Source organism: Cetorhinus maximus, chromosome 16 (assembly GCF_964194155.1).
Source record: "Cetorhinus maximus chromosome 16, sCetMax3.hap1.1, whole genome shotgun sequence".
In the NCBI taxonomy this organism is placed as follows: Eukaryota; Metazoa; Chordata; class Chondrichthyes; order Lamniformes; family Cetorhinidae; genus Cetorhinus; species Cetorhinus maximus.
In genome coordinates, this window is record NC_135894.1 from 29,531,879 (window position 1) to 29,676,057 (window position 144,179).

Sequence of the window (144,179 nt, forward strand, 5' to 3'; positions counted from 1 at the left end):
CTACTGGAGTTTTTTGAGGATGTAACTAGCAGAATAGATGAGGGAGAACCAGTGGACGGAGTATATTTGAATTTTCAGAAAGTCCCACATAAGTTGTTAGTGTGTAAAACTAAAGCAGGTGGGATTGTGGGCAATATATTGGCATGGATTCAGAATTGGTTAGCAGACAGGAAACAGAGAGCAGGAATTAATGGGTCTTTTTCGGAATGGCAGGTGGTGACTAGTGGGGTACCACAGGGGTCTGTGCTTGACCCCAGCTATTCACAATATAAATCAATGATTTGGATGAGGGAACCAAATATAATATTTCCAAGTTTGCTGACAACACAAACTAGGTAGGAATGAGAGTGTCAGGAGGATGTTAAGAGGATTTGAGGTGATTTAGACAAGTTGAGTGAGTGGGCAAATACATGGCAGATGCAGTATAACGTGGATTAGTGTGAAGTTATCCACTTTGGTAGGAAAAACAGAATGGCAGAGTATTATCTAAATGGTATTAGATTGGGAAATGTTGATGTACAAAGGGACCTGGGTGTCCTTGTACACCAATCACTGAAAGCAAGCGTGCAGCTGCAGCAAGCAGTTAGGAAGGCAAATGGTATGTTGCCTTTTATTGTGAGAGGACTTGAGTACAGGAGCAAGGATGTCTTATTGCAGCTGTACAGGGCCTTGGTGAGGCCACACCTGGAGTATTGTGTGCAGTTTTGGTCTCCCTGCCTAAGAAAGGATATACTTGCCATAGAGGGAGTGCAGCAAAAGTTCACCAGACTGATTCCCTGGGATGGCAGGATTGTCGTCTGAGGAGAGATTGGGCCGACTAGGTCTGTATTCATTGGAGTTTAGAATAATGAGAGGAGATCTCATTGAAAGATATAAAATTCAAACAGGGATGGACAGACTGGATGCAGGGATGATGTTTCCTCTGGCTGGGGGGAGTCTAGAACAAGGAGTCACAATTTCAGGATACAGGGTGAACCATTTAGGACTGAGATGAGGAGAAACTTCTTCACTCAGAGGGTGGTGAACCTGTGGAATTCTCTACCGCAGAAGGCTGTGGAGGCCAAGTCACTGAATATATTCAAGAAGGAAATAGATATATTTCTGGACTCTAAAGGCATCAAGGGGTATGGGGAGAGAGTTGGAGTACGGCATTGAGATAGAGGATCAGCCATGATCATATTGAATGGTGGAGCAGGCTCGAAGGGCCGAATGACCTACTCCTGCTCCGACTTTGTCCGTTTCTATGATTGTCGTAAAAACCCATCTGGTTCACTAATGTTCTTTAGGGAAGGAAATCTGTTGTCCTTACCTGGTCTGGCCTACAGGTAACTCCACACCCACAACAATGTGGTTGACTCTTAACTGCCTTCTGAAATGGCCTTGCAAGCTACTCAGTTGTATTGATCTGCTAAAAAGTCTAAAAGGAATGGAACAGGACGGACCACCCAGCATCGACCTAGGCACCGGAAACGACAACGGAAAACTCAGCCATATTGACCCTGCTAAGTCCTCCTTACATCTGGGGACGACTGCCAAAATTGGGAGAGCTGTCTCACAGACTATACGAGCAACAGCCTGACATACTCATACTCACGGAATCATACCTTACAGATAATGTCCCAGACTCCACCACCATCATCCCTGGGTATGTCCTATCCCAAAAGCAGGACAGACCCACCAGAGGTGGTGGCAGTGGTATATAGTCGGGAGGGGGTTGCCCTGGGAATCCTCAACATAGACTCCAGACTCCATGAAGTCTCATGGCATCAGATCAAACATGGGCAAGGAAGCCTCCTGCTGACTGCCACGTGCCACCCTCCTTCAGCTGATGAATCAGTGCTCCTTCATGTTGAATACCACTTGGAGGAAGCACTGAGAATGGCAAGGGCGCAGTAAGTACTCTGGCTGGGAGACTTCAATGTCCATACCAAGAGTGGCTCGGTAACACCGCTACTGACTGAGTTGTCCAAGTCCCAAAGGACATAGCTGCTAGACTGGGTCTGTGGCAGGTGGTGAGGGAACCAACAGGAGGGAAAAATATACTTGACCTTATCCTCACCAACCTGCCTGCTGCCGATGTATCTGTCCATGACAGTATCGGTAGGAGTCACCACCGCACAGTCGTTGTAGAGATGAAGTCCCACCTTCTTATTGAGGATACCCTCCATCGTGTTGCGTGGCACTACCACCGTGCTAAATGGGATAGATGTCGAACAGATCTAGCAGCTCAAGGCTGGACAACCATGAGGTGCTGTGACTATCAGCAACAGCCGCATTGTACTCAACCACCATCTGTAACCTCATGGCCTGGCATATCCCCCACTCTACCATTATCACCAAGCCAGGGGATCAACCCTGGTTCAATGAAAAGTGCAGGAAGGCATGCCAGGAGCGGCACCAGGCATACCTAAAAATGAGATGTCAACGTTGTGAAGCTACAACACAGGATTACTTGCATGCCAAACAGCATAAGCAGCAAGTGATAGACAGAGGTAAGCAATTCCACAAACAACGGAACAGGTCTAAGCTACATGAAGTCATGAAATGTGGTGGACGATTAAACAACTGACTAGAGGATGAGGCTCCACATAAATCCCCATCCTCAATGATGGAGGAGCCTGGCACATCAGTGCTAAAGATAAGGCTGAAGCATTTGCAACAATCTTCAGCCAGAAGTGCTGAGTGGATAATCCATCTTGGCCTCCTCCAGAAGTGTCCAGCATCACATATGCCGGTCTTCAGCCAATTAGATTCACTCCATGTGATATCAAGAAACAGCTGAAGGCACTGGAGACAGTAAAGGGGGCCGACTAAATTCCGGCAATAGTACTGTAGACTTGTGCTCCAGAAATTACCATAAACCTAGCCAAGCTGTTCCAGTATAGCTATAACAGTGACATCTACCCGGCAATGTGGAAAATTGCCCAGGTATGTCCTGTACACAAAAAGCAGGCCAAATCTAACTTGGCCAATTAACAGTCCATCAGCCTACTCTCAATTTCAGTGAAGTGATGGAAGGGGTCATCAACAGTGCTATCAAGCAGCACTTGCTTAGCAATAACCTGCTCACTGACGCTTGGTTTGGGTTCCACCAGGGCCACTCAGCTCCTGACCTCATTACAGCCTTGGTTCAAACATGGACAAAAGAACTGAAATCCAGAGGTGAGGTGAGAGTGATACCCTTGACATCAAGGCAGCATTTGACTGAGTGTGGCATCAAGGAACCCTAGCAAAACTGCAGTTAATGGGAATCAGGGGGAAAACTCTCCACTGGTTGCAGTCATACCTAGCACAAAGGAAGATGGTTGTGGTTGTTGGAGGTCAATCATCTCAGCTCCAGGACATCACTGCAGGAGTTCCTCAGGTTAGTGTCCTAGGCCCAACCATCTTCAGCTGCTTCATCAATGACCTTCCTTCCATCATAAGGTCAGAAGTAGGGATGTTCACTGATGATTGCACAATGTTCAATACCATTCATGACTCCTCAGATACTGAAGCAGTCCATGTCCAAATGCAGCAAGACCTGGACTATATCCAGGCTTTGGCTGACAAGTGGCAAGTAACATTTGCATCACACAAGTGCCAGGCAATGGCAAATTAAATTTGTGTGCCAGCAAGAGAGAATCTAACCATCGCCCTTTGATATTCAATGGCATTACCATCACTGAATCCCCCACTATCAACATCCTGGGGGTTATCATTGACTAGAAACGGAACTGGACTAGCCATATAAATACTGTGGCTACAAGAGCAGGTCAGAGGCTAGGAATCCTGTGGCAAGTAATTAACCTTCTGATTCCCCAAAGCCTGTCCACCATCTACAAGGCACAAGTCAGGAGTGTGATGGAATAATCCCCACTTGCCTGGATGAGTGCAGCTCCAACAACACTCAAGGAGCTTGACACGATCCAGGACAAAGCAGCCCTCTTGATTGGTACCCCATCCACAAAGATTCACTCCCTCCACCACTGACGCAGTGGCAGCAGTGTGTACCATCTACAAGATGCACTGCAGAAACTCAACAAGCCTCCTTAGACAACATCTTCCAAACCCACATCCGCTACCATCTAGAAGGACAAGGACAGCAGATACCTGAGAACACCACCACGTGGAAGTTCCCCTCCAAGCCACTGACCATTCCGACTTGGAAATATATCGCCATTCCTTCACTGTCGCTGGGTCAAAATCCTGGAACTCCCTCCCTAACAGCACTGTGGGTGTACCTACACCACATGGACTGCAGCGGTTCAAGAAGGCAGCTCACCACCACCACCTCCTCAAGGGCAATTAGGGATGGGCAATAAATGCTGGCCCAGCCAGTGACACCTACAACCCATGAATGAATAAAAAATTCTGTAACTCCCTCTCTTTCAGCACTGTGCATATACCTACACCTCAAGGACTGCAGCAGTTTAAGAAGTTGGCTCACCACTACCTTCTCAAGAGCAATTCAGATTGGGCAGCAAATACTGGCTTTGTCAATTCTCTGAATAAAGAAAAAAAATCAGTGACTGACAATATAATCTAGGACTGATATCCCTTCATAACAGAGAATCGATGAGTAGAGGTCAGAGATAAGGACATAAGACTGATTTCGTCACACTAACACAAGTTCACTGGATAACAATCAGTAGCAGGAATTTGAGCAGATTCCCCACACTAATTTGGAATCACCCGATATTGAGCAGAAGCAGGAACCTGGGCTGATTCTTCCACACTAGGCGAGAGTCACTAAGATCGGTTCTACTTCCCCCAGTGAAGCTTAACTCTGGTGATCTTCATTCTTTTCACTGGAGTGTTAGGGAAATGTCAGCTCAGCAGTAACCTGATCCCTTATAAACTGCTAGTTCTCATGTCAAATATTAATTTCTATTTTATGATTAATTTTATTGAATGTTAGTCTCTGGCTCCAGCAGAGAACCCTATCACAGGTACGACCATTTCAGAATGTTATTGGATAAAGTAACGAATGGCTATGAGTGAGGCAGCTAGATGGATCCAGGAAGTAGCACTGCAGGAGCCTCAGCCCTTGCCCTTATCCAACAGGTTCGAGATTCTTGCTCCCTGTGCAGAAATAGCAGAGATGCTTAATCAATATTTTGCCTCAGTTTTCACGGTGGAGGACATTAGTACTACCCCAATAGTAACAGGTAGTGCAGAGAGTATAGAGAAGAAGGAACTTAGAACAATCACCATCACCAGGGAAAAAGTAGTGAGCAAACTATTGGGATTAAAGGGTGACAAGTCCCCAGGACCTGATGGCCTACATCCCAGGGTCTTAAAAGAAGTGGCAGCGGAGATAGTGGATGCACTGGCTATAATATTCCAAAATTCCCTGGATTCTGGAAAGGTTCCAGTGGATTGGCAAAATGCTAATATAACGCCCTTATTCAAAAAGGGGTGGGGGGGGGGGTGGTGTGGGGGGAGAGGCAGAAAGTAGGAAACTATAGGCCGGTTAGTTTAACATCTGTCGTTGGGAAATTGTTGGAATCCATTATTAAGGAAGTAGTAATGAGGCATTTGGAAAGTCAAAATGCAATCCATCAGAGTCAGCATGGTTTCATGAAGAGTAAATCGTGTTTGACTAATTTGCTAGAGTTCTTTGAAGATGTGACAAGCAAAGTGGATAATGGGGATCCTGTAGATGTAGTATATCTGGATTTCCAGAAGGCCTTTGATAAGGTGCTGCACAAAAGATACACAAGACAAGATCATACGGAGTTAGGGGTAACATATTAGCTTGGATAGAGGATTGGCTAACCAACAGAAAGCAGAGTATTGGGATAAATGGGTCTTTTTCTGGACGGCAAGCTGTAACTAGTGGGGTGCCACAGGGTTCGGTCCTTGGGATCCAACTATTTACAATCTATATTAATGACTTGGATTCAGGGATTGAAGGTACTATAGCTAAATTTGCAGATGACACCAAAGTAGGTGGGAAAGTAAGTTGCAATGAAGAAATAAGAAATTTACAAATGGATGTGGACAGGTTAGTGAATGGGCCAAAATTTGGCAGATGGAGTTTAACGTGGATAAGTGTGAGGTTATCCACTTTGGTCAGAAGAATAAAAAGGTGACTTATTATTTAAATGGAGAGAAACTTCAGAATGATTCAGTGCAGAGGGATCTGGGTGTCCTCGTGCATGAATCGCTGAAAGCTAGTATGCAGGTACAGCAGGTAATAAGGAAGGCAAATGGAATTTTGGCACTTATTGCTAAAGGAATAGAGTATAAAAATAGGGAAGTATTATTACAACTATACAAGGCATTGGTGAGGCCGCACCTGAAGTACTATGCAGAGTTTTGGTTCCCTTACTTGAGGAAGGATGTAGTTGCACTGGAGGCGTATCAGAGGAGGTTCACTAGATTGATTCCAGAGATGCGGGGCTTGTCTTATGAGGAGAGATTGAGCAGTTTAGGCCTATACTCGCTGGAGTTTAGAAGGATGAGAGGAGATCTAATTGAGGTATATAAGATGCTAAAGGGGATAGACAAAGTAGACGTGGAGCGGATGTTTCCCCTTGTGGGGCACTCTAGAACGAGAGGCCATAGTTTTAGGCTAAGGGGTGGTAGATTTAAATCAGAGATGAGGAGGATTTATTTTTCTCAAAGGATCGTGAATCCGTGGAATTCACTACCTCAGAGTGCAGTAGATGCTGGGACGCTGAATAAATTTAAGGAGGAGATAGACAGATTTTTAATTAGTGATGGGTTGAAAGGTTATGGGGAGAGGGCAGGAAATTGGAGTTGAGGCCGAGATGAGATTAGCCATGATTGTAATGAATGGCAGGGCAGGCTCGAGGGGCTGAATTGTCTATTCCTGCTCCTAGTTCATCTGCAAATCTCAATGAATACGCAGTGAAACTGATAATTTGCTCCCAGCCTAATGTATGATTTTCCTGTTTATCTCCCATCATCTAAGTTAACATAGTGACAATTGTGAAACTGCCTTGGGGAAAGTGCGATCTCTCCAAATGTTTCGCTTGCTACCTGGTGGCCATGGCAGTGGGGGATATACTGGTCCTTACATTCCATCTGATATTGAGGTGCATTTCCATTAATTATAGGAAAGAGTTCAATTTCCTGAAGGTCAGTCCCTTGTGTAATATCCACGCCGTTCTGAATAAATCAACCACTGACTGTTCTGTCTGCTTCACCGTTACTTTCACCTTTGATCGATTTGTGGCCATTTGTTGCCAGAAACTGAAAAGTAAGTAATGCAGAGAGAAAACAGCAGGTGTGATTCCGGGGTCAGTGACACATACACAGTGGGGTCAGTCTGCTCTTTCCCCGGGGTCAGTGATACAGACACAGTGGGGTCAGTCTGCTCTCTCCCTGGGGTCAGTGATACAGACATAGTGGGGTCAGTCTGCTCTCTCCCCGGGGTCAGTGATACAGACACAGTGGGGTCAGTCTGCTCTCTCCCTGGGGTCAGTGACAGAGACACAGTGGGGTCAGTCTGCTCTCTCCCCTGGGTCAGTGATGCAGACACAGTGGGGTCAGTCTGCTCTCTCCCCGGGGTCAGTGATACAGACACAGTGGGGTCAGTCTGCTCTCTCCCCTGGGTCAGTGATACAGACATAGTGGGGTCAGTCCGCTCTCTCCCCTGGGTCAGTGATACAGACATAGTGGGGTCAGTCTGCTCTCTCCCTGGGGTCAGTGATACAGACAGTGGGGTCAGTCTGCTCTCTCCCTGGGATCAGCGACAGACACAATGGGGTCAGTCTGTTCTCCCCAAGGTCAATGATAAGGCACAGCGAAGCCGTCCCCTGTACACAGTGTGTGTCTCTCCCAGTGTACAGCTATACTCTATAATATACGGTCCTGTGTAAAATTGCTATGTACTTAAAATTACCACAGCAAATATCTGTGAAGTTCTCGCCACAGTATACAACATAAAATGCTCACCACACTTATCACTTAAAGAAGTTACATCAAACATCACTTCAAATGGCCACAGCCTATATCATCGAAAATTACCAAAACAAATATCAGTTAGAACGTAAGAACAAAAGAAATAGGAACAGGAGTAAAAACAAAAAACTGCAGATGCTGGAAATCCAAAACAAAAACAGAATTACCTGGAAAAACTCAGCAGGTCTGGCAGCATCGGCGGAGAAGAAACTGTTGAAGGGTCATGAGGACTCGAAACGTCAACTCTTTTCTTCTCCGCCGATGCTGCCAGACCTGCTGAGTTTTTCCAGGAACAGGAGTAGACCATTTGGCCCCTCGAGCCTGCTCCGCTATTCAATGAGTGATCTTCTTATGTTTCAATTTCCACATTCTCATCTAACCCTGATAATCTTTGATTCCCTTGCCTAACAAGGATCTAAAGAATCCAGTTAGTCTGGACACTACAAATATCACTGAAAATTGTTGCCAAGGATATCACCTAATATTGTACAGTGCAAATCACTTCAACTGACCATAATAAATATCACTGAACATTCATAGCATGGATATAATTTAAATTGAACACTACAAATATCACTTAAAATCATTGCCATGGATATAACTTAAAATTTGCCTAAATGCATATGACCAACACTGGCCTCCTCAAATATCTGTGTCTACCTGTGAATATTGTCCTGAAGCTAAGGCCTCACACTAAATTTTTATAAAATATACATTTATAAATGGCTAATCAGCATGGCTAATTTATAAAATATTTAAAACTGGACAAAGGCTTTGCAATGATTGAAGCATTGATGACGATGACTCCAACACTAGGAACTTTGTGACATTCAGAAAGCTACAATCCCTGAAGAGACGCTAATAACCCTGTGCTTGCAGAGAGCAAATTCCAAAGAGATATACCAAGGCAATTTACATCTCTAAGGCCGGAACCAGCCAATGGAGACTACCTGTCTGATAGGACAAAGGACCACAAAAACTCCTCTAAAATGATCAATGGTTGAACATTAACCATTTCAAGAATCCAGACGAAGAATTACATCCTTTGTCCAAACCAAGGGGAAGAAGTGGGAGTCATGTCACATGACCCCCCCCCAACTTCTCTTCCCCCACCTCCCAAAAAGTCCAAGTCTTCACTCAGTTAGCTCAGCTGCACTCATTTTATCTTGGCTGCACTAATGAGCCCTGAATTTATAGTAAACTGAACTGGGGCTACAGTAACCAGATTCAATTAACTACTCAGCTCCTATAGCTGAGAGTGAGTTTACCCTGTCTAAACTGCAAGAAAGAACTTAGCCTAGCTACACAGTACTTTACAGTTACAGCTAATTACAGACTAAATTAGATTTTAAGAGAAAAATTTAAGAATAAAATTAACACTTAAAGTTCCTCCCTCACCAAACTTCAAGGGCAGAATTTTACGGCCCCGTTTCGGTGGGGACGGGGCCGTAAAATGCGGCGGGCGGTTATAAATGCCATTGACGACAGCGGGAACATAATATCCCACTGTCGTAAAATTCTGCCCCAAGTCTTCACTCAGTTAGCTCAGCTGCTCTCCGTTTCGACATGCTCAGTTATCTGACAAACAGCACAACGTGAAAAGATTAATGTGGTCAGTAAAGTGAGATGGCATTTTAAACCATCAAAGCACGCCCCTTCAAGAAGCCAACTTTGAAGCAATCAGAATGGAATTAAGAACACTAGTAATGGTTGCAGGGACGTGGGACCTGAATTAAGGAAATTAAGGGCTTGGAAGAAATGATAGTATGAATTGTCCACAAGATGGACATAGTGTCATTGCACAAAAGATGCCCATTTGACCCATCAAGTCCATGCTGGCTCTCTGTTGAGCAATCTAATCAGTCTTGTTCAGTCACTCTATCCTCGTAGCCCTGTAAGTTGGGGGGGAGAAGTCGGGGGGGAGATCAGTGGGGCTAGTAGGGGAGAAGTTCGGGGGAGGGTGAGAGAAGTTTGGGGGGAGGGAGGAGAGGTTCGGGGGGGAGAAGTTTGGAGGGGGAGAAGTTCGGGGGGAGGGAGGAGTTCGGGGGGAGGGAGAAGTTTGTGGGGGGGAGGAGAAGTTTGTGGGGGGAGGAGAAGTTTGGGGGGAAGAAGTTCGGGGTGGAGGAGTTCAGGGTGGAGAAGTTCGGGGGGGAGGGGGGAAGTTTGGTGGGGAGAAGTCATGGGGGAGAAGTCGGGGGGGAGAAGTCGGGGGTAGGGGGGAGAAGTCGCTGGGGAGAAGTAGGGGGGGCGTGGGGGAGAAGTTCGGGGGAGCCGACGGGGGGGGGAGAAGTTCGGGGGGGAGAGGTTCGAGAGGGGAAGGGGGAGAAGTTGGGGGGGAAAGTTGGCGGGGGGAAAGTTGGGGGGGGAAGTTGGCGGGGGGAAGGTTGGCGGAGCGAAAGTTGGGGGGGGGAGAAAGTTGGGAGGGAGAAGTTCAGGGGGGAGAAGTTCAGGGGGGGAGAAGTTCAGGGGGGGAGAAGTTCAGGGGGGGGAGAAGTTCAGGGGGGGGAGAAGTTCAGGGGGGGAGAAGTTCAGGGTGGGGAGAAGTTCAGGGGGGGAGAAGTTCAGGGGGGAGAGAAATTCGGGGGGGGGAGAAGAGGTTTGAGGGGTGGGTTTGGGGGGGAAAAAATTCGGGGGTGGGGGGAAAGAAGTTCGGGGGGTGGGGGGGGAAGATGTTTGGGGGGTGTGGGGCGAAGAAGTTCGGGGGTGGGGGGAAGAAGTTTGGGGGTGGGGGGCGAAGAAGTTCGGGGGTGGGGGGGCGAAGAAGTTCGGGGGTGGGGGGGCGAAGAAGTTCGGGGGTGGGGGTGAAGAAGTTCGGGGGGGGTGGAAGAAGTTCGGGGGGTGGGGGTGGGGGAGGAAGAAGTTTGGGGGTGGGGGAGGAAGAAGTTCAGGGGGTGAGGGAGGAAGAAATTCTGGGGTGGGGGAGGAAGAGGTTTGGGGCGGAAGAAGTTTGGGGGGTGGGGGGGGGAAAGAAGTTTGGGGGTGTGGGGGGAGGGGGAAAGAAGTTTGGGGGGTGGAAAGAAGTTTGGGGGGTGGGGGGGGAAAGAAGTTTGGGTGTGTGGGGGGGGGAAAGAAGTTTGGGGGTGGAAAGAAGTTTGGGGGGTGTGGGGGAGGGGAAAGAAGTTTGGAGGGGTGTGGGAGGGGAAAGGAGTTCAGGGAGGGGTGTGGGAGGGGAAAGAAGTCGGAGGGGGGGGTGTGGGAGGGGAAAGAAGTTCGGGGGGGGTGTGGAGAAAGAAGTTCGGAGGGGGGTGTGGGAAGAAGTTCGGTGGGGGAGGGGGAAGCTCGGTTGGGGAGGTGGGTGGGGGGGGGGGGAGTATGGTGGCGGGGGGGGGTGGTGGTGGGGTGGAAGTTCGGTGGTGGGGCACCGCTGTGGAAGCAGGTGTCTGTTTCCTTTTTCTATCTTTCTCACCCTATAGGAATTGGTTTTTGCTCAACTACAGGGAAAGGAGCTAGCTGTTCGGTGAGTATCTGTTAAGTTCTATTCTATACCTCAGGTTTAAAATAGTACATAAATTGGTGTTAAAGTTAATAAAATATACAAGAAAGCAACATAATAAGGCTCTTACTTATTAGTCTATTATGCATCATAGTAAAGGCCTTTTAGAAATTTAGACATACTGTAGCTCCTGCATTATCCTTGTCTACATTCTCAGTCACCTCGTCAAATAATTCAATTATTGCATTTCTATTTTCACATTGAGTGGAAATTTTAATATATTTCCTACCATCAATGTTAAGCTGACTGGTTTATAACTCCTTGGACTATTTTTACCTCCTTTCTTAACCTTAGCTACATGCCAGTCCTCTGGCACTATGCCCTTTTCTAACAAATGATTAAGTATGTATAACAGTGCTTCTACGATATATGCAGATACAATCTACCCAGATGAGGGGTTTTATCCTCTAAATTTGATCAGTTCATCTCATATTTCTCTTCTTATTTTCAATCTAGTTGTATCATTTTTCATCTCACCTGCTCATATCATGTCCACCTGATCCATCTCTCTGGTAAATACTTAAACAAAATAATAATTTAATGTTTAAATAATTTTAATGTTTAAGGTTTACCATTTCACCATCAGTGATTTTATCATGACCATCCCTTTTTGGCCCTATTCCCATCCAATTTTTGTTTTTAGATGCGCCTGTATTATCTTTGATTTTTTCAATAATTTAATTTTATGGATCCTCTTTGCCTTCCTAATTGTTTTGTTTTGAATACATGAAAGGTCATTAACCTGAAATGTTAATCTTCCGCTCTCTGCAGCTGGGTCAAAATCCTGGAATTCCCTCCCTAACAGCACTGTGGGTGTACCTACACCACATGGAATACGTTTCCAGAAGGCAGCTCACCTCCACCTTCTCAAGGGCAACTAGGGATGGGCAACTAAATGGCCCAGCCAGCGAAGCCCACATCCCGTGAATGAATAAAAAGATCCTGCTGAGTATTTCCAGAATTTTCTGTTTTTATTTCAGATTTCCAGCATCTGCAGTGTTTTCTTTTGTAAAGGGAAGTTGGAGATGGGATGGTAATGCGCAAGGATGGTGGGGTCGAGGTTGGTTTTTGACAAAGGGTGATAAGTGCAGATTTAAAGGAGAGGGAGACAACATCTGGAGAGATAGAATCATTAACAATATCGGCTAACATGTAATCCAGAATGGAAAGTTAAGTGATCAGTAATTTAATTGGAATAGGATTGAGAGATCAGGACATGAGTTTCACGGACAAGGGGAGCTCAGGAAGGGAGATAGGAAAGAAACTACAGAAAGATGAGTTCAGCAAGAGGGGATGTTCGAACAGTCTGATCCAGTGGGCGAGATGTGACAGAGGCAGCTGATTGGGTAGTCTTGATTTTAGTGACAAATGTGCTCCTCACATTTATTGTTGGAGGTCAGAATGGAGGAGACGGGGAAAAGGGTTTAAGAAGTCAGTTTGCAATAGAGAAAAGGAGCTGGGGAGGGGAGGCAAGGGGGGGTGGGAGGTGTTATCTTTGCATTCCAGGATGATCCTGGACTAATGAATAGTTTTCACAATCAAGAACACCACCTGAAATTGCTTTATGCAGTCCAGCCATATTTGGTAATGGACAGCAAAACAAGTTGTCCACCATATCCATTCAAGTCTGCATTCCTTAGTCTGAAGGGAGGGCAGATGAGGGCTGTACCAGGATGAATGGCCAACGTGAGACAGAGTAATGATTCGAATGGGAGCTGGGGTAAAGGTGGAGGTGAAGGTGTGTTTGAGCAAATTTATAACTGTAAGTATCATTGTTTGCCAATATTGTTGTTCATTTTATTTTCCCAGGTTCTATTCTCAGCCCCTAATAATCAGCCCTCCAATCTATTATCCTGATGTTTGTCATAGTCAAGTCCTTCTCAATTATTATCTTAAACCATGTTATATGATCACTATTGCCAGGATGTTCCCCTCTTTTGTCCCTACCTTTACTCTTACCAGCTCTCTGGATTAGAGAAGTATGTGTGACAAAATAAGGTCAGCAGAAATAAAACTAATCAGTGGAATGAAATGGTGGGGGGAGTCTCAGGGATGGTGATCATATTACAGAATTTTATAAATGTTTCTTTCTCAAGATTTTAAGCCCATTTCACTTAGAGGTCTTTTAAAGAGATCAAAATTGACAGAAACCTAGCCCCATCTATGAGGAAACATATCAGCTTAGCTTATGAAATAAAGGGCATAGAGGGGATTTAAAGGAGGAGGCCCATCACATTATTAAATGTGGTTAAGACCATGGCATGGGTTATGACAAATCTTATGAAGGAAATGGTGCTGCAGATAGTTTCATCCTCTGAGTGCTATGGAGTCACGGACAAGGACATCATGGACTCAGTGACCTCAATCCAAGATGCATTAACTCTCATGGAACAGACTGGTAGGGAGGCTAATGTGCTAAACAAAAATACAGTCTCATAAGTTTTCTACTGACAGTTTTAGAAAAATGTTATTGGATGGATAAGGCTTTTTTATTTGAACATATTTGGCTGTCTGAAATGGCTTTTTATCTAAGTATTTTCCGATACACAGGTCATTGAGACAGGTCTGTCCCTGTCCCCATTGCTGTAGACATTGGTTACAGGGCCATTATGTTACATGGTGGAGAAAGAACAAGTTTCTGAGGTTTCAGTTCCAGGCTCATGTCAGCAATATGCCGATATGTAGATGACACAGTCTTAACATTGAAAGGTTGGGGAGTTGGTAAGGAAAGCTATGCAGTAGTGCTATGAAGCTTTGGCAGCCAGTGAGAACTATTAGTGTGGTGGTGGGAAGAAGTAAAAGGGAGAGGTTGGAGGTTCTGAAAGTTCTTGATTCATATGGGTTACCCAGAGAACACAGAGGAAGTGGATCGATTAAATTGGGAATCAAAGGTTAGAAAATTAGGATGATTTTGGAAAGCTATGGAAAAGGCATTGGAAAGTGCAAGTAAGAGTGGGAGTGCTGTTATCGAAACTATGGTACATACTGGAAGCGGAGGACATTCCTGGGTGAAAAGTCTGTCCGAGAAGCTGATGTTTTAAAATAAAGTGGGACCAGAGGACAGACAATATTTACATGGAATATAATGATAGTTTTTGAAACTAATTAAGTGTATTCACTGGCTTTGTAGGGAAGTCTTGGATCCAAACTTAAAGTGTGCACCCCAGGGTGCTGAGGAATTTTCAGACCAGCCCGTATTTTTATACTGATAGGTAAATGTCAAAGGGAATGCATTATTTAATCAAGTTTTTACAGAAGCAGGTATTATATGTGTGAAAGATGTATTTAGAATGGTTGCCAGTGATGATCATGAGGGAAATGGTTTGGGAGGAGAGTCAGGAGGTTAAGGAAAGAGCAACAAGGATCTTGTATGAGAAGATTATGAGATGACGCCACACGGTTGGATACAAGAAATAAATGCACAAATCTATAGAGGAACTAAAAGGCATCCCACTTTTCAGCCGGAGAAAGGAGATGGGTTGGTCCAATTTGACAATTGCGATATGACAGATTCTTATATGCAGTATTTCGAGAAGAGAGATTCAAGACACCTGCTGGTCAGGAGTTTTGCTAGATAACATGCTGACAAGCTAGACGTTAACAGAATATGGAAAAGATTGTGGACAAATTGTGTATTCAGAATGGATTGAACTGGGTTTTAAACTAGCTCATTACTGTATAGTTACCATGGTTGTCATATTTGATAAGATTGGACAAGTGGAGGCAGCTGCTTGCCCAGAGTGTGGGACATGGGCTAAGACTCTGACACATTTACTGCTCTAACGCCTACAGTTAAATGGTTTTAAGTAATACGTTCCCACAACTGTGTAAGGCTTCCTTACTAGGTGGGGGTTGAAAGCGAGAATGGGACTCCCATGGGACTCAATTTTGAGGTGGGGATTGCAAGAGATTCCACCCAAGCCTAGCAGAGCAGCGATTAATTTACTGTTCAGTTAGTCTAGATTTGTGACTGTGCAATGAAAGAATGCCCTGTTTTATAAGGGGAGAATAAACCTAAAAGCCTTTTAAATATAGACTAAAAGATAAGGTACTGTGGATGTTTTATTTTGAAAGGAATTTATGGATTACAGAATTTAAAATACAATAGATTAATACATATCATGGAAAACAAATTAAACTTTTAGTTTTTGAAAACAAGTGATGAGGGAATGACTAGGTAAAGTGGCAGTATGGTGGTGTGGTTGTTCATGTTATAGTCATGACTGTTTGGTGCAGGAAACTGGAGAAGGGTAATGGTCTGGTAAAATAGAATGATTACAATATTGTAAATGTTTTCAATATTGAATAAATCCAATAAAATAAAACTCTTCACAATGGATAGGGCACTGAGTTCCGAAGTTATGGACTGCAGGTTCAAGTTCCATCAATGGGAATATTGAAGACAGCTTTTTGAAGATAAGATAACTATATAGATAGTTGGTCATTGTGGAATAATGTTCACCCTACACAAAGTGTGACTGAGAAAAACTTATGGATTGGCCTTGCCAGCTTGAAACAAATATGGGATAAGAAATATCTAAAATTAAATGAAAGGATAGCCATCAACTCTCGGACTGTTTTACTAAGTAAATGTATGAAGAAATTGTTAGGGGTCCTGTAGGAGGATCATCACACAATGTAATACTTTGTACAAAGTATAGAAGTTATTAATTATTTTAAATGTTGGTTGCACAAAAAAAATTGTCATCTTATTTTCATTTAAAGGAGGAATTTATTAATTGTATATCAGTTAGCTGGTGGGCATTAATTGGGGACACACCTGAGCTCAGGTGGAGCTGGCTGAAAGTGTGGTTCTTGGTTGGAGATGCACAAAATGCTGTTTGAGGCTCTGCAAATAAAAACTTATTACATCTACAAAGGCTAAGCTTTAGTGTTCTATTCTTCAGTGTCTGGCTACCCAAGTTCGAACCTGTCCAGGAGCCTATAGCTGTTCCTTTTCAATCAAGAGCAGTGCCCCATCCAGTGGACTGACTCTCAGTAAAAGATAATGAATCAGCTGTCAGAATGTTGTAATTATTACTCAAATTAAAATGCAACGTTCTCCAAATAAAGTGCTGAATCTTCCATAAAATGTCATGGACATTTAGCAAGAAGTAATCAGCTCTGTAAAAACTGACAACCTTAATGGATAGAGAACATTCAAGAAAGAGTGATGCATTCGAAGTAAAATGTGTTGACTTCTCAGTAGTAAATTAACAACTCTCCATTGGGATCTGAAGGCATTTAGGATCCCTGGCTTGATTTTGGGTCCTAGTATCTGGAAAGTAAGTCCAGAAGTTGCAGGGGAGGCTTTATGGGGCTGGGAGCTTTGGCAGGGTTGAATGTCCCCTTACTCTTCAGTGCACCCCTCATGTTCTGAGGTCAGGGAAAATTACATATCGTGGTGCCCATTCCATTTATGATGTTGACAGGGTTTACGTGGGGTGGATGGTAACACCCACCTCTGGCAGACCGTATTGTGGATGAGAAGGCAAGGATCTAACTTAACCCAGCTGTGGGCTGTGTGTTCTTGGCCTGCAGGAGCAGGAAATGCACAATCCTGAAGAACAAGCATTCCAGGAGCAAAGGATTCCAGCAAACTGGGGAAAGAAGGGATCCCAGCTCCAGCAAGGGTGGGGGTTGGGGTGGAGGGGAGTGGAAGGATGGTCCTATTTCTGTTTAAATAAATAGCCACATCATGAATAAATACATAGTTTGCCATTTTGATTGTTTTTTAAAATTTGGTCAACATAAAACTATGTTGGAAACCTTCGGTTTAATTCATTAACTTAAATACAAATCGCAATGATAGCCAACATCAGGAAAAAATGACTGAAGCAGAGGTGTCTCAAGGAGCATAAAACTGAAGTTAAAGGCTTCGTCACATTTCTATATTCACATAAGTTCCACAATGCTCTAAACTGGTAGAGAGAGCAGGTTATACAACTTTATATATCTTCACAATGAAAATGTAAACCATCACAGCTTAGAACCTCCTCAGAGTTCTGCCAATTGGCTGCCATAACCTCAACAGACACGCCATTTACACCATATGGCCAGGATTTCTGCCAAAGTTTTGGCAACCTATCAAGAGAACCAAGGAAATTCCTGGTAAGTAACTCGAATTTCAGTGAAGCATTAAGAACTGGCAGTTATAATTGGGAAATGGGATAGCTCAGAACTTGCTAATTCTGTGCCGAATCATGGAATAATTACAGCAGAGGTCATTCAGCCCATTGAGTCTGTACTAGCTCTCTGCAAGAGCAACTGACCTGTGCCTTTTCTCTGTAGCCCTGCAAATATTTTCTCTTCAGATGATGATCCAATTCTCTTTTGAAAGCCATGATTGAATTTGCCTCCATCACATTCTCAGGCAACATGTTCCAGCTAAAGAATATCAATTTTGGATTGAAAAAGAAAGTGTAATGGAAACACTGCAATTTGCTGGGAGCAGGGCTGTGATGCTGCTCCTGTGTATTTAACAAACTAAAGGATGGAGCTTTAGCTTTCACACGACGAGAAATAAGCCGGTCACCAATCTCAATCCAGAGGTGCTAACTGAATGATTCAGGGTTTTGGCTCAAACCAGGTAAAAGTGTAACAGGTCCTGACTGACCAGTAGGGCAACAATATCTGGCTCCAGCGAACACCTTTCCCACCTTCCTCTCATGCCCAAAAATAAGCCTAGGACACTGCTGCCATGTTGTCTTGAAGGAGTTGGAGAGATATTTCCAGGACGAGAAATAACAAAGCAAACATTGGCTTTTAACCACAAGGTACACAAGGACTTGGGTCTTGACAACAGTAGTGGAATCACTCAGCCAGGACAGAGTGACCAAAACAGACGTAAAAATCAAGTAAATGTTCCTTCAATGTATGTTCTGAGCTGCATTTTAAATGGTGAGAAGTGTGACCGTCAGAGTGAGAGAATCCGGTTAACAATGCCACAGCAACACTGTCTTTTAGTACAACTGACTGTGATTGAGCACTCTGTGGTGGCTCACTGAATATGCAGCTACTATTTATCCTGTCTCAAAAGGTCCTAAGGGACAAACCTATGCATCCTCTAAAATATACTATGAAACCACTGGAACAACAAACACTAGTCTACAAAGCTCAAGGTTAAGAATCATTAGTGTCCAAGTGATTTCCAGAAGGGTGCAGCCCTCTACATTTCTTAAGGAATCAGTAGATGTTTCGCTGGTCCCAATAAGGAGCACATTTGGAAGAGAAAGGTAGATGCTCAGGTATGGTGGATGGGATGACCAGGTAAAGATGGTTCAAGGTAGGTGCCCAGGTATGGTGAATGGGGATGACCAAGTAGGAAGTGGCATCTCCAGAATGGTCAATCACATTCCCTGACCCCATATGACAATCGCACCACAAGAAGTTAAAGCCAAATACACTTTACAAGATGGATTCCTTCATGCACAGCCTTTCATACATGGGACCCTCAAAAAAAGTCTCCCATTGTTTGGGTTAGTAATAGGTTATGTACGTCAATTGGCAAGGTATGATGAGAAGTGTCCCCCCAGGAACCTGTCCTGGTACCTCAGCTTTTCACAATAGTTATAAATGACTAATGAAGTAATAGAGAGCCATACATTCAAATTTTCTGAAGACACTAAGTTATGTACAGACAATAAGTAGTGCAGATGGGATAGAAAGTTGTAAAGAGAGATTAACAGTGTCAATTTGCCTGCATAAATTACATGTCAGTAGAGTTAAGGTAATGATCAGCCATAACCTAATTAACAGCATGAACTTACACAGCGCTTTTAACATCGTAAAATATCCCAATTGGTTGCAATAGGAGCTCCAGTGGACGAAGTTTGATGTTAGACCTCAGACAGATACATAGGACAAGTGATCAAAAGCTTGGTCTGAGAGATATGTTTTAAGGAATGACAAAGGAGAGAGGGGTAGAAAAATAGGGGTTTATGGGGGGATTTCAGAGATTAGGGCCAAGGCAGCTGAAGACACGGCTGTCAAGAGAATGACAAAGATAAATGGAAAAGAGGCTGATCCCTACCCAGCCTGTTATTTTCCCAATTCTCCTTTTCTTCTTCTTCTTAAACACAGAAACATCAGAATTAGGGCCAAAAGTGAGAGCCCTACAGCAGAGTGCACAAAGCAGATGGTGACCCTGTTATAAGTTCAGGACTAGGGATTTTACACTGCCTGTCCTGGTAACTTTAAATTCATTTCTGCCTTTACTATATGGATGTGATAACCATCCAGCATTAAGGAAGCCACAATGGGAAATATGTTAATGCATGCTGTCACCATGTCATTATCACCTCTCTTAAATACATTTCCTTTCATTTAGCAACTGGAGGAAGTAACTTCAGAAAATCTGACAGGTATGAAACTGGGAAAGGATTTGCACTAGCAACAGCTTATATTTATATAGTAACTCTAACAATAAAATGTCCCAAGGAGCTGCACAAGAGCATTATAAAACAAAATGTCACACTGTGGTACGTGAGGAGATATTAGGCCAAAAGCTTGTCAAAGAGGTAGATTGTAAGGAGTGCCTTAAAGGAAGAAAGCGAGATGGAAAGTCAGAGAAGTTTAAAGAGGGAATTCTAGAGCTTAGGGCCCAGGCAACTATAGGCACAGCCAGCAATGGTGGAGCAATTAAAATCACAGATGCTCATGACCAGAATTATATGAGTGCAGGTATCTGAGAGTTGTGGGGCTGGAGGAGGTTACAGAGATGGGGAAGGGCGAGGCCATGGAGGGATTTAAAAACAAGGATGGAAATTTTAAAATCAAGAAGTTGGTTGACCACGAGTCAGTGCAGCTGAGCAGTATTTACTGTGACATTCATCCCTTTATACCAGAATACTACCAAAAACTCTGCAGCGTTCAAAATAAGTCTTCTCGAAAAAATGCTAGGTCATTCCATTGTTCAGAAATCTACTGTGTGGCTCAATAATGTGAAAGCCAATCTGATTGGCTGATTTGAGGCACAGAGCACTGCCACCTCCCAAACATCATCAATATTCAAAAATCATCACAATCTTAGAAAAACTAAATCTTATTTCATCCCTTCATTGCTAATCGAGAGAATATGCGTCTTGAAGATGTTCAATGCACTTGGTGCTCATATTACTCCGAGAAGCACGTTTCTTCATCTGAATGCCAGAAATGCTGCCATTGCTAGTAATGCCCAGGTCCCATAAAATAAAGAAAAAAATATATTTAAAGCAGTACCGATAAAGTGTTTTAGTAATGAGTTCAAACAGAAGCGACCAATTCCCTTCAGAATCCAGTTGTCAGTCAAAGGCATGGTGGAATAAAAATAAAAATAAAATTAAGCTAGGCTATTGGGAAGAAGTAGGGAAAACTGAATTGTGCACAGTTATTGTGGCTTATTGAAAGGGTGATCCTTTAAGGAATCGACAACAGGATTTAAATCTGTATTGGCCTCTGAAATTTAACAAACAAAGCGACTGGAAAACCACCTTGTCCATCCTCTGTCACGTGCTTAATCGCTTGTCCGGTTTAGGTACACATTTCAAAATTGCTGCTCTCCACAATGCCGGGGCGAGTAAAAGGCTTAAGGTAGTTACACTAAGGATGAGGAGGTACACCTGCAGAGGCAGAAAAGCAGCATAATTTTAGATTTTGTAGCACAGGCAATAGAAATACTTTTCAGAACACATCAAATTGTAACATAAATTGATGGTGAGCAATTACAAATGACCTTACCTCTCGAGAGATGATCCCCGACTTACGAGCCCGGCTACTCAGAACAAAGGAAAACTCACTGACTTGCGCTAAACCAGCAGAAACTATCCACCTGATGTATTTGTTGTTTCTTGGTAGGATCAGTGAGAGGACAAGTACCGCTAAGATAAACTAGAAGAGGAAACAAGTGTTAACTTTACTACTCACTGCACCTTTTCTTGACAATCATGTGCATTCTGGGTCATTGCACTGTATGACATAGATATTTCCATAACCAATATCCCTACAAAGTCTGTGGCTGCTGAGGATAATTTTGGTCTTTTCAATAACTTGGACAGGTGAAGTGCATGGGTTGGCAGCCGTGGAATCAGCTTGGAATCCCTTTCCATTTTGGTCATGTCCTGATGATAATTTTTAAAAATTCATTTACTGGATGTGGGCGTCGCTGGCTGAGCCAGCATTTATTGCTTATCCCTCATTGCCCTTGAGAAGGTGGTAGTGAGCTGCCTTCTTGAATCACTGCAGACTGTGTGGTGTAGGTACACCCATAATGCTGTTAGGCAGGCAGTTCCAGGATTTTGACCCAGCGACAGTGAAGGAACGGTGATATATTTCCAAGTCAGGATGGTGAGTGACTTGGAGGGGAACTTCCAGGTGGTGGTGTTCCCGTGTATCTGCTGCCCTTGTCCTATGATATCGTAGTAGTCGTGGGTTTGGAAGGTGCTGCCTAAGGAGCCTTGGTGCAGTGCATCTTGTAGATGGTACACACTGCTGCCACTATTCATCAGTGGTGGAGGGAGTGAACATTTGTGGATGTGGTGCCAATCAAGTGGATTGCTTTGTCCTGGATGGTGTCAAGCTTCTTCAGTGGTGTTGGAGCTGCACTCATCCAGGCAAGTGGAGAGTATTCCAGACTTGTGCCTTGTAGATGATAGACAGGCTTTGGAGGGTCAGGAGATGAGTTACTCACTGCAGGATTTCTAGCCTCTGACCTGCTCTTGTAGCCACAGTATTTATATGGCTAGTCAAGTTCAGTTTCTGGTCAATGGTAACCCACATGATGTTGATAATGGGGGATTCAGTGATGGTAATGCCACTGAATGTCAAGGAGCGATGGTTAGGTTCTCTCTTGGTGGAGATGGTCATTGCCTGGCACTTGTGTGGTATGAATGTTACCTGCCACTTGTGAGCCCAAGCCTGGGTATTGTCCAGTTTTTGCTGCATTTGAACTTGGTCTGCTTCAGTGTCTGAGTCATCACGAGTGGTGCTGAACATTGTGCAATCATCAGTGAACATCCCCACTTCTAACCTTATGATGGAAGGAAGGTAATTGATGAAGCAGCTGAAGATAGTTGGGCCTAGGACACTACCCTGAGGAATTCCTGCAGTGATGTCCTGGAGCTGAAATGACTGGCCTCCAACAACCACAAACATATTCCTTTGTGCTCGGTATGACTGCAACCAGTGGAGAGTTTCCCCCCTGCCCCGCCGAATCCCATCAACTCCAGTTTTGCTAGGGCTCCTTGATGTCACACTCAGTCAAATGCTGCCTTGATGTCAAGGGCAGCTACTCTCACCTCACCTCTGGAATTCAGTTCTTTTGTCCATGTTTGTAATGAGGGGAGAAGCTGAATGGCTCTGGCAGAATCCAAACCGAGCATCAGTGAGCAGGTTATTGCTAAGCAAGTGCCACTTGATAGCACTGTTTATAATCTCTTCCATCATTTTACAGATGATCAAGAGCGGACTGATGGGATGTTAAATGGCCGGGTTGACTTGTCCTGCTTTTTGTGTAGAGGACATACCTGGGCAATTCCCCACATTGCCGGGTAGATGCCAGTGTTGTAGCTGTACTGGAACAGCTTGGCTAGGGGCACGGCAAATTCTAGAGCACAAGTCTTCTGTACTATTGCCAGAATATTGTCAGGGCCCATAGTCTTTGCACTATCCAGTGCCTTCAGCTGTTTCTTGATATCACGTGGAGTGAATTTAATTGGCTTGTGACTGGCATCTGTGATGCTGGGGACCTCAGAAGGAGGCCAGGTGGATCATCCACTTGGCACTTGTGACTGAAAATTGTTGCAAATGCTTCAGCCTTATCTTTTACACTGATATGCTGGGATCCCCCATTATTGAGGATGGAGATATTTGTGGAGCCTGCTCCTCCAGTGAGTTGTTTAATTGTCCATCACCATTCAAGACTGGATGCGGCAGGACTGCAGAGCTTAGATCTGATCCGTTGTTTGTGGAATCGCTTAGCTCTGTCTATCACTTGCTGCTTATGCTGTTTGGCACACAAGTAGTGCGGTGTTATGGCTTCACCAGCTTGACACCTCATATTTGGGTATGTCTGGTACTGCTCCCGGCATGCCCTCTTCATTGAACCAGGGTTGATCCCCTGGCTTGGTGGTGATGGTAGAGTTGGGGATATGCTGTGCAATGAGGTTACAGATTGTGTTAGAGTACAATTCTGCTGCTGCTGATGGCCCACAGAGCCTCATGGATGCCCAGTCTTGATTTGCTAGATCTGTTGGAAATGTATACCATTTAGCACAGTGGTGGTGCCACACAACATGCTGAAGGATATCCTCAATGTGAAGGTGGGTCTTCATCTCCACAAGGACTGTGTAGGTCACTCCTACCGATACTTTCATGGACAGATGCATCTGCGGCAGACAGGTTGGTGAGGATGAGGTCAAGTATATTTTTCCCTCTTGTTGGTTCCCTCAGCACCTGCCACAGACCCAGTCTAACAGCCATGTACTTTAGCTCTCGGCCAGCTTGGTCAGTAGTGGTGCTACTGAGCTACTCTTGGTGATGGACATTGAAGTCCCTCTCCCAGAGTACACTCTGCACCCTTGCCACCTTCAATGCTTCCTCCAACTGGTGTTCAACATGGAGGAGCACTGATTCATCAGCCAATGTGAAATAACTCCCCAGCAGGGCCACTCACTGATCTGGAGGCAAGAAACCTGGTGAGCTAATCAAATGGGAAGGTCCTGCAGCATTGTCTTAAAAGGAGAAGGATAGCAGCATCAGGAGCAGATAACAAGTAGCACTTCACAACAGCAGTCAGCCTTTTTGCAGAAGCTATGACAGGAGTACCTTACATTCGGTATCCTTTACCACTCAAAATCCAGACTGGTTGTTATAAAAATATGCGTCAAGTTCCAATCCTGCTTTCCCTGATGGCAGGCAAGGATCCCTTTAACTTTTGTTAACAATGGCCACCTGGCAACTTGTTTGGCAGGAAGTGACAACCTAAGATAAATTGTACAATTTTACAACATATGCACAAATCTTTGAAGGTGGTATGTTATGTTATAGAGCAATTAAAAAGTATATGGGATCCTGGACTTTATAAATAGAAGCGCAAAGTACAAAAGCCAGCAAGTTATGCTAAACCCTTATAAAAGGCTAGCTCAGCCCTTGCTGGAGTATGTACCACTTAAGGATGGATATCAAATCCTTGGAAAGAGTGCAGAGGAGGTTTATTAAAATCATACAAACATATTAATTAGGAGCAGGAGTAGACTACTTTAAGCCTGTTCCACCATTCAATGAGATCATGGCTGATCTGAGTGTAACCTCAACTCCACATAATAACCTTTCACCCCTTGCTTATCAAGAATCTATCTAGCTCTGCCTTAAAAATATTCAAAGACTCTGCTTCTTCTGCCTTTTCAGGAAGAGAGTTCCGGAGACTCTCAACCCAATGAGAGAAAAATGTTTTCCTCATCTCTGTCCTAAATAGGCGACCCCTTATTTTTAAAACAGTGGTCCCTATTAGTAGATTCTCCCACAAGAAGCATCATCTTCTCCACATACACCCTGTCAAGACTCTTCAGGATCTTATATATATCAAGCAAGTCACCTCTTATTCTTCTAAACTCCAGCGGATACAAGCTCAGCCTGTCCAACCATTCCTCATAAGACAACCCACCCATCCCAGGTAATAATCTAGTAAACCTTCTCTGAACTGCTAGGGATGTGTGGTTTCAATTACGTGGAGAGATTGGAGAAGCAGGGGTTGTTCTCCTTAGGAACAGAAGAGGCTAAGAGGAGATTTGATAGAGGTGTTCAAAATCATGAAGAGTTGAGATAGAGTAAATAAAGAGAAACTGTTTCCAAAGATGAGGAACAACTGCAGGAATATGGGAAATCAGCAGGGGAATGGGACTAACTAGATTGTTCTTCAGAAGAGCACAGACTCGATGGGCCAAACAGCCTCCTGTGCTGTACTATTCTATGATTCAATCAGGCAGGCAAGATAATGGTGCAAGATAATGTCTGTTTTAATTGTCTTAGCCCATCAATCGCGGAAACCCTCTTCCATGTTTTTGTTACATCCAGCCTCAACTCTTCCAATTCTCTCCCTGAAGTCCTACCCTGCACTCTCCTCAATTAGATTTTATTTTTAACTGTGCAGCCTGCAATCCTGATAGTTTACGATGACCTCCATAAAAATGGTCATACAACAGGCAGGTTCAACTGATTCTATGTTTATGTTTTATGCAGAACACTGCTGGGGAACTGGGTGGAAGAGTGTGCCGGACTCTAGCTTGCATCTCCAGACTTGTGTAAAACATCCAGCCCAGATGGTTAGCTGTAAGGTTCCATATGAAGCTAGTTTGCGCATTCTACATTCACTCTTCAGAAGCATGGGCCACAGAAGACAAACAGCCATTAAGCCGGCAGCGATTGGCAATGTTACTCCGGCACAGTGTGAGAAATAGAAACATTACCACACTTGTACATAGAAGGAAAGCACTCTTCCAAGATTGAAGTAGTAATTAGGCAGTATGGGGGAACTCTTGGTGTATACTTGTTTGGGTACCCCAGCACATGAAGTCAGAAATCACTTGCAATCCTCAAAAAGTCAAGCTCTGAGGTAAATCATCACAACTAACATTACCAATTACTCTTTTGCCACCCTAGTCCTGAAGTTGCTGTGACACAATTCCACAGGTAATGCTAGCCCCTCAATACTGTTGTCAAGTGCCCAGCTGCCCTGTAACATTTTCAACAGCAGGAGGCAAAGGATTCTTAACTTTTGGAGAGTAAGCCATGGACAAACCTAAACCAGTACTCACCCTGAGCAGAGCACAGTCCAGAAGCTGAAAAAGCCACCTGTTGCTCTACATGGAGGTTCAGTAGCACATGGCTGGTCACACATATCAAATAACCGAAAGCAAGAAAGCATTAAATTCAGTGTTGCGCTACACTGGCTAATACTGCCATCATTTTATCCAAATTATTATACCTGTAATACTGACCTTACCGATGCATTCATGACCTATTAATCTAGCGAGAGTGGTAATGTTTTTGAATACAAGCAAGTGATTTAATTTTCAGGATAGACCAGTGCCCTGTCATTGGATTGGATACCTACTTGGTTGCAGCATACACAATTGAGTGTGTACACTGGATTGGATACCCTCTTGGCTGCAACATACACAATTGAGTGTGTACACTGGATTGGATACCCTCTTGGCTGCAGCATACACAATTGTGTGTGTACACTGGATTGGATACCCTCTTGGTTGCAGCATACACAATTGTGTGTACACACTGGATTGGATACCCTCTTGGCTGCAGCATACACAATTGTGTGTACACACTGGATTGGATACCCTCTTGGCTGCAGCATACACAATTGAGTGTGTACACTGGATTGGATACCCTCTTGGCTGCAACATACACAATTGAGTGTGTACACTGGATTGGATACTCTCTTGGCTGCAGCATACACAATTGTGTGTACACACTGGATTGGATACCCTCTTGGCTGCAGCATACACAATTGTGTGTACACACTGGATTGGATACCCTCTTGGCTGCAGCATACACAATTGAGTGTACACACTGGATTGGATACCCTCTTGGCTGCAGCATACACAATTGAGTGCGTACACTTGATTGGATACCCTCTTGGCTGCAGCATACACAATTGAGTGTGTACACTGGATTGGATACCTACTTGGTTGCAGCATACACAATTGAGTGTGTACACTGGATTGGATACCCTCTTGGCTGCAGCATACACAATTGAGTGTGTACACTGGATTGGATACCCTCTTGGCTGCAGCATACACAATTGAGTGCGTACACTGGATTGGATACCCTCTTGGCTGCAGCATACACAATTGAGTGCGTACACTGGATTGGATACCCTCTTGGCTGAAGCATACACAATTGAGTGCGTACACTGCAGCACTTCCATAGCACCCCTCACCTCCACGATCGTTCATCATTGAGAAGGATAAGAGCAGCAGTTTGCCAGAACACCAAAATCTCTAAGTAGGCCTCATCACTCACCACACTGATTCAGATATAGATCAACACTCCATCAATCCTTGAATTTCTAACACTGTGGGAGAAGGCCCACCACCATATTCTCAGGGCAATGAGGGATAGCCACAAATGCTGCCTTCTGAGTGCTGCCCACATCATTAGAATCATAATACCAAAATCAAAATACTGCAGATGCTGGAAACCTGAAACACAGAAAAAGCAGGAAATACACAACAGCTCTGGCAGCATATGTGGAGAGAGCAACTAACAACTTTTCAGGTCAACGTGCTTTCGTCAGAACGGTTATGGTGAAAGCTCGTCAGCCTGAAACGTTAACTTTGTTTTTCTCTCTCCAGAGATGCTGCCAGAGCTTTTGTGTATTTCCCACCTTTTCTGTGTTTATTTCACAGAATCATAGAATAGTTACAGCACAGGCGGCTATTCAGCTTGTCGTGTGTACCGGCTCTCTGCAAGGGCAATTTACCTACTGCCACTCTCCTGCCTTTTACCACATGACCGTGCAAATGTTTCCTCTTCAGACAATGACCCAAGTCTCTTTCAAAAGGCACCATTGAACCTGCCTCCACCACACTCTTAGGCAGTGCATTCCAGATCCTAACCACTCACTGCATTAAGAATTTTTTCCTCATGTAGTCATTGCTTCTTCTGCCAATCATCTTAAACCTGTGCTCTCTGGTTTCCGATCCTCCCAGCAATGGGAACAGTTTCTCCCTATCTATGCTGTCCAGACTCCTCATGATTTTGAATACCTCTATTATTGAATACCTCCTCTCAACCTTCTCTTCTCCAAGAACAGCCCCAACTGTTAATAGGGCAATCACCTTGCTAAAACCAATTGCTAGTTAAACAGGTGATGGACATTGATCATCCCATTGAAATAGAATAAAAAGATACAGCTGGGACACTTTGTGTGGAAGCTAGTAGCACTGAGGAATTGTCTTGAAAATAAATCAGCTTGAACCAGACCACCAGCCTGGATTAATTCTTCCATCACAACCTCTTATTGTGAAATACATCAACTTCTCCAATTTATCTATGTAAGTGAAGTTCCTCATCCTTAGGACAATTCTTGTGAACCTTTTCTGCAATGTCTCTGAAGACTTCACACCCTAAAGTGTAGCAGCCAGAACTGGATGCAATACTCCTATTGATGCCAAAACAGAGTTTTAAATGGGTTTATCATAACCTTCTTGCTTTTGTACTCTATGCCACAATAGAAAGGGTTTTAAACTTAATAGTGGGGGCAAAGGATCAAATTTGGGAAGATGTAGTAAATTAAAGAGCAGAGACAAGAAAAAGGTGTTATTATGGGAAATGAAAAACAGACTGGGAAAGGATAGAGTACAAATCTAACAGTAAATCAACAGATGAAACTAGAGGTTACAAAAAGGATAAAACTAAAAGCTCTGTATCTGAATGCACACAGCATTTGAAACAAAGCAGATGAACTGAGAGTGCACATAGAAATAAATAATTATGATTTGATAGCCATTACAGAAGCATAGCTGCAGGAGAACATGGATTTGGACCTGAATATTGAAGGGTATAGGATATTTAAGAAGGACAGGAAGCAGAGACAAGGTGGAGGACTGGCTCTGTTAGTTAATGATGGTATTAGCACAATAGAGAGCACTGAATTAAGTTCAGGAAACCATGGTTTAGGTAGAGCTGAGAAATGGGAGTTGTGTACAGGCCCCCAACAGTAACCACATGGTAGGATGGAGCACAAAGGAAGAAATAATTGGAATTTGTCAGAAAGGCACAGTGAAAATCATGGAAGATTTTAATTTATATATAGGCTGGGAAAGTCAGATGGGCAAAGATAGCCTAGATGAGTACACTGAATGTTTTCAGGGTAGTTTCTTAGAACAGCATGTTCTGGAGCCAACCAGACAGCAGGCTATACTAGACCTGGTATTGTACAATGAGATGGGAGTAATTAATGATCTCATAGTGAAGGCACCCCTAGGTAGCAGTGACTGTAACATGATTGAATTTTACAATCAGTTTGAGGGAAGAGAGGAGTGGGTCTGAGACTAAAGTTTTTAAACTTAAATAAGGGCAATTATGAGGGCATGAAAGGTGAGCTGGCTAAAGTGAATTGCAAATTTGAGTTAAGGGATATGTCAATAGAGATGCAGTGGCTAATATTTAAGGAAATATTTCAAAATGCACAGAATAGGTGCAATCCCATGAGTAAGAAAAAGTCCAAGGGACAGACACACCATCCATGGTTAATTAGAAAGGTAAAAGATAGTATCAAACTTGAAGAAAAAGTGTATAATTGTGCAAAGATAGGTGGAAGGCCAGAAGATTGGACAGGATATGAGGAACAGCAAAGAATGACAAAGACTAATAAGGAGGGAAAACTTAGAGCATGAGAGAAAGCTAGCTAGAAATATAAACAGTAAGAGTTTTTTAATAAATATTTAAAGAAAAGAATTAACAAAGTGAGCGTTGGTCCTATAGAAAGTGACTCTGGAGAAATGACAATGGAAAACGAGGAGATGGCAGATGAATTGAACAGGTATTTTGCATCAGTTTTCACTATTGAGGATACAGGTAACAAGTATTGTGGAAAATAAAAGCTCACGGTATAGGGGATAACATATTGGCACAAGATTGGCTGGCTAACAGGAAGCAGAAAGTAAGCATATGAGTCTTTTTCAGGTTGGAAAGATGTAACAAGTGGTGTGCCAAGGAATCAGTGCTGGGACCTTTTATATAAATGACTTGGATGCTGGGACTGTAGGGATGGTTGCCAGATTTGCTGATGAGACAGATGGGTAGGAAAGTATGTTATGAAGAGGGCATAAGGAGGCTACAAACAGATATAGTTAGGTTAAGTGAGTGGGCAAAGATCTGGCAAATGGAGTATAATGTGGGAAAATGTGAAATTGTTCATTTTGGCAGGACGCAGCATATTATCTAAATGGTGAGAGATTGCAGAGCTCCGAGGTGCAGAGGGATCTGGAATGAATCACAAAAAGCTAGTATGCAAGTAATTAGGAAAGCTAACAGTGGTTAACATTTATTGCGAGGGGAATTGAATACAAAAGGAGGGAGGTTATGCTTCAGTTGTACAAGGACCATATATATATTATATAGGAGTGTTGTGATCTGCGAGGAGGGCAATTAGGACATAGAGAAGTTGGTGGAGTGGGCAGATAGGTGGCAGATGAAGTTCAATGTGGAGAAGTGAGGTGACGCATTTTGGTAGGAAGAACATGGATAGACAATATAAAATAAGGGGTGAAATTTTGAACGGGGTACAGGAACAGAAAGACTTGGGTGTATATGTGCATAGACCATTGAAGGTGGCAGGACAGGTGGAGAGCAGTTAATAAAGCATATAATATCTGGGGCTTTATTAATAGGGGTATAGAGTACAATAGCAGGGAGATTATGCTGAATTTATATAAGACACTTGTCGGACCTCAGCTGGAATATTGCACACAGTTCTGGACACCACATTATAGGAAGGATGTAAACACATTGGAAAGAGTACAGAAGAGGTTTACTAGAATGGTTCCAGGGATGAGAAACTTCAGTTATGAAGATTGACTGGAGAGGTTGGGACTGTTCTCCTTGGAGAGAAGGCTGAGGAGGTTTGGTAGAGATGCTCAAAATCATGAGGGGGCTGGACAAAGTATAGGGAGAAGCTGTTCCCGCTCAAAAAAGGATCAAGAACAAGAGGGCACAGATTTAGTGATTTGCAAATGTGACGTGAGAACCTTTTCACACGAGTGGTTTGGGTCTGGAATGCACTGCCAGGAAGTGTGGTGGAGGCAGGCTCAATCGAGGCATTAGATGATTATTTGAATAGAAACAATGTGCAGGGGTACAGAGAAAAGGCAGAGCAATGGCTCATGTGGAGAGCTGGTGCAGACATGGGCCAAAAGGCCTCCTTCTGTGCCATTAAAATTCTGCAATGATATTAAATAGTGGAGCAGGCTAGAGAGGCTGAATGGCCTACTCCAGATCCTTGTTCATATGTTCGAAAGCTCAGAATGCCCTATGGTTTTTTTTAACAGTGCTTGCAACCTTAAATGATTTATGCATATGTACCCCCAGGTCCCTCTGCTCCTGCACCTGCTTCAGAATTGTACCCTTTATATTATTTCCTCATTCTTCCCACCAAAATGAATCACTTTACACTTCTCCGCAATAAATTGCATCTGCCTCTTGTCTGTCCATTCCACCAACCTGTCTGTCCTTTTGACGTTTTACACTCTCCTGCTCACAATGCTTCCAAGTTTCATCAGCAAATTTTGAAATTGTGCCCTGTACACAAGTCTAGGTGATTAATATAGCTCAGGAAGAGCAGGAGTCCCAACACCATAGCCTGGGGAATCCTACCATAAACCTTCCTCCAGTCTGAAAAACAACCATTCACCACTATCTACTTTGTCATTCAGCCAATTTTGTATCCCAGTTGCTACTGTCCCTTTTGTTCATGAGCTATAACTTTGCTCACAAATGCTTTTTGGAAGTCCATGTACACCACACCAACTGCATTACCCACATCCTCCCTCTCTTTAACCTCATCAAAAAACTCAAGCAAGCTAGGTAAACATAAAAAGATAAGGAATAGGAGTAGGCTATTCAACCCAATGAGCCTGCTCTGCCATTCAATAATATCGTAGCTGATATGATTGTGATTTTAATTCCACTTTCCTGCCTGCCCCCTATAACCCTTGACCCCCTTACAGATCAAAATTCTGTCTAATTCAACGCTGATTATATTCAATGACCCAGCCTCCACGGCTCTCTGGGGTAGAGAATTCCAAGGATTAACAACTCTCAGAAGAAATTCCTCATCTCTGTCTTGAATAGGAGACCCCTTATTTTGAAATGGTGCTCCAGTTCTAGATTTTTCCACAAGGGGAAACATCCCCTCAGAATCTCATGTTTCAATCAGATCACCTGTCATTCTTCTAAACTCCAATGAGTATGGGCCCAAACCATCTATTGGGTGTTCCTTAATTAACTGGCATTTGCCCAAGTGACTGTTAATTTTCTTCCAGATTATCATTTCTAAAAGCTTCCCCATCACTGAGGTCAAAATTATAAACCTATAGTTGTTAGACTCATCCTTACTCCTTTTTTGAGCAGGGGTATAACATTTACAATTCTTCAGTCCTCTGGCACAACCCTGTATCTATGGTGGATAGGAGATGATGACCAGTGCCTCTGCAATTTCCACCTTTATTTTCTTCAGTGCCAAGTATTCAGTATCAAAATCAAATTTGAAAAAAAGAAAAACACTGCAAGTGCTGGAAATCTACGAACTAACACATAGGATGGAAATACTCAATAGGGAATAGGGCATCCAGACTCTGAAAAAACAGAAGTCTGTCAGTCAACGGTTCAGAACTAAAGACTCTTCCTTGAGACTTGCATTAAGCACATTACCTTAGACACCACCACGGCCAGTGTAAGGCACATTAGGACAGTCAGTTCATAAAGCACAAATGTTGGGAAGACATGAAGACCTGTAAAGGACAAAGGGGCGATAATTATAATTGTCATTCCTTAAAACACAGGTAAAGTAGAGCGACCCGCCTTGTCGCTCCCACCGAGTGACTCACCTCATCAAATATCTTGCCCCATGACCCTGGCTAATACAATTCACATTATAAACCATTATCTGAAGATGGCTAAAAGATGGTGCATAAGCAGGACAAGTTACCAAAAAGACTAATAAAACTTTGATTTTTATCTTAAGGAAGGTGGAGCTTAAAACCGAGGGCAATTCCTTGGCCAGACCTCCTCTGCAGCACCATATACAGTTTTGGGCACTGAGCCTCTGGAAAATTACACTTGACCTTGGATGGGGAAATGTGCATTTTTTCACAAAAACAATAACAGGGCTCGCAAGGTGAAATTGTGGGAACAGATCTCATGAACTTGAGTTTAAATGGTTGAGGAGTGATGTGAAAAAAAAATCTCTCTAACCTGGCCAAATATGCACTTATCAGACTCCTCTCATTAGTTGTAAAATGATTAAAGGATCATCAACAGTTCTATCAAATGGCACCTACTCATCAATCTCTGCTCACCAATACTCAATGCAGGTTCCACTCGATCCACGCAGCTCCTGACCTCACTGGAGGCTTGATTTGGACGTGGAGACAGAGTTGAATGATATAGGGGATGTGGATATAGCTGCTTGCAATGGCAAGGCAACATCCACAAAGGAACCCCTAAAAATCTAAGGTCAGCGAGGCCGAGGGGAAACCTCTAATTAGTCAAACAGGACAAGCAGGAAGATGGTCATCCAAGACCAATCTTCACAGCCCCAGGCCAGGCTTCGACACAGGGATTCCTTTGGGATGTGTCCTCAACCCAACTATTTTCAGCTGTTTCATTTATACCCATCCCTCTGTCATGAGTCAGGATGTTCACTGATAAACATTTCCAATAACGAGGAAACTGATGCCAATCTATAACGGAACATCCAGGTTTAAGTTGATAAGTGGGTGCTAATATTTGCACTCATCTCCAACAAGAGAAAGCCTAGCCACTTTCCTTTGATTTTCAATGGCACTATAATTGCAACACTACAATGATAACAGAAACACAGTGAGGGTCAGTGACCAGAATCTTCACTGCAGCCATATCAACAGCATAGTTACGAGAATAAGACACAGTCTGGTACACTGCAAAGTCTCTCCAACATCTGCAAGGCTCATATAAGGAGTGTGATGCAATGCTCAACACTTGTGTGAATGAATAAAGCCACAATAGGACTCAAAACATTCAACACCAATCAAGACAAAAACACATGATATAATTGGTGCCCTTGCCACTGGACTCACTATTTTGACTTGAAAGTATATCACCATTCTTTCATTGTCAGTATCTTAAAATTCCTTATCATTTATTAATTTATATTCGCTCATGGGTTGTGGGCATCGCTGGCAAGGCCAGCATTTATTGTATATTTGTTTACATATGGTAGATACAACCACAGTGCTGTTAGGGAGGGAGTTCCTGGATTTTGACCCAGTGACAGTGAAGGAATGGCGATATATTTCCAAGTCAAGATGGTATGTGGCTTGCAGGGGAGCTTACAGGTGGTGGTATCCCCATGCATCTGCTGCCCTTGTCCTTCTAGGTGGCAGGGGCGACGGGTTTGGAAGGTGCTGTTGAAGGAGCAGGGATTGAGGGATACCACCGGCATAAGGATTGCAGCAGTTCAAGGAGCAGGCCCAACAACCACCACCTCAGTACAAGGGATGGACAAAAGTACCAAGAACAAACCGTGAACTTGTTTTGGAGTAGATTTTGATTCTGCTAAAGAGATCGTATAATGGTGACCAATGAAGAAAATGTTTATGAAACCTTTGTAAGGAAAGGGTAACCTCACTTAATGTTGCAATCATATTAACTTTTCGTTTTTGCCTGTTGGTCTGCACTAGAGTGCTGCTTTGGGTGCATTAGTGTGCTTAGGTTGGAGTTTTATGAGTGAGGGAGTTCAGTGAAGAGGGGAAGGAGGCGCTCCTTTCTTTATCTATCTTTTTTAGCCTCCAATAGCTGACTCGTTCTTTGCTACAGAGTAAGAAGCTGATTGGTGAGTAACTGGTAAGTTATTCTTCTTCTAATTGTAATAAATAGTTCTTAAAGTTACAGTATGGCAGGTCAGCTCGGCGCAGTGGAATGTACATCCTGCAGTATGTGGGAAGTCATGGATGTATCATGTGTCCTATCATCTGCAGGAAGTGTCACTGGCTGCACAAGCTTGAGCTCTGGGTTTCGGAACTTGAGCAGCAGCTGGAGTGACCGTTGTGCATCTGCAAGGCAGAGAACTATGCGGATAGCATGTTTAAAGTGGTGGTCACAGTGCAGGTTAAGATCGTACAGGCAAAGAGGGAACGGGTGACGTCAGGCAGTCTAAGAGATCCAGGTAGATAGCACAGGAATCGATTTTCCAGTTTGGATACTGGTGAGGGCAATAGTTCCTCAGGGAGTGCAGCCAGAGGTAAGTCCATAGCACCAAGGGTGGCTCAATTGCACAGGAGGGGAGGAAGAAGAGTGGGAGAGCAACAGTGATAGGGGATTTAATAGTCAGGGGATCGGATAGGTATTTCTGCGGCAGTAAATGTGACTCCAGGATTCTGTGTTGCCTCCCTGGTGTCAGGGTGAAGGATGTCACAGAGCAGACGTAGGAGGGTGAACAGCTAAAGGTCATGGTCCACATTGGTACCAATGACATAGGTAGAAAGATGGATGAGGTCCTGAAAGTTAGGAAGGTACTTAAGAAGTAGGACGTCAAGAGCAGTGATCTCAGGATTAAACCCAGTGCCTCGTGCTAGTGAGCACAGGAATAGGAGGATTGAGTGATTGAAAATGTGGCTGGAGAATTGGTGTAGGGGGGAGGGCATCAGATTTCTGAGACATTGGGACCGGTTCTGGGGCAGGTGGGACCTATACAAGCTGGACGGGTTCCACCTTAACAGAGCTGGGACTAATATCCTTGCAGGGAGATCAGCTAGTGCTGTTCGAGAGGGATTAAACCAGCTTGTCAGGGGGGTGAGAAACTGAGGGGTAGCTCAAATTGGAAGGAAGTAAAGCTCGTAACAGGAAGTAGAAAAGTGGTAATTGAAACTAGAAGGCAGGCGAAATGAAGGCGAGCATCAAATAAGCCTATAAATGTGGAATAATGCCAAAAAGACTAAGTTAAGGGCACTCTGCCTGAATGTATGCAGCATTCGCAACAAGGAAGGTGATTTGAAGGTACAAATTGAGGTAGATGAGTATGATCTAATTGCCATTATGAAAACATGGCTACAGGGTGCCCAAGACTGGGAACTGAATATTCAAGGATATTCAACATTTAGGAAGGACAGTCTAAAAGGAAAAAGAGGTGGTGTTACACCGATAATAAGGGATTAGATCAGCAAAGTATGGGAGGATCTCAGATCGGAAGAACAAAATGTGCAGTCTGTTTGAGTGACTGAATTTTGGAAGATGATCACCAAGCATCCACTATCTCCAAAGCTACCTCTTTCAACACCCTGGGATGTAGAATACCAGTTCCTGGGAACTTATTAACCTTCAGTCCCATTAATTTCTCCAATACAACCTTCTGACTAATGTTAATTTCCTGCAATTCCTCATTCTCCCTAGTCCTGTTGGTCTCTAATTCTGGGAGATTTCTTGTATCTTCTTCAGTGAAGACAAACACAAAGTAATCATTCAGCTTCTCTGCCATTTCTCTATTCCCCATTATAAATTCTCCTGACTCTGCCTGTAATGGACCCATATTTGCCTTAGCCAAATGTTTCCTTTCAACATACCTATAGAAACTTGTACAGTCCATTTTTAGTTTTTTTGCTAGTTTATGTTCATATTCTATTCTCATTTTCTTTTAATCTTGTACAATCCTTAACTTCCTTTGTTAGCCACAGTTGACTGACTTTTATTTTTGGGCTTTTGTGCCTTAAAGGAATGTATAATTGCTGTAAACTATATAATACTTCTTTAAATTCTTCAAGGTCCATTGCCTATGTACCATCATACCTTTTAATATATTTTCCGAATCCACCTCAGCCAATTTGTCCCTCATACCTTCATAATTTCCTTTATTCAAATTTGACATCCTGGCTTCAAATTGATCTACCTCAGTTCCAAACATAATGTAAAATTCTATCATATTATGGTCACTCATCCCTAAAGGTTCTTTTACAACAAGATTATTATTTTTAAATCTACAACTAATACTTTGTTAGTCTGTCCACCCCACCCCCACTAGGACTGTACCTTGAGTGTCCTGCCATTCATTCTTAATTAGCACTTTTCTTAGATAATATCACCACCTTCAACACCTCTTTGATCCTTTTGTCTGTGACATCTTTTGATTATCTGCTCCTATCACTGCTTGCTTATCCCTACAACCACCCCACCCTCAACTTCTCTCTCCCCCCGCCTTAGACCAGCTTATATTTCACCTCTCTCCTAACTATACTTCAGTTCTGCCGAAGGGTCGTGAGAACTCGAAACGTCAACTGTTTTCTTCTCCACCGATGCTGCCAGACCTGCTGAGTTTTTCCATGTAATTCTGTTTTTGTTTAAGATTATTAATTAGCTATTTTTTATTGCGTCATACTATATCTAAAACAGCCTGTTCTGTAGTTAGTTCCTCAACATACTGCTCTAGAATACTATCCCTAACATTCCAGAAACTCATTCTCCACAGCATTAGTACTCATTAGGTCGATGTTCAGATTGAAGTCACCATGATTACTGTATTACCTATGCTACATGCTTCTCTAATCTCCTGATTAATACCATGTCCCATACTACCACTACTGTTTGGTGGCCTATAAACTCCTAACAATGTTTGCTGCCCCTTGCTGTTTCTCAGCTGGAATGATTCCTGCAGATTGGAAGATAGCAAATGTCAATCCATTATTTAAGGGAGGGAGAACAGGGAACTACAGACCTGTTAGCCTTGCATCAGAAGTATGGAAAATGCTAGAATCTATTATAAAGAATGTGATAAATGGACACTGGGATAATAATGATCTGATTCAGCGTAATCAACATGGATTTATGAATGGGAGATCATGTTTGACGAAGCTGTTGGAGTTTTTTTTTTGAGGATGTTAGTAACAGAATTGATAAAGGGGATTCAGTGGACATAGTACACTTGGATTTTCAGGAGACTTTGGATAAAGTCCTCCACAGGAGGTTGGTTAGCAAAATTAAAGCACATGGGATAGGAGGTAATATAGTGCCATGGATTAAGGATCGGCTAACAGGCAGAAAACAGAGTAGGAACGAACGAGTCATTCTCGCATTGGCAGGCTGTGACTAGTGGGGTACTGCAGGGATCAGTACTTGGGCCCCAGCTGTTCACAATACATATCAATGATTTGGATGCGGGGACCAAATGTAATATTTCCAAGTTCGTGGATGACACAAAGCCAGGTGGGCATGTGTGTTGTGAGGAAGATGCAAAGTGGCTTCAAGAGGATTTGGACAGACTTAGTGAGTGGGCAAGAACAGGGCAGATGGAATATAATGTGGAAAATTATGAGCTTATCCACTTTGGTAAAAGGAACAGATGTACAGAGTATTTCTTAAATGGTAAGAGATCAGAAAGTGTAGATGTACAAATGATTCTCCTTGTCAATAAGTCACTGAAGGTTAACATGCAGGTGTGACAAGCAATTAGGAAGGCTAATGGTATGCTAGTCTTTATCACAAGAGGATTTGAGTACAGGAGTAGTGAAGTGTTGCTTTAATTGTATAGAACATTGGTTAGACAGCACCTGGAGTACTGTGCACAGTTTTGGTCCCCTTACCTTAGGAAGGATATTATTGCCATAGAGGGAGTGCAATGAAGGTTCACCAGACTTGTTCCCAGGATGGTGGGACTGTCCTATGAAGAGACATTGAGGAAAATGGGACTGTATTCTCCAGAGTTTCGAAGAATGAGAGGTAATCTCATTGAAGCCTATAAAATACCTAAAGGGATAGACAGGGTAGATGCAGGTAAAATGTTTCCCCTGGTTGGGGAGTCTAGGACCAGGGAACACAATTTTAAAATAAGGGAGAAGCCACTTAGGACCAAGATGAGGAAAAATCTTTTTACTCAGAGGGTTGTGTATCTTTGAAATTCTCTACCCTAGAGGGCCATGGAAACTCAGTCATTGAGTATGTTTAAGGCAGAGATTGATAGATTTCTAAATGCCAATGATGTAAAGGGATATGGGTATAGTGTGGGAAAAAGGCATTGAAGTGGACAATTAGCCATGATCGTATTGAATGGCGGAGCACGCTCGATGGGCTGAATAAGACCATAAGACATAGGAGCAGAAATTAGACCATTCGGCCCATCGAGTCTGCTCCGCCATTCAATCATGGCTGATAAGTTTCCCAACCCCATTCTCTCCGTAACCTTTGATCCCCTTACCAATCAAGAACCTATCTATCTCGGTCTCTATACACTCAATGACCTGGCCTCCACAGCCTTCTGTGGCAATGAATTCCATAGATATGGCCAACTTGCTCTTATGTTCCAAAGTGGGAATTAAAGTTGAACCAGTTAAAGACACTCTTTAGCTAATAAGAAATTACTAAGATGCTGTCTTTATTAGATTCAGTTGTCTATGAATTAAAAAATGAGGAGGGTAACCTTGCAGGAAAATATGATCTGTGTCCCGTATGATCAAGCCAAATGAAATATTGAATGATGAATGTGGATTTAGAAATATTAAAACATGCAAATTCTCATATAGCCAGAGTGGGAAAAAGTTTAAAAGGGATGACAGGAGAGATAACTCGGGCAGAATTTTGCCCTCGGATGGCGGGCGGGCCCCACCGGCGGACGGGCAGCTGAACTCCGCCGCCAAAACGGGGCCGGCCGCCATTTTGAGTGGGCGGGTCAATTAAGGCCCACCCAGCGGCGTTCCTGACAGGAAGTGCTATGCACTTGCTGTGCGGGGGGTGGAGGAGTTCCCCATCTATCAAAGTGTGCACTGCTCCCTGAAGGAAAGTGCTGTCTTAGGTAGTTTACTGACAGGTAAGAAAAGTCAAAAAATAGAGAAATATTAAAATTATTAGCATGTCCCCCTCATGTGACAATGTCACACAAGATGGAACATGTTAATAAGAAACACAAAGTTTATTAAATTTTTTAAAAACGGACATGAAACTTCATCCTGCCAGTGCTTGAAGTTTCATGAATAATCTGGAGCCCGCTGGGGCTCCTGGCCTGCCCACCAGCCTTAAGCTTGGACAGGCAGAGTCTTTAACAAGGTTAATTAGCCTGTCAATGGCCTTAATTGGCCATTGACAGGTCGGCGGGCGGACAGCTGATTTCGCTGTCCGCCTGCCTTCCTGAAGATTTAAATGGACCAGGATGACGTCGGGGGTTCCTCCCGATGTCATCCTGTGTCATTTTCCCCTTGGCGAGTGGGCCCTGCCCCCAAATCGCCGAGGGGAAAATCCTGGCCCTCAAAGTTCATCAAGATTTGGTCAGCCAACAACCTGGAGCTCAAACTGTATAGACGTAACTGAGCTTTTAAATATATGTGTAATTATTGTTATTATCATTTAAATTTCCACAGTTGCCAATAAATGTTTTACTATTACCTATACCTTATTACCTTCAGGGATAACTTATAAACTTGGTGAAAACATCCATTCCCTAAAACCTTAAAGCTTTTAATTACCAATAGAAGCGAAGAAAATGATGGCCAGAAAATCCCGAATGGGTTCCATGCACAACATAACTTCCTCTGTAGCAACGTGACCTTGTGATGAAATTAATGCCCCAGCCAAGAAACAACCCAGCTCCATGGAGACATCTAGCATTTCAGTAGCCTACAGAAAAATAAAAAATAAAATTAAAAGCTGTGAACTCTGTAATTAGGTCTGCTACATGTACTGTGAGGAGCAATGCTACAATCACTAATGATGAACAGCACTGGTATCGTTGCATTGATGTAAAGCAGCAATCACTATTGCTGAACATTCCTCAAAAATCATAGCCATTGCCGTCACATACAAAGCAGCAAGAACAAGCAACTCTCATTCAATGCATTTATTCCCCAGCATTTGTGATGCTAAATTAAATTCTTCCTCATGCTTTGCTGTTATAGGTTTTTCCCTAACTAATCTCGACCAGACATAACTCAATGCTGTGACATGTGACTATTAACATGTGGCATATAACTAGACTCTTGACACATGAAGAACATTAACCCGTCATTCCCTAGAATTGGTCAGTTTTTTGGTATATATTATGAAATAATTTATAATTTGATAAAATATATTAATCTGAACACTACATAATTTAATAAATATACAGGTAATATCTAATTCCAATAAAAGCATTTCCCCTATAAGTACAGATATCTTGAAACAAAATTCAACTAAAATACAAAAATGTAAATTATTCAATAGGACCCTAATCATCCTTTCTCAAATGAAAGTCTCCAAACCCATGTTTTCTTTTTCGTTCATGGGATATGAACATTGCTGGCTAGGCCAGTATTTATGCCCCATCCCCAATTGTTATTGAGAAGGTAGTGGTGAGCCACTTTCTTGAACCACTGCAGTCCATGTGACATAACGCTGTTAGTGAGGGAGTTCCAAGATTTTGAATAAATGACAACGAAGGAATGGCGATTTCTTTCCAAGTCAGAATGGTGAGGGGTTTATTACTGAACTCCAAACAGCAGAAGTCATGCACTGCTGGGTGTCCTTGTAGTCAAATCACAAAAAGCTTGCACGTATGTTCAGTAAGTATTGAGAAAGGCAAATGGAATGTTAGCCTTTAATGCAAGCAAGTTGGAATCTAAAAGTAGGGGAGTAACTGTACAGGGCATTGGTGAGACCAGAGTACTGTGCACAGTTTTGATCTCCTGATTTAAGCAGGGAAATACACTGTGGCCTCTACTGCCTAGAACGCCAAAATCAGGAAACCCCAGTTGTTCAGAAAGATTTCAGCAGGATCCACAACTCTCAGACTTGCCACTGGCACTACTGCAACCAACAGTTCAACTATGACCGTGCTTTCCTGTGCTACAGTTGGGTTCTGATGGGAAACAATTAAGGGGCATTTACCTGCCTACTCTCCCAGATTCCACCAGGTAGGTAGGATTAAAATTTTCCAAGCAGTTTCTGTTAATTTTTTTTTATTTGCATGGTTCAATTGGGAAAGTTATGAATTGTGGAACTCGCCTTACAGAACTAACTGGGCTAGTCACAATTAGGAAACTCTCCTTTGATTCAACAATTCCAGACTTCAGGTGAGTTCAATGAAAGAGGTGCAACAGCTCAGTCACAACTAATTTCTGCCTGGTTAACCATTTAATATTTGATAAAGTCCTCAACTTGTAACACTTTCAAACTTACAGTCCAAAAATGGAACCTTTTGGAAATGAACCCAATGAAATCATTGAATTTTTTTTAAAGGAAAAAGGATCAAATACTAGGATATAAGGAGAGACTGTGAAGTGGAGCCAGGTTTAGAGTGCTCCAGAAAAAAGTTGCCATAGCAAGATGTCTAAATGGCCCCTTGTGCTATATAATCCGCTCTGATTCTATAGCTATTAAGGCTTGCACAGTCAAATGGGATTCTCCCCTCCAGGATGCCTCACTTCACGTCGCTCCAAAGTCAAGTCAGCCCGATTCCAGTCTCAGGCCACAGTTACATAACCTGGGTTGGACAATATCATCCAGGAATACAACTCTGCAAGGATTTCTCCAACTAGACGGAAAGATTTTAAAATCTTTTCTTGTGGGAGAAAGGGAAAAAGAGATGCTCTACATATAAAATAATACTCACATCGGCAAGTTTTAGTGCTGACACAAATCTGTAGATAACATTTTTCAATTGCAGAAAATAGCAATCAGTCATTTTTTTGTAAGTCATACAGACAGCAAAAACTTTTACCATGCAAATCAACATTTTGCATCTCACCAGACATCTTGCTTTGGCATGTTCTACATTCAACCTGGGTGAGGGGAACTAGCAGGATTTAAGGGTCTCCATTCTTACTCTGAACTCTTTTGTAGCATATTATTCAGCAATCCACCTAGACACCCTCTCTCATGCACATCCAGTCCGTTTCATCCTACTATCAGCCTGTGCTTTCCCACGAGTCCCGATCTCTACGCATCTCCTCATCAATGCTCCCACAAACCCTCAACACTCCACCTTCATAGTGAAACTAGTTTTCTGGAAAAGGTTTCGTCACTGTCAATTTTCTGAGTTCAGATGAAGCATAGCAAAGTTCAGAACAAATGATCCTTTAAAACGCAAACGTTTTTCCCCAAGATTCCAGAATGAAATATATTTAAGATCATAGCAGGTGCACCATCAGCCACAAAGAGATTACAGAAAATACATTATTATTTTCTGGAATGACTGCCTCATGTCAAGCATTTTACACATTTGGTCTAGGAGAGATTTCATTTTTTGCTCTGTTCTTGGAATAATGGTGATGCTGGCAAGGCTATAATATTATTCTCCATCCATGCCCTGCAGTAGTGGTGGTGAACTTTTCTCGTTAAACCACTGCAGTCCTTAGAATGATGATGCTCAGGCAAAGGTGTTAGTTAAGGATTTCCAGGATTTGATCCAACAATGATGGAACAGGACTGTTGACATGGAGGAGAACTCAGCATTGACAGTGTCTCAAAATCTTACTCTTGGCAGTAGAGGCTGTGAAGCAGGAAGGTAAAAAGCAGTTTATTGCAGCCACATTGTGCCAGCAGTGGATATCAAGTCCAGGGACAGGGACACTAATCAAGTGAACTGTTTTGTCCTAGATAATGTTGAGAATCCTATAACACTCCTGACTTGAGCCTTGCTTATGCTGGTGAGACTTAAGGGTCAGGAAATGAGCCACTCATCCTAGTACTCAGCCTCTGTCCTTATCTCGCAGCCAGTGATGACAAAGCAACTCCACTTAGGCATCTGGTCAGGCTATCATCTGAAATATTGATAAGGGACTTGGCAATGGTGTTCCTACTGAAAATCAGAGGAAAATACTAGGACATTTCTTTGATCAAGATGCTGTCTGCCATTTGTGGTGTAAATGTTACCTGCCACTCAGCAGTCCAAGCCTTGATGTTATCTAGGTGCAGTGCAGGGTGCCATAGGCTTTTTTAATATTGGAGGAGTGGTGGTTGGAACTAACACTCTAAAATCATCTCTTAAGAAGTCACAACTGATATGAAGGAAGGAAGAATAAGTAGTTAAAGATGGTTGGGTTGAGGACACTGCATGCCAGCAATAACCTGGGGATTAGCCACTGACCATCATGTCTTGCGGCCCATCATGCACAATTCCAGTGGCTGGACGGTATCGTCTTAACAACCCCAACCCAATCAACCTTAGTTTTGTTAGACCCAATAGTCAGTCGAATAGTGTTGATATCAAACACAGCTGCTACTCGTATCTTCTCTGGCATTCAGCTCTGAGAACGAGAACTGAGCAGTTCGTGATAAACCTGAATTGTGCATTACAGAGTAGAGTGTCAAATGATTGCACTGCTGAAGACTCCTATCACTTTGCTGAGCATTGGGAAAAGCCTGATAGGTGGGGATTTTCTGGACTAGGTTTATGTGGCTTCTTCTAGATAGGATATAGCCAGAACTTTTCCACGTTGCTGGGTGTCAAAGCTAACCCAGCTAACTGTGGCGGGCATGTCTTTAGCATTAAAGTCAGGATATGAGTGGGGCCCATTTTTTTTCTGTGTCCTGCACACACTCATTTCTTAAACACTTATAAAGAGCAACAGAATTGTTACAGTGCAGAAGGAGGCCATTCAGCCCATCATATCTACACTGGCTCTTTGAACGAGCAATTCATTAGTGTCATTCTTCCTTCTCTCCATAATGCTGCACATTCTTCCTTTTCAGATAACAGCTTAATTCCCTTTTGAAAGCTTCGATTGAACCTGCCTCCACCACACTCTGGCAGTGCATTCCAGACCTTAACCACTCGCTGCATGAAAAATATTTTTCTCATATTACTTTTGCTTTTTATGCCTTTGCGTTTTCAATCCCTTCATGAGTGGGGAAGTTTCTCCCATCTACTCTGTCCAGGTCCCTCATGATTTTGAATATCTCTATCAGATCTCCTCTCAGCCTCTTTTCTCAAGTGAAAACAATCCTATCTTATCCAATCTATCTTCATAACTGAAATTCCTTACTCCTGGAACCATTCTCCTGAATTTTTTCTGCAGGTTCCCCAATGCCTTCACACCTTTCCTAAAGTGCAGCATCCAGAACTGGATGTAATTCTCCAGCTGAGGCCAAACTAGTGTCTTATATAAGTTCAACATAACCTCCTTGTGCTTGTACTCTGCCCCTATTAATAAAGCCCAGGATACTGTATGCTTTATGAACAAGTTTGTATCATCCACAAATTTTGAAATTATGCCCTGTTCACCAAGGTCTAGGTCATTAATATATATCAGGAGAGGCAAGACCCCCAACACTGCCCCTGTGGAACTCCACTACAAACCTTCCTCCAGCCCAAAAAAATCTATTAACCACTACTCTCCATTTCCTGTCATTCAATCAATTTCGTATCCATGTTGCTACTGTCCCTTTTATTCCGTGACTTCTAGCTTTGCTCACAAGTCTGTTGTGCGGCACTAGATCAAATGCTTTTTGGGAATTCATGTACACCACATCAACAGTATTGCCCTCATCAACACTCTCTGCTACCTCTTCAAAAAAACTCCAACAAGTTGCTTAAACACAACTTTCCCTTAAGAAATCCATGCTGGCTTTCTTTAAATAACCCGCATTTGTCCATGTTATTAATTTTGCCCCGACTTCTTGTCTCTAGAAGCTTCCCACCACCGAGGTTAAACTGACTGGCCTGTAGTTGCTGAACAAGGATGTAACATTTGCAATTCTTCAGTCCTCTGGCACCAACCCTGAGTCTAAGGAAGACTGAAAAATTATGGCTATTGTCTCTGCAATTTCCACTCTCACTTCCCTCAGTATCCTTGGATGCATCTCATCCGGTCCCAGTACCTTGCCAACTTTTAAATACAGGCAGCATATCCAATACCACCTCCTTATCAATTTTGAACCCTTCTAGTGTCTGAATTACTACCTCTTGCACCATGACCTTAGTATCATCTTTTTCCTTGGTAGAGATGAAAAGTATTCATTCAATACCTCACCTATGCCCCCTGCCTCCATGCGCAAATCCCCTTTTTGGTCCCACTCCTCCTTTTTCCACCCTTTTACTATTTATATGCCCATAGAAGACTTTGGGATTCCCTTTTATGTTGGCTGCCAGTCTCCTTTCTTACTCGCTCTTTGTTTCACTTATTTGCTTTTTCACCTCCCCTCTGAACCTTCTATATTCAGCCTGATTCTCAATTGTATTGAGATGTGTCATAAGTATACTTTTTTCTCTCTCTTTAATTTGTATCTCTTTTGTCACCCAGGGAGCTCTGGATTGTTTGCCTTACCCTTCCCTTTCGAGGATATATACTTTGACTGTGCACAAACTCTCTGTTCTTTGAAGGTAGCCCACTGATCAGCTATCATTTTGCCTGCCAACAATTTGACTCGTTTATTCGGCCCAGATCTGTTGTTACCCCACTGAAGTTGGCTTCCTTCAGTTAATTATTCTTACTCTGGATTGCTCTTTGTCCTTTTCCATAGTCAGCCTAAAACTTATTATACAATGATCACCATCCCCTAAATGTTCTCCTACTGATACTTCATCAACTTGACCCACCTCATTCCCAGGAACCAGGTCTAGCAGTGCCTCCTTTCTCATTGGATTGGAAATAGACTGTAGAAAATTTTCCTGAACACACTCCAGGAACTCTTGCTCTTCTCTGCCCTTTACACTATGGCTATCCCAATCTATATTCGGATAATTAAAGTCCCCCATAACTACTCTATAATTCTTGCACCTCTGTAATTTCCTTGCAAATGTGTTCTTCTATGTCCTTCTCATTGTTTGGTGTAGGCCACCACCTAATGTAACTGAACCTTCATTGTTCCTTAGCTCTAGCTAAATAAATTCTATACTTAACCCCTCTGGGACGTCCTCTCTCCAGCATTGCAATGCTCTCCTTAATCAATACCACCACTCCTCCCCCTTTTCTTCCTTTCCTATCTTTCCTGAATACCTTGCATCCAGGAATAGTTCATATTTAGTCCTGCCCTTCTTTGAGCTAGGTCTCTGTTATACCCACAACATCATATTTCTACATGTCAATTTGCATCTGTACACCCACCAATCCTATTAATCACACACTGTGCACTCAGTTTCACACACAGTAACCTTGTTCTAGACTTTATTACTTTCTCCTTTAAACTGACGCCACCTGATAATTTATTATTCCCAACTCTAGTGCTATCTCTCCCAAGATTCTGTGCATGTTGGTATTCCTCTCTGATATTGCTTCCGGGTTCCCAGGCCCCTGCCAAATTAGTTTAAACCCTCCCCAATAGCACCAGCAAGGAATTTAATCCCAGCTCTATTTAGGTGCAACCCATCTGGTCCGTACAGGTTCCGCCTCCCCCAGAGCCAGTCCCAATGTCCCAAGAATCTAAAGCCCTCCCTTCTGCACCACCTTTCCAGCCAGGCATTCATCTGCTTTATTCTCCTATTTTTATACTTACTTGCGCATGGCACTTACAGTAATCTGGAGATTACTACTTTTGAGGTCCTGCTTGCTAATTTCCTCCCTAGCTCCCTGAATTCTGACTGCAGGACCACATTCCTCTTTCTGCCTTTGTTGCTCGTACTAATGTGGACCATGACTCCTGGCTGTTCACCCTCTCCCTCCACCCCTTCCCCAGAGTGCTCTGCAGCTGCTCAGTGACATTCTTGACCCTGGCACCAGGGAGGCAACATACCATCCAGGATTCATGTCTTCAGCCACAAAAACACCTATTTATTCACCTAATTATCGAAACGCCTATCACCATTGCTTTTCCAGTCTTCTTTGTACCCCTCCCTATAGCTGAGCCACTCATGGGCTTGGTTCTGGCTGCACTCCACAGATGAACCATCGCTCATCAGTATTGAGAGTTGAATACCATTGACCAGAAATTGAATTGGACTAGCCATATAAATACTGTGGCTGCAAGGGCAGGTCAGAGGCCAGCAATCCTTTGGCAAGTAACTCACCTCCTGACTCCCTAAAGCTTGTCCACCATCTACAAGACACAAGTCAGGAGTGTGATGGAATACTCTCCATTTGCCTGGATGAGTGCAGCTCCAACAACACTCAAGAAGCTTGACACCATCCAGGACAAAGCAGCCTGCCTGATTGGCACCCTTCCACAAATATTCACTCCCTCCGAACAGTAGCAGCAGTGTGTACCATCTACAAGCTGCACCTTAGAAACTCACCAAGGCTCCTTAGGCAGCACCTTCCAAACCCAACACCACTACCATCTAGAAGGAGAAGGGCAGCAGGTGATGGGAATACCACCACCTGGAAGTTCCCCTCCAAGCCACATCATCTTGACTTGGAAATATATCGCCGTTCCTTCACTGCCCTGGGTCAAAATCCTGGAACTCTCTCCCTAACAGCACTGTGGGTGTACCTATACCACAGGGAAAGCAGTGGTTCAAGGTGGCGGCTCACGACCACCTTCTCAGGGGCAGTTAGGGATGGGCAATAAATACTGGGCTAGCCAATGAAGCCCACATCCCATAAATGAATAAGAAACAAAAATACTGGTTAGAGAGTGGGATGCACTCAGGGAACTCCTGCACTACCTGCCTGTTTCTTTTTGCCTATCTGGCAGTCACCCATTTTCTCTCTCTCGCTGTATACCCTTAAGCTGTGGAGTTACCATATGTATAAGCATGCTATCTTCGAAGCTCTCAACCTCACAGATGCTCCGCACTGATGCCAGCTGCTGCTCAAGTTCTGAAATCCAGAGCTCAAGCTGCTGCAACTGACATTTCCTGCACAAATTGTTGTCCAGGACACAGGGAACGTCCTGGAGTTCCCACATAGCACAGGATGTGCACTCTAGAGACTGAAGCAGCCCTGCCATTCCTCTGTTAGTTACTGAACACAAATTGACTAGCACTGGTATCTATTAGAGATCTTGTGAGGAGGCCCAATTGGACTAACTAGCACTTTGGATGAAGACATTTAGAAATACTTTGGCCTCTTCTCTTGCACTTATGTGCTGGGATCCGGCATTCTTAAGGATGGGTATGTTCACAGAAACTCCTCCTCTTGTCAGTTGCCTGATTTCCCACTATACTGAACTGGATATAGTATAGCTCAAGAGATTGCCCTGACGGACGATCTTCTGCTTTTGGTGTGTTTTAACCAGGCCTTATAGCTTCACTAGGTTATGTTATTCAGAGAACAGGACTAATAATCCAGTGAACATGAGTTCAAAATCCATCATGACAGCCTGACATTGCAAATTCAGTTTCAGAAATTTGTAACTAAAATTCATTAAAAGTGACAATGAAGCTGTCGGGATCTCGTAAAAATCCAACAGACTCATTAACATCCTTTAGAGAAAAAGACCTACTGTCCTTACGCGGTATGGTCTCTACATGATTCTAGTCCTACATGAAAAGAGTTGACTTTAACATAGTCTAGCAAGTCAGTCAGTTCCATCACTGCTTTCTCAGAGCAACTAGAGATGGGCATATAAAGGTCAGCCTGATCAGCTACACCCACATCCTAATAACAATAACATCTAACTATCTCCTGGCACACACTTATATGCTGCCTACTAAACCAAGTTTTGTCTTCCAGCTAGATGATGATCAAGGAATGAGAGATGTGTTAGGCCTGACATTACAGATTGTGGTGCTATAAAATTCTGATACCCACAGTGCCTCATGAATGTCAGTTTTGAGCAGCTAAATCTGTCCTTGTGCTGCTCTAAATCGCACAGCAGCAGTGCCACCCTACACACTGCCATATCTCGTTATTGTGAAGATGCAACTTTGTCTTCACAAAGATTTTACCGTGGCCACTCCTACCTATGCTGTCGTGAACAGATAATGTGCATAAGCTAAAATGACGTTGACATCAAATAGGTTGCTGTGTGTTGATCTCCTCACAATCTGATGAAGGCCATCCTGCAGCCGTATCCTTTAGGACTTGTCCATTAGTGGTACTATCAACACATGCACAGTAGACATTAAACATTTCCCACCCAGAGTACATTTTGTGCCCTTGATTATCTTACTGCTTACAAGCTGTATTTAATGAGGTGTAACTGATATGTCAACTGAGAGGCAAGGCTTCATAGAGTCCAGATATTGAGGTCACATCGCCTATCTGTATAACATATATAGTCAATTTACATTTGGAATGTGGATTCTGTCCAGTAGCCGTGACCAGACAGCCACTAACAAAAGTGTGTTTCTCACATAACTATCAGTTTGAGACAATGAGGTTCAGCAGCATATACCAGAGGGAAAAAATAGATGAAGTCATAGAGATAGACAGAGAGATACAGAGACACAGCAACAGGTAGAGAGAGATTGTGAGATAGAAAGACACAGAGACATGTACAAAGGAAGGTGAGTGAGGCGGGGTGGGGTAGAAAGAAAGAGTCAAACAAAACTATTGAGGGAGTGAGTCCCAACCAGTGATTTTGATCAGTAAAGTGAGGTCTAGATCAGAGCAAAGTGTGTGTAATATTTTATTTTGATATTGAGATCTTGCTTCCCACCCCCTTTACACTCCACATGTTCTCTTTTGATTTGAAGATGAACACGGTGCAAAGGGTAAAGATGTGTTGAGAAGTGTGTGGGCAGCACAGGTACAATTCCAGTGGGAACAGTTAGCACAAAGAGTTGCTGGAGCATAGCCACATTGTGCAAGAACTAATTTGTTTGGGGATGGTGGGAACAGTTTGCACTGGGGAGAGTTGGGGTTTCTCACTCATGTACACAACTCCAGATGAAAACATGACTACATGAAAGCTGTAGGATATACTGCTTTAGGTGAATGTTCCAGACATATGGCTCTAGATGAAAGATTTAGATTGCATGACTTTAGATGAAAGTTTTGCACTGGTTTCTATTTTTTCCAAGGTGAGTGATACAATGCCATAACTTGATTCAAAATAAATATATTATTACCATTAACATAAGAAAGATAAATGCTGAAATTCCTAGGACAAGTTTCTCTCTATTTCCTTTACCCTCTGTGTGTAGTTTTCTGTAAAATGGTCCAATGAGGTAAGTCTTTACCACAAGAGACATCAGAAGAATTGCAGCCAACGAAAACAGAATTTGACCAATAAGAGCGAAAATCCGCAGTATTTCTAAAATTATACTGTAGAAAAAGAAGAAAGGCAAAATTGTGAAAACATATCCCAAAATTAATTGAAACATGATACTGATATGTGAAACAAATGATTTTTAGTTTGGGGTCTTATTTTTTAGATAATGATCTTTTGCAGCTTAAAATACTTTAATCTTTGTCACTTGTTCAACTTCCATATGATGCACTGTATATTCCATGGGAGCAAATCACCTGGGAGACAAATTTACAACAAATGTGGTTACTGGTCATATAGTCATAGGCATTACTATTATAAAGCTTCCAGAGCCTGAGCCTTGCTCCGAGTTCCTTGCTGCTGTTACTGACAGCAAAGTTTCTGCCGCTTCTCATCATAGAAAGTGTGTAGTTCACTATTTGTGCTTTCATTCATTCTGGTTCATAGTCCATGTGGTTTATTGGCTACCAAGCCTTCAATTTCAGCTTAAACCAATCAGTCCTGTCCAAGCCAAATCCACCTTAAACAATGAGCCATCCATGATCTAGAGCCATATGTCCTGGAATTCCTGTCCTTATAAAGTCACACATCAACTGTTTTACTGTAAGTAGTGTCATAGGATATTAATCCCTGATGTGCATATATCTGTATTCCACTTACAGGGATGTGTCTGGACTATGTTGTTGCTGAAACTTTTATTTATTGTGAGAGTGCAGTATTTGAGCTGGCAGAATATAAAGCAGCCAAAAAGTAGAGAAATATTCAACTTCCAGCATCTGCAGATGACAGACTCCACAAAAGCTCTGACTAGTATTTTACTCATTGACTGTCAAACTGTCATCATTGTCTGATTTCTGTCAATGAACTAGGATGTGACAACCATTAAACAAAACACTCCCGTACTGGAGAACACCTTGGGCTGTCATCAAGTCAGACTGACCATGTAGTTTATTCTCTGTATGAGAACATCAAATACTTCTGATCGCATAATCGTAACCTGTGTGAAAACTATCCTTGAAATCTACAAGTGCCAATATTACCAGCAGGAAGCTCTCCATGCAGGAAAATGTATAAGTTAAAAACTCACTGTCCCCTGGTGCACATCAAAGCTGTTCCCTAATCTTTCTGGTATGTTGTGCAATGGGCCTTGCCCCAAATTGAGGCAAATTATGAAACGTATTCTTGAATGGATGAGGAACAACATTCTCCCTGAGGGAAGGAGTGGGGTGGAGGCCCTCTCTGACCAATGGCAACGAGGCATTCTCAGAATATCCCAAGAAAGCTATCTGAATTCTAGCTAGAGTAATCCTTCACACTAACTAGCAAGAGCAGTAAAAGCCCAAGAAATCCTGAAAGTTAGTAGAGAAAGGTTTCCTCCCCACTTAAGAGCGTGGTGTCTAAGCTATTAGGATTTGTTTGACTCGTCGCCATGGAATATGCCAGAGTGGCAATTCCAAAGAGTGGTGCGTCTATTGTTTAAGACTACTGACATCAGCTGGGCTCGATGCTAGTGAATTGTTTTGGGCAACAAACAGAGAGAGGAGGAAAAACAACTAGTATGGGATGAAAGCAAACAGAGGGACTGAAGCAGGGAGAAACAAAAAGGCAGGTATGAACACCCGAGGCAAGAAAAGAGAGAGAGAGAGACAACATAAGTGACAGTGAAAAGACAAAAACCGGCATGTCTGAGGTAACGCAAGTCAAGATACAGACAGAGAAACTGCAAGGTTCAGGTTGGGCATGTTCCATATCTAGCATCTGCAGGAAGCGGCACATATCAGTAACACTTCTCTGATGTAGCAAAGATAATGAAAAAAAACAGCTTCTTAGCTGACGAGTACAAAGACTATGGATGGTGAGCATAGGCACCGGATAGTCTCAGCATTCTGGCCTGAAGACTGTGGAAAACACTGGTTGTAACTTAGTTGAAGAAAAGGAACTGGTGCCAAAATCCAGAATATGACTTTGTACACAACGTGGGCTGAGAGCTTAAGTTTTGAGTGCGTGAAAACCATTAAAGAAATTGTATCACACGGCTGTTCCTTGTTTGAAAAGAACAATGAGCAGTGAGAATGAACTCTTAGTCAATCTACTTATTTGTTAAATAATAAAATCACTTGGATTGTTAAACAGGGCAATGACAAAGGAAACACATTATTATAGGCCGACATGTTGTTTCTGTGGCCCAAAAAATGATGTTACAGTTAGTAAGCAAAAGGTTTCCAGGTTCATTTAGCAGGATATGGAATTGTAGATCACTGAGAATGTTTTAGAGGCTGCGAGCACACTTATGAGATTCTAACATACAAACTCTTAAAACAGTCTTCCAAAATTCACCACCAGGTCAATGGGTTCCTCTTTAACAGCAGAGAGGGATTTTACTGAACCTCACCAAGCATTCATACACATGTCTGTTATATACATCTGGTATATAAAAATGTCCAGCAACGGACAACATGATTACATGCAAGGGAATATTCGTTAAATGTACTTGTTTCATTTATATGGGATGGCCTAATAGGTGAGCTCGGGCAAAATACAAGTGACATTAAGCCCCTGTGATCATATTGCATATCCAACCGAGCCACTGGAAAAGGTTTTGCAACAGTGGTAAGCACCATTGCAAACATATAATGATCATGTCTGTATTGATTTCCTGGCACATTTTTATTTTTTGTTGGACCCTCTTAAGGTTTGTTCTCCCTCTATTTATTATCATATGTTCCTTTCACCTCTTTAACCTAACTTCGCTTGTTTCTGGTACATAATTCTACCATTATCAGTAGTTCATCCTTTGAATAACCATATTGAAGTATCTGATTCCCCTTATTTTTGGTATACAGTTATGTGGCCTTTGAGGTTGCCAACCCTCCAGCATTGGCCTGGAGTCTCCAGGAATTGAAGGTCTATCTCAGGACATGGCTGTGTGCAACCTCAGAGAAAAATCATCAGGACATTTAACAGAAAATTATTTTTGTTTTGTCATTTTTTTTGAACATTTCTCATTGCCAGACATAAAAATATTGAAAATAGGGAGAAAATGGTTATTTGGCTGACAGTCAATCATCATCCAATTGGGTGATGAGTCTTTTTGGTTTCCAATTGGTGTAGGAAGGCAGTGTGTCACAAGGATGGATGTGTTGGCCGACTAATGGGTGAATGGTGGGGGCAAGTCATGTGATGAAACCTCCAGGAATACACTTAATCACAGTTGGCAACCTTAGTGTCCTTCACTACCTGTTCATTACTTTCCTTTAATCTTGACACTGACCCTTGGGTGTCAATATGGTCCATATCTCTCAAACATCACCTTTACATCTAACGGAGCCCAGATGAACGGAAGATGAATTCAAACAGATCTGTGGTACCTTTAGCTGAAATGATCTTTATCAGTGGATGAACAACCAACGGCCCAACAAAATATTTTCTTCAAACTTACATCAGACATCTCCTTGTGTAAGTCATGGCAATCTTCTGCCCTCTGCCTAAAGCAGGTACTGGTTTAAAAACGGATCTAACTCAATCTGAGTGCTGGTAGATACTATCTGACCACCGACTTCACCGTTGAAGGAGATTCTTATTTCTAAGCAATATGTTACTTCGCACCATCACATTCAGAGTCCAACTGGAAGGAAAATGCTCACAGTTATAAAGTGGTTACTCTGTTGGAGGAGAAAACAGAAATAGAATCATGACAAGCAACATTCAATTATACAGGTACCTAAGAATTTACCTGTTAGAAGTGCTACTGCCTGCCTGGGTTAGAGTGGGCATCACAGCAATGAATAAGCTCAGCTGAACATCCTGCATCACCAGCACTCCAAGCAGCACGCTGCTATAATCTGCATCCCCTATTCAACAACAGAAAAATCAAATGATAGCCATGTGTAGTTCATGGGCAATAGTTAGATGAAATGAATGGGTCCACTGGAGTCATGTTACAAATCGATGTACATTGGTTGTAAATTTTAGCTCAAGTGGAAAAACATCCAATACAGCGCAAAACAATGTGAAAATTGAGAAAGGAAAGAGCCATTGAAAAGTTATGGTACAGAAAGTGGCCATTCAGCCCATTGTGTCTGCACCGGCCAAAAAGAGAGAAAAGAAACTCATTTTAATCCCACTTTCCAGCACCTGGCACCAGATCCAGGTACCTTTTAAATGAGTTGAGCGTTTCAGCCTCAACCATCAATGTAGGCAGTGAATTCTAGATTCTGGGTGAAGAAGTTTTCCCTCATGTCCCCTCTAATCCTTCTACTAATCACCTTAAATCTATGCCCCTAGTAATTGACCCCTCAGCTAGGGGAAACAAGTCTTTCCTGTCTACCCTATCTAGGCCCTCATAATTTTTCTTTTTTTACTGATTCAATAGATTATTTTATTCTATACAGATGTTTGCTCCTCATCTGATCCACTTTGGGTGGGCTAAAACTAGTGTAAAAGTGGGGAAATGCAGAAAGTTCCACAGAATTTAAATGCTCTCAGTTTTCATTCTCTAGTGATGTCCTCCATTCTTCCTGGGAGAAAATAGTGCATATTCAACACCCAAAGCCACAACAAATGCTGCAAATCCCCACTTGAAGCCTCGAAAGAAGACATCACTGAAGGCAATTGGTTTAGCAAAGCCTCCGCTGAACCGCCAGGCCTCATTGTGGGCCCAGGGGTCCCTCAGGCCCCACAGCCACTCCTCCACAGCCTCCAGCGGGGTCCCCTCCAGGTCCGGGAATCCGGCAGCTCCGGCCCAGGTCACCCCTCAGCCTCCCCTATTCGAAGGAAAACAACGCCAGCCTATCTAATCTCCCCCCATAGCTGCAATTTTCCAGCCCTGGCAACATTCTTGTAAATCTCCTCTGCACTCTCTCCAGGGAAATTATGTCCTTCCTGTGACATTAGGGCAACAAAAATAAGGAAATTCTCTTGATTTTCAATGGCAGTGTTTTTTTTTTCAATGATTCACATAGGTTCCCAAATTGTTATCTCTATATCTAATTTTGAGGTGTACAGGCTGTGAAACTGGTTAATATTCAATTCTCATTTTTCAAAAAAATCAGCTCATATTTTCAAATTGAACACCAGAAATTCTCATCTAATGTTCAGAAAATAGAAAGTCATACAACTACACAGACAAGCCAAGAAAATCTTTGACCCATTGGTCACCGGGAGTGTAAGTATTTTTATATGTTGTTTAAAATACCAGTTATGCAGAAACCAATGTGAGCAGGGAGTATGGTTTCGGGTAACCAGCCAGCATTAATAAATTCACAAAACCTTGCCATATCTTGATTGGGTACTGGAGTTATCCTCCGATTTTAGGTCTGTGCAGCATTTTTAACTCAATTGGGTTTTAAAATTGGCTCGTTTTCTTTCTGAAATTAAATTTTTAACATGTTGAATACAAAATGATAGTCTACAGCTACAAACAGCCTCACCTGCAGGGTCATGTCTGCAGACATAAGTGCAAAATTCTAATGCGCAATACATTGGAACATCCTTATGACAATTAACTGGCTGCCCAGAATCAGAGTTGTTAACTGTCATACTTGATAACATTAGCACTTGTGTAACTCCTAGCTTCAGGTGCAAAAAAGTCAAAGGGTTGCTTCTTTGGATTCCTTCTGAAAGCCTGTAAAGTATCCCCATTCAGGTCACTGATTCAAACAACAGTCTGGCCAAATTACATTGTCAGAGCTCAATCTGCATATTTAGAGAAGGCCCATCTGGGGTCCAGCAGGTAGTTCTTAACTCCCACTTGGAAGAGATTAAAACTGAAGACTGTGGAAAAGGAGCAGGTCATTGGTAGGCAAGTCTTCAGAATGATTTAATTGCCTCCTTGGTTCCAGCCATGTAGAGAGGATTCAAATCGCCCCATGTCAAAGATACAAATCAGTTTGAGCTAGATTTTTATCTTCCCAATAGTGGCAGTTCCACCTGCCACTCTGATGTTGCTGTAATCCTCTAGTTTAGGGGCATTATTCATGCACAGCACAATCCAGGTAGATTCCTGCCACTAACAGGTTGTATGCCAATGCCACAGGGAAATAGCAGGCACTGCTGCAGTATCCAAAGAGATGCCAAGGGTCCTTAAACACGCAGAAAAGTCCCCAGAGATCAAAGCCCACAGAAGGTAAGTCTGTTGGGCCAAAATGGAGGGAGAAATGGGCTGCTGGCTCCTCTCCTTCCATTTGTGACAATCAGAGCCATCAATGCCACAAAGCCAGCTTGCTAACCCCTTCCATCACCTGAGGAAGAGTGCTATTGGGCAGGAGGGATGCTGGGCTCCATCTCCTGCCAACATCACATGTGGCAATTGTAACAGGCACAACCATTGGCCACTCCCCATCTTGTCAGACTCCGCTCTTCCTCCAGCTCCCACCCAGCTTCTCCCGCTCCCCAACCTGAAGGGAATTCAATGTAGTATTTACAAATTCACAATAATCCCACATTCATATGATCAACTGCTTCCTTCAAGATATACCTTCTTTTTCTCCTCTAGCACCAAGAGCAAGGAATCTGGATACTAAAGGAGTACTTGATAGAGACAAACATGTAGAAATAAAGATACTTTGTGTTGGCCTGATATTCAACAGATATCCCCAAAGTAATCCAAATACAACCATCAGGAATGTCATATAACTGGTTCCTTGCAAAGAAATCTTCCAGACCTAAGGGCAAAGAAATGTAAAACAGTGCACTTTAATATTTGAAAATATTAAGCATTAATGTTACAATATTCTTTTTCTTCGTATGATTAAAGACAAGATATTCCGCAGGGATCGTTCCCTCCGGGACACCTTGGTCTACTCCTCCATCACCCCCTACTCCTCAACCCCCACCTATGGCACCTCCCCATGCCCACGCAGAAGATGCAACACCTGCTCCTTCACTTCCTCTCTCCTCACCGTCCAAGGGCCCAAACACTCCTTTCAAGTGAAGCAGCATTTCACTTGCATTTCCCCTAACTTAGTCTACTGCATTCGTTGCTCCCAATGCGGTCTCCTCTACATTGGAGAGCCCAAACGCAAACTGGGCGACCGCTTTGTAGAACACCTGCGGTCTGTCCGCAAGAAAGACCCAAACCTCCCTGTCGCTTGCCATTTTAACACTCCACCCTGCTCTCTTGCCCACATGTCTGTCCTTGGCTTGCTGCATCGTTCCAGTGAAGCCCAACGCAAACTGGAGGAACAGCACCTCATCTTCCGACTAGGCACTTTACAGCCTTCCGGGCTTAATGTTGAATTCAACAACTTTAGATCTTAAACTCCCTCCCCCATCCCCATCCCCACCCCGTTTCTTACCCCTCCCTTTTGTTTTTTTCAATAATTTATATAGATTTTTCTTTTCCCACCTATTTCCATTATTTTTAAATCTACAACTAATACCTTGTCAGTCTTTCCACCCCACCCCCACTAGAGCTGTACCTTGAGTGTCCTGCCATCCATTCTTAATTAGCACATTTTCTTAGATAATATCACCACCTTCAACACCTCTTTGATCCTTTTGTCTGTGACATCTTTTGATTATCTGCTCCTATCACTGCTTGCTTGTCCCTACAACCACCCCCCCTCAACTTCTCTCTCCCCACCCCACACCTTAAACCAGCTTATATTTCACCCCTCTCCTAACTATACTCAGTTCTGTTGAAGGGTCGTGAGGACTCGAAACGTCAACTCTTTTCTTCTCCGCCGATGCTGCCAGACCTGCTGAGTTTTTCCAGGTAATTTTGTTTTTGTTTTTAATATATTAAAGAATGTGATTCTAAACTCTAACTGTACTCTAACTGATCTTCCCTAATCAGTTAATCAGAAGATGACCTTTTAAGCATTGATAGGGCACTGATCACAGCACAGGCACAACCAACGCCGATTGAGGTAAAGGTTCAGTAAGTTGGGACAAGTGCTAAGATGATGTCCAGCTTAGGGTTCAACAGCCTGAAGCTTGTAGAAGGAAGGAATTACTGAAAGAAATGAAGAGTTCCACAGGTTTGGTGCTCCTCCTCTGTAGGCTCTCTACAGAATTGAAGACTCATGCAAAGAGTAAAACGGCAAGCAAACTGAGGTTTCTGCTGGGTAGATGGAACAAAGAGGAAGATTCAGAGAATCAATAGCTGCAGTAATATCAATAAAATAGAAACTGGGAAGAAGAGAAACCAGACTAGATGACAGAGTGTTCACCTATCCCACCAGATCAGTCACCGGGATCGGACAAGATGCATCCAAGGATATTGCAGGAAGTGAGAGTGGAAATTGCAGGAGCACTGGCCATAACCTTTCAGTCTTCCCTAGCCTCGGGGGAGGTGCCAGAGGACTGGAGAATTGCAAACATTACACCCTTGTTCAAAAAAGGTTGTGAGGATAAGCCCAGCGATTTCAGACCAGTCAGTTTAACTTCAGTGGTGGTAAGATTCTAGTGTTACGAAAGTATAATAATTGTCATAATATTTTTTGTGATTTATTATAAAGTAGGTTTATGGGGGTGGGTGGGTTGTGTTTTTCTGTGTATGTGGATTAATTACATTTCGTAGCCAAGCAGACTGCAAGTTGAAGTTATCAAAAGAAGGTGCAGAAGTGTCTTTAAAATGCTAAGTAGGTAAACATGTTTGGGGTTTTGGCATGTAAGGTATGAAGGGAATTTGTATTTTTAGATAGATGAAGGGAGGTTAATGAGAATATTGGCAACATGAAAAGATTTATATTATGAGAAAGGTAAAGTTCCAAAGACATATGGAAACAATGGAATTTACATACTAAAAAGAGAGAAACATATATAAAGGAGAATGAGGCTGTGTGTCAAGAGAAGGCATTGTAAGATCTAACAGGTAGCCTTAATGAATCCTCCAGTATTTGTGCATAAGCCTGCTGTCTACAGAAACTGAAGCTGGAGGAGAAGGTCATTTGGAATTCCACTGTCCAGAGTACTGTGTTAATTTGCTGGATCTGTTTAAGATCTAAAAATCTATTTTTGGACCGTTGCCGTCAAGGGAGTGTAACTGGGAGTCAGGTTAATTAGGAATTTTGGGAGTTATTATAGTAATAATTTGTAGTCCTATGTATGTGCTTGAAATCTTCTCTTTTGTTAATAAATATTTTAATTAAGTTTTTTTTTAAAACCTCAAAGTCTTGGCGGTCTTATTACTTCTGAATTCAGTGCACGCATCTGAAAATAAATACAAATTGCAAAACCGTTGTGATAGTGCGATCAAGTTGCCCTCGTTGATTTGCTCCACCTGGCACACATCATCTGCCGCACTATAACACTGGAAACAATTATTCGGGATAGAATTAGTAGTCACATGGAAAAATATGGATTGATAAGGAAGAGCCAGCATGGATTTCTATAGGGGAAATCATGTTTAACTAACTTATTGGGCTTTTTTTTGAAGATGTAACAGAAAAGGTTGATGAGGGTAATGCTGTTGATGTGGTGTACATGGACTTTCAAAAGGCATTTGAGTGCCACACAACAGACTTGTGACAAAAGTTATTGTTCATGGAATAAAAGGGACAGTGTTTTAAAATTAGGGGTCGCCCTTTTAGAAGAGAGATGAGGAGAATTTCTTTCTCTCAGAGGGTTGTGCGACTTTGGAACTCTCTGCCTCAGAAGGTAGTGGAGGTGGGGGGTCATTGATTATTTTTAAGGCAGAGATACATAGATTCTTGATAGGCAAGGGAATCAAAGGTTATCGGGGTTAGATAGAAATGTGGGAATCGAAACACAAGAAGTTCAGCCATGATCTTATTGAATAGCGGTGCAAGCCTCGAGGGGCCGAATGGTCTACTCCTGTTCCGATTTCTTATGTTCTTACGACAGTAGCAACGTGGATACAAAATTGGCTGAAAATAGGGAGCAGAGAGTAATGGTCAATGGATATTTTTCAGGCTGGAGGGAGGTTTGTAGTGGAGTTCCCCGGGGATCAGTATTGTGACCCTTGCTTTTCCTGATGTATATTAATGATCTACATCTTGGAGTGCAGGGGACAACTTTAAACTTTGCGGATGATACATAGCTTGGGAGTGTTGTAAACTGCGAGGAGGACAGTGTCGAGCTTCAAATGGACATTGACAAGTTGGTGGAGTGGGCAGATGAAGTTCAATGCGGAGAAGTGTGAGGTGATGCATTTTGGTAGGAAAAACATAGACAGACAATATAAAATAAGAAGTGAATTTTTGAAGTGAGTGCAGGAGCAGAAAGACCTGGGTGTAAATGTGCATAGATCATTGAAGGTGGCAGGATAGGTGGAGAGAGCAGTTAATAAAGCACATAGCATCTTGGGCTTTGTTAATAGAGGCACAAGAGTACAAGAAAAAGGAGGTTATGCTGAATTCATATAAGACACTGGTTAGACCTCAGCTGGAGTACTGTGTACAGTTCTGGATGCCACATTATAGGAAGGATGTGAACACATTGGAGAGAGTACAAAAGAGGTTTACAAGGATGGTTCTAGTGATGAGAAACTTCAGTTACAAAGATAGAGTGGAGAGGTTGGGACTGTTCTCCTTGGATAGAAGAAGGCTAAGAGGAGACGTTCAAAATCATGAGGGGGCTGGACAGAGTAGATAAGGAGAAGCTGTTCCCGCTCGTAAAAGGATCAAGAACAAGAGGGCACAGATTTAAAGTGGTTTGCAAAAGCAGCAAATGTGACATGAGAAAAAATGTTTTCACACAACGAGTGGTTCAGGTCTGGAATGCACTGCCTGGAAGTGTGGTGGAGGCAGGTTCAATTGAGGCATTCAAGAGGGCATTAGATGATTATTTGAACAGGAATAATGTGCAGGGGTATGAGGAAAAGGCATGGCAATGGCACTGTTTCAAAATGCTCATTTGGAGAGCCGGTGCAGACATGATGGGTCGAAAGGCCTCCTTCTGTGCCGTTAAAATCTGAGATTCAGTCAAGCTTACAAAAAGAAGTGCTAGAAGAGCCTCCTAGGCAGTAGCAATATTTTAGTCTTGGACACATATCAGCTTTATAGAGTTAAAAACTGAGAAAACATTCTAATCTAACATAATAGTCTATTTCTAGGAGGCTCTTTCTATGTGTCAGGAAATATTCTACCTGATATAGAGGCAGCATGGTTTTGTGAAGGGGAGGTCGTGTCTCACTAACTTGATCGAGTTTTTCGAGGAAGTGACAAAGATGATCGACGATGGAAGGGCAGTGGATGTTATCTACATGGATTTCAGGTCCCTCATGGCAGACTGGTACAGAAGGTAAAGTCGCACGGGATCAGAGGTGAGCTGGCAAGATGGATACAGAATTGGCTTGGTCATAGAAGACAGAGGGTAGCAGTGGAAGGGTGCTTTTCTGAATGGAGAGCTGTGACTAGTGGTGTTCCGCATGGATCAGTGCTGGGACCTTTGCTGTTTGTAGTATACGTAAATGATTTGGAGGAAAATGTAACTGAGCTAATTAGTAAGTTTGCAGACGACACTAAGGTTGGAACAGTTGCAGATAGTGAAGAGGATTATCAAAGGATACAACGGGATATAGATCGTTTGGAGACTTGGGCAGAGATATGGCAGATGGAGTTTAATCCGGACAAATGCGAGGTAATGCATTTTGGAAGGTCTAATACAGGTAGGAATTATACAGCAAATGGCAGAACCCTTAAGTGCATCGACAGGCAGAGTTATCTCGGTGTACAGGTCCACAGGTCACTGAAAGTGGCAACGCAGGTGGATAAGGTAGTCAGGAAGGCATATGGCATGCTTGCCTTCATCGGCAGGGGTATTGAGTATAAAAGCTGGGAAGTCGTGCTGCAGCTGTATAGAACCTTGGTTAGGCCACACTTGGAATATTGCGTGCAATTCTGGTCGCCACATTACAAGAAGGATGTGGAGGCGTTGGAGAGGGTGCAGAGGAGGTATACCAGGATGCTGCCTGGTCTGGAGGTTATTAGCTATGAGGAGAGGTTGGAGAAACTCGGATTGTTCTCACTAGAGCGACAGAGATTGAGGGGCGACTTGATAGAAGTTTACAAAATTATGAGTGGCATGGACAGAGTAGATAGTCAGAAGCTTTTTCCCAGGGTGGAAGAGTCAATTACTAGGGGACATAGATTTATGGTGAAAGGAGAAAACTTTAGAGGAGATGTGCGGGGCAAGTATTTTTACGCAGAGGGTAGTGAGAGTCTGGAATTCGCTGCCAGAGGAGGTGGTGGAAGCAGGTACGATAGTGGTGTTTAAGAGGCAGCTTGACAAATACATGAATAGGATGGGAATAGAGGGATACGGACCCCAGAAGTGCAAAATGTTTTAGTTTGACAGGCAATATGATCGTCGCAGGCTTGGAGGGCCCAAGGGCCTGTTTCTGTGCTGTACTTTTCTGTGTTCTTCTTCTTTGTTCTTGTTATAACTGGAATTTTGGGTAGTTTTCCAGTCACCGCAACCTTTCAATGTGACTACAGCCTTCCAACATTTGCTTAAAAATTGCACAAGTGTCTCTGCATTATTTCTTGCCATTTGACTATGTATCTGATCAAGAGAGTAGCTGTGCCTGTTCTCTTAGAAGAGGAACTTGAGGAATATAATGCGAAACAATGAAGGCAGAGAAGGTGATTAGGAGAGTTCTTTATACATGTGGAACGAATGATGGGCCAAAGATGAACTACCTTGGTATATCAAATGGGCAAATTGTGAGGAGGTACAGATTTAAGGTGAGTTTCAAAGAGCACTGTGATGAAAACAGGGGCTTGTATCTTTATGTATGATTTTAGTAAGTATAGTGAAATTTTTAAAAAATAATTATCTTGGATAAATGCTGAATGACAAATTAACATCAACTGATGGATAGCCAGAAAACTCTCATTGTTATAATTGAAATCATTATTTGCATTACTCCTGAGTTAAATACTTTCATATAAAAAAAAGGGGGCTGGAAATCATTATACCAGGAAAGTCTGAAAATCACCCAGGTGATATTCATTCCATGGCACATTAATACAGCTTGCTGGGATGTTTTTTCTAAGGAGAGTTGGCAATTTCAAAGAAAATTATGCTTTGACCCTCTCAGTCTTTGGATCAACAGAAGCAGAGCAAGACATCATCAGCACACGTGGCAACTGGCCAAGTTTCCGGATGACGTTGTCAAGGCAAATCATATATTGGTGAAGAGGCAACCATGTGGGTAGGGAAGGAGAATGACTCACTGTGGCGAGTGGCTGAACTCATTGATTTCCCAAAGTTCCTCTGCCACCTACAAGGCATAAGTCAGGAGTACACGTCACTTGCCTGGATGATTGTAGCGGCAAACAAGATTTAAGAAGCTTGGCATCATTCAAGACAAAGCAATCTGTTTGATCGGGTGGACATTCACCACCTTAAACATTCACTCTCTCCTCTCCCTGTGCGCTGTGGCTGCATTGCCGGCTACCGACAGGATAGGAAGCCAATGATTCTTCAACAGCACCTCCCAAACCTATGATCGCCACCACTTAGAAGGAAAAGAATAGCAGGTGCACGGGAACATCTCCTCTGGTTCCCCTCCAAGTCATGTGCCATCCTATATATTACTGCCTCTTCACTGTCACGAGGTTAAAATCCTGGAACACTAACATCAATTCGAGAGTATCTTCACCAAACAGACTGCAGTGGCTAGTGAACATCTTAGAGATAGAATGTGTGGGGTATGAGGAGATTAAACGTTGAACTTAATTTTTTGGGAGGTTTTGTCAAAGCTAACTGGCTAAGTGGTTGAAGGGACTCTGTATTCAGGATGCTGCCTCCTCTGGAGGGATGGGTTCAAATCCGACACCTGCCACTAGTTGCTGCTGCTGGGATTAGTAGCCAATGTATGTTTGCAAGAAAAGATATGAAAAGCTGGACTCTGTTTGGGACAGGGTGCAGTAGAATTTTGGACAGGCTGAAATTTATGAGGATGAAGACTGGGAGGAAAGCAAGGAGAATATTAGAGCAGTTGAGCCTGGAGATGACAACTGTATGGATAAGATGGGATGGAGGTACTGCAGCTATACAGTACTGAAGGAGATGGGAACAGTGCATCATATACTGGATGAAACGTAAAATGACCAAGCGAGGCACGGTAGCACGCCATTCAGTCAAACAAGTCTGAGTTGGTATTTATACAATGATAGTCCTGATCCCATGTGCCCACTCTGGTCCTAGTGTCCATTTCCTCTCTTTCCTTCAACCACCAATCTAACCTGATTTTTAAGTGTTAATATGGCCTCTACTTCAATCATTAACTTTGATAGTGCATGTAACAGGAGGAATTCAAGGTTAGATTCAATCTTTCCAATTAATAACAACTTTGGTCATTAAGAGGGTGGTTTAGTTATGCTGATCAAATGGTAAATGAGTTTGAGCTGATGAGTTGAAACTTTGAGATTACAGAAGTGACTGTTACAACACTTCATGTGACAGGCCAGGGGAGGGAACAAGGAATTCAGATTAGCTAAACAGGAGAAAGATGAGCAGTGAACATAGGAACATGGGAATATGGCAGTTGAGGTAAGTATTGGAATAGAGTTGGCAGCTTGTGCCATGGCTGATGCAAAGTAGGATGCCAAATTTGAGTTAGACAAGTTGTAAACCAGGCAATATCTAAGCAGTAACAGGATGGGTGTTTAGGAGGAGAATAGCACATATTAAGACCGGATAATGGGTGATTCATGGAGCAGTTATTGAGGGATTAGGATATAAAGAAGCAGAAAAGGACAAGGTGAAATAAGGGGGGAGTGGAGAGTGGGGCAAAATGTTTGGGTTAGGGTAGGCAGCCATGACGTGTAAGCAGTAAAGTAGGAGCCAGGAAGAGTAGCTACGGCAAAGATTTAATAGGGGCTGCCACAAAGCAAAGGTACAAACTCAGGTAGAAGAAAATGGTCAATACTATTGGGAGAAGCTTCACAAAAAGGCAGTCAGCCTGCAGCGAGTTGCAAGTCAGGAAATAGGGCTAGATGAAGATCAAAGGTTCAACAGGAATGTCCTGAGATGTGGGTTCTAGAGAAGTCCAAAGATTGGCTTCCAAGTTCAGTAAACACTGGGGACCAACTCCTCAGATTGGAGAATGCTGCAAGAATTAATGCATTAATTGAAGCAGCAAAAGCCAAGGGATTTAGTTGTGGTTTTTAATGATATAGTGGGATTTGATTTGGTTGGTGGAGTGTGTGGGATAGGGAGAAGGGAAAGGCTCTTTCCACGAGGAGCCAACAATGGAGGGTCATCAATTTATCACTCAGCAAGGAACAAGGTTAGAAGAAATTCCTTTATACACAGCAAGGCAGTGAGATTAGTTTTGGATTCCTTTAGCAAAAAACCAGCATAGATACAATGAGTTGATTGGTCTCTTTCTATGATTTGAAATGACAGAGAACAAATGACTATGGGGTTGGTGGGAAGTCCAGAGGCTGAGAGAAAAATCAGAACAACCCAGAATCTACAAGGAATTTTGGGAGAAATCAGAGAGCAGAGCACAGTAAAGTCATGTATGGTTGAAGGCTGGGGGTAGTTGGTAGAATGTGAACAAGATTCAGAGAGAAAACCTGAGTAGCAGGAGTAGGGGAAGAAGCTGTTATACAAGGGTCTCACTCCCTCAGATACTTAAGGTGACACTGATAAGTGATCAGAGGTGCTGGTTGGGGATGGTTGCTGGGCTGGAGGTTTGGGATGGTTGCTGGGCTGGATCAAGTCCAATGTTGAAATAACTGAAGAAATAGTGATTTAAAATACAGCAATTCAAACTAAGCTACCAGTGGAGAGGCATCAGACCAACAGGCACAATGGTTGATAGCAAGACCTCTAACAATAACAGCCATGAGACAAGTGTCATATTGAGGAGGAAGTTATACAGTCACCACCTTGTTTGAAGACATTTTCAGTGGGTACCTAAGTTGTTATTCTTGGCTTCTATAATCTGTGTAATATGGGTAACTAGGGAACCTGTGGATCAAGCTTTACAAGATCACAAACTCCGTACAACACAAGTGAACTGGACAACTTTGGACTCCACTGGAAGGTCTGGGGATGCGACAGTGTAGTAGTTAATAGCACTGAGTTAGCAGTTCAGAATTTAAAATGCACTGTGGCTACTTGTGAAATTTAGTTCAATGAATGGAGCAATTTGCGGCTGAACATCAAACAGTGATCATAAAAGCAGCTGGATTATTATAAAAATCCAACTCGTTCACTAATGTCCTTCAGGTTTAGAGAAACCACCACCTACTCCTACATACCATATAGTTGACACTTAATACCTAACCCTATTTGAAGTTCCAGAGGGTAAGAAATACATCCTTGACAGGGTCATCCTTATCCAGAGGACAAAAAAAGGGATAATACTTAGATTAGGTTTTTGCATATCTGGAAGTAATTTAGCAATGAGGCTCACGTTAAGTATCACACAATATGCAATTCGTTTGGAATTGCTAGTCCCAGACATACTGACCAGTTGGTTGCAATGCTCACTGATAAACAGGGTTTCACTATTAGAATAAGAATGTTATGACAATATCATCATTCAGTATTGTCTAACACAGGACTTGTAATTGTTTTGGGGGGAGGGTGAAAAATCACATTTAAATCAAGAATCTTTGAACGGCAAATGAAGAGTTAATACCTTTCTGAGTCTATCGGGAGAAAACTCCAGACCAACGACAAACAGAGTGAAGAACACACCGAACTCACCAAGTGTTTCCACTTGCACAATAGACTGTGGAAAAATGTGGCAAAACATAAATATCCTCTGCAATCAAGAAATATTACAAAGCATTTACAGCACAGAAAAGTCCATTCAGTTCAACAGATCGTGTTGGTGTTTATCCTCCACATGACCCTCCTCCCAGCTTTCTTCATCTAACCATATTAACATATCAAAAACAGAATTACCTGGAAAAACTCAGCAGGTCTGGCAGCATCGGTGGAGAAGAAAACAGTTGACATTTCGAGTCCTCATGACCCTTCGGCAGAACTGAAGTATAGTTAGGAGAGAGGTGAAATATAAGCTGGTCTAAGGTGGGGGGGCGGGGGGAGAGAGAATGTGACGGTGGGGTGGTTGTAGGGATAAGCAAGCAGTGATAGGAGTAGATAATCAAAAGATGTCACAGACAAAAGGATCAAAGAGGTGTTGAAGGTGGTGAGACGGAGACAGTCACTGAGAAAGGAAATATGGCTGTGAAAGCGGGTTTTAGTAAACACCTTGTCAAACACCAGGAGAGAAATGGAAAGCAATGAAGGTGAACAGGTCCTTCTATTCTTTTCTCCCTCAAATATTTGTCTAGCATTTATGCTCTCTGACTCTCACACTCCATGTGGTACAAGTTCCATGTTCTAACGACTCTGGGCAATGACGTTTCTCCTGAATTCCACACTAAATTTATTAATTTATGGTCTCTAATTCTGATCTCATCAACAGTGGTCTTTTGTACATTTACTCTACCAAACTTCTTAAAGATCTCTATCAGGTCAGCCTCAGCCTTCTCTTTTCTATAGCACCAAACAGCTCTTACCAAAGTCACACATCCTATGTGACTGCGACAAAGGCAAACTTTCCCTTCTCGTCCTTCTCGACCTGTCTGCAGTTTTTGACACAGTTGACCACAACCCTCCTCTGACACCTCTCCACTGTCGTCCAGCTGGGTGGGACTGCTGTCACCTGATTCCATTCTTGTCTATCTAATCATAGCCAGACAATCACTTGCAGTGGCTCCCGCACCATTGCCTCTAGTGTCCTTCAAGAATCTAGCTATGGCCTCCTCCTATTTCTCATCCACGTGCAGTCCCTCGTGACATTGTCCAAAAGCACATGTGGTAGTTTTTACATGTATGTTGAAGACACCCAACACCTCTCTCGACTACACCACTGTCGTTAAATTATCAGGCTGCTTATCTGACATCCAGTACTGAATGAGCAGACTTTTCCTCCAACTAAATATTGGGAAAGCTAATGCCATTGTTTTCGGTCCCCACTCCAATTTCCACTCCCTATCTCCAACCTCACCCCCTCTCCCTGCCAACAATCTGAGACTAAGCCAGCCTATTCACAACCTTAGTGTCATACTTGGGAGCGAGATGAGCTTCCGACCACATATTTGTGCAATCCCAGTAACATCAGCCGACTTTACCTGTCTCAGCTCATCTGCTACTGAAACCCTCATTCATGCCTTAGTTACCTCTAGACTTGACTATTTAAACTCAGTCTTAGTTGGCCTCCCACATTCGACCTTCTGGAAATTTCAGGACATCGAGTCTTTGCTGCCCATGTTTTAACTTGCATCAAGTCCTATTCACCTATCACCCTTGTGTTCACTGACCTACATCGGCTCTCAGTGGAGCAACATTTGGATTTTAAAATTCTTATCCTAGTTTTCAAATCCTTCCATAGCCTAGCCTCTCCCCAGCTCTAAGCTCCTCCAGTCCCACTACCCTCCAAGATATCAGTGCTCATCTAATTCTGGCCTCCTGAGCAACCCCCCGATTTTAATTGTTCCGACACTGGTGGCTGTGCCTTCAGTTGCCTAAGCCCCAAGTTCTGGAATTCCCTCTCCCTCTCCCCCTTTAAGACACTCCTTAAAACCTACCATTTTAGCCAAATTTCTGTTCACCTGCCATAATATCTCATTGTGCCTCGCTGAAATACTTTGTTTATAATGCTCCTGTGAAATGGCCTGGGGTGTTTTGTTACATTAAAGACACTGTTGCCATTTCTGTGAGAAGCCCCAGCCTGTTTAATCTTTCCTGAGAAGTATCATTACACAGGGCACATTAATTGCATAAACTACATAAATTACACTATACAGTACAGCGAGGGGCCATTTGGTACATCATACCTGTGCTGGTGCTGGCTCTTTGAATGGAGATGTTCACTCTAGTCCTATTTTTCTGTTCTTTTCCCATATCCTTTCTTATCAAATACTTATCAGTTTAATTGATGCTATAATCTCTGGCCCCAAAGGTCTGCACAGCAGGCCATGCTACATTGACAAGATGAGTTTGGTCCTCCCAAGGTTTATGAAGCCATTGTCTTTCACGGATCAACTCATTTACACATCCATTGGTGTTAAATAGCTGTATTGTATTGGACTGCTTGAAAATGAGGGTGCAGCCTTTACAATGCCATTCCATGGTTGAAGACTGCAGCAGCAGGTGAGTAGTTAAGTGTTTGGCCACTCAGTTTAGGACAGAAACTCTAGATAGCACATGACATATTTGTGCCACTTTTCAGCCAGTGAAGACAGAAAAGCAATAACTTTGATCAGTTAGACCTTGATGCAAAAGAACAAAGGGGTGGACAAACAGTAACATGTAATGATATAACACCTTTAACCTAGCAAAATATGCTAGTGTTCATGGCAGCATTATCAAACAAAATGTAACACTTAGCCAGACAAGCAGGTACAAGGACAGTTGACCAAATGCTTGGTAAAGGGGGCGAGTTTTAAGAAGCATCTTAAAGAGGAAGAAGATAAAGAGAGAGAGAGATTTAGGGAGGGAATTCCAGAGCTTAGCACCTGGGCATCTGAAGGCAGAGCCACCAACAGCAGAATGATTAAAATCGGGGATGACAAGTGGCCAGAATTAATATCTCTGAGGGTCGTTGGACTGGAGGACATGCATCAAGAAAGAGGGGCAAAATCATTAGATGTTTAAAAACCAGGATGAAAATTTTAAAAACTGAGGCAGATGAGATGAGTGGGGCGGAGTCAGGCAAAGTTATGAAGGTGCAAACAGGCAGTCCGAGTGACAGAGTGGATATGCGATCAGAAGCTCACCTTGGGGTCAGGTACAATACCAAAGCTGGGTACCCATAACTAAAAACGTATTTTGCGCCATGTAAAGGGAGATGCAGCTGGCTTGGTTACAAATCTCACCCCAATACTGAATACCAGTACCACAAAAAGTTCAATTATTCAACCAGGACAAGCAGAATAAACACACTAACTGATCTGGTGTTTCTTTTGAGGAGCTGCACATTCTTCACACTATAAAACTAACAGATGTAATCTTGATGAATATAGTACACCACTCTCCTATAATAAAAAATTATTTAGTAAATAAACTGTTTGCTCAAAGACAGCTTAAGCTAAGAACACTGCCCTTCTGTATGACATAAGTAGAATTCATACCTTGATGTGGTTTAGTCCTGAAGGACCTAAGAGGACTCCACAAACGATATAACCAAACATCGTAGGAAGCCCCATTAAAATACAAATCCAGCCACAAGGCAGAGATACCAACACGATAAAAATTATATCCTGCAAATAAATTGCACATTTAAATATTATAGTGATTGGTGTACAAAGAGAGACTGAGAATACAGTAACAGTATTGCCTCTTCATCTGTATTCCTTTCTTCCACTAACAGAACATAGGATTTGGATTTTAAACTTTGAGTTGTTTCTGGGCATTTAATTGCTAGTTTCATTTTTTTCCCCTGAATAAACACTATTCCTCCCCACTGCCGAAGTCCTTTTCCTGATTAATACACAGTAGAATTACATTATCCATTATGTGGTTGTTTGATCCCAAACATAATAAAATGGCCCTGAAATGGCACATTTGATAGTGTACATCATTAATTGGACATTTAAGCTCACCATTAACATTATAAAATATTTGTGCCATAAATTGCTGGAAAGAAAGAACTTTCCATGATCTCAGATTGTCTCAAGCCATTTTAGAGCCAATAGAGATCTTTAAGTGGAGTGACTGCTGTTGGAAATGTAGCAGGCAATTTGCACAGAAAGATTCCTTCTTAAGAGTTCCCTCTAAGCTGCCTGGCTGTGCAGCAATCTGCAAGCTACCACGCGGTGAAACATACAGGCCACACACAACCAATGTTCCTTGTAACATGTGCCCAAGTGCAGTCATGCAGCAATCTTAAAGGGCAGTGCAACACACAGGCTGTGCACAATGAAGAAAAACTAGAGGGAACACCGAATACAGTCCAACAAACAGCAATGCCTAGGTAAACTGCTACTGGTTGAGGGACAAATGTCAGCCAGGACACCAGGGAGAACTCACTAGCACTTCTTCAAAAAGTGTCACACAATCGTTTACACCCACCCAAGACAGCATACAAGGCTTCAACTTGACATCTCATCTAAAGGCAACAACTCTGTTGGTGCAGCACTTCCTCAATACTACATTGGAGCTTCAGCCTAACATTATGTTCTCAAATCTTTGAAGTGGAACTTGAACCCAGAACCTTCTGACTCAGTGTACAATCAGAATCACATCTGGCACAAACATGGATACAGCTTGTAAAATTATGGGATCCCTCAAGCATGCACTGGCAGATTGCTACAGTTTAGCCAGATAGCCTTCCAAGTGAATGCCCTAGATGTAGAGCAGTTTTGGCTGGATAACCAATGGGAAGCTTACCATCGCACCTTCCCCAACCCCTAGTTCACTATCCTGATAAGCTGCAAGGTCTTAAGTGGTCAAACTCTAGCAGTACTCTTGCACACACTTGAGGAAATCCTAAGCCTTGGCATTTGTACCTTTGTCTTTGGAATTTAGATTAATGGGGTAAAAAGGGCAAACAGAAATTCCACCAGCTTGGCTTGAAGACCATTAAACATGGTGATGGGTTACACTGCAGTCAGACACTAAGCTAACAAATAAAAAATCCTTATGAATGTGATTACGTTGGTTCTTCCTACTTCCTCCTCTTCTTTATTTTTCTATGATCCACAAATTAAGGTTTTACTTTTAATGTCCTCCTTTGTATAATAGAAACATAAATAACAAAGAATGCCAAGACAGATCCTTGGAGCATCTCACTGGCAAACTATCAGAAGACAATCTAAAGAATATTTATTAAAGAAATGTGGATGGTTTCATGTAGGAACCCAAATGACCACCTCTAATCAACAGGTATTCAAGCTAACACATGAAAACTAATGCAACAGATAGAACTGACATGAAGCTTTCCGATTTTTTCTGGTTCTTTCATAATCAGGGAGTAGGTGTCTCAGTAGCAAAAGAAATGGATAATATTCTGACCTTACTGCAGTCACTGGTTACATGAATAGAGAATACTAGAGTCTACTTAGCACTGACAGCATCTGAAATGCTGCTGTTTGATATCAACAGATGGAGCTCAAGATTATTTCAGCAAAGTATTTGGCTTGGGCCTCAATATAGTTCTATCCTACTGCTATAAACATGTAGGGTCACACTACCATCAGGGCTTGGTGCTCTCTGATCCATCTTACAGTCACCAAGAAAGCTGTTTAGCAAATCAGCTGCTTTTGAAAATCAAAATTGAGAAGTTCTGACATTTGAAAAGAATAAATCTGAGCATAAAGGGCCCTGGTTACAATTATAAAACATAGGTCCCAATTACCTTTATAAGATGAATATCGGCTCGAGGGATGGTTGAGTCCCTAGGTTTGGTTAGTATATACTGGTTGTTCTGAGAGTCAATGAGCATGCTCAGCCCCAAACCACCTTCTACTTCATGCACAGAAAAGTTTCGCCTATGGCCTTCCTCATCCTCTTCGACTCTGATAACTGCTTCGACATTTCCACCACGGACCTGAAAGATAAAAATACTGTAATTCCACAATTGATGCTAGTCACATTTGGATCAGACACATTCAGCACAGTCCAAATGAACGACCATTCATTGTGACAACCGATTGCCAGAATCAATGCAAGTGCCTTGATAAACTCCAGTAGAAGATGCTGCAACACTAGGATATTAATTGCTTAGATACTTGTGAACACAGCAGATTCCAGTTTCCACTAATTGCAATTTTCAACCTTTCAACTGGTTCTGCTAAGCAGTTCATCAAGATCCTTGGGACTTGTGTTGGTCTGAGTTGAGTGCAATGCCTGACTTGGCGGCTGCGACGAAGGGCGGTGCGTCCCGCAAGGCGTCGAAACAGTCGCTGATTAAAGTCACCAAGAAGCCGCCTAAGAAGCGAAGAAAATCTCGCAAGCAGAGCTATTCCATTTACGTGTACAGGGTGTTGACCCAGGTCCACCCTTCCACCAGGATCTCGTCCAAGGCCATGAGCGTTATGAATTCCTTCGTTGTCGACATTTTCGAGCGCATCGCCTCCGAGGCGTCGCACCCCATTCACTACAACAAGCACCGCACCATCTCGGCCCAGGAGATCCAGAGCGCCGTCCGCCTCATGCTGCCGGGGGAATTGGCCAAACACGCCGTCTCCGAAGGCACCAAAGCGGTCACCAAGTATACCAACTCCGTTTAGGAAGACAATTCTAAAGATTACTAAAAAAAAAAATCCTTGTTGACATGAGAGCTAAGTGGCAGAAGAAGCGTATGCACAGGCTGAAGCGTAAAAGACGAAAGGTGAGACAGAGGTCCAGGTGAACAACTGCTGAAGGTGCAGTACTGATCAGGCTTTGTTGAATCATACAAGGCAAATGGACTCTGACGTTTCTATTTATACATCTTTTTCTAAGGCCAACAATTTAGAGGCACTTCAGATGCTGGTCATGAGAAGATCTTGTACATTGGTCTGTTGTGGTACTGTGCCTTCATGCACAGCGGTTGCAAAATAAAATGTGCAAGCTCAAAAATAAATAAATATTGGGAGCATAGTGAAATATGATGATTGCTGTTTAAGAATTTGCTTTCCCTAGATGTAATTTCTAATCAAAAAGTTGTGTGTGGAATAAAAACTTCTTGCCCAACTAGAAAATTAGGATGTTACTTTACAAGCACTGTAAAACTTAAAAGGTTGACAGTAAGATTTTCATTCACAGAGTGAGCATGAACTCAAGTTAATGAGTTCACTGTCCAGTACAGGACGAAGAAAGGGGCAGCATCAATTCAGAGAGTTTCCACCTATCAGCATGAGACACGCATCAACACTGGGATATTCTGGGCATTGCATATTCTGTACTAGGACAAGTCCCAATTCAGGCTTGCTTGAAATTTTTGAGTCACAAAGAGTAACTGAGATAACAAACCACTGGTTCTATCTGCAGAGTGCCTTTTCCTAGTTAAGATGCAGCCAAGGTTAAAGAATCCCATCTAACCTTGCAATGGCAGAGCCACCCACAACCATGAGACCCAAGTATTCCATTGAACGTTAACCTGGTATTCAGAGCCAATGCTCAGTTTTCCTTTGCATGGCTGTTGGGTTGGTGGGGAGGCTGTGTCGCTTGAACCCAACCCTTGTGGCCAAGACAAGAATACTGACTGTGCCTGTGGTGACTTTATCTAAGTACCATAACTGGCCGGTACTGTCTCGAGTGGGGTCGAAAGCCTTCACCTGAATCAGAAACAGGAATGCCAGCACTCGGCAGAAGGCTCACTTCTAGGTAGAATAGTGTCCAGCATATACCCTACATTTGTGTGCATTTCCTGCGATCAGTTTTCTGTCACTCTGTCAATTTACTTCCATTCTAAACTCCATTCTCCCTGTTTATTACAGGTTCTGCCCATCTTGTTCTCCCTAACTGCAATAAACTCCCTAATTCTGACAAACTGGTTTGGAAAATATTTCCCTCATCTGCCTTCCTTCTCATTAAATATACAAACTAAGAACTAAAAGTTATGTATTTCACACTAACATTTGAATGGATCGAATGAATTTATGTTTGTGCTTTTTAATGTCTTCATTGAAGCTTTTAGTTGAAGGTCTTAGCCTGTCCCAAAGCCTTGCCGTCGAGTTGATATGTTTCCCTAGCGTTGTAGCTAAGTGGAAAATCAATTTTGCAGTACAGCGTATCAAATTCTCCATTGAAACATCAGAACCAGAAAGTGCATTCAGCACAGAGTGCACAGTCACCTTTGGAGCTAAGTTGCCTCACCCTAATTGTGAGAAACATAATCAACCAAATTTCTATCTGCTGTCAGAGACAGAGATACCAGAGTGTTCTACTTTCCTGATTTTTTTCAAGACATCCAGGAATGAGGAGTCAAAGTATCAGTATGAGGGGTCAGCCATTTGGCACTGAGATGTGGAGAAATTGCTTCATTTAAAAGACTGAACTTTTGGAATTCTCTACTCCAGAAAGCTGTAGATGCTCATTCAGTATATTCAAGATAGAGGTCAATGAATTTTTGGATACCAAAGGAATCATGGGATATCGGGAGAGTGCACAGTGTCATTGCCCACTCTGCACCAGATTTACAAGGCACTCATGATCTCTTCATTTCTGCATACGAGAAACTTAGTCTGTCCTTGAATTTTGCCAAAACAAAACTCGTATATCAACCCTCACCTGGTCATCAAAATATTCCACTCCCATATATATTGAAGTAGACTCTACATTGAGCATTTCCATTCCTTGGCAGCCACCTCTCCCAAAAGGCCACTATTGACGAGGAGATCCAACACCAGATCAGCTGTACCAGTTCAGCCTTCTATAAACTACAGCAGTGAGCATTTGACAACAAAGACCTCCACAAGTCAACAAAAATCCTAGTGTACAGAGCAACTGCTGTCACCACACTCCTGTACTGCAGTGAGAGCTGGGTTGTGTATCAGTGACACATAAGAGGGCTAGAGAAATTCCACCAGCAATGCCTCCCGCATCCTCTAGATTCAATGGGAGGGCCGCTGAGCAAAAGCTAGTTAATGCCAGCTCCACAAGCATCAGGCAAAAGTCCTGTAAAATCAACTTCAATTGTGTCATGAGAGTGTAATCATTTTCATAATATTTTTCTGATCTATTGTAAAGTAGGTTTATAGGGGTAAATAGGTCTGTCTGTGTGTGTGATTTAATTACATTTTATAGCCAAGCAGACTGCAAGTTGGTTATCAAAAGGTGTAGAAGCGTCTTAAATATGCTAATGAGTAAACATGATTGGGGTCTTAGCATGTAAGGTGTAACGGGAATTTCATTTTTAGATAGGTGAAGGGGATTTTGTTTTCAATGGGATCTCATTCTGTTAACAAATATGCAGACAAGCAGGCTAAGGAATGTGTTTATTTTTCTCAAGGGTTACTGGCAAAATATAGTGACAACATGAAAGTTTTTATGTTATGAGGGAGATACAGTTCAAAAGGCATATGGAAACAATGGAATTTACATATTAAAAAGGGAGAAACATACATAAAGGAGAATGAGGTTATGTGTCAGGGGAAGGCATTGTAAGATCTAACAGGAGTGTGTGAAACAGCCTTCATAAAGCCTCTGGATTTGTGCATAAACCTGCTCTCTACAGAAACTGAAGCTGGAGAAAGCCACTTTGAATTGTACTGTCCAGAGGGTATTGTGTTAATTTGCTGCATCTGTTTAAAATCTAAAATCTATTTCTGGACCGTTGCCTTCAAAGGGGTGTAATTGGGAGTCAGGTTAATTAGGAATTTTAGGAGTTGTTATAATAGTAATTTGTAATCCTATGTATGTGTTTGAAATTTCTTTAGTTAATAAGTATTTTAATTTAGGTTTTTTAAAAATCTTTAAAGCCTTTGTGGACTTATTACATCTGAATTCAGGGCACGTATCTCAAAATAAATACAAATTGCAAAACTGTTGTGATAGTGCGATCAAGTTTTCCTCGTGGATTTGATCTGCCTGGCACATACCATCTGCTGCGTCACATCAATGGACTGGCCACTCTGTCTGCATGGATGAAAATCTCTTCCCCGACCAGGTTCTGTTTTCTCAACACTCAAATGGCTAATGTTCTAGAGGACAAAGAAAACGCTTCAAAGACACTCTGAAGGGGACACTCTGGGGGCCTTCTCCGGAGGTCTCCAACATCACAGATGCCAGTCTTCACCCTGACAATATTCTGGCAATAGTACTGGAGGCTTGCACTCCAGAATTTGCTGCGGCCCTAGTCAAGCTGTTCCAGTACAGTTATAACTCATTGGCATCTACCCGGCAATGTGGAAAATTGCCCAGTTATGTCCTGTATACAAAAAGCAGGACAAATCCAACCAGGCCAATTACTGCCCCACCAGTCTACTCTCCATCATCAGTAAAGTGATGGAAGGGATCATCAACAGTACTATCAAGCAGCACTTGCTTAGCAATAACTTGCTCACTGACACTCAGTTTAGGTTCGAGCAGGCCCCTCAGCTCTTAACCTCATTACAGCCTTGGTTCAAGCATGGGCAAAAGAACTGAACTCCCGAGGTGAGATGACTGCCCTTGACATCAAAGCAGCATTTGACCAAGTGTGGCATCAAGGAACCCTAACAAAACTGGAGTCAATGGGAATCAGGGGGAAAACTCTCCGCTAGTTGGAGTCACACCTAGCACATAGGAAGATCATTGCGGTTGTTGGAGTCAGTCATCTCAGCTCCAGGACATCACTGTAGAAGTTCCTCAGGGTAGTGTCCTAGGCCCAACCATCTTCAGCTACTTCATATATGCCCTTCCCTCCATCACAAGATGAGTAAGTGGGGATGTTCGCTGATGATTACACAATGTTCAGCACCATTTGCAACTACTCAGATACTGAAGTAGCCCATGTCCAAATGCAGCAAGACCTGGACAATATCCAGGCTTGGGCTAACAAGTGGCAAGTAATATTCATGCCACACAAGTGTCAGGCAATGACCATCTTCAACAAGAGAGAATCTAACCATCGCCCCTTGACATTCAATGGCATTACCACCACTGAATCTCCCATTATCAACATCCTGGGGGCTACTATTGATCAGAAACTGAACTGGACTAGCCATATAAATACTGTGGCTACTAGAGCAGGTCAGAGGCTAAGAATCCCACGGCAAGTGACTCACCTCCTGACTCCCCAAAGCCTGTCTACCATCTACATGGCACAAGTCAGTAGTATGATGGAATACTCTCCACTTGCCTGGATGAGTGCAGCTCCACTCAAGAAGTTTGACACCATCCAGGACAAAGCAGCCGCTTTTGATTGTCTGTGGATGGGGTGCTATTCACTCCCTCCACCACCGATGCACAATAGCAGCAGTGTGCACCATTTACAAGATGCTCTGCAGGAATTCACCAAACCTCCTTAGGCAGCACCTTTCACTGCCACCTGGAAGGACAAAGGCAACAGACCGATGGGAACACCACTGCCTGGAAGTTCCCCTCCAAGTCACTCATTATCATGACTTGGAACTATATCCCCGTTCCTTCACTGTTGCTGGGTCAAAATCCTGGAACTCCCTCTGTAACAGCACTGTGGGTGTACCTATACCGTCTGGACCACAGTGGTTCAAGTAGGCATTTCATCACCACCTTCTCAAGGGCAATTAGGGACGGGCAATGAATGCTGGCCTAGCCAGCAATGGCCACATCCCATGCACAAATGAAAAAAAGCTCTCCTGGAAGAGCAGTAGCATTGACATTAATGACTGGGAGGAGCTTGCTAACAATCATTCAAAATGGCGACAACTTGTCCATCAAGCTCCATCACTATTCGAGTCCCAACAGCTTAATTGTGAGGCAGAGCAGGGGCAGAGAAGGAAAGAAAAGGAAGCAAATTCTGCACTCTGGATCCCATACTCCATGTGCCCAAAGATCTGTGGGTCGAGAATCGGCCTGTTCAGTCACAAAGACCCATGGCAGAAACACATAACCCTGGGTGGCCACCCTTGAATTGAGGGACAGCCGACGATAGACAGTGCAGAAAGGTGAACATGAGGTAGAAGATCAGCCATTATTGTACTGAATGGTGGAGTAGGCCCAAGAGGCCAAATGGCCTGCTCCAGCTCCTCCCTCTTTTATTATGTCTTTATTCAACAACCCACCAATTTGTTGCTGTCAAACACGTGGTCATCAATCTCCTCCTCCAAACGGTCAGCAGCCTTCCGCACATCTTCAAGAATTTCATCAAGGATTGACAAGCTTCTGTTTGCATGCTGCATATTTTTCAGTGCCTCAGCTTGGTGTTTCTCTGCAGCCACTAACTCCACATATTCTTTTTCTTCCTGTAGGTTAAAGAGAACAGCAATATCGGAAATTGTTTAATTTCTCCTGCCCCTCAAATCGCCAACCCTTTTAGTACCTCACTACTGGCTGTGATACTTTCAGTGTCTTGGATTTCAGGGGATACTACACTTCAACAAGGTATCAAAGGGAGGCAGTATTACAAACTGCATATCGCTGGAGATTATGCACGGCACTGAATGTTTCCTTCTAGTCTGAATTGGAAAAATCCCACAAACCTGTAACTGGAAGTTACAGAAATGTCCTAATTGAGAACAGCATTCATCTTAAGCAGAAAACAGGAAATACTGGAAATGCAAAGCAGGTCAGCCAGGCAACTATAAAAAAAACTTCTTAGAGTATAACCTTTTGTCAGAACCAATGATTAAGAATAAACATCCAAAACATTAGCCACAGTCCACAGATGCTGTGTATTTCCATATTTTCAGTTTTTGATTTGCAAATTTTTTTTCTATTTTTACACATGAATAGAAAAATAAGCACTGTTTGATGAAGAAGGTCTCAGTCCATCTAGTTCTATTATCTTCCTAGTTCCACGATGCGACAACAATGAAGTTAGTGACTGACCAGTGCGACTGATCTACGTTAGTTAGTTTAGAACAGGTCTGAGGAAAAGCCCACTGCAGAGTGTGTTTCAAGAGCCATAGCCCCAAGGTCAACCTGTTCACCCTAAGACTGCTATGCTCAACACATCATGGCTCAAATACCTCAGATACTGTGTCCTAAAAAGCTATTGCCTGAACAAATTCTTGCTTATTTACAGAATCTCTCAGTACAGAAGAGGCCCTTCGGCCCACTGAGTCTGCATGGACATGTGAGAAACACCTGACCTACCTATCTAATCCCATTTACCACCACTTGGCCCATAGCCTTGAATGTTATGATGTGCCAGCGCTCATCCAGGTACTTTTTAAAGGATGTGAGGCAACCCGCCTCCACCACCCTCCCAGGCAGCGCATTCCAGACCGTCACCACCCTCTGGGTAAAAAAGTTTTTTCTCACATCCCCCCTAAACCTCCTGCCACTCACCTTGAACTTATGCCCCCTTGTGACTGACCCTTCAACTAAGGGGAACAGCTGCTCCCTATCCACCCTGTCCATGCCCCTCATAATCTTCTACACCTTGATCAGGTCGCCCCTCAGTCTTCTCTGCTCCAACAAAAACAACCCAAGTCTATCCAACCTCTCTTCATAACTTAAATGTTTCACCCCAGGCAACATCCTGGTGAATGTCCTCTGCACCCCCTCCAGTGCAATCGCATCCTTCCTATAACGTGGCGACCAGAACTGCACATAGTACACCAGCTGTGGCCTCATCAAGGTTCTATACAATTCCAACATGACCTCCCTACTTTTGTAATCTGTGCCTCGATTGATAAAGGCAAGTGTCCCATATGCCTTTTTCACCACCCCACTAACATGCCCCTCCGCCTTCAGAGATCTATGGACACACACGCCAAGGTCCCTTTGTTCCTCAGAACTTCTTAGTGTCATGCCATTCATTGAATACTTCCTTGTCAAATTACTCCTTCCAAAGTGTATCGCCTCATACTTTTCAAGAGTTAAATTCCATCTGCCACTTATCTCCCCACTTGATCATCCCATCTATATCTTCCTGTAGCCCAAGACACTCAACCTCACTGTTAACCACCCGGCCAATTTTTGTGTCATCCGCAAACTTATTAATCTTACCCCCTATACAGTCATCTATGTTGTTTATATAAATGACGAATAATAGGGGACCCAGCACAGATCCCTGTGGTACGCCACTGGACACTGGCTTCCAGTCACTAAGCAGTCTTCTGTCACCACCCTCTGTCTCCTACAACTAAACCAATTTTGAATCCACCTTATCAAATTACCCTGTATCCCATGTGCATTTGCCTTCTTTATAAGTTCCCCATGTGGGACCTTGTCAAAGGCTTTGCTGAAATCCATATAAACTACATCAACTACACTACCCTCATCTACACACCTGGTCACCTCCTCAAAAAATTCAATCAAATTTGTTAGGCATGACCTCCCTCTGACAAAGCCATGCTGACTATCTCTGATCCTTGCCTCTCCAAGTGGAGATAGATTCTCTCCTTCAGAATTTTTCCAACAGTTTCCCTACCACTGATGTGAGACTCACTGGTCTATAGTTCCCTGGCTTATCCCTACAACCCTTCTTAAATAGTGGAACCACATTAGCTGTTCTCCAGTCCCACAGCACCTCCCCCATGGCCAGAGAGGAATTAAAAATTTGGGTCAGAGCCCCTGCGATGTCCTCCCTTGCCTCCCTCAGCAGTCTGGGACACAAACCATCCAGACCTGGAGATTTATCCACTTTTAAGCCTGCCAACACCTCCAATACCCTGTCACTCCCTATATCAATTTGCTCAAGAACCTCGCAGTCTCTCTCCCCGAGTTCCATATCTTCATCCTCATTCTCTTGGGTGAAGACAGATGTGAAGTATTCGTTCAACACTCTACCGATGTCCTCTGGCTCCACCCATAGATTGCCCCCTTGGTTCCTAATGGGCCCTACTCTTTCCCTGGTTATCCTCTTCCCATTGACATACTTGTAGAATATCTTGGGATTTTCCCTACTTTTACCAGCCAGAGCTTTTAATGCTCTCCAAATTGCTTTCTTAAGCTCCATCCTGCACTTTCTGTACGCCACTAATGCCGCCACTGATTTGCTTCCCTTGTACCTGCTAAAAGCCTCTCTTTTCCTTCTCATTGTATCCTGAATATCTCTGGTCATCTATGGTTCTTTGTGCTTGTTACTCATTCCTATCACTCTATAGGGAACATGTTGAGCCTGTATCCTCCCCATTTCTTTTCTGAACGCTCCCTCCTGCTCTTCTGTAGATTTCCCCACATGTAGCTGTTCCCAGTCTACCTTGGCCAGATCCTGCCTTATTTTTCTAAAATCCACTCTCCCCCAATCCAAAACATTTTTTTGCAACTTGTCCATTTCTTCGTCCATAACAATCTTAAACTGTACCATGTTGTGGTCGCTATCACTAAAATGCTCCCCCACCACCACCTCAGCCACCTATCCGCCTTTATTCCCCAGAATTAGGTCCAGCACTGCCGCCGTCCCTTTTTGGACCCTCTATATATTGACCTAAAAAGTTCTCCTGTACACATTTCAAGAAATCCACACCATCTAAGCTCTTAACATTCCTCCCCCTTCAGGGTGCCCTGCAGCCGTTCAGTGACAACCCGGACCCTGGCACCAGGGAGGCAACATACCATCCTGGAGTCACGTTGACATCCACAGTAGCGCCTATCTGTTCTCCTGACTATAGATTCCCTTATTACTATTGCTCTTCCTCTCTTCCTCCCCTCCTGTACAGACAAGCTGCTTGTGGTGCCAGAAGCTTGACTCTGTCTGCACTCCCTGGAGGAACCAGCGCCCTCATCAGCCTCCAAAATGGAATACTGATTTGCGAGCGGGACCCCAAGGGACTCCTGAACTACCTGCCTGTTTCCCTTAGACTGCCTGGTGGTCACCCCACTCTCTTCCTTCCTCAAGTCCCTTCAGCTGCGGTGTGACCACCTCTCTAAACGTACTATCCACGATGCTCTCAGACTTGCGGATGCTCCACAGTGTCCCCAGCCGCCATTCCAGCTCTGAAACCCGAGCTTCCAGGAGCTGCAGCTGGACACATTTCCTGCACACATGCTGGTCCCGGGCACTGGAAATGTTCCGGGCTTCCCACATGGAGCACGAGGAGCACACCACGGCTTTGAACTCTCCTGCCATGACTTATCCCTTTAAATTAAACCTTTTAAATCAATTACTCTAGGGCCCTTCTTTCCTGGTCCTCGTTACTACAGAATATACAAACTATAAACCACAAGAAGACCTTAAACTATAAGCGATAAAAGTAGTAAATACTTACCCGACCTTACCCACTACTTACCAATCATTCCTCTCCCTTGTAGGCTCTACTACTGCAGCAGGTCAAGACCACTATCTGAAGATTTAAGAAGTTGGATAGCAAAGAAAAATTGCAAACAGCCTTTGAATGAATGAATACCGTTTCATTGACTGACCATTCCTCACTGAAATAACAGCCCCTGCATTTGTGGGGGCAAGCAGAAGGTGCAGGGGAGGCTGGTAGCGTGCTAGGAAGCCAGTGAGGCCAGGAACATGATGGCCCTGTAAATCTTAATCACAAAGCCTCATTTAAATAATTCTGCACCGACTCCTGCCTCACGGCCAGCGAGACTAAGCACCTGGCTGCTTAATGGGAGCAGAAATTTAGCACTAGACTGTAGACAGGGGTTGGAGATGGGGAGGGAGAGAGGGATTGGAAAGGCTATGGGGTGACAGGGAAAGGATGGGGTACAGCACATAGTACTTGTTGAGGTGCCATACATACAAGATTAAATTTAAGAAAATAAATGGCAGAAGAAACTCCTTTATACAGAGTGTAAGGCTGCAAAATTTAGTTTTAGGATTCGTGGCTGAAGCAAAACTATGCCGAAAATCAAGATTAGTTTCAATAGATGGGCTGTTGTAATTGGGAGAGGGGACAGGGTAGGGAGAGGGGACTGTTTGTTTAGAAATAATTAAGACATCTCAATGCATCCTCCCCAGCAACTGACAGAAACAGCCCCCTCCCAATAAAAACTCCACAACTCCAAAAGAATTGTAAATAATAAATAATTCCAAAAGAAAGGAAAAGTGTCAGCTATCCATTGACTCCCAATTTCTGAGGTTCTACTCTGAAGAGAATTGTCATTTTCTCTCTCCAGCTCCGGGAAAAGTTTTTTTTTGCTTTTAATTCTCCTCTCTCCCATGCTCGCTCTCCAGCTCCTCCAATTACAGGTTCCCTCCCTCCTGCCCCTCCAACCAGATTCCAGGCCTGGATTGATGAGAGGGAACATGTGATTAGAGAAGCTGCAGCAGTGAGCAATTATCCCAATGTTTAATGGGAGAAAATTCCAGCTCAGCCAAGATGAAGTGTTGGATATGCAGAATGACAATACAAAGGTGGGAAGCGGGAGGGAAGAGGTGGATATGGAGCTGGGTGGCATTAGCATATGTTAGGAACCTCAGTGCATGTCTTCAAACAAGATTACGAGCAGCATCTAGATGAGAAACAGGAGGCCCCTTTGGAATTCCACAGTTAATGATGCAGAGGTGGGAACAGAAGCCATTGCTAAAGTTGCTCTGGCTCTGACTAGGTAGGTATGAGAGGAACTCTCCTGCTAAACTGAGCAAGAGAGGAGATACATTGGTGCAAGGTGGCTTGTTAATGTTAAAGGTGGCTGAAAAGTCAAGAGAGGATGTGCCGACTGCCATAGTCGCACAGGGTGTCATTGTACCTTTGACTAGCTAGGATGGGTGGCTGGTCAGCAAAATGAGTAATAATGAGTAACTCTTGCAAAGGCAAGAGTTGAGCACACCATCTCCTGGACATCACACTGGCTGGAGGAGGAGCTCTGAGGGAGTGGGGAGGCTCAAGCCTACAGCCTAAACCTGGACCACTGGGGACACATCAGCGTAACTTCATCAGATGAAGGAAGGGCAATATTCTTCAGGAGGAGAAATGTATTCATTTCCAGTCACTACTTCTTGTAAGTTTTTTTAAACATTTGCAATGTGCATTGGTGGCTGGCTGCACAATGAGAATCAGGTAAATGAGAATACAGTAAAGCCAAAGTTTTTATGAAAGGTACGATATCTAACAAGGTTAAAAATCTGACCTTTATAGCAGCTTCTCTTAAGGCTTCCAGACGTTGCTTGCTGCTTTCTCTCATGTTCACAATATCTTTGTAATCCCCCTGAAGAACTCTTTCAAGCCCATGGACTGCCTGGAAGACTGATTTCTCACTCTCATTCAGTTCCTTCTGGAAGATCTCAAAGGTATGTACCTGGAAGATCTTTTCTTCCACTGACAGTCTCGAGTCCATTCCAACAGCTTCAATTGCTTTCTTCAGTTTGTTGAGCACCACATTCTTCTGGCGAAGCATGCCAGACAACTTCTTACAATTGCCCATGATCCATTGTGTCCCCTTTGTGATTGCTGCTCCTTTCCCTCTGTGTAGTTTGATTGCATGTTTGGCCACATCTACATACTCTGCTGCTTGCACTGAGGTGCAGGAAGCCAAGATAAAGACAGTCCACATGATTTCAGACTTAATCTGCTTCATTTTCTGACATTTAATTCACAGCTACAGAAAGACACACACAAACTTCTTCATTCTGATTAATTACAACACTGAAACAAAAACAGAATAAATAATTAGCAATTTTAACCACATCAAAACCGGGGCACTATGATGTGTGTGCAATGACATGAGTTACTTTACAAACACACGATATCATTATTCATCCATTAAAAGTTCAGCCACTGAAAGACATCACAAGAGAGATTTTTACAGTGTAGGTTTTGTCTCATTTGGCTCTGGAATTAGCCTCCACTTATTCCCATTCTTCTGTCCTTACTTATCTGAGAATCTTTCCCAGTTTTTTTCTCCAAGGTTTATAAAATGAACTTTCCGCAACTAAACCTTAAATATGTACGATCATCATTAAGATGGGATGTGTTTATTGCTTGGTGTATTAAAGTACTATGCTCTGCATATTTAGATAGAGACAACAGACTTGCATTTGGGCCAGACTTTCCCTTATGCAGAAATTATGCCAAAATTTTCACCAGTTTCAACATCAACAGGAATTTCATACCAAAATTTCCTACTGAGCTCAACTGTCTAGGGCTGCAACATAAATCCAGTGTGAACAAGCCCAAATACTGTGCCACCAATTCCATGTGGGCTGTTATTTCCATTAATTGCACCTCACTCACAACATCTTTCTTCTGCTAGAGAGGTAGGCACATTGGGAAGGCTTATCCAGCTGGTAAAGTTCTTCTGGGTTACGATGCAATAGAATATCCTCCATTTACCAGGCCAACAAGAATATGAATTGCAATTCATTCATTGTCATTAGGTCAAAAGCTTGGGAGTCCTTCACCATAAGGACTTCAGGGGTTTAAGAAGGATCACTACCTCAGGGCAATCAGGAAGTGGACAAAATCAGCCCCCATTAGCGATGAACAAAAAATGTCATGGAAGGTGGAATTGAGGGGCTAATTCAGATCAATGGCTACACAGTTTGTGGTGAACGGAGGACAAAAAGCTACTATAATAAAAGCAAAATACTACGGATGATGGAAATCTGAAACAAAAACAAAAATACCTGGAAAAACTCAGCAGGTCTGACAGCATCTGCAGAGAGGAACACAGTTAATGTTTCGAGTCCAAATGACTCTTCATCAGAACTAAGGAAATAGAGAAATTAGGTGAAATATAAGCTGTTTAAGGGGGCTGGGACAGGTAGAGCTGGATAGGGGGCCAGTGATAGGTGGAAGCAAAGAAGAGATTGCCAAAAATGTCATAGACAAAAGGAGAAAGGGGTGTTGAAGGTGGTGATATTATCTAAGGAATGTGCTAATGGGGACATTAAGGGTAGCAAACAGGACAAGCTAGTGGCAGATGGCCCTAGTGGGGGTGGGTTGGGGGAAAGGGATCGAAATGGGCTAAAAGGTGGAGATAAAACAATAGATCAAAATAAATTTAAAAATAGGTGGGAAAAGAAAAATATATATATTTTTAAATGATAAATTATTGGAAAAAGGGGGATCGGAAAGGGGGTGGGGATGGAGTTCATGATCTGAAACTGTTGAACTCAATATTAAGTCCGGAAGGCTGTAAAGTGCCTAGTCGGAAGATGAGGTGCTGTTCCTCCAGTTTGCGTTGAGCTTCACTGGAACATTGCAGCAGACCAAGGACGGACAAGTGGGCATGAGAGCAGGATGGTGTGTTGAAATGGCAAGCGACAGAGAGGTCTGGGTCATGCTTGCGGACAGACCGAAGGTCACCCAGTCTGTGTTTGGTCTCTCCAATGTAGAGGAGACCACATTGGGAGCAGCGAATGCAGTAGACTAAATTGAGGGAAGTGCAAGTGAAGCGCTGCTTCACTTGAAAGGAGTGTTTGGGCCCTTGGATGGTGAGGAGGGGGGAAGTAAAGGGGCAAGTGTTGCACCTTCTGCGGTTGCGTGGGAGGGTTGAGGTGTAGGGGTGATGGAGGAGGGGACCAGGGTGTCCCGGAGGGAACGATCCCTGCGGAAAGCCACCAGGGGGGGGTGAAAGGAAGATGTGTTTGGTGGTGGCATCATGCTGGAGTTGGCGGAAATGGCGGAGGATGATCCTTTGAACGCGGAGGCTGGTGGGGTAATAAGTGAGGACAAGGGGGATCCTATCATGGTTCTGGGAGGGAGAGGAAGGAGTGAGGGCAGATGCACGGTTGATGAGCCGGACACGGTTGAGGGCCCTGTCAATCACTGTGGGCGGAAAACCTCAGTTAAGGAAGAAGGAAGACATGTCAGAGGAACTATTTTGGAAAGTGGCATCATCAGAACAGATGCAGCTGCTGTATTCATTAGCCTCCCTTTCTTTCAAAAGATTCTCAAAACTTTATCAACCCAGCTCAGCATCAAGATTTCCTCGACACGATCTGCAAAGCACTTTTGGACATTTCTAACATTAAAAGTTGCTGCGTAAATGAAAGTTGTGGTTAGCAAAATAATGATTCCGCAGAATGCCAAAGTCAGGAGTCATAGGTCGAGCCACCTACAGTAAACACAGCATTGTAACCGCATCATGTTGACAGCACTGAAACCGGTCATTCAGCTCCACTGCTCCGCCTACATGTGTGTGCTCCACAGGAGCCTCCTCCCACCAAACTTCATCTCACCCTGCCAGAATTTATCCAACTTTCCCTTAAATCCACCCAATTCGCCTCAAGCCACTCCCTGGGGTAATAAGCTGCACATTCCCACCGCTCAGGAATCCATGGGCTGGATTTCCTCCCTCTCTCTCTCTCTCTCTCACCGTACTCCTCCAACTCCGCCATGTTCTCTGTCCTCCGAGCCTCTGACGGCGTCACGGGCCGAAGTGACGTCACGCGTCAACCGGCTAACGCGATGACGCAATCGCGCCGCCACCCGCCTGCTTGTTACGTCAGCCGCCGGCGGTCGAGCTGCGCATGTTCCGGGGGGGGGGGGGGGAGGGGGGAAAGGGAGCCCGGAGTCTTTCGGCAGCCGAGAGCGTGGCCTTTGAGCGGCTTCTGGACATGGAGAGCTTCGCGGGGTGGAGGCCATCTGCAGTCAGGAGATGGAGCGGTTCTAAGTGCTTGTGAAGAAGGCCCATGATTAGCAAGGGGAAGCCTGACGGTTCCTGTGAGGGAGTTTGGGGAGGGGATGGGTGTAATCCTGCTCTTGGCCCACATGAAGTGCTGTAAAAGGCACTCACCATGAGGAGCTTTACACCCAGAACAAAAACAAAAGTACCTGGAAAAACTCAGCAGGTCTGACAGCATCTGCAGAGAGGGATACAGTTGACGTTTCGAGTCCGTATGACCCTTCATCAGAATTAAGACATATACATCCTGGCTCCCTTTCATTACCACGTTTACCAAGTCCGAGAAACCTGCATAACGACTGGGTAAATGTAAGTTGATTGAACTGTGGGAGGCTGGTTTTAGTATGTCAACAGAGTGTGGCACCCCTCCCCCAGCAAAACAACACATCTGTTATGGCGCAGCAGATGGTGTGTGCCAGGCGGATCAAATCCAGCAGGAAAACTTGATCACACGGTCACAACAATTTTGCAATTTGTATTTTATTTTGAAAGGTGTGCCCTCAATTCAGCAGTAATAAGTCCACCAAAACTCTAGAGATTTTTTATCAAAACATTTATTAACAAAAGAAAGGATTTCAAGCACATACATAAGACTACAAATTACTACTATAATCACTCCTAAAATCCCTAATTAACCTGGCTTCCAATTACACCCCTGTTAAGGCAGTGGAAAAAAAATAGATTTAAACAGATCCAAGCAAGTTAAAAACAATACCCTGGACAGTAGAATTCAAAGAGGCTTTTCCCAACTTTGGTTTCTGTAGACAACAGCTTATTGCACAAATGCTGGTTGCTTTTCACACTTCAGGTAGATCTTACAATGCCTTCCTCTCTGACACATAGCCTCTTCTCCTTTATTCATGTTTCTCCCTTTTAATGCAAGTTCCATTATTCTCATATGTCTTTGGAACTTTTACCTTTCTCATAAGATAAATCTTTTCATGGTGTTAATATTACCAGTAACCTTTGGAAAAAATAAGCACACTGCTGGTCTTAGCTTCTCTGGCTAGGCATAACATCTCTGAAATTCAAACTACCCTGATTTATCTAAAAATGCAAATTCTCCTCACCACCTTCTAAAACTTCAGCCATGTATATGTATATAGCATTTCAAACCTAGCTTCTTTTGATGAATCAAAAGCCTCCAGACCAGTTGTCTCGAATTCAATTAAATCCCACACACACACACATACAAAAACTACTCAAAACCCACTATTAACCTACTTTCACAATAAATCACAATAATAATATGAGAATTATTATACTTTCATGACAACGCCTATAACGTTTTGATAGATTCACAATTCCTCAGATACCAAAGCAGTCCATGACCAAATGCAGCAAGACCAGGACTACATTCAGGCTTGGGCTGATAAGTGGTATAAGTAACATTTGCGCCACACAAGCGCCAGGCAATGACCATCTCCAACAAGAGAGAATCCAACCATCTCCCCTTGACATTCAAAGGCATTACCATCACTGAATCCCCACTATCAACATCCTGGGGGTTACCGTTGACCAGAAACTGAACTGGACCAGTCATAAATACTGTGGCTACAAGAGCAGGTCAGAGACTGGGAATTCTATGGAGAGTATCTCAACTCCTGACTCCCCAAAGTCAGTCCACCATCTACAAGGCACAAGTCAGGAGTGTGATAAAATACTCCCGACTTGCCTGGATGAGTGCAGCTCCCAAAAACATTCAGGAAGTTTGACACCATCCAGGACAAAGCAGTCCACTTGATTGACACCCCATCCACCACCTTAAACATTCACTTCCTCCACCACCTATGCACAGTGACAGCAGTGTGTATCTACAGGATGCACTGCAGCAACTTGCCAAGGTTCCTTCGACAGCACCTTCAAAACCCGCAATCTCTGCCACCTAGAAGGACAAGGGCAGCAGATAGATGGGAACACCACCACCTGGAAGTTCCCCTCCAAGCCACTCACCATCTTGACTTGGAAATATATCGCCGTTCCTTCACTGTCGATGGGTCAAAATCCTGGAACTCCCTTCCTAACAGCACGGTGGGTGTACCTACACCACATGGACTGCAGCGGTTCAAGAAGGCAGCTCACCACCACCTTCTCAAGGGCAATTAGAGATGGGCAACATGCTGGCCCTTGAAAAATTTTGAAAAACATCTACAGGTCATCTTCCTCTCCTGGTCTTTCTTTGGCATTTCTCTTATAGATCTCTAAGAGCCACTGAATATAATGGAGGAAAATTTATCTTTTGCAGTCACAATGAAGATTGAAACACTTGCACAGTCTTAACCTAAGGACTAAAAATGTTTAGTTAAAACTGCAAACTGGAAAGGTTTGCTCTGAATTTGGTGTTGCTTTTTTTTTAATGTATTGCTTCATGGGTTGTGGGTGTTGCTGGCAAGGTCAGCATTTGTTGCCCATCTCTAATCACCCTTGATTAAAACAGAAAATACTGGAAAATCTCAGCAGGTCTGGCAGCATCTGTGGAGAGGGAAAAACAGTGTTAACGTTTTCAGTCCAAATGACTCATCTTCAGACCTAATCACCCTTGAACTGAGTTGCTTGCTAGGCCATTTCAGAGGGCAGTTAAGAATTAACCACATTGCTTTGGATCTGGAGTCACATGTAGGCCAGACTGGGTAAGGACAGCAGATTCCCTTCCCTAAAGAACATTAGTGAACCAGATGGGTTTTTTAGGTAGTTTCATGGTCACCATATTTACAGTAAGGTGAAGACTATCGGATGATGGTGATAACGATTGCAGTACTATTGTTAGGGATGGGAGAGATAGTTCAGATGAAGGTCTCACTAACAGTTCCTCCTCTTCATGCTGCTCCACCTCCTGTTCCTGCATCACTTCTTGCTGCCTAGTGCTGTTAAGGACTGGTCACTAATGGGTGAATGTATGGAGCTCACAGGAGGCGACCACTTGGGTGAACAGCAGAGTTCTTCTGGAATGGTGCAGACAGTGGAACCATTGCTTAACCACACAGCTGCCTGCTCAATTACATTTCTGGGGGCAAAATGGCTCACTTTGTGGCAAGATTTTCAGCTATGCCTGGGTTTCCAACAGGATTCAAAGCCAAGTTTGAAGGGGATATCCTTTGTCACTCAGAAGCCAATCTGTGACCAGACAGTGTGGTTGAAATAGAGCTAGCAGAACTGGTGTAGGATGAATGGGTGAATCCTGGGATTCTTGGGCGGACCTACAGGATATGCTGTCACAGCCACAAAGCCGCTGTGTGTTGAGGGAATGGAATCGTTTACAAGTGATAAATCTGTCAAATTGATGATGGAGTCCTTATTACCGGGTAATCTGGATTCAGACTTGTACCTGCCATGAGTATGAATGTTACTGGTCTCTCATCCTGCTTCACTGTCCATAGTGAAGGAGATATAGATGTTCTTCCTGATGTACAGAGCCTCGGTAACCTCCCTGATACAGCGGTGAACTGTGATGTATCACCCACTGCTGCCTGAAAGGAGTCTGTGGCATAAATGTCAAGGACCTTGGTGACCCAGACAGCCACAGGCAGTGCTGTCCATGTGTTGGTGCGAGGCTCGAGCTGTTACTGCAGCAGGTGCTGTAGCTCACTGATAACATTCTTGGTGAAACACTGAAACCTCACACATTGCTCCTCGGAGAAGCTGAGGAATGAGAAATGCTCCCTGAAAACCCGCTGTGGGTCTGGCCTCCTGAACATTGGCCCCCTCCTCCTCCTCCTCCTCTCTCTCTCCCAGCTGTTCCTGCTCTCTCCTGCCTTGTTACTCTCCTTCCTAAGCCAGTCCCAAAGGCTGTGCTCCTGTGGCACCCACGTTGTGAAAACAGCACAAAACATTGCAGCACCAGAGAAATCTTCATCCCAGCAGTCAGAAATAAGTTTTCAGAGTCAGAAAACACCACAAAGGGCCCAGAGATGAAACCAGCAGCTAACCTACATGCAGTGAGTTTCAGCACTGCTGAAGGTGCCTTCTAACTTCAATGTTTTAGCGTCATAAGTTGCTGAGTGAGTTTATCATGTGGTGAGTCAGGCACTGTCTATCAGAAGAGGGTCTTCCAACAACCATTGGGCCTTAACTTGAATAATTGATTCATCGTTCTAATACCTACAGAACAGCCAAATCCAATATGGCAAGCAGCACACTTCTGGTGTTTAAAGACCCCAAGCATCCCATCTACCATGTTTGGTGCTGAAGAGCCAGGTTAGTACTTGAGAAACAGATGTGGGGCCATCAAATTTCTAGAGTCATGCCTTCCTGGTCTGGTGGCCTGCGCTACACACTGACTAAACACCCAGCTTTCCTATTTGTTCAAGGATTACTGCCTTGTGAAGCATAACACTAATTTAATTTTTAACATGATCAGACCCATTATGTTTTAGTTACAGCATAGCAACATCTAATTCCTGTCATGTGACTGAACTCCCTCCTGGGTTTCTCCCCTTCTAAAAGTTAAAGTGTTTCTGAATTTGCCAGCGAGAAGGCAGTTCAAACGAAACAGGGTAGGTTGGTCAAGTCTTACTGTTCTACCTTGTGGTAATTTAATGTTGAAAAATGTGGCTGAATATAAGGAAAACCTTACTCTTGTCTCAACACTCAGTTCTCAACAGGCTCAAGCACAAGGAGGATCTCAGAGGTTCACAATATCCAGTTGCTGATGACCATGACTTGCAGAACCCAGGAGGCAAGTATACACAACTGTAATAGTTGAAAAGGGAGTGAAATTATATTGAATTTTACACACAGAAACTGGTCATTCGGCCCAATTGTTCTATGTTGGCCTTTATGCTCCACATGAGCATCCTCCCCACCCTACTTAATCTTAGCAATACCAACGACAGGGACTGACACACATAGTACACCATAAATTGTGGTGTATAGGTCAAAACAGCATATAAGATGACCCCATTTTTCCGGCCCTAGTAATCATGATTTTGTATATACTTGGTGTATAAATCGACCCTCCTTTTCAGTCACGACATTAGTAGTCAACCTCAATTTTTCACCCCACAAATGCATGTTTTACTTACCGGAACCTTATAACTAGGTGCAATGGATCAAGCAGGCGATATGGGCCGTGTTGCGAAGATGAGTGGGAGTTTATGACACACCCATTTTTTGCCTCAGATGCTGATGACATTTAAAATGGCGACCACCCACACCAGCAGTTCACTTTTATACTTGGTATATAAGTTGACCCCTGTTCTTGGAGGGATTTTGAGGCTTCAAAGGTTGACTTATACACCAATTTCTACGGGAGGTAAGTTCAAAGAATCCTACTCACAGAGGAAGGCCATTCGGTCCATCACGCCTGTGCTGGCTCTTTGTAAGAGCTATCCAATTAGTTCCACTCCCCTGCTCCTTCCCCATAGCCCTGCAAAATTGCCCTTTTGAAAGTCATTCTTGAACCAACTTTCAGGCAATGCATTCCAGAATATAACATCTCATTGCATAAAAAACTTTCTCCTCACTTCTCCAGAGTTATTTTGCCAATCTCCTTAATTCTGTGTCCTCTTGTTAATGACCCTCCTGCAAGTGGAAACTGTTTCTCCTTATTTACTTGATCAAAATCCCTCTTAGCGTGGAACATTGTAAAATTTCCCCATAACCTTCTCTGCCTGAAGGTAAGTGGGCAGAGATTCTCAAATCTCTCCACATAACTGAAGTTCCCTCATCTCTGCTAACATACTAGTAAATTGGTTCCGCACCCACTACAAGACCATGATATCCTTCCTAAAGTGTGGTGTCCAGAATTGGGAAAAATACTACAATGACTCATAGAGGTTAGGAACATAGGAGCAGGAGTAGGCCATTCAGCCCATCGAGCCTGCTCCACCATTCAATATGATCATGGCTGATCATCCATTTCAATGACTTTTTCCCACATTATCCCCGTTTATTCCTATTCTGTTTTCTGCTTGTTAACCACGCCAAGCATATTACCCCTCTATCCCATGTGCTTTAATTTTGCTAACCAACCCCCTGGGGACTTTATCCAAAGCCTCCTGAAAATCCAAGTATACTACATCCACTGACTGCCCTTTATCAATTCTGTTAGTAACATTCTCAAAGGATTCCAACAGATTTGTAAACCATGATTTCCCATTCATAAATCCATGTTGACTATGCCCAACCAGAATATTATTATCAAATTGTCCATTTATCACAGCCTTTAAAATAGATTCTAACATTTTCCCTACCACTGATGCAAGGCTAACAGGTCTGTAGTTCCCTGTTTCTCTCTCCCTCCCTTCTTAAATAGTAGAGTGACATTTGCTACCTTCCGATCTGCAGGAACTGTTCCAGAATTTATAGAATTTTGGAAGATGCAAATGTGGGTCCATTACAGAGAAATACATCCACTATCTCCATAGCTACCTCTTTCAACACTCTGGGATATGGATCATCAGGTCCTAGAGGCTTATCAACCTTCAGTCCCATTAATTTCTCCAATACAGACTTTTTACTAATACTAATTTCTTTCAATTCCTCATTCTCCCTAGTCCCTTGGATCTCCAATTCTGGGAGATTTCTTGTATCTTCCTCAGTAAAGACAGACACAAAATAATCATTTAGCTTCCCTGCCATTTCCCCATTATAAATTCTCCTGACTCTGCCTGTAATGGACCCTCATTTGTATTGGCCGAACATTTCCTTTTTACGTACCAATAGTAGCTTTTACAGTCCATTTTTATGTTTTTTGCCAGTTTACATTCATATTCTATCCCTTGCTTTATCAGCTTCTTGGTCCTCCTTTGCTGTATTCTAAAATCCTCCCAATCCTCAGGTTTACTATTATTTCTGGCTGCGTTATAGGCCGCTTCTTTTAATCTTATACAATACTTCCTTTGATAGCCATGGCTGACTGACTTCTTTTTGGGTTTTTGTGCCTTGAAGGAATGTATAGTTGCTGTAAAATATGTAATAATTATTTAAAGACTATTCATTGCCTATATACCGTCATACCTATTAATGTAGTTTCCCAATGCACCCTGGCTTCAAATTGAACGACCTCACTTTCAAACATAATGTAAAATTCTATTGTATTATGGTCATGCATTCCTAAAGATTATTTTACAACAAGATTATTAATTAACCCTTTTTCATTATGTAATACTAGATCTAAAATAGCCTGATTTCTAGTGAGTTCCTCAACATACTGCTCTAGAAAACTACCCCTAACACTCCAGAAACTAGTGCTCATTAGGTTTACCCAGACTACATGCAGATTGAAGTCACCCAAGATTATTATATTACCTATGCTACATGCTTCTCTAATCTTATTAACACCATGCCCCACACTACCACTACTATAAACAACTCCTATCAATGCTTGCTGCCCCTTGCTGTTTCTTAGCTCCACCCAAACAAATTCCACATTTTATCCTTCCGATCTGAGATCCTCCCTTACCAATGTACTGATCCCATCCCTTATTGTCAGCACACCACCACCTTTTCCTTTTTGCCGGTCCTTCCTAAATGTCAAATATCCTTGAATATTCAGTTCCCATTTTTGGTCACCCTGCAGCCACATTTCTGTAATGGCAATTAGATAATACCCGTCTACCTTTATTTGTACCTTCAAATGATCTACCTTGTTGTGAATGCTGTGTGCATTCAGGTAGAGTGCCCTTAACTTAGTCTTTTTGACATTATACTGCACTCTAAGCCGAATTAATGTTCGCCTTTGTTTTGCCCGCATTCTAATTTCACTTGCTGCTTTTCTACTTCCTGTTACCAGCTTTACTTCCTTCCAATTTGGACTACCCCTTAGGTTCTCATCTCCCTGACAAGCTAGTTTAAACCCTCCTCAACAGTGCTAGCAAATCTCCCTGTAAAGAAATTAGTCCCAGTCATGTTAAGGTGTAACCTATCCATCTTCTACAGGTCCTACCTGCCCCAGAACCAGTCCCAATGCCTCAGAGGTCTGATGCCCTCCCTCCTACACCAATTCTCCAGCCACTTGTTCAGTCACTCAATCCTCCTATTCCTTTGTTCACTAGCACATGGCACTGGGTGTAATCCTGAGAATACTGCTCTTGAAGTCCTGCTTTTTAATTTCCTTCCTAACTCCCTAAAATGTTTCAGGACTTATGTCGTTGGTAGGAGTATGGACTGTGACCTCTGGCTGTTCACCCTTGCCCAGAAGGATGTCCTGCAGCCACGCTGTGACATCCTTGACCCTGGCATCAGGGAGGCAACACACCATCCTGAAGACACGTTTACTACCTCAGAAATGCTGCCTGGTCCCCTGACTGTGGAATCCCCTATTTCTATTGCTCTTCCACTCTTCTTCCTCCGCTCCTGTGCGGCTGAGCCACCTGTGGTTCCATGGACTTGGCTCTGGAGGTACTTCCCTGAGGAACCATTGCCCTCACCAGTATCCAAAATGGAAAACCAATTAGCAAGAAACATAGACTCAGGAGCCTCCTGCACTACCTGACCAGTTCTTTTAGACTGCCTGACGTCACCCATTCCCTCTCTGCCTGTATACTCTTCATCTGCAGTGTGACCACCTCTGTAAACATAGTTCTCTGCCTTGTGGATGCGCAACAGTGACTCCAGTTGCTGCTTGAGTTATGAATCCCAGAGCTCAAGCTTCTGCTGACAGTGACACTTCCTGCAGATGTGTTCGTCTAGGACACGTGGTGTGTCAATGACTTCCCACATACTGCAGGATGCGCATTCCACTGGGCCAAGCTCACGTAACTTTTAAAACTATTTATTACAATTAAAATAAGAAGAATAACTAACAATTACTCACCGATCAGCTTCTTCTCCAGTACCAAAGTAAGAGCCAACTACGGAGGCTGAAAAAAGGTAGAAAAAGACACACTCACCCACCCTAAACTCTGTGCACTCAAGCAGCACTGAGGAAGGCCTGTTTTTATGGTCTCTGAAAAACAACTGATTCAAGCTTCTGAAAATCCAGTTTAAGCCAACGACCTAATTAACTGGCTGTAGGTGGGAGGTGGTGGCTTAGTGGTATTGTCGCTGGACTAGTAATCTGGAGACCCAGGGTAATGTTCTGAGGACCCAGGTCCAAATCCCACCACAATAAAATATGGAATAAAATGTATAATGATAACCATGAAGCCATTGTCGATTGTCATAAAATCCCATCTGGTTCACGAATGCTCACTTCTTTAGGAAGGAAATCTGCTGTCCTTACCTGGTACAATGGTACATAGTCAGGAGGGAGTTGCCCTGGGAGTCCTTAATGTTGACTGTCGACCCCATGACGTCTCATGGCATCAGGTCAAACATGGGCAAGGAAACTTCCTGCTGATTACCACGTACCACCACGCCCTTCCCCCCCCCCCCCCCTCCCCCACCTTCCACCTCCCAGCTGAGGAATCAGTGCTCCTCCATGTTGAACACCACTTGGATGAAGCACTGAGGGTGGGAAGGGTACAGATTGTACTCTGGGTAGGGGACTTCAATGTCCATCCCCAAGAGTGGCTTGATAGCGCCACTACTGACTGAGCTGGCTGTGTCCTAATGGATATTGCTGCTAGACTGGGTCTGTGGCAGATGGTGCGGGAACTAACAAGAGGGAAAAAACATACTTGACCTCATCCTCACCAACCTGCCTGCCACAGATGCATCTGTCCATGGCAGTATTGGTAAGAGTGACCACCGCACAGTCCATGTGGAGATGAAGTTCCACCTTCACATTGAGGAAAGCCTCCATCATGTTGTTTGGCCCTACCACCGTGCTAAGTGGGATAGATTTTGAACAGATCTAGCAACTCAAGACTGGTCAACCATGAGGTGCTGTTGGCCATCAGCAGCAGCAGTATTGTACTCAACCGCAATCTGTAACCTCATGGCCCGGCATATCCCCCACTCTACCATTACAACTAAGCTAGGGGATCAACCCTGGTTCAATGAATAGTGCAAGAGGGCATGCCAGGAGCATCACCAGGCATACCTAAAAATGAGCTGTCAACCTGGTGAAGCTACAACACAGGACTACTTGCGTGCCAAATATCATAAACAGCAAGTGATAGAGAGGGCTAAGCGATTTCACAACCAACGGATATATCTAAGCTCTGCAGCCCTGCCACATCCATTTGTGAATGGTGGTGGACAATTAAACAACTTGGTGGAGGAGGAGGCTCCACAAATATCCCCATCACTGAGCCCAGCACATCAATGCAAAGGATAAGGCATTTGCAACAATCTTCAGCCAGAAGCGCCAAGTGGATGATCTATCTTGGCCTCCTCCTGAGGTCCCCAGCATCACAGATGCCAGTCTCCAGCCAATTCGATTCACTCCACGTGATATAAAGAAACGGCTGAAGGCACTGGATACTGCAAAGGCTGTGGGCCATGACAGTATTCCGGCAATAGTACTGAAGACTTGTGTTCCAGAATTGCCGCGCTCCTAGCCAAGCTGTTCCAGATCTATCCATTGGTTGTGAAATTGCTTAACCCTCTCTATCGCTTGCTGTTTATGCTGTTTGACACGCAAGTAGTCCTGTGTTGTAGCTTTACCAGGTTGACAACTCACTTTTAGGTGTGTCTGGTGCTGCTCCTGGCATGCCCTCCTGCACTCTTCATTGAACCAGGGTTGATCCCCTAACTTAGTTGTAATGGTAGAGTGAGCATCTACCCAGCTATGTGGAAAATTGCCCAGGCATGTCCTGTACATAAAAAGCAGGACAAATCCAACCCGGCCAATTACTGCCCCGTCAGCCTACTCTCCATCACCAATAAAGTGATGGAAGGGGTCATCAACAGTGCTATCAAGCGGCATTTGCTTAGCACTAACCTGCCCACTGAGGCTCAGTTTGGGTTCCGCCAGGGTCATTCAGCTCCAGACCTCATTACAGCCTTGGTCCAAACATGGACAAAAGAGATGAACTCTAGAGGTAAGGTGAGAGTGACTGCATTTGACATCAAGGCAACATTTAAATGAGTATGGCATCAAGGAGCACTAGCAAACTGGAGTCAATGGGAATCAGGGGGAAAACTCTCCGCTGGTTGGAGTCATACCTAGCACAAAGGAAGATCATTGTGGTTGTTGGAGGTCAATCACCTCAGCTCCAGGACATCACTGCAGGAGTTGCTCAGAGAAGTGTCCTGGGCCCAACCATCTTCAGTTGCTTCATCAATGACCTCCCATCATACGGTCAGAAGTGGGGATGTTCGCTGATGATTGCACAATGTTTGAGATTCCTCAGATACTGAAGCAGTCCATGTCCAAATGCAGCAAGATCTGGACAATATTCAGACTTGGGTTGACAAGTGGCAAGTAACATTCGTGCCACACAAGTGCCAGGCAGTGAACATCTCTAACAAGTGAGAATCTAACCATCGGCCCTTGACATTCAATGGTGTTACCATCACTGACCCCCACTATCAACATCCTGGGGGTTACCATTGACCAGAACTGGACTAGTCATATAAATACAGTGGCTGCAAGAGCAGGTCAGAGGCTGCAGGTCCAGCGGTGAGCAGCTCACCTCCTGACTCCCCAGGTCCACCATCTACAAGGCATAAGTTAGGAGTGTGTTGGAATACTCTCTACTTGCCGCTACCACAACACTCAGGAAGCTTGACACTATCCAGGACAAAGCAGCCCACTTGACTGGCACCCTGTCCACAAACATTCATTCCCTCCACCACCGACACACAGTGTGTACCATCTACAAGATGCACTGCAGGAACTCACCAAGCCTCCTTAGTCACAACCTTCCAAACCCATGACCACTATCATCTAGAAGGACAAGGGCAGCAGATAGATGGGAACACCACCACCTGGAGGTTCCGCTTCAAGCCACTCATCATCCTGACTTGGAAATATATCACCGTTCCTTCACTGTCACTGGGTCAAAATCCTGGAACTCTCTTCCCAACAGCACAGTGGGTGTACCTACACCACATGGACTGCAGAAAGTCAAATACCAGCTCATTACCTCCACCTTATCAAGGGAAATTAGGGATAGGCAATAAATGCTGGGCTAGCCATTGACACCCACACCCCATGAATGAAAAATAAGTTGCTCTCAAAGAGCGTATATACTCCTGATTTAAGGCTGGAATAAAACTTACATTAAGGAGTAATTTTTAGATAGAAATTAACCCTTTAAACTCCCTCACTCACCAGCTGCCAGTGCATAACTTCTTTGTTTTATACACTATGCTTCTATTTATAAAACCACAGATCCTGTATGTTGTTATACAAGTCTGCTGAATGTGTTCTGCTGTTTCAGGTTTTTGTGTAAATACACCCCAAATTTTACCATTTTGCTTTCATTCCCTCTCTGTATTCTTTCCAAAATCTCTCTCTACATCTTCATCTGGCACGTGTCAACCTGCCTCTCCTTTCAGTCCAATTCCTCCTGAAGTCTCCTCTCCACAGTTTACTGCATTTCAATTCAAGAGAGTGGCAGGAAAGTGAACATAGCGGGAAGGAGCAGAGATTTGGAAAGGGAGGGTTAGAGGGCAGAGATCAGTTGTGGGGAGTGATTGGGAGGTGGGAGTTATTGGAAAGTGGATGGGAAGTGATCGGGAGGGGGAAGGGGAGTGATTAGGAGAGGGAGGGGAAGAGATCAGGTGGGGAGAGGTAGTGATCGGGTGGGGGGGGGGAAGTGATTGGGTGGGGGATGGATGGGGAGGGGAGGGATTGGGAGTGATTGGCAGGTGGAGGGGAAGTGATGGGAGAGGGACGAGAGAGGGAGGGGTGTGATTGGGTGGGGATTGGAAGTGATCGGATGGAGAGGGGGAGTGATCGGGTGGGAAAGGGAAGTGATCAGGTGGGGAATGGATTGGGAATGGGAGGGCCAATGATCAGGAGCAGGATGGGGAGTGATCGGGTGGCGACAGGGAGTGATTGGGAGGGGCGGTGATCAGAAGTGGGGTGGAGTGATCGGGAGGCAGACCGAGAGTGTGAATGATCTGGACGGGAAGTGATTGGGAGGGGGAGGGGGAGGGAGAGTGGGCGAGAGGGGGAGGGGCAGTGATCAGGAGGTGGGGGGAGCATGGGGGGAGGGGCCGTGATCAGGAGGGCAGTGACTGAGAGGGGGCGGGGCAGTGATCCGGTGGGGTAGGAAGTTTCCAGGAGTAAGGCGTATTGAGGGGAATGACTGGAATTGGGGAGAATCACAGAATTTTAATGGCACAGGAGGAGGCTATCCCATCATGTCTGCACCAGCTCTCCAAATGAGCATTATGACCTAGTGCCTTTGCCCTACCTTTTCCCCGTAACCCTGCACATTGTTTCCATTCAAGCAATCACCTAATGCCTTCTTGAATGCCTTGATTGAACCTGCCTCCAACACACCTGCAGACAGCACATTCCAGACCTGAACCACTCGTTGTGTGAAAAAGTTTTTTCTTCTTTTGCTTCTTTTGGAAATCACTTTAAATCTGTGCCCTCTCGTTCTTGATCGTTTTACAAGCAGGAACAGCTTCTCCCTATCTACTCTGTCCAGCCCCCTCATGATTTTGAACATCTCATTCAAACCTCCTCTTAGCCCTCTTCTCTCCAAGGAGAACAGTCCCAACCTCTCCAATCTATCTTTGTAACTGAAGTTTCTCATCCCTAGAACCACTCTGGTAAACCTCTTTTGTACTCACTCCAATATGTTCACATCCTTCTTGTAATGTGGCACCCAGAACTGTACATAATACTCCAGCTGAGGTCTAACGAGTGTCTTATATAAATTCAGCATAACCTCCTTGCTCTTGTACTCTATGCCCCTAATAAAGTCCAGGATACTGTATGCTTTATTAACTGCTCTCTCCACCTGTCCTGCCACCTTCAATGATCCATGCACACATACACCCAGGTCTTTCTGTTCCTGCAAATCTTCAGATTTTCACCCCTTATTTTATATTGTCTGTCCATGCTCTTCCACTAAAATGCATCACCTCACACTTCTCCACATTGAACTTCATCTGCCATCTATCTGCCCACTCCACCAACTTGTCTATGTCCTTTTGAAGTTCTACACTGTCCTCCTTACAGTTTACAACATTCCCAAGCTTTGTATCATCCACAAACTTTGAAATTGTCCCCTGCACACCAAGATCTAGATCATTAATATGTATCAGGAAAAGCAAGGGTCCCAATACCAACCCCTGGGGAACTCCACGACAAACCTTCCTCCAGCACGAAAAATATCCATTGACCATTACCCTCTGCTTCCTATTTTTCAGCCAATTTTGTATCCACGTTGGTACTGTCCCTTTCGTTCCATGAGCAATAACTTTTCTCACAAGTCAGTTGTCTGGCACTGTATCAAATGCCTTTTGAAAGTCCATGTACACCACATCAACAGCATTACCCTCATCGACCTCTTCAAAAAACTCCAGCAAGTTAGTTAAACACAATTTCCCCTTTAGAAGTCCATGTTGGCTCTTCCTTAGCAACTCATATTTTTCCATGTGACTATTAATTCTATCCCAAAAAATTGTTTCTAGAATCCTGCCCACCACTGAAGTTAAACAGACAGGTCTATATTGCTGGGCTTATCCCAAGGGAATTTGAACATAATGTTTGCAATTCTCCAGTCCTCTGGCACCTCCCCTGAGTCTAGGGAAGGCAGAAAGATTATGGCCAGTGCCCCTGCATTTTCTACTCTCACTTCCTTCAATATCCTTGGATGCATCTCATCCAGTCCCGGTGCCTTGTCAACTTTAAGTACGGACAGTCTATTCAACACTTCCTCCTTATCAATTTTGAACCCTCCTAGTGACAGAGTTTCCTTGTCTGTCACCATAGTCTGAGAAGCATCTACCTCCTTGGTAAAGATGGATGCAAAGTATTCATTTAATACCTCAGCCATGTCCCCTTCATCCAAGTGTAATTTCCCTATTAGATCCCTAATTGGCCCTACTCCTCCTTTTACCACCCTTTTATTACTTATGTGCCTATAGAAGACTTTGGCATTCCCCTTTATGTTGGCTGCCAGTCTTTTCTCATAATCCCTCTTCGCTTCTCTAATATGCTTTTTCACCTCCCCCTGAACCTTCTGTATTTCCCTTGGTTCTCAATTGTATTTTCTACCTGACACCTGTCAGAAGTACACTTTTTCTTTTTTATCTTAACTTCTATCTCCTTTTTCACCCAGGGAGCTCTGGATTTGTTTGCCCTACCTTTCTCTTTCGATTGAATATACCTCGACTGTGTCCGAACCAATTCCTTTTTGACGGTAGCCCATTGTTCAGCTGCAATTTTTCCCGCCAATCTTTCGTTCCAGTCCATCTGGCCCAACTCCGTTCTTGCCCTATCAAAGTCAGCTCTTGCTCAGTTAATTATTCTTACTCTGGATTGTCTATTGTCCTTTTCTATCTTCATCCTAAAACATTCAATACAATGATCACTGTCTCCTAAATGTTCCCCCACTGATACTTGATCTACTTGGTCCGCCTCATTTCCAAGAACCAGGTCCAACAGTGTGTCTTTTCTTGTTGGATTGGACACATACTGCTGTAGAAAATTTTCCTGAACTTTCTAGGAAATCTAGGAACTTTTTCCCCTCTCCACCCTTTACACTACCACTGCCCCAGTCTACATTTGGGTAATTAAAGTCCCCCATTATAACTACTCTATAATGCTTGCATCTCTCTGTAATTTCCCTGCAGATTTGTTCTTCTACGTCCTCCTCACTAGTTGCCAGCCTATAGACTACACCGAGCAATGTAATTGCACCCTTTTAGTTCCTTAGCTCTAGCCAAATTGATTCTGTCCTTGAATCCTCTGGGACATCCTCTTTCTCCAGCACTGCAATGCTCTCCTTAACCAATACCGCCATCCCTCCTCCTTTCCTTCCTTTCCTATCTTTTCCGAACACCTTGTATCCGGGAGTACTTAACACCCAGTTCTGCCCTTCCTTGAGCCAAGTCTCTGTTATCGCCACAACATTATTTTTCTACATGGCAATCTGTATCTGTAACTCACCAAACTTATTTACTATACTCCGTGCATTCACATACATGCATAGTAACCCTGATTTAGATTTTGTTACTTTCTCCCTCATCCCGACTTCACCTATTAACTTACTATTCTCTATACTAGTGCTATCTGTCCCTCCAAGAATTTTGTGCATCCTGGTATTCCTCTCTAATATTTTCCCTTGCTTCCAACACCCCTGCCGAATTTGTTTAAAGGCCCCCCAACAACCCTAACAAAACGCTCCACAAGAAACTCAAACCCAATCTGTTAAGGTGCAACCCATCCGGCTTGTACAGGTGGCATCTCCCCCAGAGCCAGTCCCAGTGTCCCAGGAATCTAAAGCCCTCCCTCCTGCACCATCTTTCCAGACAAGCATTCATATGCTTTATCTTCCCATTTCTGTACTCACTGGCACGTGGTACTGGGAATAATCCAGAGATTACTACATTTGAGGCCCTGCTTGCTAATTTTCTACTTAGCTCCCTAAATTCTGATTGCAGGACCACATCCCCCCTTCATACCTAAGTAATAAGGGAGGGGGGTGCCTGCGAGGTCCATCCTTCAGTCATCTCCTGTCTAATGTATTCTTAAATGTTGACTTGGTCTTTATTCAGTCACTCATTCTGGCAGTGACTCCACCAGAGTCAGCAGCTCACAGCCCATTATGTAAAAGTTTCTACTGCTGTTTGTCTTCCATCTCTTGCATTTAATCTTGGATCGAGATTCATCATTAACATTTGCCTTAAAACTGCAATTCTGTTGACTTTTTCTAAAGTCTTTCCGCTGAAGGTTCTGCTTTTGATGTATTTGTAGTAGATATTTCTGGCATCTTTTGTATGTTGTTATTTTAAAAGTCCTATTCCTGGGTCAGGATGCAGTGATCAACCTGAAGTCTGTCCAGGAACTTGCCAAAGACCTGGGCTTTCAATGGACCATCGTGGCCAACGAGCTGGGCTTCACCAGGGCAGAGATCGGCCGTTTTCATGCAGCCTCTGTGCAGAAAAAGGTGCAAGCAAAGAAAATGTTAGAGAGCTGGTATGTCTAAAGTTCCATCACTAAATCAAGTAGTCTTAAGGTGTTGTATCTCACTTGTTATCTCCTAATGCTTTTCAATTTGCAACGCAGTGACTCTCTTACTATTCTGACAATGTACACAACTGTCCAAACCTGCGGACAATTGACCCAGCCTCCCAGGGTGCGTGGTAACTGGGTGATGATCTATTGTACCTGTCATGAACTCAATATATTGCACACCACTTCAATGAAGAATATTTGAAGTGTAGTAATTGTTCTTTTTCAAACTGATTCCCACTATACTGCTGACCGCTCAACTTCCCTTCCTGGCCCCAATGTTTCTTGATATTGTAAACAGTTCCCTCTCCTCAGCTACTCTTCCTCTCTCCATCAAACCTGTTGTCATCACCCCTCCCCTCAAAAAGCAATCCTTGACTCCTGCAGCCTCGCAAACAACTCCAACCTCCCTTTCCTCTCCAAAGTCCTGAAACGTGCTGTTGCCTCCCAAATCCATACCATTTTTACTGCAACTCTGAGTTTGAATCTCTCCATCATTGTTTCTGTCCTTCCACGTTACCAAAATGACGCTTATCAAAGTCATAAACAACATCACCTATGACTGTGACAAAGGTAAACTTTCCCTCCTGATCCTTCTCGACCTGTCTGCAGCTTCTGACACGATTGACCACACCATCCTCCTCCAGCCCATCTCCTCTGTCGTCCGGCTTGGTGGGACTGCTCTCATCTAGTTCCATCCTTATCTATGTAATCGTAGCCAGAGAATCACTTGCAATAACTTCTCTTCATACTCTTACACCGTTACCTCTAGATTTCCAGAAGGATCCATTTCTCACCTCGCAACTTCATCCAAAAACACAGCATCAGGTTCCACGTGTACGCGGATAACAGCCAGGTTTACCTCACAGCCATCTCTCTCGATTCCTCTGCTATTGCTAAGTTACCAGACTGCTTATCCGACACAAGTACAGGATGAGCAGAAACTTCAGCAACAACTTGTGTGTGTGTATATATATATATATATATATATATAGAGCACCTTTAAGCTAATAAAATGTCCAAGGTATTATAAAACAAAATATGACATGAGCCACATGAAGAAATATCAGGACAGATGGCGAAAAACTTGGTCAAAATGGTAGGTTTTAAGAGAAACAAGAGAGGTAGAGAGGAGAAATGTAGGGAAGTTGGAAATGGGACAGTAGTTTGTGAGGATGAAGTGGTTGAGTGTTGATTTTTTGAGAAGAGAGATGATGATGGCAGATTTGAAGGAGAGAGAGAGACATTACCCAGGGAGATTGAACCATTAACAATATCGACTAACTTGGGGACCAGGAGTGAAAGTTGGGTGGCCAATAGTTTAGTGGGAATAGAGTTGCGAGAACAGGAGGTGGGTCTCATGGACAAGATTTGCTTCGAGACAGCATGAGGGGAGATAGGAGAGAACCTCAAGAAAAATGCAATTTCAAGAACAAATATTGAAAAGATCGACACCATTATCTTTCACCCTCTCCCCAAACTCTGATCTCTAGCCACTGAATCCATCCCTCTCTGTGACTGCTGTGTGGGGCTGAATCAGACTCAGCACAAACCCAGTGTCATACTTGACCCTGACATCAGCTTAGAACCACAAATCTGGACCATCATGTAGACTGACTACTTTCACCTCTGTAACATTGCCCGATTTCACCCCTACCTCAGATCATGTGCTCATTAATTCCTTTGTTGCTGCTAGACATGACTATTCCAATGCAATCCTGGCCACTTTCCCATCTTCTACCCTCCATAAACTTCATTTCATCCAAAACTCTGTAGCCTGCTTCCTAACTCGTACCAAATTCCATTCCCCTTTCACCAAAATCCCTCCATGGCCTCACCCCTCCCTATCTCTGTAACCTTCTCCGGCCCCACAACCCTCCAAGAAATTTGTGTTTTTCCAATTTGCCAGGTTAATGTGGGTCATCTGGATCAGAGGTTAGTGATCAATAAATGATAGAATCCAATTGGTACAGACTGCTGTACAAAGTATTGATTAGAAAGTAAAGTCAGTCACTGAACCTGTTCCTGTCAATGATACCTGGTTATTCTCTAAAAAGATAATTTTCCTACAGACCAGATCCAATTGTTCCCATTAATTTCTCCCATTTTGAGCTGTTTTCTATAGAACACGCCTCTATTATGATAACTGGGAACCGTGCTTTGAAACACTGGCAGTAATCAAGGGTTACTACGTCTGTTAACCTCAATTCTGCCTCTGAGTACAGAGCTTGCTTTATGGGTGCTTATATACACATTCACGTGCACACAGACACATGCACACATACGTGCACGCACACACACGTACATGTATACACACAAACATACAAACAGACACTCGCGCACATACACTTGTACACACACATGCACATACTCACTCACATACACAGACATGCACACACATTCACAGACACACACACAGACATGCACATGTAGATACACACACACAGACATACACACACAGGTAACTCACCACCACCTCATCAAGGGCAATTAGGGATGGGCAATAAATACTGCCTCACCAGCGAAGCCCACATCATATGAATGTATAAAATACACACACACATGCACATAAACACACACATGCACATAAACACACACACACATGCCCACATACACACACAAATATACACACACACACACATAAACACACACACACGCCCATATACACACACAAATATACACACACACATGCCCATATATACACACAAATATATACACACACACACATATATATACACAAACATGCACACATATACACATACAAACACGCACACACACACATCATTACACATACACACACATGTGCACATGTACAACTTCGCTCCCAATTTCAAATGAATTGACAGTCTATGAGGTGTAGAACTTCCCTGCCAATGGGTTTTACTTAATAAACTTCATTTTCAATTTACATTGTGTTGGCTCTGAAGTGCTTTGGGATGTTCAATGTGTAGGTCACCTAGAGCAGGAATAGGCCATTAAGTCTTTTCAGTCTGTTCCGTTATTCGAGTAGATCATGGCTGATCTGTATCTTAACGGTATCAACCCTCCTTGGTTCTGTATCCCTCAATACTTTGCCTAACAAAATTTTATCCCACATTTCCATTACCCTTTACGTGAAGAAGTGCTCCTGAGTTCACCCCACTACAGCCTAGCTCTAATTTTAAGGTTATATCCCCTTGAGAGAAGTTTGAGGTGATGCATTATGGCAGAAGGAATAAGGAGAGGCATTATAGACTTAATGGCAGGATTTTTAGTTTGGCGAGCGCGCACAATTGGCGGTCCCAGGAGCGACCGTGGAACAGACCCCCGGCCTCAATTTCACGCTTGCTAGCTAATTAACGACCAGCCAGCATGAAGTGCGCACTGAAAAGCTCAGTACTGCTGGGGTAGGGGGGGGCGGGGTGCGGGAGGAGGGCAGACGATGATGTTGATGTGCGCATGGGTGAGCGCTGACAGAAAGCCCCCTGAAGGCAGAGAGCTGCCTCGGAGCTGAAGAATTTAAGTGCAATAAAAACAGATTTTAAAATCCGGAAAAAATACCCACGCATTAGAATCAGTCACCTGAACATATACAAGATGAAAATTCTGTCCATACATTTTTAATATTTTTTATTTAATAACAGAAACCTCATCCTGCCCGTGGATGAGGTTTCCTGAAAAATGCAAAGGCTACCTGGCCGATTCGCTTGCCTGCCAACTGTAACGTCGGACAGGCAATGAAAAGTCTCCGTTAATTACAACTTTAATGGCCTTAATAGGCCTCTTAATTGTCGGCGGGCGCGCTTCTGACTCTCGCGCATGCCCACCGATCAAAAAATTGCACGAGTGTGCAATGATGGGACACTCGCCCAATGTCACCATGCACTATTTCATGCTCAAGTGGGTTGGGCACCTGCCCGCACGCCAAGCGAAAAATTCTGCCCAATGATTCTAAAGAGTGTGCAGTGACGGAGAGACCAGGGGATGCATGTGCATAGATCTTTGAAGGTGGCTGGACATATTGAATGAGTAGTTAGCAAAGCATATGGGACCTTGGGCTTTATAAGTAGAGGCATTGAGTACAAAAGCAGGGAAGTTATGCTGAACCTTTATAAAGCTCTGGTTAGGTCCCAAATAGAGTATTTCATCCGGTTCTGGTCACCACACTTTAGGAAGAATGTGAGGGCCTTTGAGGGGGTGCATAGGAGATTTACCAAAATGGTTCTAGGGATGAGAAATCTTAGTTACAAGGTCAGGCTGGAGAAGCTGGGGTTTTTGTCTTGCATTCAACAGGACAATTTGCAAGAACACCAAGTACAATTTATACTATATGAGCAGAGAGTGCAGATTGGTTGGCAAGTGGACTCTGATTGGTAGAGGCGTTGCCATGGTATTCTTGTGAATTGTCCTAATGAGTGCAAGACAAAAAGCTTCGACAAAAAATGTCTCTTTTTTTCAGCAAAACTCAAGTTCTGTACTATCCAATGACTATGAATGAGATAAATGACCGAATAATTTTGGTGAGTAATCAATGTTGACTGGCACACCGGGAGAACTTCCCCAGCCAAGACGTCAGACTGGATATTGGTTTTGTGTTTCATCCAAAAGACACTTGAAACACTGTAATGTTAACCTCACAGCTTCTGTGCTCACGCCTGAGAGACTGGAAATCACAACCTGCTGACTCAGTGATAAGATTCTTGAACCGTGGTCTCATTATTCTAGTCACAATAAGAATGGGCAAATGAGATGGCAGAGGGCTGGTGCAGATACCATCTATTGAAACTTAAAACAACGGCAAAAAATTCACAGTCGTTTTGGTTCGCTGATATAATTATAGAATAATGACAAATAACCCATTTTTAAGAAAAGAGCTCTGGTCTGATTGAAAACTTTTATTCTTGCTTAGGTATGAAAAATCATGGAACAAAATGAATAAAACAAAGTTACTGCAGGATGCTCTGGAGAGGGCTGGGCGAAAGGACCTGGCAGAAAAACTGCAGTGTCTGCACTGGGGGCATCAGAAACTCAGCAGCCGTGTGGAGCTACCCTCAGCCTTCCCATTCCTTATCGTCATCCACAAGACCATCAATAATAGGGAGGGCCTGCAGAAGATCAATCAGCTCAGCCATAAATAAGAAAGAAAGAACAATGGCTGTTGTCTTTTAACAACGCTCTATAAAGTAAACAGTGATATTAATAAACTTAAAATGTTGCTTCAGCTGTATAAATCTGTAGTGGTGTGAGAGACACAGTAAAAGCAGCAAACTTTATCAGCGCTTCTCCATTATTTTATAACGTATCCGATCCATCTTGGTCGTAATAGGGCATCATTCGAAGCACCATAACTTACTGCCTGCCTCCTGCTAACAGATACCTCGAGCAGGGTACCTGAGATTGTGTGTGAGGATCCTGCAGTAGCTCAGCATCCAACTCCCCCACCCTCTCTCTGTGGGGAAGTATCGGAGCCTCTGCTTGCTTCGTTCTCCAGTTGAAATCAGTAACTCTGCGGAAACCGCATCCTGCCAACATGTAACACAGAATACATCATGGGAAAAACCAGTAAAACTTAAATGAAGGGCACCAGTAAAACTTGTCCAAACTGGTCTTGTATACCTTAAAATGGAACTCCAGCATTGCTGGTACTGGTTTTACTGATTTTTACTGGGATTTGAAAATGTTGAACTGGTTTTTCCCTTTGTGACTTTATCAAATGCCTTCTGGAAATCCAAGTACACAACATCTGCCAGTTCCCCTTTATCCACAGCACATGTGCCTCTTTCAAAGAACTCCAATTAGTTGGTTAAACATGATTTCCCTCTCACAACACCATGTTGACTCTGCCTGATTGCCTTGAGTTTTTCTAAGTGCTCTGCTATAACATCTTTAATAATAGCTTCTAACATTTTCCCTTTCGCTTTCCCTAATCAAAAGGCAGACTATTATTTAAATGGAGAGAGACTCCAAAAAAATGCAGCACAGAGGGATCTGGGTGTTCTTGTGCATGAAACACAAAAAGTTAGCATGCAGATGCAGCAAGTAATTAAGAAGGCAAATGGAATTTTGGACAGTATTGCTAGGGGGTTAGAGTTTAAAAATAGGGAAGTCTTGTTAAAACTGTATAGGATGTTGGTGGGGCCGCACCTGAAGTACTGTGTACAGTTTTGACCCCTGTATTTAAGAAAGGATATACTGGCATTGGAGGCAGTTCCAAAGAGATTCACTAGGCTAATTCTGGGATGAAGGGGTTGACGTATCAAGGGCGGCTAAAGAGGTTAGGCTTTTATTCATTAGAGTTTAGAAGCATGAGGGGTGACCTTATTGAAACGTACAAGATTTTGAGGGGGCTTGACAGGGTAGATGTTGAGAACATGTTTCCACTAGTGGGGGAATCTCAAGCTAGGGGACATAGTTACAGAATAAGGGGACGCACATTTAAGACTGAGATCCAAAGGAATTTCTTCTCTCAGAGGGTAGTGAATGTCTGAAATTCTCTGCCCCAAAGAGCTGTGGAGGCTAGGTCACTGAAAACATTTAAAGAGAAGGTAGATAGATTTTTGAAATATTGGAGAGTTGAGGGCTATGAGGAGCTGGCACAAAGGAGGAGTTGAGGCTTGGGGCTTGAGCCTATTCCTGCTCCTATTTCTTATGTTCTTATGTAGATGTTAAGCTAACCGGCCTGTAGTTTCCTGCTTTCTGTCTCCCTCCCTTAAGGAGTAACATTTGCTATTTTTCGATCTAATGGAACCTTCCCCGAACCTAGGGAATTTTGGAAAATTAAAACTAGTGCATCTACTATCTCACTATCCACTTCTTTCAAAGTCTTAGGGTGAAGTCCATCCGGACCTGGGATTTGTCAGCCCGCAGCCCCAACAATTTGTTCAATACCATTTCCCTGGTGATTGTGATTTTCCCGAGTCCCTCCCTCCCATTTCCTGATTTACAGCTATTTCTGGGATGTTATTTGTATCCTCTATAGTGAAAACTGATGCAAAATAGCTGTTTAATTCATCCGCCACCTCCCTACTTTCCATTATCAATTCCCCAGACACACTTTCTACAGGACCAGCACTCACTTTGTTAACTTTTTTAATTTAAATATCGATAAAAACTTTTACCATCCATTTTTACATTACTAGCTAGCTTTCTCTCATACTCTAATTTTTCCTTCCTTATTAATCTTTTTGTCATTTGCTGTTCTTCATATTCTTTCCAATCTTCTGACCTATCTTTCCGCAATTATATGCCTTTTTAAGTTTGATACTGCCTTGAAATTTTTTTTAGTTAACCACGGATTGTGGGCCCTCCCCTTGGAATTTTTCTTTCTCATTGGAATGTATATCTTCTGTGTATTCTGAAATATCCCTTTAAATGTCTGCCACCGAACCTCTATTGACCTATCCCTTAATCTCATTTGCCAGTTCACTTTAGCTAGCTCTGCTTTCATGCCCTCATAATTGTCCTTATTTAAGTTTAAAATTCTAGTCTTGGACGTACTCGCCTTTCCCTCAAAATGAATGTAAAATTAATTCATATTATGGTCGCTACTACCTAGGGGTGCCTTCACTAGGAGATCATCAATTAATTCCATCTCATTGCTCAGTACCAAGTTGAGTACAGCCTGCTCTCTGCTTGGCTCCAGAACATGCTGTTCCAAGAAACTACCCCGAAAACATTCTAAGAATTCCTCACAACAAAAACAAAAATAAAAATTGCTGGAAAAACTCAGGAGGTCTGACAGGATCTTTGGAGAGAAAGACAGAGTTAACGTTTCGAGTCCGTATGACTCTTCTTCAGAGCACACAAAGAATTCATCATCTACGCTACCTTTGCCTATCTGATTTTTCCAGTCCGTATGTACATTAAAATCCGTCATGATTATCACCGTAGCTTTCTGACAAGCTCCCATTATCTCTTCTTCGTTATACTCTGTCCTACTGTGTAGTTACAATCACTCTTGGTGATGGGCATCAAAGTCCCCCACATTCTGCGTTCTTGTCAACCTCAGTGCTTTCTCCAAGTGGTGTTCAACATGGGGGAGCACTGACTCATCAGCTGAAGGCAGGAGGTTTCCTTGCCCATGTTTGACTTGATACCATGAGACTTCACAGGGTCCAGAGTCAATGTTGAGGACTCCCAGGGCAACTCCTTCCCGACTGTATACCACTGTGCCGCCACCTCTGCTGGGCCTGCCCTGCCGATGGGACAGGACATACCCAGGGATGGTGATGGTGGAGTCTGGGACATTATCTGTAAGGTATGATTCCGTGAGTATAGGTATGTCAGGCTGTTGCTTGACTAGTCTGTGAGACAGCTCTCCTAGTTTTGGCACAAGCCCCCAGATGTTAGTAAGGAGGACATTGCAGGCCAACAGGGCTGGGTGTAGCATTGCCGTTTCCGGTAGTAACCCAGCACCTAGGTCAATGCCAGGTGGTCCGTCTGGTTTCATTCCTTTTAGGCTGCGTAGTTATTTGATGCAACGGAGTGGCTTGCTAGGCCTTTCAGAGGATAGTTAAGAGTCAACCACATTGCTGTGGATCTGCAGTCACGTGTAGGCCAGGCTGGCAGATTTCCTTCAGTGAATCAGATGGGTTTTTACAGCAATCAACAATGGTTTCGTGGTCACCACTAGACCAGATTGCAAACTCCAAATTTATTAACTGAATTTAAATTCCACCAGGTGCCATGGTGGGATTTGAACCCATGTCTCCAGATCATTAGCCTGGGCCTCCGGATTACTAGTCCAGTGACATTATCACTACGCCATCATCTCCCCAATCATACAAGTATTTATGAAATCATCTTACTCCAAAAATCAAAGATTTTCTATCATGTTCTATCTGAGCATAATTCCACTCGCTGGCACTGATTGCAAATGCAATTGGCCTCTCCTCACCACTATCCAACACATGAGAGATCACAGCACCTAGTTTGTATGGAGAGGCATCAGATGCTAGCTTAATCTCTTTGCACACATCGTAATGTACAAGCATTGTACCATCTACCAATTGACTTTCACGCAACTGGAATGCCTTGTCACATTCTCCTGTCCAATTCCATGGAACACCCTTCCTCAAGAGTCCATTCAATGGATGCAATGATGTTGCCAAATTTGGTATAAATTTACCATAATAATTCACGAGGCCCTAAAAAGATCTTAGCTCAGCGAGATTCTGAGGGTGTGCCACATTTCTTATTGCTTGAACCTTACTCTTGGTTGGATGTAACCCATCTTTGTCTGCCTTGTGACACAAATACTCTACAGAGTTTTGAAACAGCCCATATTTGTGTGCCTTTGCCTGAACTCCATGCTTTTCCAAATGTTGGAGTACCTTTTTCACTCTGTCATCGTGGCTCTGCCTGTTTGGAGCTGAAATAAGTCTATCATCCAAATAGCACACTACCCTGCGAACATTCTGGGCACTAATGAAACACCAAAGGGCAGCCTAGAAAACTGAAATATACCCATGCGTGTATTAATAGTCAGATATGACTTAGACTCATTATCCACCTCAAGTTGCAGCTAGGCATTTGTCAGATCTAACTTTGAAAAAATCTGGTGTCTTGACAGATTGTGAACAAATCCTCTACGTTTAGCAAAGTATTAGGTGGATTACATTCCAGTGGTGGGTCTGGAGTCACATGTTGGCCAGACCAGATAAGGAGAGCAGATCTCCTTACTAAAAGAACATTAATGAGTCACAATCAATGATAGTTTCATGTTCACCGTTACTTTTTTTTCTCATTCACAGGATGTGGGCTTCAGTGGCTGGGCCAGCATTTATTGCCCATCCCTAGTTGGTGGTGAGCTGCCTTCTTGAACCGCTGTAGCCCACATGGTGTAGGTACACCCTCAGTGCTGTTAGGAAGGGAGTTCCTGAATTTTGACCCAGTGACAGTGAAGGAATGGCGATATATTTCCAAGTCAGGATAGTGAGTTACTTGAAGAGGAACTTCCAGGTGGTGGTTTTCCCATCTATCTGCTGCCCATGTCCTTCTAGATGGTAGCAGTCATGGGTTTGGAAGGTGTTGTCGAAGGAGCCTTGGTGAATTTCTGCAGTGCATCTTGTAGATGGTACACACTGCTGCCAATGTGTGTCCGTGGTGGAGGGAGTGAATGTTTGTGGAAGGGGTCCCAATCAAGTGGGCGGCTTTGTCCTGGATGGTATAAAGCTTCTTGAGTGTTGTGGGAGCTACACTCACCCAGGCAAGTGGGGAGTATTCCATCACAGTCTTGACTTGTAGATGGTGGACAGGTTTTGGGGAGCCAGGAGGTGAGTTACTCATCACAATATTCCTAGCCTCTGACCTGCTCTTGTAGCCACAGTATTTATATGGCTAGTCCAGTTCAGTTTCTGGTCAATAGTAACCCCCAGGATGTTGATAGTGGGGATTCAGTGATGGTAATGCCATTGGACATCAAGGGGTGATGGTTGGATTCCCTCTTGTTGGAGATGGTCATTGCCTGACACTTGTGTGGCCCGAATGTTACTTGCCACTTGTTAGCCGAAGCCTGGATATTGTCCAGGTCTTGCTGCATTTGGACATGGACTGCTTCAGTATCTGAGGAGTTGCGAATGGCGCTGAGCATTGTGTAATCATCAGCGAACATCCCACTTCTGACCTTATGATGGAAGGAAGGTCATTGATGAAGCAGCTGAAGATGGTTGGGCCTAGGACACTAACCTGAGGAACTCCTGCAGTGAGGTCCTGAAATTGAGATGATTGACCTCCAACAGCCATCTTCCTTTGTGCTAGGTATGACTCCAACCAGTGGAGAGTTTCCCCCCTGATTCCCATTGACTCCAGTTGCTCGGGCTCCTTGATGTCACACTTGATCAAATGCTGCCTCAATATCAAGGGCAGCCACTCTCACCTCACCTCAGGAGTTCAACCCTTTTGCCCATGTTTGAACCAAGGCTGTAATGAGGTCTGAAGCTCAGTGGCCCTGGTGGAACCCAAACTGGGCACCAGTGAGCAGGCTGTTGCTAAGCAAGTGCCACTTGATAGCACTGTTGATGACCCCTTCCATTACTTTAATGATGAGGGAGAGTAGACTGATGGGGCGGTAATTGGCCAGGTTGGATTTGTCCTGCTTTTTGTGTACAGGAGATACCTGGGCAATGTTAGTAGATGCCAGTGTTGTAGCTGTACTGAAACAGCTCGGCTAGGGGCACGGCAAGTTTTGGAGCACAAGTCTTCAGTACCATTGCCGGAATATTGGCAGGGCCCATAGCTTTGCAGTATCCAGTGCCTTCAGTCTTTTCTTGATATCACATGGAATTAACCGAATTGGCTGAAGACTGGCATCTGTGATGCTGGGGACCTCTGGAGGAGGCCGAATGGATCATCCACTTGGCACTTCTGGCTGAAGATTGTTGCAAATGTTTCAGCCTTATCTTTAGCACTGATGTGCTGGGCTCCTTGATCACTGAGATGAGGATATTTGCGGAGTCTCCTCCTCCAGTGAGTTGTTTAATTGTCCATCACCATTCACGACTGGATGTGGCAGGACTGCAGAGCTTAGGCCTGATCTGTTGGTTGTGGGATCGCTTAGCCCTGTCTATCACTTGTTGCTTATGCTGCTTGGCACACAAGTAGTCCTGTGTTGTAGCTTCACCAGGTTGACACCTCATTTTTAGGTATGGCTGGTGCTGCTCCTGGTATGCCCTCCTGCACTCTTCATTGAACCAAAGTTGTTTCCCTGGCTTGATGGTAATGGTAGAGTGGGGGATGTGCCTGGCCATGAGGTTATTGATTGTATTTGAGTACAATTCTGCTGCTGCTGATGGCCCACAGCGCCTCATAGATGCCCAGTCTTGAGTTGCTAGATCTGTTTGAAATCTATCCCATTTGGCACGGTGGTAATGCCACACAACACGATGGAGGGTATCCTCAATGTGAAGGCAGGACTTCGTCTCCACAATGACTGTGCGGTGGTCACTCCTACCGATACTGTCATGGACAGATGCATCTGCGGAAAGCAGGTTGGTGAGGATGAGGTCAAGTATGTTTTTCCCTCTTGTTGGTTCCCTCACCACCTGCCGCAGACCCAGTCCAGCAGCTATGTCCTTTACGACTTGGCCAGCTCTGTCAGTAGTGGTATTACCGAGTCACTCTTGGTGATGCACATTGAAGTCCCCCACCCAGAGTATATTCTGTGCCCTTGTCACCCTCAGTGCTTCCTCCTAGTGATGTTCATATTGGAGGAGGACTGATTTACTGATTCATCAGCTGAGGGAGGATGTTATATGTAATCAGCAGGAGGTTTCCTTGCCCATGTTTGACCTGATGCTATGAGACTTCATGGGGTCAGGAGTCAATGTTGAGGATTCCCAGGGCAACTCCCTCCTGACTGTATACCACTGTGCCGGCACATCTGCTGGGTCTGTCCTGCCAGTGGGAGTGGGACAGGACATACCCAGGGATGGTGATGATGGTGTCTGGGACGTTATCTGTAAGGTATGATTCCGTGATGATGACTGTGTCAAGCTGTTGTTTAACTAGTCAGTGAGACAGCTGTCCCAATTTTGGCACTAGCAAGGAGGACATTGCAGGGTCAACAGGGCTGCGATTGCCGTTGTCATTTCCAGTGCGTAGGTTGATGCCGGGTGGTCCAGCCGGTTTCATTTTTCTTTGCGACTTTGTTACAACTGAGTGGCAATTAAGAGTCAACCAGATTGCTGTGGGTCTGGAGTCACATGTAATGACGACAGGTTTCTTTCCCTAAAGGGCATTAATGGGTTTTTACAACAATCAACAATGGTTCCATGGTCACCTTTTAATTCCAGATTTTTATTGAATTCAAATTCCACCATCTGCCGTGGCAGGATTCAAACCCAGGTCCCTGGGCTTCTAGTCCAGTGACAATACTGCTACGCCATCGCCTCCCCTTTACAGAAGCAAGCTTTCAATTCCAGATTAAATGAATTTAAGTTCCACCAGTTGCCACCATGGGATTTGAACCCATGGCCCCCAAAGAATTGGCCTGGGCCTCTGGATTACTAATCCAATAATGTTACCACTATACCATCATCTCCATGCATATTTGTGTAAATGTGTGCGTGTGTGTGGTGTGTCTGTGTGTATGTGTGTGTGTGTGTGTGTGTGTGAGAGAATGTCTGTCTGCGTGCGTGTGTGTGTGAGTGAGAGTCTGTGTGTATGTCAGTGTGTGTGTGTCTGTGTTTGAGAGAGTCTGAGTGTATGTGTATGTGTGTCTGTGTGTGAGAAAGATAGTCTGTGTGTATGTATGTGTGTGTGTGTGTATGTTTGCTGGCAGTTAACAATGTTAGCAATGACCTCATACCTAATTGACTTAGCTTGTTACTTTTTCTCAAGACAATGGTGTTGGCTTGTGGGACATTGGTTGCAGTGATGAACCTCGTTCTGTTGAGGTGTTACCTGTTCTTCCTCGATCCTCTGCTCTCCGGGTAAATCCATCTTAGGCTCAGTTAGCAGTAAGTGGACTAATTGGAGAAGAGAGAGGAGTGAGTGAGGTGAGAGAAGGTGAAAGTGGAGAACAGACTGAAAATGAAGAGGGAGAAATGAAGGTAGAGAGTGAAACAGATGACAAGGAGGTGAAAGATAGAAACAGAATAGAGAGGAAGATCTGAAAAGTGAGAGAGGAGAGAAATGATGGAGGGGGAATGACCAAGAGATAAAAATAGAGAAAAAGAGAATGAGAAACATGAGGGAGGGAGAGATAAGAGAGGGAGTGAAGGTAAGACCCCAGCACTGAGGTAAGAGATGTGAACAGGATGAGAGAGAAATAGTGGGCTAATATGGAGAGGGGGATAATAGAAGTGAAAAAGAAAGTCATAAACAGTATCTTGTGTTTTAAAGGGTGTTCCAGCCACCAAGTTTCTGCTCTTGACTTCCAATTGACTCTTTTATTTCAGAATTGGCTGGTGTCTTAACTTGGATGCTAGTCAAATTCAAATGGGTGATCCCAGATTTGATCTCCCAGTTTCCGTTATGAACAGGAGGGGGGTTAATTTAAACAGCCCTGTTTTCTCCTCTCACCACCCGTCTGTAAACAGAAGGTGTTTTGATTTGTTCCCCTCTTTTTAAGCGGTAGCGTATTTCCAACTCCTAGGTTTTGGTGTGATCCAATTTCTATTAATAACCTCACAGCAAACTCGAGATAGGGTGAACTCAAAGGGTTAGTTTATTTGCACACTCTCAAAATGTGGGAAGTGGGTCGCAAAGTTGCCTCCTTTGCATTCATACAGTAAAAGAGGGATAGAGAAAATAAAGGTTTACAGTGCAGAGACCACAGAGAAATGCAATAGTGTTTCATGTGAGTTCCAGAGTCCAGAATCAAAGCCCAATGAGGTATTCCTTCACGCAGGTCAGCAGGTTGAAAACTGATGCTGGATAATTTACTTTTCCGGTGGTGTTGACTTCACATGTTAAGATAGACATGCAGAAATGAATCAGTCTTGTTAGCAATGGTACAGAATTTCCAGTAGAAGCAGTCTAGATGAGGCCAGGTATCTAACCTGGGCCAGAGCTCTTTGTAACGCTGCCAGTTAGATGGTAAAGTGGCAGGTTGACTTTGCAGCACAGCAAGGCAATATTACTGATTCCACAAACTAGAAGTCCATGTCACATGACTCTCACCTCTCCACTCTGTCTTTGACAAAGGATGTGTATCTTTCATCTGGGTCCCCAAGATTTTTAAATGTCTTAACCATTAAGAATTGAAAGGAGGTTGTGGTGTCCTTTGTTTTAGCAGATGAGCAGACTCCTGTTGGCCAGCCTGGGTTATGAAATGCAGATGTCCTTTGTACAGCTCTCTTTGAATTTGATCTGTGCAGCCCACAATGTGTCATTAGTGGCTCCTCAGAGATAATGAGGTGCAAGTTTCTCCGATACTGACAGGTAGCTCCTTTTGTTCGAGGATCACAGACAAACATAGATTCAGCCATTTTAGGTATGTGTCCAATTTTAAATTTTTAGAGATAGTAATGAGCATATATCTATTTTTTTATTTAAAAAATTATAAAGGGTGAGGTCTTAGTCCATTACAATCATCCAAGACCCAGGACTGAAATTTGTGACAGTTCCTTGTGTGCCAGCCAGCTGGGCGATCCAGTCCTATCAAGCCTCCACCTTTTATCAGTCACAAGAAATTCTAATGGAGGCGGGGCTGCCCCCTACTGCATTGACAAAGTGTCCCCAAACGCTGATGCCATTCGGAGAGAAAGGATTGGTGCAATGATACATCTGCCAGGAATACCAGGGATTCTGCTTCACTTGCCCCTGTGGTGGCAATCGTGTATTACAAAGATAATATCCTGGTGGAGATAAGAATAGAAAGAGGTCATTCAGCCTATTCCATTGTTCAGTTAGATCATGGGTGATCTTTACCTGAACTCCATTCACCCTTAATACTCTTCATAACAAAAATCTATCGATCTCAGTTTTGAAATTTTCAATTTACCCCCAGCCTCAACAGTGTTTTGGGGCAGAGAATTCCAGATTTCCACTCCCCATTGTGTGAAGAGCTTTTTCCTGATATCACCCCTCATTCTGTACTCCCTGTAGTATAAAGGGTTAACAGATGGCATATGCTAATATATGACATAAATGATGTACCAATAACATCAGTCAGTCATCTGTTAGACTCTCGAGAGAGAGAGAGAGAGAGAGAGAGAGAGAGAGATTGGTATCATGCCTAGGAGCAAGCTGCCTACTCCTTAATATGTTTAGAAGTAGTACTAATGAACGAGTGTTAAGCAGATACCAGAGTGTGTATACAGCTTGTCTACTAACCAAGTCCCACGCCTAGAGTCCAAGGTTGAAGGCCCAATCTCAGGCCATGGTGGCAGCAGTGGAGACATCCATGTAAAAACTACATTGATTTTATCAAGTGAAGGGCATTTTTATAGCAGCTCGTTAAAAACTCAGCGGAAGAAGGAGACACGCTGGAGAGAGGAAATGATGACCTTACCTGGTGAGTAATCCCTGCCCGTGCCTTGCCCATGTGACTGTCTCCAGGGCCCACAGAGAGGCCAGTGGTGGGAGTTATGAAGACTCCAGTACTGATCAGTGTCAGGTCTTCACAAAAAAGAGCCAAATCTTCAAGTTAGTTCCTCTCTTTATGCAGTAGGTCCAGTAGCAGATGACGTTCTCTTAAGGAAGGGTGTGCAGGAGTCCACCATCGGACTTTGAGTCCATTCTTAAATCCTTTGACACCTATTTCAGTCTGAAGCAAAATTTAGTAATTGAACAAGCAAGTTTTAACCAGCGCTAGCAACGACCTGGGGAATTGATTGAATTATTCCTAACTAATCTATATTGCCTGGCTAATCCTTGCGGATTTGGGGAGCTGAAGAATGATAACCCATGATCACATAGGGCAGAACTTTCCCCCCGTCAGGGGGGAAGTTGCAGAGCGGGCGCGCAGAGGCGCGCCTCGGATTAGCATCCCTGATCGGGGGTGCACTGCCATTTTACATGGGTAGGCCAATTAAGGCCCGCCCAGCAAGATGTCGGCATGGAAGCACTATGCGCTCCCTGTTCAGGTGGGGGGAGGGATTCCCTGAGCCAAGAGTGCACTATTTCGCGCATGGGCATGAAAGAGCGCACTCATCTCCCTGAGGCTAAGTGCTGCCTCAGGGAGATCGGCTCAAAATTTAGAAATGGTCAATGTACAAAAATAAAATTTCCCTGACATGTCTCCTCATGTGACACTGTCACATGAGTTGGCACAGGTCCATCACTTTTAAAAACACTATAATTAAAATTTTAAAAACCTACCTGAAACCTCATCCCTCCTGTGGATGAGGTTTCATGCTTTTTCTAATTCCCGCCGGGGACGGGCAGGTCCATTAATTGTTTCAATGACTCTGTCAATGGCCTCAATTGGCCAGTGACAGGTCGGCGGGTACACAGCTGATTCGGCTGAGCCCCCGCCTACCGGAAAATTTAAATGTCGGGAGTTCCGCCGGATGTCACCGAGCGTCATTTTACGCGTCGGCGAGTGGGTCCCGGGTCCCGCCCCCCCCCGCTCGTCGACGGGAAAATCCTGGCCATAGTTATGGGTTTTTGGGATGAAAAACCCCCTGACTTTTAGCAGACCAAAGATGATCTTACTTTGGATCAAGCGATCCAGAATGCGAGGCAGGCCGAGCTTAGAGAATTTAACTGGGCTATAATTCGGCACAACTCCTAGGCTTGACCCCCCCACAAAAAAGACTATGCCAGGCAAAAGGGCAGGAAACTCCATACCGGCAGTGTTAGGGCACAGCCGATGGTAAATGCTGAGCTGCTCAAACCCCAAAGGGAAACTCGAAACAACTGCCACAACTGTTTTGTAATTTGTGTAATTTCAAGATGCGTGCTTTGAATTCAGTAGTAATAAGACCACCGAGTCTTATAGGTTTTTATAAAACTAAATTAAACCTTTATTAAATAAAAAAAAATGATTTTAAGCACATACATAGGTTTGCAAATTACTACTATAATAACTTCTAAATCCCCTGATTAACCTAACTCCCAGTAACACCTCCGTTAAGGCAACAGTAAAAACACATAGATTTTAAAAGCCTCAGGCAAAGCGACATGATAACCTGAGCAGTCGACTGCAAAGTGAGTTTTCTTAACTTCAGTTTCTTTAGACAGCAGCTTGAGGCTTAGGTATTGGAGGCTTTTCACACTTGTTAGATCTCAGAATGCCTTCTTTCCTACATACAACCTCATCTCCTTTATACAGATTTCCCCTTTGAATGCAAATTCCTATTGTTTCACTATGGCCTGAATCTTCTGGTCGGCGTGCGGGTGTGGGCCCTGCTCGCTGATGCGTACAATGACGCGCGGTGATGTCAGGCGTGCGTCCCGACATCACCATGTATCACTCCGATCCTCAGTTCGGCGGGCACGCAGTGGAGTCGGCTGCGCACCAGCCAAACAGTCAAAGGCCTGTCAAGGCCATTAATTAACGAATTAAACTGCTTCTCAGAGCTGCCCGTCCAACCTTAAAGTTGGTGGGCAGGTGAAGAGCCCAGGCAGCCTTTGCATTTTTCATGGAACCTCATCCACTGGCGGGATGAGGTTTCATGAAGTTTTCATAGCTTTAATAAAAATTTTTAATAAAATTCATAGACATGTCCCAGCTCATGTGACACTGTCACATGAGGGGACATGTCCAATTAATTTTTTCAAATCTTTTTTTCGGGCTTTCACAATGAAATTAAACTCCCTGAGGCAGCTCCGTGCCTCAGGGAGATTTCTGTGCTCTTTCATGCACATGCGCGGAAAAGTGCAGGCCCCGACTCTCCCTCCTCCTCCCATCCACACAGCGAGCACTCAGCGCTTCCGGGTGCGCATCACGCTGGGCGGGCCGATTAAGGCCCGCCCATGTAAAATGGCGATCGGCTGCACGCTCGCCCGCGCCCACTCCCACCCAGGCCGCACGACGGCGAGAAATTTCTCTCCCATGTCTTTGGAATTTACCTCTCTAATAATAAAAGTCTATCAAAGTACCATAGTATCTATCATTTTACCAGTCATCTTTGGGAAAAAATAAACACACTGGGCTGAATTTTGCCATCGGTGAGCAGGGGGCGGGGCCCACTCGCTGACGCGCAAAATGATGCAGGATGACGTCGGGGGGAACCCCTGATGTCATCCCACCCCATTTAAATTTTCAGGAAGGCGGGGGTGCAGCAAAATCAGCTGCAGGCCCGCCGACCTGTCACTGGCCAATTGAGGCCATTGACAGGATCATTAAAACAATTAAAGGACCTGCCCGTCCAACATTAAGGCTGGCGGGCAGGCCAGGAGCCCCGGCGGCAAATAGAGAAAACGTGAAACCTCATCCACTGGCAGGATGAGGTTTCATGTAGGGATTTTAAAAGTTCAATAAAGTTTTAGTGAAATTTATGAACATGTCCCATCTCATGTGACACTGTCACATGAGGGGGACATGTTAAGGATTTTTTCTTTCTATTTTTACTGTTTTTACAACTGTCAGCGATCTCCCTGAGGCAGCACCTAGCCTCAGGGAAATGTGTGCTCTTTGGTGCGCATGCGCGAAAGAGCGAACTCTCGCTTTTGGGGAATCCCCCCCCCCGGCCTGCACAGGAGGTGCATAGCGCTTCCCGCCGGACGTCACGCTGGCCGGGCCTTAATTGGCCCGCCCACTTAAAATGGCGGCGGGGCCCACTTCGCTGGCAGGGATCGGCTCCCCGCCCGCTGGAGATTGGGTCAGGCCCGCCCACCCGACAGGAAGAAAATTCTGCCCACTGTTTCTTAATTTCTCCTGGCTGTGAAACATTTCACCCCCTCTTTTGAATTCAATCTAGTCTGGTTTATTTAAAAAACCAAGTCTTCCCTTTACCCCGCACATTCTAAAACTTCACCCATGTTTACCTACTTAACATTTCAAACCAAGCTTATCTTCTGATACATCAAAGCCTGCAGACCAGCTGCCTTTAATTCAATTATGTCCCCCCAGCACAGGCACACACACAGACCCATAGACACAGACCCCACTATTACTCTACCTTACAATAAATTCCAATAACATTATGAAAATCATTATATCTTCTTAATATCCTCCACCTTGTTAAAAAATGAACTATCATAATTTATAAAGATGGCTTCATTTTCTGAACCCATCTTACATTACCTCCGAGACTTATTACACTATTACGTTACCAGATGCATGCATTAACATAACATATATATACAAATCCTTGGTATCAACAGAAATTATTCAAGTCCAGTGTCCAGGTTTTAAATGTCCAATTTTCCTTTTAAGCTCCAAACTCTTGACAATGCATCTGCAATCAGATTTTCTCACCCTGCCACATGTATAATTTGTAGATTAAATGGATGAACTCTACCTGAATAGCCTTGCACTTCTGTCTCGAAATTTTCCAGAAACTTTAAAGGATTGTGATCTGTATAACCAATTGTTTTTGATGAATTGTTTGCAATGTAAATTTCAAAATGCTGCAATGCTAACACCAAACCAAAAGTTTCCTTTTCAATCATTGAATATCTTCTGTTGTCCATTCAACTTTTGTGAAAAATACTATATTGATTTTTCAATTCTAGTGTCATCGTCTTGTAACAGTACAGCCCCGATACCTATAAAAACAAAAAACTACTGCGGATGCTGGAAATCCAAAATAAAAACAAAATTACCTGGAAAAACTCAGCAGGTCTGGCAGCATCAGTGGAGAAGAAAAGAGTTTCGAGTCCTCATGACCCTTCAGCAGAACTGAGTGAAGTTAGGAGAGGGGTGAAATATAAACTGGTTTAAGGTCGGGGGGGGTGGGGGGGGAGAAGTTGGGGGGGGGCGGTGGTTGTAGGGACAAGCAAGCAGTGATACAGATGATCAAAAGATGTTACAGACAAAGGAACAGGGAGGTGTTAAAGGTGGTGATATTATCTAAGCGAATGTGCTAATTAAGAATGGATGGCAGGACACTCAAGGTACAGCTCTAGTGGGGGTGGGGTGGAAAGACTGACAGGGTATTATAGTTATAGATTTAAAAATAATGGAAATAGGTGGGAAAAGAAAAATCTATATAAATTATTGGAAAAAACAAAAGGGAGGGGGAAGAAACAGAAATGGGGGTGGGGATGGGGGAGGGAGTTTAAGATCTAAAGATTGTTTAAGATCCCAATACCTATATCGCTTGCGTCAACGGCCAACTTAAATTGCTTGGCATAATTTGGTACTGCCAACACTGGTGTCATATTTAATACAGTTTTCAAACTGTCAAATGCCTTCTGACACTCCTGTGTCCATTGAAACCTCTTGTTCTTTTTTAATAGTTCAGTCACTACTAAAATTTGGTACAAATTTCCGATAAAGCCCACTCATACTCAGAAATCTCAAAACTTCTCATTTTGTTGTAGGCACAGCAAAATCCAAAATAGCCTTGGCTTTCACATCTCTCAGAGCCACCTTACCATGTCCAATGGTACAACCTAGATATGTAACTTGCACTTTTGCAAATTCACTTTTAGCCAAGTTCACCACCAAATTAGTTTCCTGTAATCGCGTAAATAATTCTTCCAGATGTTGTAAATGTTCCTCCCGTGTCAGACTGAAAACTATTAAGTCATCAATATAAACAGCACAATCGCTCAGACCTATCATTACTTTGATTGTCAGTCTTTGAAATGTTGCTGGTGCATTTTTCATACCAAATGGCATGAATTTAAACTGATATAGTCCATCTGGCATGAAAAAAGCCAATATCTCCTTCGCTCTCTCTGATAATGGTACTTGCCAATATCCTCTTAGCAAATCAATCTTTGTGAAAAATATTGATTGTCTCACTTTCTCAATACCATCTTCCAACCGTAGGATAGGATAGGAATCTGCTTTTGTCACCACATTCACCTTTCGATAATCCATAGTCTTTGTGTTCCATCCGGTTTTGGTACCAGTGAGCTTCAGCGAACTAGGCAAGATCCAGTTACTGCAACTAGACTCAATGATATCACTTTGAAGCATGAATTTGATTTCTTTCTGAATGTGGGATAACTTTGCTGGATTTCATCTATGAGGATGTTGCCTTATCGAAGATGAAACTTCTTTACATACATCATGTATAGCTAAATTTGTCCTTCCCAGCTTATTCCCACAAATAGCTTTGTGTGACTGCAATAGCTTCTCCAAATCATTTTGACACTTGTCTGGAAGGTAACTCAATATTACATTTCATTTTTCAAGTACCCCCTCATAATCCAATTTAATTAGTGGAAAATCAATGTCAGAATCCTGGGGCGGAATTTTCTGCCTGTCGGGCAGCCCGACAGCCGTGGGCCTGATCGCCACCTCTGATCGGATCTGCGTTGCCATTTTACGTGGGCGGGTCAATTAAGGCCAACCCAGCGTGAAACGCTGCTCCCGTGGACAGCGGGAGTGGGCGGGCGGCGGCGGGACTGCAATGACCAATGGGTCCAATGGCAACCCGGCGGCCTGTTTTAAAAAGTTGCTGCAGCCTTTCAAAGGCTGCGAATCATGGCCAGTGGAAGGGCTTCCCAGAGCGCTGCTGGTGAGCAGGTCAGTCAGGAGGGCAGGGCAGAGGGGCCACTGTGCCCCTCGTTTTTCTGACGATTGCCTTGCTGCCTTCCTTGAGGAGGTAGTGCAACGTACCTGGATCCAGTGTTGCAAGCGCTTCAATTACCTGTTGTGCTCAGGAAGGGTGAGCACCAGGTTGGCATTGGTCACTTAACCCAGTGGGCGCGACCCTTTCCCCCACCCCCCACCCCCCACCAAGTCTGAATGCAGCTCCTGCATTGAATCATTGACGGCATGTGTCCTTCGCTGGGTGGGCCAGCAGATATTGTCCATGCCGAGGTTACCCTGAGAGGGTGGTGATGAGATGGGTTCTGCCCCTGCAGCATGTGGTACATTGAGACCCACATTAGTATTTTGGGGGCAGCCTGGAGGAGCTGCACCTGGGCGCAGGGCTGGAACTCCAGGACATGTCAAAGCCAGGGTGCTGACAGGCTGGGAGGGGAGCTTCCAGGTGGTGCGGCACCGATCGATCTGCTGCCCTCTGCACTCCACGTGCTTGCGCCTCCTTGTTTCGGAAGGTTAGACCGTGTGGTGCCAAATGTGATGTAGGCAGCGTTTGGCCAAGGGGGGGTTGGGGGGGAAAGGCCTGGCATCTTTGTGTGAGTGTTCGGCAGCTGCGGGGTGAGGGGGCACTGGAGACCTGCAATGTCCCACTCTGGTTGGGGTGGGACGGCAGTGAAGAGAATCCAGGTACAAGTTGCACCAATCAATGCTCTTCTCTCCTTTTCAGGAGAAGAATGCACATAATGCCGCCGAGCGGGTGAGGGCTGGCGGAGGGTCGGCCCAGTTGGCCATCATTACCAGGTTCCGGCAGGAGGCCCTCGACCTGGAGAGGCACCATGTGCCCAGGTCCACCGATGTCGGTGAGGCTAGGGGCCACGGACAGGTATGTGAGGTCACCATTGTTCTTCCAGCAGCCATGGCACTGCTGAATGTTCAGTGATTGGAGTTTGCAACATGGCTTGACCATTGCTTATGGAAGGATGAGCGCATAATGATCCGGGGGACAGGGATGCACATTGACATTGTCTCCACGTTAACTAATCCAATGTCCTTGTTCTTCCTTTCAGCAATAGCGGAGCAGGGCTGGGAGGAGGCACAGGGGCCCCCCCTCACACCTGAAGGTCCTGAAGTCTCAGACTCACCAGCGTCACACCATCTCTGCCAGGCAGGTACCAACGCAGATACTAGCACCACGGTGGGAATTAGATCATCAGCTGGTGTCCCGGGGCACAGCACTGAGGGCATTTCACTGTCGCTGGAGGGGCTGGCAGAGACAGAGAGTGCCCATGGCGCCAGCAGTCAGAGGGCTGCAGGGGACCAGGCACATGCTCAGTCGGTGGCTGATGATGTACCTCTGGAGTCGTTCGCTATGCAGCAAACGCTGGAAATGCGGCCAGGTGTGCGGGAGCATCTGGGGGAGATACATGAAGCTATGCTTGGCTTGGTGTCCGTGGTGGAGGAGTTTACGCGGACACTCACTGATGCAATGAGCCTCATGGCCGAGCGCCATGTGTCCTCCATGGAGAGAGTGGCGACTCTCGTGGAGAGACTCCTCCAGGAGACCAGTCAGGGCTTCCTCGGGATGCGCTCGGACCTGCAAGCCCTCACATCAGCATTGACCTCAGCTGGTCAGTGCCAGTGTGGGAGATGGTCTGGGCACAAAGTTTCCCAGCTCGGTGCCCATCCATCCAAGGTGAGCAGGGAGGTCCGAAGCAACATCACATCAGCGGAGCCGCTGCCTGTCATCTCTGCGGGCTCCTCTCAGGGCGCTCCGGAAGAGGGCGGCAGCTCCTCCACCCCTCTGCCAGTGACCGTATCACCCGGCCAGGCTGCAATGCTTGGGGAGATGCCAGCTGTGGAACTGGCAGCTCCCTCCCAGACGGGGCCAGCACAGGCTCCATGGGCCAGAGGACACCCGCCAAGGTCATCGAGGCCAACAGGACAGCAGAGTGAGCAGGCTGTCTCAGATGCCACTCCCAGCCATGGGGCAGCACCAAGACGTAGCACCCAAAAACGTAAACATAAGGCACCTTAGGCACACCACGGGTTTATCACTGGTGCTTTTGTGTTGGTCTGCGATGAGGTCTTTGTGACTTGGTGTGATGTTTAACACCTTTGTCATTTTGTTTTCTAAAGTTCCTTTTGTTATAATATTAAATTCAGACATGTCACCATGGCTGAGGGTGCCTCTTTTCTACTGCAGGTGGATAGTTACAAATAATGTTATGAGTAATTTGTGGGACATTCAGCTTTATTAACAAGGCCCTTAGCTAATGTTCCTAACCAGGCAGATTTTGCACTCAGGTATCGAATATGGAGCCTGCAGCACAGGCTTTTGTTGAAGGTCCATCTGTGATGTTCTAGCTGAAGGTTCGTTGGATTAAAGCCTCCCGGGTGTCCCTGCCTCCCTGGAGTATGCCCAGGTCAACATCAACCTCCTCAGCATTTCCCTGTGCGTGCTCATCCTCGGACTCACTGCTGGACTCATCGTGTACAGCCGCCGCCACTCCGTCAATATCTTCATCATCCACTGTGTCCCCCCGTTCCAGCACCAGACTGTGGAGAGCACAGCATGCAACCACTATCAGCGACACACGATCTGGGGGGTACTGGAGTGCGCCTCCTGAACGGTCCAGGCAATGGAAAATCGCACGGGTGCCGAAATTTTGCCATCAATTGCCACCTCGAGGGCCTTAAGTGGTCCATTAATTAATGGCGGGTGCACATCGTATATCATTGCATGCCTGCCCAATTAAATATCGCGATGTTGCACGGTGACATCGGGACGCTCGCCCGACATCACCACGCATCATTTTACGCGTCGGCATGTGGGTCCCGCCCCAGCACACCAATGGGAAAATTCTGCCCCTGCATTTCCACCTCTTTCTCATTATCTACCACCACTAATACCTCCTTTTGGTCCTCTTCCTTGTCAAAGTACTTTTTAAGCATATTTACATGACACACCCTCTGCTTCTTTCCTCTATCTGGTGCACTTATTAAATAATTTACTTCATTGAATTTCTTTTCAGTCCTGTATGACCCACTAAACATTGCCTTTAACGAGTCACCCAGTATTGGTAACAGAACTAGCACTTTCTCTCCAGCAACAAAACTACGAGCTGTAACTTTCCTGTCTGCCTTCACTTTCATCACTTGCTGTAATATCTTTAAATATTCCCGAGCCAACTCTGATACTCTGTCCAATCTTTCTCTGAAGTTTGATACATAATCCAGGAGTGTAGTATTTGAATTTGACCCATCAATTTCTCAATGAATCAATTTCAGTGGTCCCCTTACCTCATGACCGTAAATTCGTTCAAAAGGACTAAAACCAATCAAAGCATTAGGAGCACCCCTAATAGCAAATAACAGGAATGGAATTCCCCTACCCCAATCCTGTGGATAGTCCTGACTATATGCCCTCATCATAGTTTTTAGAGTTTGATGCCATCTTTCCAAAGCTCCTTGTGATACAGGATGGTAAACTGTTGACTTAAATTGTTTTATCCCCAAACTGTTCATTACTACCTTAAACAGCTGTGACATGAAATTTGAACCCTGATCTGATTGTATTTCTTCAGGTAAACCATATCTTGTAAAAAATTAGTTAACTCTTCCACAATTTTCTTTGTTGTAATATTTCTCAAAGGTATTGCTTCAGGAAACCTGGTAGACAGGTCCATCATCGTCAGTAGGTACTGATTTCTACTTTTAGTCTTAGGGAAGGGTCCTACACAATCAATCATGACCCTAGTAAAAGGTTCTTCAAATGTTGGAATGGCAATTGAAGGTGCCGGCTTAATCATTGCTTGTGGTTTCCCTATCACCCGAGAGGTGTGATATGTTCTACTGAATTTGACTACATCCTCATACAATCCAAGCCAATAAAAATGTTTTTGTGTTTTCGCCTGTGTCTTTCTAATTCCTCAATGTCCCCCTCTCCCCCTATTCAAATTTCATGAACAATCCTCAGAATCTCATTTCTGTTTCCGAATGGTATTACAATCTGATGCATCTCCCTCCAACTTTCATTCGCTGAAACATGATACGGCCGCCATTTTCTCATTAAAATATTGCCCTGAAGGTAACAACATTTTGGAATACATTTTGCCTCTATTTCTGAGTAAGCTGTCTGATATAACTGCTTTATGTGCAAATTCTTTTTCTGTAACTCCACTAAATGTCTTGAGTTAAACACTTCAGCTGCATTGTTTTCTAGTCTTTCCTCCTGAACAATGTAATCAAATACAGTGCCAGCTAATTGGACTTCCACACCTTCTCTCTGCCTTTGAACTTCTTGTTCTTCTTGTTTCAACCTATCAGCCTGTGATCTTGTTATCACACAATCTGGAAACAATCCAAGATGCTATCTCTGCACCACTTCTGTTGAAAACTCTTCTACCGACTGCTCAACTACCATAGGCATCACTCACATCTGGGACCCAGCTATAGAAACATAGAAACTAGGAGCAGTAGGCCATTCGGCCCTTCAAGCCTGCTCCGCCATTCATTATGATCATGGCTGATCATCCAACTCAATAGCCTGCTCCCGCTTTCTCCCCATACTCTTTGATCCCTTTCGCCCCAAGAGCTATATCTAACCCCTTCTTGAAAACATTCAATGTTTTGGTCTCAACTACTTTCTGTGGTTACGAATTCCACAGGCTCACCACTCTCTGGGTGAAGAAATTTCTCCTCATCTCAGTCCTAAATGGTCTACCCCGTATCCTCAGACTGTGAACTCTGGTTCTGGACTCCTCCACCATCGGGAACATCCTTCCTGCATCTACCCTGTCTAGTCCTGTTAGAAAGTTATAGGTTTCTATGAGATCCCCCCTCATTCTTCTGAATTCCAGCGAATATAATCCTAATTGACTCAATCTCTCCTCATATGTCATTCCCGCCATCCCAGGAATCAGTCAGATAAACCTTCGCTGCACTCCCTATAGCAAGAACATCCTTCCTCAGATAAGGAGACCAAAACTGCACACAATATTCCAGGTGTGGTCTCACCAAGGCCCCGTATAATTGCAGCAAGACATTCCTGCTCCTGTACTTGAATCTTCTCGCTATGAAGGCCAACAAACCATTTGCCTTCTTTACCGCCTGCTGCACCTGCATGCTTACCTTCAGCGACTGGTGTACGAGGACACCCAGGTCTTGTTGCACATCCCCCTCTCTCAATTTATAGCCATTCAGATAATAATCTGCCTTCCTGTTTTTGCTCCCAAAATGGATAACCTCACATTTATCCACATTATACTGCATCTGCCCACTCACAATAAGTCCATCCACACCTTCTGGTGTCTCTTTTTTAACTGCCAATATTTTAAGCTGGAATTCTCTCTCACTTTCATTTTCTCTTTCCTCCTTTTCTAACCTCACCAGTCCAAACTTGTTTTCCTATTTTTTCACTCTCCTGCCATTATGCTTGCTCCAAGTGAAATGCTCCTTCCTGTTCTTTTTCTGCCCTGTCCTTTTCTGCTGCAGCTAATTCAAATTTTACCATCTGCAACTGAATTTCAGCCCATTCCAATGTCCCACCCCTTGGAGAGCTCGGTCTCTCTGGTATTCCTTCCAATTTCAAATGCTGTGCTATATCGTCAATTATTGCAGGGTCCCTGGATTACTATCCCAGTAACATTACCACGTGACCATCATTTCCCCGCTTCCATTAAAAAGTGTGTGGAGATTGAGGGGAGTTAATTTTAAAAAGTGTGTGGAGAGCGAGGAGACTTCATTTTAAACATCATGCGGAGTTCATTTTAAACAGATCGTGGAGAGTGAGGGGAGTTCATTTTAAAAAGTGGGCGGAGCGTATGGGGAGATTATTTTAAAAAGCATGTGGAGAGTGAGGGGAGTTCATTTTTAAAAGAGCGCGGAGAGTGAGGGGAGTTCATTTTAAACAGAGTGCGGAGAGTGAGGGGAGTTCATTTTAAACAGAGCGCGGAGAGTGAGGGGAGTTCATTTTAAACAGATCGCGGAGAGTGAGGGGAGTTCATTTTAAACAGAGCGCGGAGAGTGAGGGGAGTTCATATTAAACAGAGCGCGGAGAGTGAGGGGAGTTCATTTTAAACAGAATGCGGAGAGTGAGGGGAGTTCATTTTAAACAGAATGCGGAGAGTGAGGGGAGTTCATTTTAAACAGAGTGCGGAGAGTGAGGGGAGTTCATTTTAAAAAGAGCGCAGAGAGTGAGGGGAGTTCATTTTAAACAGAATGCGGAGAGTGAGGGGAGTTCATTTTTAAAAGAGCGCGGAGAGTGAGGGGAGTTCATTTTAAACAGAGTGCGGAGAGTGAGGGGAGTTCATTTTAAACAGAGCGCGGAGAGTGAGGGGAGTTCATTTTAAACAGAATGCGGAGAGTGAGGGGAGTTCATTTTAAACAGAATGCGGAGAGTGAGGGGAGTTCATTTTAAACAGAGCGCGGAGAGTGAGGGGAGTTCATTTTAAAAAGAGCACAGAGAGTGAGGGGAGTTCATTTTAAACAGAGTGCAGAGAGTGAGGGGAGTTCATTTTAAACAGAGCGCGGAGAGTGAGGGGAGTTCATTTTAAAAAGAGCATGGAGAGTGAGGGGAGTTCATTTTAAAAAGAGCGCAGAGAGTGAGGGTAGTTCATTTTAAACAGAGTGCAGAGGGTGAGGGGAGTTCATTTTAAACAGAGTGCGGAGAGTGAGGGGAGTTCATTTTAAACAGAGCGCGGAGAGTGAGGGGAGTTCATTTTAAAAAGAGCATGGAGAGTGAGGGGAGTTCATTTTAAAAAGAGCGCAGAGAGTGAGGGGAGTTCATTTTAAACAGAGTGTGGCGAGTGAGGGGAGTTCATTTTAAAAAGAGCATGGAGAGTGAGGGGAGTTCATTTTAAAAAGAGCGCAGAGAGTGAGGGTAGTTCATTTTAAACAGAGTGCAGAGGGTGAGGGGAGTTCATTTTAAACAGAGTGCGGAGAGTGAGGGGAGTTCATTTTAAACAGAGCGCGGAGAGTGAGGGGAGTTCATTTTAAAAAGAGCATGGAGAGTGAGGGGAGTTCATTTTAAAAAGAGCGCAGAGAGTGAGGGGAGTTCATATTAAACAGAGTGTGGCGAGTGAGGGGAGTTCATATTAAACAGAGTGCGGAGTGTGAGGGGAGTTCATATTAAACAGAGTGCGGAGAGTGAGGGGAGTTCATATTAAACAGAGTGTGGAGAGTGAGGGGAGTTCATTTTAAACAGTGTGCGGAGAGTGAGGGGAGTTCATATTAAACAGAGTGTGGAGAATGAGGGGAGTTCATATTAAACAGAGTGCGGAGACTGAGGGGAGTTCATATTAAACAGAGTGTGGAGAGTGAGGGGAGTTCATTTTAAACAGTGTGCGGAGAGTGAGGGGAGTTCATTTTAAACAGATCGCGGAGAGTGAGGGGTGTTCATTTTATACAGATCGCGGAGAGTGAGGGGAGTTCATTTTAAAAAGCGCGCAGGGAGCAACCGTTTGTTGGGTAGAAATGGTGAGTATTTCTCGCCTTTAAAGTAAAATTAAGTTGTTCAGTTTTGTGCTTAGGCCTCTAGTCTTTATTTTTTTTCCCCTAAAAATAGCTCGGCAAATGTACGAATGATACTGATGTAATGATTAATTGCAATAAATTGTCAAGTGCAGTGGATTCTTCATGTCTAAAGACAGGGATACTAGAGTAATTAATTAATAAATAAAATACAATAGCAATGGCAGGACGGGCGATGTGTTGCTGCTGCAGCATGTGGGGTCCACTGTACACCAAGGTCATCCAGAGCGAACATATCTGTACTAAGTGTTTACAGCTCGAGGAATTTCGGATCCGAGTTAAGGAGCTGGAGTCTGAGCTGCAGACATTGCACCACATCAGGGAGGGGGAAAGTTACCTGGACACTTTGCTCCAGGAGCCGGCCACATCCCTCAGATTAGGTCATTCAAGTTTGGACTGTGATCAGAAACAAGAGGGTGTGACTGCGGGTGAGGCAGGTATGGGGACCGTGGGGGTAGCGTTCAAGGAGCCTTGGCCCCTGCAAATGTCCAACAGTTATGAGGTTCATGAAAGCTGTGTGGACAAGCACAGGGACTGCAGGGAATATAAGCAAATTAACCACAGCACTGTGGTACAGGGAGCCATTCAAATGGAGGGAGGAAATAGGAGCATTGTAGTGGTAGGGGACAGTATAATTAGGGAGATAGATACTGTTCTCTGCAGCTGTGAGCGTGAGTCCCGAAGGCTGTGTTGCCTGCCCGGTGCCAGGGTTAAGGACATCTCCTCAGGGCTGGAGAGGGACTTGAAGTGAGAAGGGAGGGATCTAGTTGTCGTCCATGTTGGTACCAGCGACATTGATAGGACTAGAAAGGAGGCTCTGCTGAAAGAATTTGAACAGTTACGAGCTAAGTTAGAAAGCAGAACCTCCAGGGTAATAATCTCAGGATTATTACCTGAGCCACGGGCAAGCTGGCATAGGGTAAATAAAGTCAAGGAGTTAGATGTGTGGCTCAGAGATTGCTGTGGGAGGAATGGGTTTCAGTTCATGGGGCAGTGGCACCAGTACTTGGGTAGAAAGGAGCTGTTCCAATGGGATGGGCTTCACTTGGGCCAGGATTTTCTCATCGGCGAGTGGGGGGGGGGGGGCGGGGCCCGCTCGCCGACGCCGGATGACGTCAGGCGGAACTCCCGACGTCACCGCGCCCCATTTAAATTTTCAGGTCGGCGGGGGCTCAACAAAATCAGCTGTGGGCCCGCCGACCTGTCAATGGCCAATTGAGGCCATTGACAGAATCATTAAACTAATCAATGGACCTGCCCATCCAACCTTAAGGTTGACGAGCAGACCAGGAGCCCTGGCGGGCTTCAGAAAAAGCATCAAACCTCATCCATGGGCGAGATATCAAGTTACAAGGTCCAGGCGTCATAGACCTTCCAAACAAAGGCAGGATTATTGCTCCTCTCAGCTACAAGAGGGAGACAGATTGTTGACTCTCTCTATGTTATTCACAATCAACATACATCTTTGTTAAGTGGTGATGTTGGCATACTTCTAGAAATCCTAGATAAACCAGATGATGATCATCATTTGAATGATTCACTCTCTTTCATGCAACAATCTTCAAGCTTTTGTTTAGAAGCAGTGGAAATTCAGCCTTCAGAAGCTGAGGAAGTTCAAACACTCAGCAGTAAGTTCCTTTCTTTCACAGAGACACCATCCACTAGACCCATGGCAGACATAGAAGCTATGAATCTCTCAGTTCTTCACTCAGTAAGGCCAGAGGTGGAGGATAAAGAAGGCACAGGAGTAGATGACCATCTCCATGAAGACCTGTTGGACTGGAATTGGCTCTTCCTAGAAAGTGATGAGGAAGAATCCCTTGCAGCATTGAGTGACCCCTTGGAGGTTGAAGTCCTAGAGAATGATTCATCTTTCCTGTTGATGGATGCACCATATGAAGTCTCTGTTGTCTTTTTAAAGGAGTCAGCTGTATTTTTAGTATTGAGCAGTGTTCAGATCCACTGAACCTACCGATGTATTGTCTACTTTATCTCCTGTTGTCCACGAAGAGTCTTCCAGAGAGGATGCTTTGCCTGATTCCATGTCAGAGTCTATAGAGGATCACACTGTTAGAGAGCTGGTACCTTTCCAGGGTGAAAGTCAATTGGCACCCAAACTTCAGTCCCAGCTGAGAGTCTTCTTCCCTCCAGAGTTGGAGGTCAGAACAGAAGCTGCAGCAGGATCTTTAGCACTTCTGAAGCTGCAGAATCCTGTACAGCAATCTTGTCTCCAAGTTAACTATCTACAGGAAGTTTTTCTCAATACAGAAGATGAGGCTGTCTTGTCTCCATATCCTCAGCAATTCTTCCCATTGCCCAGAGTGGAGCAACCTCACACAGAGAGAAGTGTGGCTCTCTTACCACTTGCCTACAGAAAGTAGACAGGTCCTCCTGAAATGATCTCTTCTTCTTTTCCCGACAGTCTGACGGGAAGTGGGTCGTTTTTCCCTTTCTTATCTAAGTTCATTGAAATCTCAGATCTTCAAAGCCTTTTCACTCTTCAATGCAGCAGTGGATGATACAGCTGTGACAATCTTCCCTGGAGTTGAAGATCATTCCTCTTCAGAAGCTCTTTCCATGTGCTTCAAGGGAGCAGCAAGTTCCTCAGAGAGTCCTGACTTCTTCTCTTCTAGCCCCAGAGGGTCCAAAGGTGGATTCTCTTCAGTCATTTCCCTTGCATCAGTCTTTCGTTGAAGAGTCTTCTTTGTCCTTACAGTCCAGTCATCCTGCAACCTACACTCTGCTTCCCAGCAATGCTACTAAAGTGTTGTCCTATTCTGCAGGTGATGATATCCTACCAGATGCAGAAGGAAGCCCTCAGGTCTCCAAGACGTCTTACCCAAGGGCTGAGAATATTGAGGGAGATTGAATCCCTCAGGACTGTGACTTGGGGAGGGAAAGAGTACGAGTTAGAATTCAGTAGAGTCTATAGTTATAAAAATGGAGTTACAGAAATGCACGGCAGGATTTTTACCTAGCGGGCAGGCCCGGGAGTGGCCGTGAAACCGACTGCCCCCACCGCAATTTCATGGTGACTGGCCACTTAACGGCCAGCCAGCGTGAGAGGCGCGCTCAAAGCCTCAGCGCTGCCGGGGTGGGGGTGGGAGGAGCGCGAGGACTGAAGTGTGCGCAAGCACAGGGGTGCGCTCGGTGAAAGCTCCCTGAAGGCACAGAGCTGCATCAAGAATCTGAAGATTTTTAACATTACAAATGAAGAGTTGAAAAATAAGGAAAACATGTCCCCTCGTGTGACTCTGTGACATGAGCAGGGACATGTTAAAAATGAGTTTTAAAAGTTTTATTTTTTTTTTAATTACTGGTCGAAATCTCATCCCGCCCGTGGATAAGGTTTTGCAAAAATGCAAAGGCCACTTGGTCTATTCGCCCGCCCGCCAACCGTACAGTTGGATGGGCAGCAAAAAATTTGATTTAATTAATTGATTAAGTGCCTAAATAGGCCTCATAATTTTCGGCGAGCGACCTGCCGTCTCTCACACGCGCCCACTTAGCGAAATATCACGAGAGTGCGCAATGATACAGGACACTCGCCCGACGTCATCGCGCACTATTTTACTCCCAATCTGGTGGGGTATGCGCCTGGCTGACGAGGGAAAAATTCTGACTCTAATGTGAATAGTTAAAGAGTTTCATGTTAGTGTTAAAAAAGTAGAATAGTATACATGGGGGGAGGTGTATAAAGGGTTAACCAATGGGAAATGCTAATGTATGATGCAGATGATGATGTACCACTGACATCAGTCAGTCATGTGTTAGACTCGAGAGAGAGGGAGAGAGAGAGATTGGAATTGTGACCAGGAGCCACAGGCCTCCTCTGTAACCTGTTTAGATGTAGTACTAATAAACAAGCATAAAGCGGATACCAGAGTGTGTCTACAGTCTGTCTAATAACCAAGCCACATGCCTAGAGTCCTAGATTGAAGGACCATCTTGGAAATTACCCAGCAGGGGAAACAGTTGCTCTCTCTCTAGCCTTTCAATTCCTGTCATCATGGGGCCCTTTGCAGAGGAATCAATTCTTGTTAGGAAAGTAGTAACTTAAATGCGCCAAAAGGCCCTCCAAACTCAGCTAGAATACACCCCACCGAGAGAAAAATGCAAGATATCCCATTGAAATTCATGCTCAACTGATGGACAGACAGAAATGGCTCTGCAGGCTTCCTCCCTTTGCACAAACATTTCATCCCCGGGATCTGGGAGAGGGGTAGACTGACAGCAATGGACCAAATCTCCAGGGTTATTGGACCTTGCAAGATTTTGGTGGGGTTCACCGGCTTTGATTGCTGTAGTATGTACAACCTTGAGGATTCAGCAGAATTGTTTTGGCAGGATCCTTCTTTCCCTGATCTTAAACCACTGGAAAAGATGAATGGTAGCAATGTGATGAGGAAATCATCACCTCCAATTTCTCCTTAACTCATACACAATCCTGACATGGACAATGATTACCATTTCTTTACTAATACTGGGTTAATATCCTGACATTTCCTGCTTAACACCATTGAGGGAGCACCTTCACCACTAAAACCACAGTGGTTCAAAAGAGGAGGCCCACCACCACTTTTATAGGATAACTAGAGCTGGGAAGTAAATGTGGCCTTGCAGAATCACCCACATGCCAAGGACACTATATGAGAATAATAGATTAACTTAAACTTATTGTTAAAATAATAATTAACCTGAGCGAGCTTAGAGCAAAATGGTCTTCAAAATATAACAAGTCTCAGGCAGATTGTGTTAATGGTATATTAATTGTCTTGTTAAGATACATAGGTCAATGGCATTATTTAATTAAGTACTTAGAGTACTTATAAAGAGAAACTGCTGGGACCCGAGTGTTGGTGGGTAGGAAGCAGATATATAACCCAGGCTCTGGTCAGACCACATTTAGAATGTTGTGAGCAATTTTGGGCCCCGTATCTCAGGAAGGATGTTCTGGCCCTGTAGAGGGTCCAGAGGAGGTTCACGAGAACGATCCCAGGAATGAAAGGCTTAACATATGAGGAACGTTTGAGGACTCTGGGTCTATACTCGATGGAGTTTAGAAGGATGAGGGGGGATCTGATTGAAACTTACAGAAAACTGAAAGGCCTGGATAGAGTGGACGTGGGGAAGATGTTTCCATTAGTAGGAGAGACTAGGACCCGAGGGCACAGCCTCAGAGTAAAGGGAAGACCTTTAGATGAGGAGAAACTTCTTTAGCCAGAGAGTGGTGAATCTATGGAATTCATTGCCACAGAAGGCTGTGGAGGCCAGGTCATTGAGTGTATTTAAGACCGAGGTAGATTGGTTCTTGATTGGTAAGGGGATCAAAGGTTACAGGGAGAAGGCGGGAGAATGGGGTTGAGAAACTTATCAGCCATTATTGAATGGCGGAGCAGACTCGATGGGCCGATTGGCCTAATTTCTGCTCCTATGTCTTATAGTCTTATGGTCTTATATGTAATGCTGCATTCTGTGAATAAACCTATTTTCAAGACAAGTATTAGTGTCTAATTTCATACTTCATCAACCACCCTAGAATCGAAATAATTCCTGGAGACCCCACTGCTGTAAATGACAAGGAGCGATTTGATTGTTTGCTGGACTGACAGATTCTATTTGTTGTGGTTTAGGAGTAAATGCACACCACAAGTCCTGGATCACTTCCAACTCATTGGCAGACACGGTGTCAAAATTCCCACTGAATACAAAAATCAAGGAGTAGATTTTCTGTGAAGCCTTTCCCCAGGTTTCTTGCTGTAACTTTGAAACAGCAGTTTCCACCATCTCTCTGAAATGTCTTCCAAATTCTTCAGTAGGAGCCCCTGGAAATTCGAACCTCAAATATCATCGTACTCAAGAGCTTCAGGATTTTGCTGCAACAGATGCCCACCAAAATTTAACCAACAATTTAAAGTGAACAGAATTAATTCATCCAATCATGACATGTTTCGCTCTGCGAGCACACCTTGACTTCACATTTTCAGCTTTGCAAGCTGTGACATAAAATACTTGTACATAAGTCTGTTAGCCTGTTGGCCTAAAAAAACTGAATTTTTCATATACCTCATGTAAGAATCGACCCTGGTTTTTCAGGGATCAAACCACGTTGGGATTATTTATGACTTACTGGTAACTACTACGGTTCATTCATTTAAATGTCCACACAGGAACCTTTAGATTTTCCCTCCGCCAGCTCTAGCAGTAATCCCCTAGCCAATCAGCAAGACTAATCTGTACCACATGATCTATCACGATGCCTTAGCAAAAGAATAACAAGTAGATAACTCAATTTAAACTGAAAGTTGTAGCATTCACCGAGAAGAGTAATAATTGTGTAGTTTCTGGTGAGTTTAATGTTTCTCAGATAATAATTAGAGACTGAAGAAAGATATCTAATAAACTGGAAAAGATGCTGGGAAATAAATGGGCCGGAGAGGAAGACCAAGCAAGTGAGTTCACCTGGAGAAAGAAGTAGTAGAATGGGTTAATGAGCATCAGCAAAATGGTCATTCCATTATCACCCATGGAGCCACCGAATTCACCGCCCTCAGAGAAGACGGTATTCCAGATTCAAGGCCAGTGCTGGCTGGTGCACAAGGTTCATGTAAAGGTACGATTTAGTACTCTGTCAGTCAACAAAAATTTCACATCTACAGCCTAAACTCAACAATAAAATCATCAAATTCCACTAATTTGTCATCTGACATCGACAGAGGAAGGTGTATTGATTGGCCCAGCATTGGAAATATGGATGAAATACCGATGAACTTCGACATGCGACCGTTACTAAGATTGGTGAAAAAACCAACCACAAGACGATGAGGTTCATAGTTGTTCCTTCTTGTATGGCGAATGGCACAAAATTAAAACCGATGTTGATATTCAAGCACAAATCCCTCCCCACAGAGAATTTTCAGAAAGGTGTCCATCCAAGTTCACAAGAAAGGCTGGATGAAGGCAGCTGCAAGAAATGGATCCAAGAAGTGTGGAATTTGAGACCAGGAAGATTACACAAAGGAGAAAGGTTTGTTCATCTGAGATATGTTCAAATCCCACCTTGTCGATGATGCAGTACGTGATGCGTGATTAACCAACACTGACATGACAGTTATTCCCAGTGACTTTACGAGTGTTGTTCAGCTCTTGGGTGCGTGTCTAAATAAACCTATCAAGGAGAGCATCCGAAAGGTGTAGAACAATTGGATGTTGGAAGGTGAATAAACATTCGCTAAGGACAGAAACGTGTGAGCACTCTCACTAACAACATTGTGTCAATGGATCAGAAACATGTGGAATGAACTTGATCCCAATATTGGCAAAAAATCATTTCTTAAATGTGGAATATCGAATACACTCGACAGTATCGAGGATGATTACTTATGGAATGATGATACTGAAGTTACCAGTAGTATCAAGACGATGATGATGAAGATGATGAAGATCCAGGTGATGATGTTATATGACCAGGCTTTTGGGATGAATTATTTGGTGATCAAAGTGATTTCAAAGAACTCCAACATGAAGTGATGTAGTTAATTCTAATGCTGTATATTTATACAGTGTTGGGTGAAATGTGTATAGTTTGTAACATCACAAAATAAACGTTAGAGAATTAATATGGTTTTTTTTTTACTTTTTTGAGTGCAAATCAAGCATCCATGTAAAATTCAACCCCATGATGTTTGGCCTAAAAAATTGGTCTCAAAAGTTTGATTTTTATACGAGTATATACAGTATGTGCTCTAGACAGAGGAGTTTGATATAGATATAGATTTCAACATTGCAGCACCCACCTGGTTTACGTCAAGACAGTGACTTTTATTTCAAGTGTTTGGACAAGACAAGAAATACTTCTAGAGAACAGTCTCCTGCAATAGAATGAAATTGTGAGTATTTGTAACAATTTATTTGATGGAATTGTTTTGGGGAAAATTCAGATAGATTTTCCAAACCCTGAACAAAGATAATAAAAACAGAAATTGCCTTGGCAGGTTCGGCAGCACCTGTGGAGAGAGAAACAGTTAACATTTCAGCTTGAATATGACTCTTTTTCAGAACTGAAGGAAGGTAGAAATGTGATGGGTTTTATGCTGTTGAAAGGGGGTCGGGGGGAAGGAAGGACAAAAGGGAAGGTCTGGGATCAGATAGAGGGCAGGAGAGATTAAGGGTGAAATTTTACGGCAGCGGGATTTTACGTTCCCGCCGAAGCCAATGGTGTTTAGAATATCTCGCTGCATTTTACGGCCCCGTCCCCACCGAAACGGGGCTGTAAAATTCTGCCCTAAATGACAAAAGATATCAGGGAACAAGTGCCAAAGGTAATGGTTGTAAGAAATAAATAAAACATTTGTCCAGAGTGCGTGTAAATGGCAGAATAGAGAACTGCTTCCTGAAGCTAAAACATGAAAAACAAGGTTCAAACTGGCACATGGCAACAAAGCAGAATTAAAACGGAGGAGAGATTAAATGACAAAGGTGTCATCAAA

At 43.8% G+C, this 144,179-nt stretch overlaps 2 protein-coding genes and 1 pseudogene across 4 annotated transcripts; 1 reads left to right on the forward strand and 2 right to left on the reverse strand.

Moving 5' to 3' along the window:
- Positions 1–15,456: 15,456 nt before the first annotated feature.
- Positions 15,457–88,918, reverse strand: slc9d1 (solute carrier family 9 member D1). The gene is made up of 13 exons (XM_078559599.1): positions 88,850–88,918; positions 85,661–86,175; positions 79,753–79,932; positions 73,440–73,631; positions 71,215–71,343; positions 67,710–67,802; positions 57,618–57,804; positions 54,876–54,993; positions 51,003–51,198; positions 40,603–40,753; positions 32,834–32,913; positions 21,125–21,274; positions 15,457–21,006 (listed from the first exon to the last, which is right to left on the reverse strand). The coding sequence occupies exons 2-13, from the start codon at positions 86,105–86,107 to the stop codon at positions 20,893–20,895; spliced, it is 2,037 nt and encodes a 678-aa protein (XP_078415725.1). The 5' UTR covers positions 86,108–86,175; positions 88,850–88,918; the 3' UTR covers positions 15,457–20,892.
- Positions 55,594–56,680, reverse strand: LOC144692010 (NADH dehydrogenase [ubiquinone] 1 beta subcomplex subunit 3 pseudogene; annotated as a pseudogene).
- Positions 88,903–111,379, forward strand: LOC144691482 (uncharacterized). 3 transcript variants are annotated; one of them, XM_078559602.1, is made up of 4 exons: positions 88,903–89,467; positions 93,750–93,833; positions 105,928–106,091; positions 111,016–111,379. In XM_078559602.1, the coding sequence occupies exons 2-4, from the start codon at positions 93,807–93,809 to the stop codon at positions 111,242–111,244; spliced, it is 420 nt and encodes a 139-aa protein (XP_078415728.1). In that variant the 5' UTR covers positions 88,903–89,467; positions 93,750–93,806; the 3' UTR covers positions 111,245–111,379. The 3 variants fall into 3 exon arrangements, with proteins under 3 accessions (XP_078415728.1, XP_078415726.1, XP_078415727.1); XM_078559600.1 differs by having other exon boundaries at positions 89,091–89,467; positions 93,760–93,833; XM_078559601.1 differs by lacking the exon at positions 88,903–89,467 and adding an exon at positions 93,537–93,651 and having other exon boundaries at positions 93,760–93,833.
- Positions 111,380–144,179: the final 32,800 nt, after the last annotated feature.

Excerpts from the sequence above, each read along its gene's own strand:
- slc9d1 (XM_078559599.1), bottom strand. The coding sequence starts at position 86,107 with ATGAAGCAGATTAAGTCTGAAATCATGTGGACTGTCTTTATCTTGGCT. Across the intron at positions 73,632-79,752 it reads TGTTTGACAGCAACAAATTG|GTCCGTGGTGGAAATGTCGA; the intron begins GTGGGTTGTTGA and ends TTTATCTTTCAG. Across the intron at positions 32,914-40,602 it reads CATTTTCTTCGCTTCTATTG|GTCTTCATGTCTTCCCAACA; the intron begins GTAATTAAAAGC and ends TGTCCTTTACAG.
- LOC144691482 (XM_078559602.1), top strand. The coding sequence starts at position 93,807 with ATGACCATGACTTGCAGAACCCAGGAG. Across the intron at positions 93,834-105,927 it reads TGACTTGCAGAACCCAGGAG|GATGCAGTGATCAACCTGAA; the intron begins GCAAGTATACAC and ends TTCCTGGGTCAG. Across the intron at positions 106,092-111,015 it reads AAGAAAATGTTAGAGAGCTG|GTATGAAAAATCATGGAACA; the intron begins GTATGTCTAAAG and ends ATTCTTGCTTAG.